Source organism: Anolis sagrei, chromosome 2 (assembly GCF_037176765.1).
Source record: "Anolis sagrei isolate rAnoSag1 chromosome 2, rAnoSag1.mat, whole genome shotgun sequence".
NCBI lineage: Eukaryota > Metazoa > Chordata > Lepidosauria > Squamata > Dactyloidae > Anolis > Anolis sagrei.
Genome location: NC_090022.1, coordinates 164,611,464 through 164,744,044, shown reverse-complemented (window position 1 = coordinate 164,744,044; position 132,581 = coordinate 164,611,464). Strand labels below are relative to the sequence as shown.

At 44.0% G+C, this 132,581-nt stretch overlaps 1 protein-coding gene across 3 annotated transcripts; it reads left to right on the top strand.

The window, feature by feature from the left end:
* The first annotated feature begins 12,735 nt into the window (after nucleotides 1-12,735).
* Nucleotides 12,736-94,400, top strand: RASAL3 (RAS protein activator like 3). Of its 3 annotated transcripts, none has more exons than XM_060763537.2 (19): nucleotides 12,736-12,853; nucleotides 20,296-20,701; nucleotides 50,916-51,031; nucleotides 51,452-51,536; nucleotides 53,033-53,130; nucleotides 54,530-54,618; nucleotides 57,655-57,760; nucleotides 60,976-61,074; nucleotides 64,449-64,988; nucleotides 67,984-68,128; nucleotides 69,815-69,959; nucleotides 74,180-74,416; nucleotides 77,886-78,087; nucleotides 79,680-79,783; nucleotides 83,026-83,323; nucleotides 85,713-85,835; nucleotides 88,401-88,600; nucleotides 91,364-91,439; nucleotides 92,674-94,400. In XM_060763537.2, the coding sequence occupies exons 2-19, from the start codon at nucleotides 20,296-20,298 to the stop codon at nucleotides 92,827-92,829; spliced, it is 3,225 nt and encodes a 1,074-aa protein (XP_060619520.2). In that variant the 5' UTR covers nucleotides 12,736-12,853; the 3' UTR covers nucleotides 92,830-94,400. The 3 variants fall into 3 exon arrangements, with proteins under 3 accessions (XP_060619520.2, XP_060619519.2, XP_060619521.2); XM_060763536.2 differs by lacking the exon at nucleotides 12,736-12,853 and adding an exon at nucleotides 19,562-19,727; XM_060763538.2 differs by lacking the exon at nucleotides 12,736-12,853 and adding an exon at nucleotides 19,831-19,944.
* The last annotated feature ends 38,181 nt before the right edge of the window (nucleotides 94,401-132,581 follow it).

Below are 132,581 nucleotides of genomic sequence, written 5' to 3'. Positions count from 1 at the left end.
AGCACACAACAATCCTATCTCATCAGTCAAAAGCAGACCCACACTTCCCATTGAAATACTAATAAGTTTATGGGTTATTGTAGGTATATGGCCATGTTCTAGAGGCATTTTCTCCTGACGTTTCGCCTGCATTTATGGCAAGCATCCTCAGAGGTTGTGTGGTCTGTTGGAAGTAGGAAAATGGGTTTATATATCTCTGGAAAGACTAGGGTGGGACAAATGACTTTTGTCTGCTGGAGCTAGGTGTGAATGTTTCAGCTGACCACCTTGATTAGCATTTAATGGCTTGGAAGTGCCTGGGGGAATCTTTCTTTGAGAGGTGATTTGATGTGCCTGATTGTTTACTCTCTGTTGTTTTGCTGTTGAAATTTTTGAGTTTTTTAAATACTGGTAGCCAGATTTTGTTCATTTTCATGGTTTCTTCCTTTCTGTTAAAATTGTCCACATGCTTGTGGATTTCAATGGCTTCTCTGTGCAGTCTGACATGGTGGTTGTGAGAGTGGTCCAGCATTTCTGTGTTCTCAAATAATATGCTGTGTCCAGGTTGGTTCATCAGGTGCTCTGCTATGGCTAACTTCTCTGGTTGAAGTAGTCTGCAGTGCCTTTCATATTCCTTGATTCGTGTTTGGGCAATGCTGTGTTTGGTGGTCCCTATGTAGTCTTGTCCACAGCTGCATGGTATACGGTAGACTCCTGCAGAGGTGAGAGGATCCCTCTTGTGCTTTGCTGAATGTAGTATTTGTTGGATTTTCTTGGTGGGGAGTCTACCGTATTCCATGCAGCTGTGGACAAGTCTACATAGGGACCACCAAACGCAGCATTGCCCAAACACGAATCAAGGAACATGAAAGGCACTGCAGACACCTAATAACCCAATGTATGTCCTTCACTCAAAAAAATTGATTTTGTCATTTGGGAGTTGTAGTTGCTGGGATTTATAGTTCACCTACAATCAAAGAGCATTCTGAACCTCACCAACGATGGAATTGAACCGAACTTGGCACACAGTTCTCCCATGACCAACAGAAAATACTGGAAGGGTTTGGTGGCCAGTGTCCTTTGGTTTTGGAGTTGTAGTTCTCCTACATCCAGAGATTACTGTGCACTCAAACAATGATGGATCTGGACCAAACTCTACATGAAAACTCAATATGTCCAAATGTGAACACTGGTGGAATGTGGGAAAAATAAAATCTTGACATTTGGGAGTTGTAGGTACTGGGATTTATAGTTCACCTACAATCACAGAGCATTCTGAACCCCACCAATGATAGAATTGGGCCAAACCTCCCACACAGAACCCCCATGTGGGCCACAGCAATGCGTGGCAGGGGACAGCTAGTATATATTATTTTATTTTATTTTCTTCTTTATTTTCTTTTTTCCCATTTTCTCCTTTTTCTCTTTCAGAAATTTTAGCTTTGTAATTTGTAAATACTCAATAAAGATTATTTATTAAAAAAAATACTCAGTTATCTTCTTCCATGTTTTTGCTGCAAAAACAAGCAAAAACATGGAAGAGGACAATTGAAAATAAATTGTTTTTGCTGCAAAAACAAGCAAAAACAATTTATTATCAAAAGTAAAGAATGTGGGCTGAACTCTGGAGACTATACATCTAGCATGTCCTTCATATCTGTATCCAATTCTGGTACAACTGATAGACACCAAGAAAGAAACAGTTGAAGGTTTGCCCCAGCAAGGCAATGGGGTGCTTTTTTAAAATGTCAGCATCAAAGCACTTAGAGGAAACAGCACAGCTATTTTGGTAAACCACAACATTGTAAGGAAATCATGCAGCTGCGAGGTGGGGGTTGGGCGGGCACCTATATGTCTTCGAAACAGTATGACATTGACTGTTTGCTTCATTGCCAAGAAGGAAAAGCAGCTTTGATACTGGATCAGATAGGCTCCGTTCCCTTTAGAGGCAATGTTTCATCAAACATCCCTCTGATTTTGTGGCGCTGAGACAAGAAGTGTGTGGCTGGCATTGGGAGTCTGTTGTCTACGTCCTGTGTATTTTGGCAAATATGGAAGAAGAAGAAGAAGAAGAATCATAGAATCATAGAATCAAAGAGTTGGAAGAGACCTCATGGGCCATCCAGTCCAACCCCCTGCCAAGAAGCAGGAATATTGCATTCAAATCACCCCTGACAAATGGCCATCCAGCCTCTGCTTAAAAGCTTCCAAAGAAGGAGCCTCCACCACACTCCGGGGCAGAGAGTTCCACTGCTGAACGGCTCTCACAATCAGGAAGTTCTTCCTCATGTTCAGATGGAATCTCCTCTCTTGTAGTTTGAAGCCATTGTTCTGCGTCCTAGTCTCCAAGGAAGCAGAAAACCACTTGCTCCCTCCTCCCTGTGGCTTCCTCTCACATATTTATACATGGCTATCATATCTCCTCTCAGCCTTCTCTTCTTCAGGCTAAACATGCCCAGTTCCCTAAGCCGCTCCTCATAGGGCTTGTTCTCCAGAACCTTGATCATTTTAGTCGCCCTCCTCTGGACACATTCCAGCTTGTCAATATCTCTCTTGAATTGTGGTGCCCAGAATTGGACACAATATTCCAGGTGTGGTCTAACCAAAGCAGAATAGAGGGGTAGCATTACTTCCTTAGATCTAGACACTATGCTCTAGATCTAAGGAAGTAATGCTACCCCTCTAAGAAGAAGAAGAAGAAGTTTCTACCCCGCCTCCATCTCCCCGAAGGGACTCGGGGTGGCTTACATGGGGCCAAGCCAGGGAACATACAATTAAAAGCATAGAATCATAGAATCGAAGAGTTGGAAGAGACCTCATGGGCCATCCAGTCCAACCCCCTGCCAAGAAGCAGGAATATTGCATTCGAATCAACCCTGACAGATGGCCATCCAGCCCCTGCTTAAAAGCTTCCAAAGAAGGAGCCTCCACCACACTCCGGGGCAGAGAGTTCCACTGCTGAACGGCTCTCACAGTCAGGAAGTTCTTCCTCATGTTCTTCCTCATAAGCAGAGCAATAACAAAATGCAATTTAAAAACACTTATTTATTTATTTACTTCATTTATATACCGCTTTTCTCAGCCCTCAGGCGACTCAAAGCACTTAACAACAGCAAAATTCAATGCAAAACATCATAAATCGATTATGGGACAGTTAAAACAATAGCATCATCAACAATTAAACATCAATATAACAATAATTAGCGTCTCATCAGTAAAATCAGAATCCAATCTCATCATCCGTTCATCCGTGTTCCTATATTCATTACACTGCTTAATTGAATGCTTGTTCGAACAGCCAGGTCTTCGCTTTCCTCCGAAACTCCAATAGGGATGGGGCCGATCTGATATCTATAGGAAGAGCATTCCACAGCCGAGGGGCCACCACTAAGAAGGCCCTGTCTCTCGTTCCCGCCAGGCGTGCCTGTGATGCAGGCGGGACTGAGAGCAGGGCCTCCCCAGATGATCTTAAATACATAAACATTATCTATCTATCTATCTATCTATCTATCTATCTATCTATCTATCTATTTACTATACTTTGTATACCACTCTTCTCAGCCCTCGGGGCGACTCAGAGCGGTTAACAAAGCAAATACAATACTTTAACATGATAAAAACAATTAAAAACAATTATTTATTTATTTATTTATTTACAACATTTATATGCCGCCCTTCTCAACCCGAAGGGGACTCAGAGCAGCTTACAAGGTATATATACATACAATATATTATATTATTAGCATAGTACAATATCAGTTTTAAATATTGCTATATTATACTATACCAATTATATTGTAATATTATTAGTAATATTACATGTAATATAAATATATAATTATAATATCATATTATTATTATATTATATTTTAAAAGAATAACATTATAACAATCAATAAACATCATAACATCTCATCTCGTCTCATAGTTAAAATCAAGATCCAGTCTTGTAATGTAACTATATTAGTTACATTGCTATTCAAATGCCTGCTCAAACAACCAGGTCTTCACTTTCCTCCGAAATGTGAACAGGGAGGAGGCCGATCTAATTTCTGTAAGAAGGGCATTCCACAGCCGAGGGGCCACCACTGAGAAGGTCCTGTCTCTCGTCCCCGCCAACCGTACTTGTGATGCAGGCGGGACTGAGAGCAGGGCCTCCCCAGACGATCTTAACAAACATGACAATAATAGACAAGCATCAAGCAACAAAAGAACTAAGGGCCCGGGGGGGGGGGGGGCAAAAATACAAGCTGATTAAAGAGTAATTGATTCAACAAGGTGGATGAAAATAGCATAGGAAATAGCCATGTTCTTTGTAGCTGTTCTCAGTAACCTCATAGAACAGATCGGGTTCCTGGGAGGTGATGAGGCATCCTATGCAGTGAAAACTCTTTGCAGCTTGGTGGGTCTAAACTTGGTCCAGAACTTTTCAGATCCACAGCCAGCAGCAACTGAAGCTTGAGTAACATGATGGTTATAATAACCCTATTCTAATGAACAGGGGAAAATAGACCTTGACATATGCGAGTTGTAGTTACTGGGATGTATAGTTCACCTACAATTAAAGAGCATTCTGAACTTCACCAATGATGGAATTGAACCAAATATGGCACACAGAACTCCCACGACGAACAGAAAATATATATCAGTGATTGGTTGGGGGGGGGGGGGGTCGCCAAAATACTGCTTGCTTACCATTGAAAATTACCTAGGGCCGCCTCTGCTAATGAATCTAACATCAGCAAGAGGGCTTCCAGATCAGAGGATGTGGTTTGTAAGCAAGATAGAGTCTTAAGTTTCCCCTTGGGTACGGTAAGAGGTTTGTGTCCCAGTTCCAAGAGCTGTAGGATGAGAATGACTCAATATGAGATAGATGGGCAAAGTGCTGTGCTATTTCTATTTCAGCTAAAACAGTTTACATGGTAAGTTTTGGTACCATTTTAAGTTCAAAGACTCCAAAGAACTGCAAGTAAGGGAGAAACTGTGCAAAGAAAATCACAAGAGCCACTTTCCAAAATTAGTCAAAATGCCTTCAAGCTTCTGCCCAAAATCCAATGATTAGACTCAGATAAAGTGAGGCCCACTGCAGCATTTATTTATTTATTTATTTATTTATTTATTGGGTTGTTGTAGGCTTTTTCAGGCTATATGGCCATGGTCTAGAGGCATTCTCTCCTGATGTTTCGCCTGCATCTATGGCAAGCATCCTCAGAGGTAGTGAGGTCTGTTGAAACTAGGAAAAATGGTTTATATGTCTGTGGAAAGACCAGGGTGGGACAAAGGACTCTTGTCTGCTGGAGCTAGGTGTGAATATTTCAACTGACCACCTTGATTAGCATACAATGGGCTGACTGTGCCTGGAGCAAACTTTTGTTGAGAGATAATTAGATATTTTTTTTTGTCATGTCAGGAGTCGCTCCTGTTGTGAGAGAATTGGCCGTCTGCAAGGACGCCCGGATGATTTGATGTTTTTATCATACTTGTGGGAGGCTTCTCTCATGTCCCCGCATGAGGAACTGGAGCTGATAGAGGGAGCTTATCCGCCTCTCTCCGGTTTCGAACCTGCGACCTGTCGGTCTTCAGTCCTGCCGGCACAGGGCTTTAACCCACTGCGCCAAATTAGATGTCTCTGCCTGCCTCCTCTCTGTTGTTGTGCTGTTGCAATTTTAGAGTTTTTTAATACTGGTAGCCAGATTTTGTTCATTTTCATGGTTTCCTCCTTTCTGTTGAAATTGTCCACATGCTTGTGGATTTCAATGGCTTCTCTGTGTAGTCTGACATGGTGGTTGTGAGAGTGGTCCAGCATTTCTGAGTTCTCAACATTCACACCTAGCTCCAGCAGACAAGAGTCCTTTGTCCCACCCTGGTCATTCCACTGATATATAAACCCTTTTTCCTAGTTCCAACAGACCTCACTACCTCTGAGGATGCTTGCCAGAGATGCAGGCGAAACGTCAGGAGAGAATGCCTCTATACCATGGCCATATAGCCCGAAAAAAACCTACAACAACCCAGCGATTCCGGCCATGAAAGCCTGCAACAATATTTATTTATTTATTTACAGTATTTATATACCGCTTTTCTCACCCCTAGTACGAATATGACTCTTAATTTTTTTCCATTTATTCTATGAGTCTAGGGCAGGGGTCCTCAAACTAAGGTCCGGGGGCCGGATGCGGCCCTCCAAGGTCATTTACCCAGTCCTCGCTCAGGGTCAACCTAAGTCTGAAATGACTTGAAAGCACACAACAACAACAATCCTATCTCATCAGCCAAAAACAGGCCCACATTTCCCATTGAAATACTAATAAGTTTATATTTGTTAACATTCTTCCTCATTTTAATTATTGTATTGTTTTAAAGTGGTTTTACACTACAAATAAGATATGTGCAGCGTGCATGGGAATTCATGGTTGTTTTTCTTCAAATTATAATCCAGCCCTCCAACAGTTTGAGGGACTGTGACCTGGCCCTCTGTTTAAAAGGTTTGTGGACCCCTGGTCTAGGGCATGCATGATGTAGTGATTTGAGTATTGGACTACAACTCTGGAGACCAGGTTCAAATCTCGCTTGGCCATGGAAACCTGTTAGGTGTCCTTGGGCAAGTCACACTTCCCCTCCATCAAAGGGTGACAAAAGCAAGTCCCCTGAATAAATTTAGCCAAGAAAGCCCAATGATAAATTCACCTTAGAGTCACCATAAAACAAAAGCAACTTAAAAGCACACAACTGCTACTATTACTACAACTACTACTACTACTCTAGATGGGACTAGATCCAGGGAAGTCATGCTACCCCTCTATTCCACTTTGGTTAGACCACACCTGGAATATTGTCTCCAATTCTGGGCACCACAATTGAAGAGAGATATCGACAAGCTGGAATGTGTCCAGAGGAGGGCGACTAAAATGATCAAGGGTCTGGAGAACAAGCCCTATGAGGAGCGGCTTAAGGAGCTGGGCATATCTAGCCTGAAGAAGAGAAGGCTGAGACAGGCCTGTAGCCAGGATTTTGATTCGGGGGGGGGGGGGGGGGCTGAGTCTGTGTGAAAGAAGGTCTACCCTAGCAAACCTTTTGTATCATTACCCCAATACCCCCAGGCATATATTGAGCATGGTGATCAGATCATGATATGAATAAACATAACAGTGTAAATAATGTATTGTCGAAGGCTTTCAACCAGAGAGTCAGCCATAGCAGAGCACCTGATGAACCAGCCTGGACACAGCATATTATTTGAGAACACAGAAATGCTGGACCACACCAACAACCACCATGTCAGACTACACAGAGAAGCCATTGAAATCTACAAGCATGTGGACAATTTCAACAGAAAGGAAGAGACCATGAAAATGAACAAAATCTGGCAACCAGTATTAAAAAAAACTCTAAAATTACAACACCAAAACAGCAGAGAGGAAACAACCAGGCACATCTTAACACCTCTCAACAAAAGATTTTCCCAGGCTCAGCCAGGCCTTCAAATGCTAATGAAGGTGGTCAGCTGAAACATTCACACCTAGCTTCAGCAGAGAGCTCTTTGTCCCACCCTGGTCATTCCACAGATATATAAACCCATTTTCCTATTTCCAACAGACCTCACTACCTCTGAGGATGCTTGCCATAGATGCAGGCGAAACGTCAGGAGAAATGCCTCTAGAACATGGCCCTATAGCCCGAAAAAACCTACAAGAACCTAGTGTAAATAATGCACCAGTCAGGCCTTTTTGCGAACTACCAAGAGAATTTGGGGGGGGGGGGGGGGTTAAGCACTTCAAGCCCCCCCCCCCCCCCCCCGGCTACATGCCTGGGCTGAGAGGAGTCATGATAGTCATGTATAAATATGTGAGAGGAAGTCACAAGGAGGAGGGAGCAAGCTTGTTTTCTGCTGCCCTGGAGACTAGGACATGGAACAATGGCTTCAAACTACAAGAGAGGAGATTCCATCTGAACATGAGGAAGAACTACCTGACTGTGAGAAGTGTTCAGCAGTGGAACTCTCTGCCCCGGAGTGTGGTGGAGGCTCCTTCTTTGGAAGTTTTTAAACAGAGGCTGGATGGCCATCTGTCGGGGTGCTTTGAATGCAATATTCCTGCTTCTTGGCAGGGGGTTGGACTGGATGGCCCATGACGTCTCTTCCAACTCAATGATTCTCTGATTCTACTCTAGATGGAACTAACTTAGGACTCTTGCTTAAAGTCCAGGTAAGGTCATGGGTTTTTGCAACATAGACCCAGCCCAGGGACAGTTACATCCCAATAGCTACTCCATTCTTCAAGTCAAGATATATTTATATTCAAGCTGTTCAAGTTATGTTTGCATTCAAGGCAGTTCAACTTGCCAAACACCTACCTCTACCCTGCAATAAAAATATAAGAGATGGAGGAACAAGTGGGTATTGTTGGCAGCAACATACTGAAACCTGAAATTTTCTGTTGCCCTTTTGCCAGACTGGCATTTATCCCATACCTGGTCAATCCAGAAGTTTCATAATCCTTGCTGATGTTGCACATACTTGCTCCATCCAGCACTTCCCTCTAAGATCTGAGTATGCAGGTTGGAGTCTTTTGCCCTTAGGGTTGCCAGTACCTCTTATAATAAAGACTGCCCCTTATATGGCATGTTGATGCCCTTTATGATAAGGGATGTCCCCTATTTGCAGATTGGAAGGCTTTTATTTTCATATAGACTGAACAGGATACCAAAAATCCTGTATTTTGGTGTGCAGGTCCTCCAAAGAGACAGACATTTGCATACTGTATGCTTTATGAACTGTTGAACTGTTTAAAATCTTGATGCATGCATTGTCCACAGGCACCTCCTAGGTCATGTGGCCAGCATGACTGCATGGAACACCATTTACCTTTACTTACATTTGCATGTTTTTCAACTGCTAGGTTAGCAGGAGCTGGGGCTAACAGCAGGAGCTCACCCCGTCCTGCGGATTCAAACCACCAACCTTCCAGTCAGCAAGTTCAGCAGCTCAATGGTTTAATCCATTGCTCTACCGTAGCCCCTTGTGATGGTTGAGTAAAAGGGCCCAGAAATGCTAGCCACAAATACATATGATTTTAGAATAAACGGTTAAAATTAAATTTGACATGAAACCTGAACTCTATCTATTTGGTAAGGATGAATTTTATTTGATACTAGCCATCTCCTGCCACGCGTTGCTGTGGCCCACATGAGGGTTCTGTGTGGGAGGTTGGGCCAATTTGATCGTTGGTGGGATTCAGAATGCTCTGTGATTGTAGGTGAACTATAAATCGCAGCAACGACAACTCCCAAATGTCAACATTCTATTTCCCCCAAACTCCACCAGTGTGCACATTTGGGCATATTGAGTATTCGTTTAGAGTTTGGTCCAGATCCATCATTGTTTGAGTCCACAGTGATCTCTGGATGTAGGTGAACTACAACTCCAAAACCAAAGGACATTGCCCACCAAACCCTTCCAGTATTTTCTGTTGGTCATGGGAGAACTGTGTGCCAAGTTTGGTCCAATTCCATCATTGGTTGGGTTCAGAATACTCTTTGATTGTAGGCGAACTATAAATCCCAACAATTACAACTCCCAAATAACAAAATATTTTTTTTAGTGAAGGACATACATTGAGTTGTTAGGTGTATTGTGTCCAAATTTTGTGTCAATTCGTCCAGTGGTTTTTGAGTTCTGTTAATCCCACAAATGAACATTACATTTTATTTATATAGATATGGAGGCATATGACTTGTTTTTCTTTATAATCCTAGTGTGAAATGATACTGAATAGAACTATGTGGCTATCTATCATAACAATAATAAATCATAGAATCATAGAATCAAAGAGTTGGAAGAGACCTCATGGGCCATCCAGTCCAACCCCCTGCCAAGAAGCAGGAATATTGCATTCAAATCACCCCTGACAGATGGCCATCCAGCCTCAGTATAAAAGCTTCCAAAGAAGGAGTCTCCACCACACTCCGGGGCAGAGAGTTCCACTGCTGAACGGCTCTCACAGTCAGGAAGTACTTCCTCATGTTCAGATGGAATCTCCTTTCTTGTAGTTTGAAGCCATTGTTCCGCGTCCTAGTCTCCAGGGAAGCAGAAAACAAGCTTGCTCCCTCCTCCCTGTGGCTTCCTCTCACATATTTATACATGGCTATCATATATCCTCTCAGCCTTCTCTTCTTCAAGCTAAACAAGCCCAGCTCTTTAAGCCGCTCCTCATAGGGCTTGTTCTCCAGACCCTTGATCATTTTAGTCGCCCTCCTCTGGGCACATTACAGCTTGTCAATATCTCTCTTCAAGTGTGGTGCCCAGAATTGGACACAATATTCCAGATGTGGTCTAACCAAAGCAGAATAGAGGGGTAGCATGACTTCCCTAGATCTAGACACTATGCTCCTATTGATGCAGGCCAAAATCCCATTGGCTTTTTTTGCTGCCACATCACATTGTTGGCTCATGTTTAACTTGTTGTCCACGAGGACTCCAAGACAGAAGATTTGGCTTGTCTCAAAACTCAGTGTTTATCCCCTGAGCATTGCACTGTACTTGGTGGTGTATTTTCAATAGCTTCAAGGGGGAGTAATTAATTAGGGAAGAGAATGATTGCTTTGCTATAATTACACATGCAACATAGAGATCATGCACCTTTGCCTTCAGAAAAGGCCCTGTAAGGCAATATCATGTTGAATATTTTCTGTCATCACCCCATTTATCATAAAATTTGCAACTTCACATGGGGCTGCCCCAAGATATAGAGTCTGTGCAACGTAGAAAAGCATTCAAATTACAGTTGAGTGTTATTTCAAAACTCCAAAGGAAAGAGAATATAACATCTTGAAAGTAGGGAAGGTGAGGGATCGGAAACACCTACTTCACAATGTCACAATTCATGTGATGGTCAAATGTATTAGATTTTTTTTAAATCACCTTTCAAACAAGAATAAGATACTATGGAATACTGCAGAAAAAGTAGATATAAACATTGGCAAAATGTCGTTTGGATCATTTTCCTTTTTAAAACTGTATAATTTATTTATTTGTTTGTTTGTTTATCATGTCAGGAGCAAACCAAAACAGTTATATTGCATTAAAAACAAACAAATATACAAACAAAACAGAAAGTTTGCAGACATGGTATTTTATTAAATGTCCTTTGTCCAGTATCTGGCCACTTGGAGTGCCTCTGGTGTTGCCGCAAGAAGGTCCTCCATTGTGCGTGTGGCAGGGCTCAGGTTGCATTGCAGCAGGTGGTCAGTGGTTTGCTCTTCTCCACACTCGCATGTCGTGAATTCCACTTTGTGGCCCCATTTCTTGAGGTTGGCTCTGCATCTCGTGGTGCCAGAGTGCAGTCTGTTCAGTACCGTCTAAGTCGCCCAGTTTTCTGTATGCCCAGGAGGGAGTCTCTCATTTGGTATCAGCCATTGGTTGAGGTTCTGGGTTTGAGCCTGCCACTTTTGGACTCTCGCTTGCTGAGGTGTTCCAACGAGGGTCTCTGTAGATCTTAGAAAACTATTTCTTGATCTAAGTCATTGGCATGCTGGCTGATACCCAAACAGGGGATGAGCTGGAGATGTCACTGCCTTGGTCCAGTCACTATTGGCTGCTACTTTCCGGCAGATGTCGGGTGGTGCAATACTGGCTAAACAGTGTAATTTCTCCAGTGGTGTAGGGTGCAGACACCCCGTGATAATGCGGCATGTCTCATTAAGAGCCACATCCACTGTTTTAGCATGGTGAGATGTGTTCCACACCGGGCATGCATACTCAGCAGCAGAGTAGCATAGTGCAAGGGCAGATGTCTTAACTGTATCTGGTTGTGATCCCCAGGTTGTGCCAGTCAGCTTTTGTATGATATTGTTTCTAGTGCCCACTTTTTGCTTGATTTTCAATCAGTGCTTCTTGTAGGTCAGAGCACGGTCCAGGTAACTCCCAGATATTGGGTGTGCTGCAATTCTCCAGTGGGATTCCTTCCCAGGCCATCCTCAGAGCTCGGGATGCTTCTCTGTTCTTAAGATGAAAAGCACATGTCTGTGTTTTAGATGGATTAGGAATCAGCTGGTTTTCCCTGTAATAGGCAATAAGAGCACCTAGAGCTTTAGAGAGCTTCTGTTCTACCATCTCAAAGTACATCAACACACCTCTCATCGAAGGCTAGATTTACCCTGCCATAGAATCCAGTTTCTGAATCAGAGGATAGTTCCAAAAAGTAATTTTTCCAATATCTGGTCTGAATTGTGAAGTTTGACTCAGTTCATGCCCCTCTCTCTGTCATGGTGAAGAGGGGAGCTGGGTTTTGAGAAGACTACCTTGTAGGTTGAAGACGGAAGAGAAGAGGTATCGGCGTTGGAAGAGCATTCATACACCTTTGCAATTTAGACTTGAAAAGGATGGTTTCAGTTACCCATATGGCAAGAGGCAGCTTTGGTGTTGGGTTGTTGTAGGTTTTTCTGGGCTATATGGCCATGTTCTAGAGGCATTTTCTCCTGACGTTTTGCCTGGATCTATGACCTCACAACCTCTGAGGATGCTTGCCATAGATGCAGGCGAAACGTCAGGAGAAAATGCCTCTAGAACATGGCCATATAGCCCGGAAAAACCTACAACAACCCAGTGATTCCGGCCATGAAAGCCTTCGACAAAGCTTTGGTGTTGCTCAGGCAGAGTGAGGTGAGATTATCATCTTGTGGCAGATCACATGGGACTTTGCTGAGCAAAGGCTGCACCGGGGAGGAAATCAGTCAGACAGAGAGGTGGTGAGACAGGAATCAAATAAGAAGCACAGCAGGAAGCCAAGGTGGATCACTGCCCCTCTCTCTGTCATGGTGAAGAGGGGAGCTGGGTTTCGAGAAGACTACCTTGTAGATTGAGCACTGAAGAGAAGAGGTAAGAGAAGACACAGCTGGGAGAGAAGTCGTTCTGGATTTCTCAATGGCCAGCTCCAGTGGCAAAAGGCGTGTTCAATATTTTCACCTTTAGTCTCATTAAATGCCACCCATGCAGGTGCCTCAGGAAGCTATCTCATCACTGTGTTGTCGAAGGCTTTCATGGCCGGAATCACTAGATTGCTGTGAGTTTTTTGGGCTGTATGGCCTTGTTCCAGTAGCATTCTCTCCTGATGTTTCACCTGCTTCTATGAGCCCCCAGTGGCACAGTGGGTTAAACCCCTGTGCCAGCAGGACTGAAGACCGACAGGTCGCAGGTTCAAATCCAGGGAGAAGCAGATGAGCTCCCTCTATCAGCTCCAGCTCCTCATGTGAGGACATGAGAGAAGCCTCCCACAAGGATGATAAAAACATCAATTCATCCAGGCGTCCCCTGGGCAATGTCCTTGCAGACGGCCAATTCTCTCACACCAGAAGCGATTTGCAGTTTCTCAAGTTGCTTCTGACACGACAAAAAAAAAAAACCCTGCATCTATGGCAGGTATTCTCAGGAGATTCCATCTGAACATGAGGAAGAACTTCCTGACTGTGAGAGCCATTCAGTAGTGGAACTCTCTGCCCCAGAGTGTGGTGGAGGCTCCTTCTTTGGAAGCTTTTAAACAGAGGCTGGATGGCCATCTGTCGAGGGTGCTTTGAATGCAATTTTTCTGCTTCTTGGCAGGGGGTTGGACTGGACTCTATGATTCTATGATTCAGGGGTTCAGAGGCCTGTGGGAATAATAATAATAATAATAATAATAATAATAATAATAATAATAATTTGAAACACAACAAGATGAGTCCATAGCAGACATTCTGCTGGCTGTTGTAGTGGATCACACATCGGACACTTCTCAAGTGTTTAGGGCTGTGTGATGTATTGGCGAATAATGCATGCAGATCCCAGTAAGGTGGCCTTCTGCAGCTGGCAGATGGTAATTTTGTTGGTGCTGATTGTATTTAAGTGCAGGCCAAGGTCTTTAGGCACTGCACCCAGTGTGCCAATCACCACTGGGGCCACCTTTACTGGCTTGTGCCAGAGTCTTTGCATTAATAAATAATAATAATAATAATAATAATAATTATTATTATTATTATTGATGTCGCCATACCAGGTGACAGTCGCATTGAGGAAAAACAACAGGAAAAACTCAGCCACTATCAAGACTTATTTATTATTTATTTATTTGGGGTTCTTTTACCCCGCCCTTCTCATCCCGAAGGGGACTCAGGGCGGCTTACAAAAGCAAGGCACAATTTGATGCCTGCATCATAAAAACAATCAAACACAAAATTACATCAATACACAATTAACACCAATTATACATTATAACCATAAAATCAATAAAATCAATAAAAAACCAAATACAAACCCCCTTTCTCCTCTTACATGGTCAGCGTTCGCTACTCATAGATCTAGTTTTACGTTCCACTTCATCAATCCTGCTGGTCTTACTTGCCTGGTTGTCTGATTTAATTGCCGGAGTGCCCAAAGGCCTGGTCCCATAACCAAGTCTTCACCCTTCTCCTAAAGGCGAGGAGGGATGATGATGCCCTGATTTCCCCCGGGAGTGAGTTCCACACAGGTGAGGGGCCACCACTGAGAAAGCCCTGCTCCTCGTCCCCACCAGTCTCACTTGTGACAGTGGTGGGGTCGATAGCAGGGCCTCCCCAGATGATCTCAGACTCCGAGGTGGGACGTAGAGGGAGATACGTTCGGACAGATACACTGGACCGGAATCGTACAGGGTTTTGTAGGTCAAAACCAGCACCTTGAATTGTGCTCGGAACTGAATCGGCAGCCAGTGGAGCTGGCACAGCAGGGGGGTGGTATGCTCCCTGTATGTCGCTCCGGTAAGCAATCTGGCTGCCGCTCGCTGGACTAGTTGAAGTTTCCGAACAGTCTTCAAGGGCAACCCCACGTAGAGCGCATTGCAGTAGTCTATTCGGGATGTAACAAGAGCGTGGACCACCGTGGCCAGATCAGACTTCCCGAGGTACGGGCGCAACTGGTGCACAAAACTACAAAGGCTCTGGCATAAACCAGTACAGGTGGTCCCAGTGGTCATTGGCACACTGGCTGCCATGCCAAAAGATCTTAGCCAGCATTTGGAAACAATAAACATTGACAAAATCACGATCTGTCAACTGCAAAAGGCCACCTTACTTGGATCTGCGCGCATCATTCCAAAATACATCATACAGTCCTAGACGCTTGGGAAGTGTTCGACTTGCGATTTTGTGATACGAAATCCAGCATATAGATCTCGTTTGCTGTGACATACTGTGCTTTTGTGTCAGTATTATTTATTTCTTTATTTACTTTATTTATGTACCGCTTTTCTCAGCCCTCAGGAGACTCATAATAATAATAATAATAATAATAATAATAATAATAATAATTTGAAACACAACAAGATGAGTCCATAGCAGACATTCTGCTGGCTGTTGTAGTGGATCACACGTTGGACACTTCCCAAGTGTTTAGTATTGTGTGATGTATCGGCGAATAATGCATGCAGATCCCAGTAAGGTGGCCTTCTGCAGCTGGCAGATGGTAATTTTGTCAGTGCTGATTGTGTTTAAGTGCAAGCCAAGGTCTTTAGGCACTGCACCCAGTGTGCCGATCACACTGGGACCACCTTGACTGGTTTGTGCCAGAGTCTTTGCTTATTATTATTATTATTAATATTATTATTATTATTGGGTGCTGTGCCAAAAGATCTCAGCTGGCATTTGGAAACAATAAACATTGACAAAATCACGATCTGTCAACTGCAAAAGGCCACCTTACTTGGATCTACGTGCATCAATCGAAAATACATCATACTAGACGTTTGGGAAGTGTTCGACTTGTGATTTTGTAACACAAAATCCAGCATATATATCTCGTTTGCTGTAACATACTGTGTTTTTGTGTCAGTAAAATGATAACAATAATAACAACAACAACAACTCAGGGCAGCTAAAATAAACCAAGCCCAAGAATTACAATAAGGCAAAATAAAATGAACTAAGTGAGATGTATCTGGAGAATTTCTCCCACCCTGGACATTCCATATATATATATATATATATATATATATATATGGATATGGATATGGATATATACACATACACACACACACACACACACCACTTGCCTCATTCCTACAGACTTCTGAACAAATCTTTGAGGATGCCTGCCATAGATGCAGGTGAAACGTCAGGAGAGAATGCTACTGGAGCATGGCCATACAGTCTGAAAAACCCACAGCAACCCAGTATTTCATCACTCCTTATCTGAAACAGTCTCCTTATTTGGCTCTGCTCAGGTATCCCAGAAGGTAGCTTTGGGGAGACCCCTTCTCACCTCTTGCTAAAGTAGCCTTTACAGAAGACTTCTGGGACCTGCAGAAGGAACAATTTCTGCGGAGACGGGCTGACCCAACTACTTTTTTAAAAAAAATTAAGGGGTCATGGATGGAAATGAGCCATTTGTGATTTGAGTTTGGGATCATGTTGTTTGCATGGCTTATTCTGCTGTTTTTGCAATATCTCTGTGCAGGTTTATGCCAAGCAGTATTCAGAAAATTCCTACCATCCAACCTGGGTTCAGCCCATCAAAACACGTAACTAAGGGTGCACCTACAGTTTGACACAATTTAACTTCAATGGCTCAATGCAATGGAATCCTATAATTTGTAGATTGGAAAGACACCAACACTCAGAGAGAGGAGGCTAAAGACATTATAAAACTACATCTCCTATTATTCCATACCATTGAGCCACTACAATTAAAGTGGTGCTGAACACCATTCATTTTACAGTGGATGTACTCTGAAACTTTTTTAAAAACCTGGGCACCACAATTGAAGAGAGATATTGACAAGCTGGAATGTGTCCAGAGGAGGGCGACTAAAACGATCAAGGGTCTGGAGAACAAGCCCTATGAGGAGCGGCTTAAAGAGCTGGACATGTTTAGCCTGAAGAAGAGAAGACTGGGAGGAGACATGCTAGCCATGTATAAAATATGTGAGAGGAAGTCACAGGGAGGAGGGAGCAAGCTTTTTTACTGCTGCCCTGGAGACTAGGACGCAGAACAATGGCTTCAAACTACAAGAAAGGAGATTCCATCTGAACATTAGGAAGAACTTCCTGACTGTGAGAGCTGTTCAGCAGTGGAACTCTCTGCCCTGAAGTGTGGTGGAGGCTCCTTCTTTGGAAGCTTTTAAACAGAGGCTGGATGGCCATCTGTCGGGGCAGGCCCGTAGCCAGGATTTTGATTTGGGGGGGGGTGAGTTTGATTCGGGGGGGGGGGGCTGAGTCTGAGTGAAAGAGGGTCTACCCTAGCAAACCTTTTGTATCGATACCCCAATACTCCCATGCCTATGGGATATGTTGAGTATGGTGATCAGATCATGATATGAATAAACATAACAGTTTAAATAATGCACCAGTAAGGTAACGGCGCTCCATGCGGTCATGCTGGCCACATGACCTTGGAGGTGTCTATGGACAACGCTGGCTTTTCGGCTTAGAAATGGAGATGAGCACCACACCCCAGAGTCAGACATGACTGGACTTAATGTCAGGGAACTACCTTTACCTTTACCTAAGGCCTTCTTGTGGACCACCATGAGAATTTTGGGGGGGGGGGGGGCTGAAGCCCCTCGAGCCCCCCCCCCCCCTCCCGGCTACATACCTGTGTCGGGGGTGTTAGAATGCAATTTTTCTACTTCTTGGCAGGGGTTGGACTGGATAACTCATGAGGTCTCTTACAACTCTATGATTCTACTAGCTGTCCCCGCCACGCGTTGCTGTGGACTACATTGTGGTTCTGTGTGGGAGGTTTGGCTCAATTCTATCGTCGGTGGTGTTTAGAATGCTCTGTGATTTATTTATTTTTGTTGTGTCAGGGGCAACTCGAGAAACTGCAAGTAGCTTCTGGTGTGAGAGAATTGGCCGTCTGCAAGGACGTTGCCCAGGGGACGCCTGGATGATTTGATGTTTTTATCATCCTTGTGGGAGGCTTCTTTCATGTCCCCGCATGAGGAGCTGGAGCTGATAGGGGAGCTCATCCGCCTCTCATAGAATCATAGAATCAAAGAGTTGGGAGAGATCTCATGGGCCATCCAGTCCAACCCCCTGCCAATAAGCAGGAATATTGCATTCAAATCATCCCTGACAGATGACCCTCCAGCCTCTGTTTAAAAGCTTCCAAAGAAGGAGCCTCCACCACACTCCGGGGCAGAGAGTTCCACTGCTGAACGGCTCTCACAGTCAAGAAGTCCTTCCTAATGTTCAGATGGAATCTCCTTTCTTGTAGTTTGAAGCCATTGTTTTGCATCCTAGTCTCCAAGGAAGCAGAAAACAAGCTTGCTCCCTCCTCCCTGTGGCTTCCTCTCACATATTTACACATGGCTATCATATCTGGACTGACCTTGAGGGACTGGACTGACCTTGAGGGAGCTGGGGGCGGTAACGGCCGACAGGGAACTCTGGCGTAGGCTGGTCCATGAGGTCACGAAGAGTCGGAGACAACTGAACGAATGAACATCATATCTCCTCTCAGCCTTCTCTTCTTCAGGCTAAACATGCCCAGCTGCTTAAGCCGCTCCTCATACGGCTTGTTCTCCAGACCCTTGATCATTTTAGTCACCCTCCTCAGGACACATTCCAGCTTGTCAATATCTCTCTTGAATTATGGTGCCCAGAATTGGACACAATATTCCAGGTGTGGTCTAACCAAAGCGGAATAGAGGGGTAGCATTACTTCCCTAGATCTAGACACTATGCTCCTATTGATGCAGGCCAAAATCCCATTGGCATTTTTGCCGCCTCTCCCTGGATTCGAACCTGCGACCTGTCGGTCTTCACTCCTGCCAGCACAGGGGTTTAACCCCTGTGCCACTGGGGGCTCTGTGATTGTAGGTGAACTATAAATCCCAGCAACTACAACTCCCAAATGTCAAGATTCTATTTTCCCCAAACTCCACCAGTGTTCACATTTGGGCATATTGAGTATTCTTGTAGAGTTTGGTCCAGATCCATCATTGTTTGAGTCCACAGTGCTCTCTGGATGTAGGTGAACTACAACTCCAAAACCAAAGGACACTGCCCACCAAACCCTTCCAGTATTATCTGCTGGTCATGGAAGAACTGTGTGCCTAGTTTGGTTAAATTCCATCATTGGTGGGGTTCATAATGTTCTTTGATTGTAGGTGAACTATAAATCCCAGCAACTACAACTCCCAAATGACAAAATCAATTTTTTTGAATGAAGGACATACATTGGGTTGTTAGGTGTCTTGGGTCCAAATTTGGTGTCAATTCCCCCAGTGGTTTTTGAGTTTTGTCAATCCCACAAACGAACATTATATTTTTATTTATATAGATGATTCTTTGACCTGCATAAACATGCCCGAATGAACTTCCACTCCAGTAGATCCCAAATTCCAGCCCTAGCTAAAGCTGGGCTTCCCTGCAGCCAGGCTGGACAAAAATGCTCTCAATTGGTGAGGAAAAGAGGGGAGGAAATGTTGCTACCTGCCCATCATGCAGATCAACACTTGGACCATCCCTGCTCAGAAGGTGGCACTTTGCAATGCTTCCCCAGGCACAAACAGATGCAGTAAGACAGGTTCTGTGAGTGTCAGAGCAGAGCGGGTTGTTCAAGATGCAAACTCCACAGCGCCTCGCCCACAGTTTTTTGGAGCCGGGCCACAGTATCTGAGGTTTCGAAGAAGCGCACTTGATGGTTTTAGAAGAGTCAGGAGGGCTTCACATTTTGGCTGGTTTGCATGGAACAGCAGCAGCGGCGCGGGGCAAATTATTGCATCACAGGAAGTTATTGGGTATGCAGACAGCAGCATAGGATACAATTGGGGTTGCCGATGTATGTTCTGTTTGCGCTTTTAAATCAAGGCACAGGAAGCTCGGTGGCGTGTTTTCTTTCTCAGCCAGAGAGAGATGTGACTGGCACACGGCAGCATGTCTCAGGGACATGCTACTGCACCTGTTGCCCAAAGACACCGGCATTTCGTCGTGAGACCGCTGACCTGAGTCCTTAGGGTAGGGAAGGCAGGCTGCTTCTTTTCATTGCCTGGGAGGCAGATGACACCTTGTTTCCTTATTTTGTTTTTGGAGATAGATTCTCTTAATTGATACACTTGCAAATGCTAATTTCTTTAATTTCCCATTCTTACTAGCCTGCAGGATTCTGTTGACCAGTTAGTGATTTCTGGGAGCTATGGCCTACAAAACATTATTTCCCCAAAAGCTGATCAAATTGTCAAAATATGGATTCCTTCTAGCTCAACTGTGGTGTCCTGAGAAACATACAAACTGAACACAAGATTCTGGGTGTTGTTCCTCAAATTGTTTTTTTCTGAAATGCCCCCTCCTTCCTCTTTTGCTTGGCAGATGGAGGCACCTCGGAAGCCCCAGGCTGGAGCAGAGGACCCATCTTTGCTGAGGTCCTACCGGTGGGAGACTGTTCTACAGAATGGGGAGAAGATTCCCAGACTGGATCCTCCTAATCACCATGGGTCGTCCGGCAGTCGGCACAAGGGCAAGCTACAAAAATGGAAGCGGACACAAAGCCATCCAGAAGCTGAACTTTCTCTGTCCAGTAACGAAAAGCCATCTCCCCGAGAGAATACAGCTGTTCCTAAGAGGTCTGTCTTCCAGAGGGCTTTCTCCACCCCTGCCAAGATGCCCAAGGAACATGAAGGAAGCAGTAAAATGAGCCTGAGGAAGTATTTACGCTCCATGTCCCACCGGAAGAACCAAGACAGCACACCTAGATCTGAAAGAGAAGCAACCAAAGGTAGGACAACCCTGCATCACAACAACTTTATTTATCTATTTATTTATTATTCAAACTTATATGCTGTCACTCCCTTGGGGCTCGGAGCGGCTTACAAGAACAGGCTAAAATCTAACACAATTTAAAAACAATTTAAAACAATTTAAAAACAGCAATATCAAAGATCAAAGGCCTGTCGAAACAGGTATGTCTTACATGCCCTGCGGAAAGCTGATAAGTCCCGCAAGGCACGGACTTCAGGTGGCAGAGTATTCCAGAGTGATGGTGCCACTGCTGTAAAGGCTCTGCGCAGGCCCGTAGCCAGGATCTCGTTTCAGGGGGGGGGGGGGGGCTGAATTTTTTTCAGGGGGTGTTTCGGGGGGGGGGGGGGGCTGAGTCTGAGTGAAAGAGGGTCTATCCTAGCAAACCTTTTGTATCGTTATCCCAATACCCCCATGCATATGGGATATATTGAGTATGGTGATCAGATCATGATATGAATAAACATAACAGTTTAAATAATGCACCAGTAAGGCCTTTTCGCGAACCACCATGAGAATTTGGGGGGGGGGGGGGGGGCTGAAGCCCCTAGCGCCCCCCCCCCCCCCCCCCCCGGCTACATGCCTGATCTGGACCTAATTTGGCACAAATACTCAATATTCCCAAATATGCCCCTCAAGCCCCCCCCCCCCCCCCCCGGCTACATGGTTGCTGTTAGACGCAAGGTCTTGACATTGGGAATTTTCAACAAATCTTGGTCCTCAGAACGGAGGGATCTCTGGGGTTGGTAGGGGTGGATCCAGCAAAGCCATTTTGTTGTTTTGGAAAGGATAGGACAGGATACCAGGAACCACCCAAGTGGAGGTGTAGTGTTGGGTTAGTTCAAATTAGGGATCCCTAAAAAAAATCATCCCCGCCATTTAAGTAGTGCTAATTTCTGTTTAACTAACTGGTAAAGATATTGTTTTATGTCTACTCTTACAGAAAGCGCTGAAAATATAGTTACAAATCTGTGTGCAAATATTTTGTGTCGAATCCAGAATTCAGCACCTTTCATAGAATCATAGTTGGAAGGGATCACGTGGGCCATCTAGTCCAACGCCATGCCATGCAAGAAAAGCACAAAGTAATAATAATAATAATAATAATAATTTATTTATACCCCGCTACCATCTCATCCCCCGGTGGCACAGTGGGTTAAATCACTGAGCTGCTGAGCTTGTTGACAAAAGGTCGCAGGTTCGATTCCAGGGAGCGGCGTGAGCTTCCGCTGTCAGCCCGAGCTTCTGCCAACCTAGCAGTTCGAAAACATGCAAATGTGAGTAGATCAATAGGTACCGCTCCGGCGGGGAAGGTAACGGCGCTCCATGTGGTCATGCTGGCCACATGACCTTGGAGGTGTCTATGGACAATGCTGGCTCTTCGGCTTAGAAATGGAGATGAGTACCACACCCCAGAGTCAGACATGACTGGATTTAATGTCAGGGGACAACCTTTACCTTTACCATCTCCCAAGGGACTCGGTGCGGCTTACATGAGGCCGAGCCCACAATACATCAGTAATAAAAACAGTAACAACAGTAATACAAACAATAAAATAAAACTCATCACAAAAAATAAGCAAGAAACATTAACAGTAACACACGACGTTTAAAAAAACCTATAGCTGGGCTAAATGTAATAATTAAAATTAAAGATAATGCTGATAATGCAGGTGAAATGTGACTAGGATCGAGTTTTTGGAGAGAAATGGGGCGTGCAGACAATCCTAGATCATTAATAAAGTGCATTTAAGGACATATTGCTGGGAGTTTCCTTATTCTGGGAAGGCACACTGGAATAACCACGTTTTCAGGCTCCTCCTACCAGAGTTGTACCCCTGACAGATGGCAATCTAGCCTTTGTTTAAAAGCACAGATATCTATGACCAATAACAAAATGCAAGTTGTAAACTGTTATCAACACAGAGCTTTGTTAACATTAACTCAGAACAATTACAAAAAAGGATCTTCCAGTTGAACATTAGGAAGAACTTCATGACTCTGTTCAGCAGTGGAACTCTCTGCCTCAGTGTGTGATGGAAACTCCTTTTTGGAGGCTTTTAAGCAAAAACAAAACGCAAGTTGTAAACCGTTATCAACACAGAGCTATGTTAATATTAATTGTGTAAATTGGTTTAAACTGCACATAAATATAATGGAGAAATTGCATTTTCATCGTTATATTTATGTGCAGTTTAAACCAATTTACACAGTTAATGTTAACATAGCTCTGTGTTGATAACGGTTTACAACTTGCATTTTGTTTTTGCTTAAAAGTTGTGGTGAGAACCAGTCTAGTGCCATGAGAGGAAACGCTCACCAGGAGTTTCCATCACACACTGAGGCAGAGAGTTCCACTGCTGAACAGAGTCAGGAAGTTCTTCCTAATGTTCCACTGGAAGATCCTTTTTTATAATTGTTCCGAAACCTAGTCTTCAGGGCAGCAGAAACAATTCTGCTCCCTCTTCCTTATGACATCCTTTCAAATATTTATACGTGGCTATCGTGTCTCCTCTCAACTTTCTCTTCTGCAGTCTAAACATCCCCAGCCACTCCTCATAGAGCTTGGTCTCCAGACCTTTGATCATTTTAGTCACTTTTAGAATCATAGAATCAAAGAGTTGGAAGAGACCTCATGGGCCATCCAGTCCAACCCCATTCTGCCAAGAAGCAGGAATTGCATTCAAATCACCCCTGACAGATAGCCATCCAGCCTCTGTTTAAAAGCTTCCAAAGAAGGAGCCTCCACCACACTCCGGGGCAGAGAGTTCCACTGCTGAACAGCTCTCACAGTCAGGAAGTTCTTCCTCGTGTTCAGATGGAATCTCCTCTCTTGTAGTTTGAAGCCATTGTTCCACGTCCTAGTCTCCAAGGAAGCAGAAAACAAGCTTGCTCCCTCCTCCCTGTGGCTTCCTCTCACATATTTATACATGGCTATCATATCTCCTCTCAGCCTTCTCTTCTTCAGGCTAAACATGCCCAGCTCCTTAAGCCGCTCCTCATAGGGCTTGTTCTCCAGACCCTTGATCATTTTAGTCGCCCTCCTTTGGACACATTCCAGCTTGCCAACATCTCTCTTGAATTGTGGTGCCCAGAACTAGACACAATATTCCAGGTGTGGTCTAACCAAAGCGGAATAGAGGGGTAGCATGACTTCCCTAGATCTAGACACTATGCTCCTATTGATGCAGGCCAAAATCCTATTGGCTTTTAGACACCTTCCAGCTTGCCAATTGAACTATGGTGCCCTGAATTGGACACAGTGTTATACCAGGTAAGGTCTGACCAAAACAGAATAGAGAGGCACCATGACTTCCCTCAATCTATAGACAAATAGAGATGCCAATCTCTTCACTTTGTTGAAAGCCTTTTTCAGCATAATAATCTATCTTAATCCTTACTCATCTGGCACTTGTTTTCTGTTTGTTGCATACAACCCACACATAATTTCTCAAAGCAACACTTTTGTGGAATGTGGTTGTGTGACGGCTGGGTGGCAGTGTGTGTGTCATGCATTTGATGCTGTTTATAATGGAAGGTGTAACAAGATGTGTCACCTCCTCCTTCACTATTATCACACCATCTTTTCTCTGCCATATAATACCTATGTAGGTGTCTGGGAAACCATTTTAACCACCTTTTTTATTTAAAGAGGGCTGGAGCTTCCTTTAAGAATAGGCTTAACACCTCTTTCCATAAATGTCTCCTCCCAATTATATGGTTTTTTCAGTAAGGATGCTAAACTGGTGAGTGTAGAGCCAGGGTTGCTGCCCAGTTTCCTCTCATGGCACTAGACTGGTTCTCACCACGACTTTTACAAACTACTTTAGCACACTGCTTTGGTTAGACCACATCTGGAATATTGTGTCCAATTCTGGGCACCACAATTCAAGAGAGATATTGACAAGCTGGAATGTGTCCAGAGGAGGGCGACTAAAATGATCAAGGGTCTGGAGAACAAGCCCTATGAGGAGCGGCTTAGGGAACTGGGCATGTTTAGCCTGAAGAAGAGAAGGCTGAGAGGAGATATGATAGCCATGTATAAATATGTGAGAGGAAGCCACAGGGAGGAGGGAGCAAGCTTGTTTTCTGCTTCCTTGGAGACTAGGACACGGAACAATGGCTTCAAACTACAAGAGAGGAGATTCCATCTGAACACGAGGAAGAACTTCCTGACTGTGAGAGCCGTTCAGCAGTGGAACTCTCTGCCCCGGAGTGTGGTGGAGGCTCCTTCTTTGGAAGCTTTTAAGCAGAGGCTGGATGGCCATCTGTCAGGGGTGATTTGAATGCAATATTCCTGCTTCTTGGCAGGGGGTTGGACTAGATGGCCCATGAGGTCTCTTCCAACTCTTTGATTCTATGATTCTATGATTCTATGATTCTATGATCACACAGACAGAACGTTTGAGCTGCAGACTGTTTTGCCTGCCTTCTATCCATTGCTACTGGGGAGCAATCCAACTAAAGTAATTACTTAAACTGCAACTTGTAGACTTTCATATCCTCCAACTGTCCCAGTTTGGCAAGAAGACTCAGATTAGTCCCATTTTTCAGCTGCTGTTAGAATGTCCTAGGGCTTTCTACGCTGGCTGAAATCCCGAATCAAGCTAGAAGTCATTCTTTGACATTTGCAGCAATTTCCAGCCCATAATGCAGGGTATAGAATCATAGAATCAAAGAGTTGGAAGAGACCTCATGGGCCATCCGGTCCAACCCCCTGCCAAGAAGCAGGAATATTGCATTCAAATCACCCCTGACAGATGGCCATCCAGACTCTGTTTAAAAGCTTCCAAAGAAGGAGCCTCCATCACACTCCAGGGCAGAGAGTTCCACTGCTGAACGGCTCTCACAGTCAGGAAGTTCTTCCTCATGTTCAGATGGAATCTCCTCTCTTGTAGTTTGAAGCCATTGTTCCGCGTCCTAGTCTCCCAGGAAGCAGAAAACAAGCTTGCTCCCTCCTCCCTGTGACTTCCTCTCACATATTTATACATGAATATCAGCCTTCTCTTCTTCAGGCTAAACATGCCCAGCTCCTTAAGCCGCTCCTCATAGGGCTTGTTCTCCAGACCCTTGATCATTTTAGTCACTCTCCTCTGGATACATTCCAGCTTGTCAATATCTCTCTTCAATTGTGGTGCCCAGAACTAGACACAATATTCCAGGTGTGGTCTAACCAAAGCAGAATAGAGGGGTAGCATTACTTCCCTAGATCTAGACACTATGCTATCATGCCAAACTACTCTGATCTCTTTTTTCGATAAGAGTTACAAGCTGGGTAGATGCGGGGAATGCTGTGGATGTTGCATACCTGGATTCCAGTAAGGCCTTCGACAAGGTCCCCCACGACCTTCTGGCAAACAAACTAGTCCAATGTGGACTAGGCAAAACTACGGTGAGGTGGATCTGTAATTGGTTAAGTGGACGAATCCAGAGGGTGCTCATTAATGCTTCCTCTTCATCCTGGAAAGAAGTGACGAGCGGAGTGCCACAAGCAGGGTCCCGTCCTGGGCCCGGTCCTGTTCAACATCTTTATTAATGACTTAGATGAAGGGCTAGAAGGCAGGATCATCAAGTTGGCAGACGACACCAAATTGGGAGGGATAGCCAATAGTCCAGAGGACAGGAGCAGGATTCAAAACGATCTTGACAGATTAGAGAGATGGGCCAAAACTAACAAAATGAAGTTCAACAGGGACAAATGCAAGATACTCCACTTTGGCAGGAAAAACGAAATGCAAAGATACAGAACGGGGGACAATGCCTGGCTTGAGAGCAGTACGTGTGAAAAAGACCTTGGGGTCCTCGTGGACAACAAGTTAAACATGAGCCAACAATGTGATGCGGTGGCAAAAAAAGCCAATGGGATTTTGGCCTGCATCAATAGGAGTCTAGTGTCTAGATCCAGGGAAGTCATGCTACTTCTCTATTCTGCCTTAGTTAGACCACTCGTGGAATATTGTGTCCAATTCCGGGCACCACAATTGAAGAGAGATATTGACAAGCTGGAATGTGTCCAGAGGAGGGCGACTAAAATGATCAAGGGTCTGGAGAACAAGCCCTATGAGGAGCGGCTTAAAGAGCTAGGCATGTTTAGCCTGAAGAAGAGAAGGCTGAGAGGAGAAATGATAGCCATGTATAAATATGTGAGAGGAAGTCAAAGGAAGGAGGGAGCAAGCTTGTTTTCTGCTTCCCTGGAGACTAGGACACAATGGAACAATGGCTTCAAACTGCAAGGAGATTCCATCTGAACATTAGGAAGAACTTTCAGACTGTGAGAGGTGTTCAGCAGTGGAACTCTCTGCCCCGGGGTGTGGTGGAGGCTCCTTCTTTGAAAGCTTTTAAACAGAGGCTGGATGGCCATCTTTCAGGGGTGCTTTGGAGCCCCCGGTGGCGCAGTGGGTTAAACCCCTGTGCCGGCAGGACTGAAAACCAACAGGTCGCAGGTTCGAATGCGGGGAGAGGTGGATGAGCTCCCTCTACCAGCTCCAGCTCCTCATGCGGGGACATGAGAGAAGCCTCTCACAAGGATGATAAAACATCAAATCATTCAGGCGTCCTCTGGGCAACGTCCTTGCAGACGGCCAATTCTCTCACACCAGAAGTGACTTGCAGATTCTCAAGTCTCTCCTGACACGACAAAAAAAAAAAAAGGGGGGGTGCTTTGAATTTCATTTTCCTGCTTCTTGGCAGGGGGTTGGACTGGATGGCCCATGAGGTCTCTTCCAACTCTATGATTCTATGATTCCCCCTTGGCCATCTGATAAAGTCCTAGGAATTCTTCAGATCTCCTTGACTGGCGGTCACGATAACAAAGGATGACCCAAGTCAAGATGACCAGTCAATGGGGCTGAATCAGGTCTGGCCCGACTGAATCTGGGCTGGTCTGAAGCAGCAATGTGCTGTGCTGGTCTTGGATTTTGTGGCCTGTGCAGATCCCCCTTCCCCCACACCCAATTTCCCACTCCTTCTCCCACTTTCCCCCCTTTTCCTTCTCTTACTTCAGTTGCTACAAACTCAGCAGGGAGAAATTGGGGGAAATCCAGCTGGATCCGCCAAAAGCAAACTGTGGTTCCCTCTCCTAGGTTGTCTGTTCCTGTGCATCTTTATCACACTCTCGTGTTGCTTGACTACATGTCTCCTGCTTCTCGTTTGTGATCTGTTCAAGAGAATACATTTCTTTCACTCATATTTGTTAAAGATGAGTGAACTAATTTTACAACTAATTTTCTGGAAGTAGAACAAGTGGGACAGAACAAGTGACTCTAGGACAGCGTTTCTCAACCTGGGGGTCGGGACCCCGGGGGGGGGTCACGAAGGGGTGTCAGAGGGGTCGCCGAAGACCATCAGAAAACACAGTATTTTCTGTTGGTCATGGGAGTCCTGTGTGGGAAGTTTGGCCCAATTCTACCATTGGTGGGGTTCAGAGTGTTCTTTGATTGTAGGTGAACTATACATCCCAGCAGCTACAACTCCCAAATGTCAAGTCTATTTTCCCCAAATTCTACCATGGTTGACATGTGGGCATATAGTGCCAAGTTTGGTCCAGATCCATCATTGTTTGAGTCCACGGTGCTCTCTGGATGTAGGTGAACTACAACTCCCAAACTCAAGGTCAATGTCCACTAAACCCCTCCAGTATTTTCTGTTGGGCATGGGAGCTCTGTGTGCCAAGCTTGGTTCAATTCCATTGTTACTGGAGTTCAGAATGCTCTTTGATTGTAGGTGAACAATAAACTCAAGCAACTACAACTCCCACATGTCTATTTTCCCCAAATTTCACCAGTGTTGACATGTGGGCATAGTTTGGTCCAGATCCATCATTGTTTGATTCCACGGTGCTCTCTGGATGTAGGTGAACTACAATTCCCAAAATCAAGGACAAACCCTTCCAGTATTTTCTGTTGGTCTCGGGAGTTCTGTGTGCATATTGAGTATCTGTGCCAAGTTTGGTCCAGATCCATCATTGTTTGAGTCCACAGTTCTCTCTGGATGTAGGTGAACTACAATTCCCAAACTCAAGGCCAATGCCCACCAAACCCTTCCAGTATTTTCTGTTGGTAATGGGAGTTCTGTGTGCCACGTTTGGTTCAATTCCATCGCTGGTAGAGTTCAGAATGTTCTTTGATTGTAGGTGAACTATAAATCCCAAATGTCAAAATCAATCCCCCCCCCAACCCCACCAGTAGCAACAAAAATAATTTTAGCATGAGGAACTGTATTAAGGGGTCGCAGCATTAGGAAGGTTGAGAACCACTGCTCTAGGATGTCAAAGGAGTCAGGCAATGAACACAATGCTCGGAAGGGTTACTATTTTGCTATAGGCAGGAAGATGAAGTTTGAAAAACCACATGAGTCTGGAAACCGTGTGAGTCTGGGAACCTCAGCACTATTTCCTTCCAAGGATCTTAGAGTTGCCGACTCTGCTTTTCTGCTTCGGCCCTAAAACTGGAATGCAAAGCTGTCTGGGAGCAGCAACTTCATAACATTTCCCAGACATAAAATGAATTAGGCAATTTTCTCTTTGTCTTTTCCTCTGATCAGAGCATGTAGCATGAAATGGGGATTTGGCATATAGAGGGACAGTTCTTAGGGCTATCCAAACCTACAGTTAAATTTAAAAACTATTTTTCTGGTTAACTTCTGCTGGAATCATGCTGGGAAATCTAGTGATTCCTGGAGAGACTATATTAATCAAATACATACATAATCAAATTTGCCATCATACTTGGATGATTGAATATCTCAGTGTAAAATGTACATAGGTAAAGGTAAAGGTAGTCCCCTGACATTAAGTCCAGTCATGTCTGACTCTGGGGTGTGGTGCTCATCTCCATTTCTAAGCCGAAGAGCCAGCGTTGTCCGTAGACACCTCCAAGGTCATGTGGCCGGCATGACTGCATGGAGCGCCGTTACCTTCCCGCTGGAGCGGTACCTATTGATCTACTCACATTTGCATGTTTTCGAACTGCTAGGTTGGCAGAAGCTAGGGCTGACAGCGGAAGCTCACGCCGCTCCCCGGAATCGAACCTGCGACCTTTCGATCAACAAGCTCAGCAGCTCAGTGCTTTTACCCACTGCGCCACCAGGGGCTCCGAAAAAAAAATGTACATAGGGGATCTTATAAAACTGTAGACAAGAAGAAAGCGGACATTAATTTAGAAGGGTTCTCAACCTTCCTAATACTGCAACCCCTTAATACAGTTCCTCATGTTGTGGCGACCCCCAAACATAACATTATTTTCATTGCTATTTCATAACTGTAATTTTGCTACTGTTCTCCCGTGATATGAGATTAGGACTCTGGTTGGAGAGAGCTAAGGAAAAATTAATGCAGTGGTTAATGCAAGAGAAAATACTGGAAGGGTTTGGTAGGCATTGACCTTGAGCTTGGGAGTTGTAGCTCACTTACATCCAGAGAGCACTGTGGACTCAATGATAGATCTGGACCAAACTTGGCATGAATACTCAATATACCCAATTGTGAAAACTGGTGGAGTTTGGGGGAAATAAACCTTGACATTTGGGAGTTGTAGTTGTTGGGATTTATAGTTCACCTACAATCAAAAAGCATTCTGAACCCCACCAATGATAGAATTGGGCCAAACTTCCCACACAGGGACCCCCATGACCAACAGAAAATTCTGGAGAGATATGGGATGAATTGACAGTAATTTAGGGGAGATGTAGTTCACCTACATCCACAAAGCTCTGTAAACCCAAATGACTGTGCCAAAGGGATTCCTAAGACCATCAGAAATGTGTTTTCTGATGGACTTTGGTGACCCCTATGAAACCCCCTCGCAACCCCCCCAGGGGTCCCGACCCCCAGGTTGAGAAACACTGATTTAGATTATACCTTTATATGTCTTGGACAGCAGTGGCTCCCAAAGTGACCCATTTAAGGTGGATTCAGGTGTGAAACAGGGATGTATTATTGCCCCAACTTTATTCTCCATTTTCATTGCTATGGTACTTCACCTTGTTGGTGGGAAGCTTCCCACCAGAGTGGAAATCATCTATCAGACAGATGAAAAGCTATTTAACCTCAGCAGACTGAAAGCCAAAACCAAAGTTACAACAATATCTGTTATAGAACTCCAGTTTGCTGATGACAATGTCGTCTGTGCACATTCAGAAGAAGATCTACAAGCCACTCTAAACACCTTCGCAGAAGCATACAAGAAGCTTGGCCTGCCATTGAACATCTAGAAAACCAAAGTGCTGTTCCAGCAGTCACCAGCCAATTTATTTTTAATTTTTATTATTTATTTACAGTATTTGTATACCGCTTTTCTCAATCCCTCTCCAATGCCAGATATACAGCTTAATGGTGTAACATTAGAAAATGTTGACCATTTCTGCTACCTTGGCAGCCACCTCTCCACAAAAGTCAACATCGACACTGAAATACAACACTGCCTGAACTCCACAAGTGCAGCATTTTTCTGAATGAAGCAGAGAGTGTTTGAGGACCGGGACATCTGTAGGGATACCAAGGTGCTTGTTTATAAAGCTATTGTCCTCCCAACCCTGCTATATGCCTGTGAGACGTGGACAGTCTATAGACATCACATGCAACTCCTGGAACAATTCCATCAGTGCTGCCTCTGGAAAATCCTGAAAATCTCTTGGAAAGACAGGCAGTCAAACATCAGCACGCTCGAAGAAGCAAAGACCACCAGCATTGAAGCGATGGTCCTCCACCATCAACTCCACTGGACCGGCTACATTGTCCGGATGCCCGACCCCCGTTTCCCAAAGCAGTTGCTCTACTCCGAACTCAAGAACGGAAAACGGAATGTTGCTGGACAGGAAAAGAAATTTAAAGATGGGCTCAAAGCCAACCTTAAAAACTCTGGCATACACACTGAAAACTGGGAAGCCCTGGCCCTTGAGCGCTCCAGCTGGAGGTCAGCTGTGAGCAGCAGTGCTGCAGAATTTGAAGAGGCACGAATGGAGGGAGAAAGGGAGAAACATGCCAAGAGGAAGGCGCATCAAGCCAACCCCGACCGAGACCGCCTTCCACCTGGAAACCAATGCCCTCACTGCGGGAGAACATGGAGATCAAGAATAGGGCTCCACAGTCACCTACGGACCCACCAGAATACTGATCCTGGAAGACTATCCTACTCGGCCAACGAGGGATCGCCTAAGTAAGTAAGTATATAAAAAACAAGACTGTGACCTCTTAAAGAAAATATATTATCTGATGAATTATTATGGAACACTCATAGCTGGAAAGTATTGCACTGTATGCAACAAACGTTTACAAATGTATGTCTATTTGAATAAATAAAAAAAATCAAACTTGCAGAAGTTAAACTCACAAATACAGGGAGGGCCAACTCTCCCAAGTTAAATATAGTAGTTTTTTTGATTGTTAGGTTTTCCATCTTTGCATAGGTCTCATGTTCCTAACTTCAGAGACAGTGAAGGGCCAACTAAAGTAACTTGTAAGGTTACCCAGATAGTTCAGCGGAAGGGAATCATAGTCGAATGTTTCACCTTTATTCCTCGAGCATGAAGTGAGATATAGGGAGAGTTCCTGCCCATCAAGTTTGCCCAGGTTTTCTTGATGGGAATTTATGCTTCAGCATGCTACACACAAGATGCAACTCATGTCTTTTTGACCCAGAAAGGTGGAAATAAGAAAGATGCTAAGCAAGGAAGATTCTTGTCTTCTATTGTCATGCAAAACCTATTTAAGGAAATGAAATACTTGACAAGATAGCTTCTTTGCAACGGAATGAAACTCCCATCACGAAACCAAAATGATAAAGGAGATATTTGAGTATTCCAAAAAGAAGAATGTCCTAAAGAAAGGAAATACACTTTCAGAGTAGACTCAACACTCAGTTGTCTTTCTGGGCATAATATGAAACACCATTTCAGGGAATTTCATGTGCTTTGGGTTGTTACCAGTTTCAGTCAAGATGAAGACCCATCCTATTTCAAATCTCATCTCCGCCGTCTTTGTCCTTAACTTCATATATGCTAAACTAGCCGTCCCCTGCCACGCGTTGCTGTGGCCCAGTCTGGTGATCTGGAAAATAAAGTAATGAGAAAGTGTTGGTTTCTAATATATGTAATTCCTTTCTGCTTGTGAGTAAACAGTATTTCTTGTTGTTTCTTTGTCAGTGTTGATGTGGAGAGAGGCTGGTTTGCCTACTCTGGAACATGCAACATATAATTGTCCTTCTGTAGGGGTCCTTTTCAAATCTATGACACGATACCTGTCATAAACATATGTATATGTGTGTGTGAATCATATATACCAGTAATTATCTATGTCTGGATGGCTCTTTGTCAGAAGGGCTTTATGTTTTCTTGCCCTGGTGAAGGGAGTTGGACTGGATGGCCTTAAGGCAGCATTTCTCAACCTGTGGTTTGGGACCCTTGGGGGGGGGGTGTTGCGAGTGGGTGTCAGAAGCGTCGCCAAAGACCATCAGAAAACACAGTATTTTCTGTTGGTCATGAGGATTCTGTGTAGGAAGTTTGCCCCAATTCTCTCGTTGGTGAGGTTCACAATGTTCCTTGATTGTCAATACCCACCAAACCCTTCTAGTGTTTTCTGTTGGTCAGGGGAATCCTGTGTGCCAAGTTTGGTTCAATTCCATCATTGGTGGAGTCCAGAATACTCTTTGATTATAGGTGAACTATAAATCCCAGCAACTACAACACCCAAATGACAAAATCTTTTTTTTTTGAGTGATAGTCACTCCTTGTGTTGTGAGACGTTTTGTTGCCAAATTTGGTGTGATTTCGTTCATTGGTTCTTTTGTTTTTAAGGTACTCATTGTGCACAGAGCCTTTTATATATATACTAGCCATCCCCTGCCATGCGTTTCTGTGGCCCACATGGGAATTCTGTGTCGGAGGTTTGGCCCAATTCTTTCATTGGTGGGGTTCAGAATGCTCTTTGACTGTAGGTGAACTATAAATCACAGCAACTACAACTCCTAAATGTCAAGATTCTATTTCCCCCAAACTCCACCAGTGTTCACATTTGGGCATATTAAGTATTCTTGTAGAGTTTGGTCCAGATCCATCATTGTTTGAGTCCACAGTCATCTTATGTAGGTGAACTACAACTCCAAAACTCACCAAACCCTTCCAGTATTTTCTGTTGGCCATGGCGGAACTGTGTGCCAAGTTTGGTTCAATTCCATCGTTGGTCGGTTCAGAATGTTCTGAGATTGTAGGTGAACTATAAATCCCAGCAACTACAACTCCCAAATGACAAAATCAATTTTTTTTGAGTGAAGGACATACATTGGGTTGTTAGGTTCTTGTGTGGTTTTTGAGTTCTGTTAATCCCACAAACGAACATTACATTTTTATTTATATAGATAGATTGAATCATGAAGTATTAATTAAATATCTGATCCTGACTCATTATTTGCACTTAAGCAAAACTGCCCTAAACAGAGTTTGTCAGATGAGTGCACTTTGCAATATAACTCTATTTTAATAAGCTTGAAAAACAAACACTTTAGATCAAAATATAGTAATTAGTTTTTAGGACTCTTTTGCATTGAAGATTCAAGTTGCAATCCTTTGTGAGTTTATCAAGGAGTAAACCTTGTTGAATATAATTTTTGGTCATGTCAGGAGTGACTTGAGAAGCTGCAAGTCGCATCTGGTGTGAGAGAATTGGCCATCTGCAAGGATGTTGCCCAGGGGACGCCCGGATGTTTTTGATGTTTTGTCATCCTTGTGGGAGGCTTCTCTCATGTCCCCACATGAGGAGCTGGAGCTGACAGAAGGACCTCATCGGATTCAAACCTGCGACCTCAGTCTTGCCGGCACAAGGGTTTAACCCACTGTTCCACTGCGGGCTCCGCTGAATATAATGGGAAACCATGAAAGAGTCTGATCTGAACGGAGTGGAGCCTGACTGTAAACTTAGTTATCTCTTATTTCTAAGTGAGAAGTTGACAGATATAAAACAGCACTGATGGTGATCTTGTATATTTTGAAATCTACCCAAATTCAGGGTGAATTTAGTACAGAGATCACAGTAAATTATTGAGCTGTGAGCCAGGAGTGAGAGGTTACGTGACAGCATTGTGTAGAAGAGGAAACAGTTTGCTTTCTGCTGCAGCACAGGATGGGAAGCTAAAAACCCACAGAGAGCAATGACAAGATAAGAGATTCTGATTAAACATTTGGGAGCAGATTCTGATGGAAGGAGCTGTTTGACATTGGAATTGATGCCTTTAGAGCAGCTAAATTATGGCAACAAGAATGATTGACAACTGGGAAATAGAGGGGGGAAACGTGGAGGCAATTACAGACTTTGTATTTCTAGGTGCAAAGATTACTGCAGATGCAAACTGTGGCCAGGAAATCAGAAGACGCTTACTTCTTGGGAGGAGAGAGCAATGACCATTCTTGATAAAATAGTGAAGAGTAGAGACATCACACTAGCAACAAAGATCCACATAGTTAAAGCACCGGGATTGTGGCGCAGCTGGCTGAGTGTCAGCTGCCTTAAGATCACTCTGACCAAAAGGTCATGAGTTCGAAGCCAGCCCGGGTTGGAGTGGGTTTCCAACCAATTGTGTGTAGCCTGTTGTCGGCCTTTGCAACCTGAAAGACAGTTTTATTTGATTTATGAGGCCATAAAGAAGACTCCAGCAAAGCATTCCAGCGGGGAAGCATGCGGGGAATGTGGAAGTGCTTCATCAGCAATGAAAGCGACAGCTCCCCTGGCGGTATATGTTTGTGTGTCAAAAATTGGCATTGAATGTTTGCCATATATGTGTACACTGTAATCCGCCCTGAGTCCCCTGCAGGGTGAGAAAGGCGGAATATAAAAGCTGTAAATAAATAAATAAATAAATAGTCACCTACGGATGTCAGAGCTGAACCATAGGGAAGGCTGAGCGAAGGAAGAGAGGTGCTTTTTGTGAGGAGGTCCGTTATTAAACTGCTGCCACCAATTGTAACGATGACCGTATTAATGCCACCGAATGCCACCAAATGTGAAGGCGCGCGTGGTAAAACACCCACTGCCACCTAATCTATGAGGGAAGCCGGGCAACAATCAATATCAGCCTAGGAACTATTTTATAAAGGGACTGTTTCTGGCTGACTTTATTATTGCAGGCTGTTCAACTTAGAAGAAACTGTATCAGGCAAGGCTTGAGGAAAAAGTAACAAGTTTATTTTAACAGGAGTATAACAATGTATAACTGTTCTTCAAAAGAGGCATAAATCTTGATGGTTACATTGGAAAGGTTTCATGAGTAAACTCAGGCAAACACTTCATAAGGTTTCACAGCTGGCACAACAGGCTTAAACCCAGCCAAACCTTGATTCTTAATTCAGAATCAACAACCCCCTGTACTGGGTCCTTCTCTGCAACCACTTTGGTCACCAATTAATTCCCTGAATCTCCAAGAGATTCAGTTTTTCCCTACAGCACACTGGCTACAGACACATTCCCTGAATCTCCACCAAAAGATTCAGTGTCTTCTCAGCAGCTCTCCGGCCACTGACCAATTCCCTATTTCTCCCACTAGAGAAATGAGTCTCTTCCTGTAGCTCACCGGCTACAGACTGGAGTTTTAAAACACAGCTGCCTCTGAAGAGGCGGTTGGCTCCGCCCCTGTTGCTATGGCAACTCAGCTAACACCAAGCCACTCCCACAAAACATAACCTCCCATACTTACCATCCCTAAACCATTGTCCAAACTACACATAACCAAAGGAATAAAACTTACACATCGTCACACCTCCCAACCCATAGGGATTATTTTTGACTTTTCTACCAACTAGAATGGTCAAAAATAATTTGGATAATACCAACATCATATAACTATATACAAACCATATATTGATCAGTTATCCAATATCATCTATGTATGCAATATCCAAGTCTCACATCTCTAACATTCCTCCCATCTCCTTTGCAACATACTTGGCTAATTTCCCTGTGACTCCACTGACATACATTCTCAATATTTGTATATATATCAGTCCTACAATATCATTAAGTCCTTCAAAATCATGAGGAAGTCTGAACAATTTGAAGAGATTCAAGTCTCTATAGTCAACCACAGGTTGTTCACAATCAAGAGTCTCTTGGTTCTCCACGAAGTTACCACGCTGCTGTAAGAAATTTTCTCCCTTCTCTTCTTTTGCTGCTGGAGCTTCTTCCTTCAGCCTGACCTTCCAATTATCAGGAACAGTTCTGCTTTCATTGAGATTCAAATCTCGAATAAAGGCTTGCTCCAACCTAGCATCAGGTCTTAATGAAGAATTTGTAGTTCCTTGAACATTTCTTCTTGGTATTGAAGAGAATCCGCCACCGTTGGAAGAACAAACAAGAACATTGTCTTTCTCTATTGTAGTCTCATCACTGCTGTCTGGATGAACCTTTGGACCTTGGAACTGGAGATTTGTCTTTTTATCAAGACTAACATAGTCAGTGTATATCCCTTTTCTTAACAGTCCATCAGCTTGGTTTTTATCCTCTTCTTTTTCCGATGTATGATGAGATCTTCTCTCTCTGCTTACTTTCTTTTCATCTGTAGGCATTTTGAAGTGTTCAGGTTTAGTAAGAAGAAGCTGATCCAATGTTTCATTCTCAGCGAAATGTCCTTCTTCTTTTTGATAAGTTTCATTTAGATTCTTAACTTTAATCACAGTTCCGATCTTCAAAACTTCTTTTGTGCGATCATCTGGAACCTCCATAGTGAATGAATCATGCCTGGAAGTTATCTTCACTTCAACTAGTCTTTTAGGTGTGTTGATCTCTGCTTTACAGAAGGTTTTTTGATGTTTTGTACTCTCAACCATGTCTATTGTAGCTGAAGGTAATACCTCCTCCAAAGTCAACGACTCCTCCAGCTCTCCTTTCTCCCCAGAATCCATCACTTGTTCTGCAGGAACCACTGTCCCTACATTCTCATCACTAGCTCCATCTGGGTGCTCATCATGTTTCTGAGGTACCACACTTTGGGTGTAAGAAACAGCTGGAGACTTGTGGTCCAAAACTTCCCCGCATAGAACTTCATTTCTGATTACAAATTGGTTTGGTTTTTCTGGGGTTAACTCTGTCTTTTCGGTTTGAGTTGTATCAAACAAGGTCTGGAGTGTGTCATCAGCCTTTTGTTCTTTAGAAATTTCATTTTCTCCTTTCGTCCCTTGAACCAACTCAGTTACAATAGAGCTTACTTCGGGTTTCTGTCCCATAGGTTGACAGATGGGTAAACATGAAGTGTTTTGTACTCCAGTCTGTTCCACAGTCAGGTCTTTTCCCTCTTTAGGTGACTCTGATATTTTTTTAATTCTTCTGACCAGGTCATTTCCAATCAAGCATGAGTAAGGGATCTCTGAACTCATGGCAAAATCCCACATGCCTGTCCAATTGCCATATTTTATAGGTAAAGAGACCACGTTTGAAGTAATCGCTGGTCCTAAACCTTTTAAATTAATCTGAGAAGTAGGATTTTGATACTTCTCAGGTACCATCTTTGAATGAATTACACAGACTTCGGAACCCGTATCTCTCCATCCATGTAACAGGTTTCCATCTATTTCGATGGGTTCCAAATAGTCATTTGGGACTGTGTTTAGTATCACAAACAAACACTGTTTTTCAATCTGTTCCCCCTTTTGAACCACCTCAGTGCAATCCTTCTTAGCACTGGGTTCCATTTCTTTTCCAGGGGTATTTATTATTTATTTATTTGGTATGCTTGTATACCGCTAATATCTCAGCCTGTGCGGCGACTCATTGCGGTTTACAACATGTTAAAATATACAATGTTAAAAAATACAATTCACTTGAGCATATAAAAATTAAAATTAAGAATACATACAAAAAACATACGCAGTATTGGGCCACCAATACAGATTGGGACATCTCATAGTTAAAATCGTCATCCAATTCGTTGTCTTGATTGCTAATCCATGGTCAGATAGAACATCACGACGAAGGTCAATTGAAGACTTGCTCAAACATCCAGGTTTTTAGTTTTTTCCTAAATGCCATTAGCGAGGTCGCTGATCTTAATTCAGTAGGGAGGGCATTCCAAAGCCGGGGGGCCACCGCAGAAAAGGCCCTATCTCTCGTTCCCACGAGCCGCACCTGTGAAGCAGGTGGGATAGAGAGAAGGGCTTCTCCTGAAGATCTAAGGGTCCTGGTGGGCTGATAGGCCGAGATACGTTCGGATAGGTATGTAGGGCCAGAACCGTTTAGGGCTTTAAAGGTCAAAACCAGCACTTTGAATTGGGCTCGGTAGCTAATCGGTAGCCAGTGAAGCTGGTACAGCAGAGGAGTTGTGTGCTCCCTGCGCCCAGCCCCTGTTAATACCATGGCTGCCGCCCGTTGGACTAGTTGGAGCTTCCGGGCCGTCTTCAAAGGCAACCCCACGTAGAGAGCGTTGCAGTAATCAAGACGGGATGTAACCAGAGCGTGGACTACCGTGGCCAAGTCAGACTTCCCAAGGTACGGTCGCAGTTGGCGCACGAGTCTTAACTGTGCGAATGCTCCCCTGGTCACCGCCGAAACCTGGGGCTCCAGGCTCAGCGATGAGTCCAGGATCACACCCAAACTGCGAACCTGTGTCTTCAGGGGGAGTGCGACCCCGTCTAACACAGGCTGTAACCCTATACCCTGTTCGGCCTTGCGACTGACCAGGAGCACCTCTGTCTTGTCTGGATTCAATTTCAATTTGTTCGCCCCCATCCAGACCGTCACAGCGGCCAAGCACCGGTTCAGGACCTCGACAGCCTCCTTAGTAACGGGTGGGAAGGAGTGACAGAGCTGGACATCATCTGCGTACAGATGACACCGTACCCCGAAACTCCGGATGATCTCGCCCAGCGGCTTCATGTAGATGTTAAACAACATGGGGGACAGTATTGAACCCTGAGGAACCCCACAAAACAAAGGTTGTGGGGTAGAACAGGAGTCCCCCAGTGACACCTTCTGAGACCGACCCACGAGGAATGACCGGAGCCACTGCAGAGCAGTACCTCCGAGACCCATTCCCGCGAGGCGTCCCAGAAGGATACCGTGGTCGACGGTATCGAAGGCCGCTGAGAGGTCGAGTAGCACCAACAGGGACACACTCCCCCTGTCGAGCTCCTGACGGAGATCATCCACTAAGGCGACCAAGGCTGTCTCGGTACCATGTCCCGGCCTAAAGCCAGACTGTGCCGGATCTAGATAATCCGTGTCTACCAAGAATGCCTGGAGTTGTGAGGCCACCACACGTTCCATGACTTTGCCCAAAAAGGGAAGATTGGAAACAGGCCGATAGTTTACCAATTGAGTGGGGTCCAGTGATGGCTTCTTCAACAGCGGTTTTATTACAGCTTGCTTTAAGCTGGCTGGAAAAATGCCTTCCCGAAGGGAGGCATTAACCACCACCTTAACCCACTCGGCCAATCCCCCTCTGGCCTCCTTTAGAAGCCAGGATGGGCAGGGGTCTAGGATGCATGTGGTAGCTCTCATTCCTCCAAGCACCTTGTCCACATCCTCGGATTGAACCAATTGAAATGAATCCATCAAAATCGGACAAGCAGATGCTCGTGTTACATCCTCAGAGACTGCCGTTAATGCGGCGTCCAGTCCAGAGCGGATCAAGGCGACTTTGTCTGTAAAGAACCGAGCAAAAGCTTCACAGCGAGCAGCCGAGTCATCAGGGCACCCATCCTGAGTGGTGGGTTTTAAAAGGCCTCTGACAACTCGGAACAGTTCAGCCGGACGGTTCTTTGCAGACGCAATAGTGGCCGCGAAGAAAGTTTTCTTAGCGGCTCTTATTGCCGCGGCATATGACCTTAAAAAGGCCACAAACCGTGTTCGGTTTGACTCGCTCGGATCCGAACGCCACACGCTCTCTAGTTCCCTCTTCTTTCGCTTCAACACCGCCAGCTCCTCAGTAAACCAAGGGGCCGGTTTAGATCGGCTACTTGAGAGGGGACGTTCTGGAGCGATCGTGTCTATTGCCCTAGTCATCTCCCCATTCCAGAGAGCGACCAGGGCATCAACAGGATCACCAACCGCGGTGGCGGGAAAATCCCCAAGAGCCGTCAGGAATCCTTCCGGATCCATAAGCCTCCTGGGGCGGACCAATTTAATAGGTCCTCCACCTCTGCGGAGGTTAGGGGGCGCAGTAAGTCTAAAGCTGACCAGGAAGTGGTCGGTCCATGGCAACGGAGAGATGGATAACTCCTCAACACCGCCACCTTCCTCCCATCCCTGACAGAAAACCAAGTCCAATGTATGTCCAGCACTGTGGGTGGGGCCAGATACTTGTTGGGACAGACCCATGGTCGCCATGGTAGACATGAAGTCCTGAGCCGCTCCCGTTAGGGCAGCCTCAGCATGGACATTGAAGTCCCCCAGCACAAGCAGCCGCTGGGACTCCAATGCCAGGTCCGAGACTACCCCCGCTAGCTCAGGTAGGGAGACTGTAGTGCAGCGAGGTGGACGGTACACTAACAGAATCCCTAATCTGTCCCGGTCACCCACCCTCAGGTGGACGCATTCAAAATTTGTTGACTGCGGGATGGGGGTCCTGGTCAGAGGAATAGAATCTCTATAGACTACTGCAACCCCGCCTCCCCGCCCTCCGGATCTCGGTTGATGCTGCACAGAGAACCCGGGTGGACAAAGCTGGGTCAGATTTACACCTCCAGCTTCGTCCAGCCAGGTCTCCGTGATGCACGCCAGATCTGCCCGCTCATCCAAGATTAAATCCTGGATGACAGTTGTTTTGCCGTTGACAGATCTGGCGTTCAACAGCACCACTTTCAATCCCGAGGGACCGCCATCCTGGTTACACCTACTTACCGTATCAGGAGACCGATTTGGGATTACTAAAGTTGTTCCGCGTTCCCTAGGCCGAATTAAAGGTCTCCTTTTCCCGTATCTCCCCTTCCCCACCACGACTTCTATGGGGGCTCCTCGGTTAACGGAAGCCTCTCCCTCCTCCATGACGCTTTTGGTGCTTATATTAATAAGCCAGGGATCGTTATGGTTTGCATACCATGTTATAATTGCATTTTGCCATAGCTTATCCTTCCAAGTGTTCTTCAGTCCCGTTAAGCTATATTCAAGATCCCTCGCACTATTCCATTTATCCTTACCCACATATACAATTAGCAGCCAAGTCAACAGCTGCCAAGGAGCAGATGGAAGCATGGGTGGTAGAAGTTACACACAGTTAGAGCAGGGATTACGCTGTTAAATTACGGATGGTGTTTTAACACAATACAATAGAGCAACAATATAAATGCGATGGCTTAATAACCCAAGGTGTTAACTAAAATGCGTCATGGAGGCCTGCATCAGTACTAGCTATACAGTCAAGGTTAAAGTGCTGTAGTTGGCTAAATGCACGAAAAAGTCGTTTGAAGTGCTAATGGCATAAAGTGCAAGATCAACAATTAGTAAAGTGCACAAGGTAACCAGCTGGTCATGGAGTTAAATTAATTAGCAATTAGCAATAAACAAGGGATGGTCCACACAATCAAGGTCAACACAGACGGAATTAGAGCAATGGTCAACACAGTCTATCTAGGATTCTATCTGAAATTGGAGCAACGAGATGCCCAAATGCCAAAATACTGGGGCCAAAAGATGGTCAACACAGTTCTCCGGAAATTGATGGTTGGCAAGTGAGATGTTGGAGATCACATGCGATGGCGGCAGTTTTCAATAAGGTGGTGGAAAGATATGGTAATGATATAAGGTTTAGCAGACTAAAGTGCTTAGATTAAGGTGACCTGGGCAAAATAGGCTGAGATGGTTCTAACGTGCTCAATATGCAAGGAATGTCTACTATAAATAGTTCACAACTACTCAGACAAGACAGACAATTCGTCCCGAAGGGCCTAGGTCCTTGGGCCCGTGGAACAACAAGCCGGCACCCAGGGCCAGGTCTCCGGATCTTCTTGGCCGTCTCGGGTAAAGATGATCTTAGCAGAGCAGATGGTAATAAAGCACGTTCAACACAAGATAGCAGCGTCACAACAACGGTCAACACAATCAGTCTGAACAGCACAATGATAACAATACAATGATGACAACACAACCAATCCGCCACAGTGGAGGAGCCGCTAGGCCAGTTGCAGGCCAGTTGTCAATAAATAAAGTCGCAGTCGGGCCTCTGCAGTTCGGCAGTTGGGAGGGAACGCTCTGCTAGGCCCTAAGATGGCGAAGGCCTCAGCGTTCTACCTCTCCTCCCTCCTCCTTCCTTTTTGCTCCCCTTCTTGATGAACTCGCCAAAAAGGCCTCCGGAGGGTTCCTTCAAATCCCCGGGTGCCAAGGTGGCAGCTGGTGGTTGTGGGGGGGTTGGATGGGGGGGGGGAATTAAGGTTCGTTTGGATGATCTCACCGGACCGCTCTGTAAGTCAGCTGTTAGCTCTCCGCCATCTTCTCCCAACCCTTCTGTTCTTGCAGGCAAAGATGTTAAGCAAAGAGCAGCTGGGAGACAGCAGTTTTAAAGCCTCCTTCTCTGACCTGCTTCTCTCACTGGTGTAGGAGTGAGTAGCCAAGACACCCTCCATTTCTTTCTGTAATGAAGAAGGTGGACTTCTCTTTTCTCAGGAGATTACATTGGGACTTAAAATGTCCTAATTTTCCACAATGGAAACATCCCTTATTTCCCTCAGCACTGTTAGGCTGCATGGCGCCTGCCATCCTCCAGGCGGTGTTTTCTACTGAAAAGCCTCTCCCTGGCTGACTGTGAGGGGATTTTTTAAATGGCGGTTGGGATTGTCTTGTTTCCTTTTTGATTCCTTCTTCTACTTTAAATCCTTCCTTTAAAGTAATCAACTGGTCCACCATGATAGCTGCTTGTGCTGAAGTTTCGGGGTTTCTATCCTGTATAATCCATTTATAATCAAGGGGGACCTGTTGATAAAACTGTTCCTTTTGAATTAAGTTTTTGAGCTGCTGGAAGTCATTTACCTCAGCGCCTTTGACCCAGCTCTCAAAGTATTGTGCCTGCTTGGAAGCTAATTGAGAATAACTCTCATATTTTTCTTTTTTGATCGTCCTGAACTTCATCCTATAAAATTCAGGCGTCAGCTGCAATTTCTGTTGAGCTTCTCGTTTAAACTTAGAGTAATCTTTATGTTCTGTCTCTGCCATGTCACTATAAATCTCCAGAAGTTTACCACAAATCTGTGGCCTTAAATATGCCATCCATTTTTCCTCAGCTACATTGAAGTCTCTACAACATCGTTCAAAGGAAATTAAGAACTTTTCGATATTGTCTTCTTTATTGTATCTTGGGAATTTTCTCAAAATATGATCCATAGGGATCTCCTCTGGTCTCTCCTGTATATTCACTTGTGTCTGAGGGAGAGTTAAACGTTGTTTTTCAATTTCTAATTCCATTTTCCGTAATTCAGCCTGCCTGACTCTTTCCCTCTCCTCAAACTCCATTTGAGCCTTTTGGGCTTCCATTTCTGCCTGTCTCTTTTGGGCTTCCATTTCTGCCTGTCTTGCCCTGTCCTGTGCCTCAACTTCCAATTTTCTTAACTCTAGCTGATATTTATACTGTAACTCAGACATAGGAGTTTGGTCTGAGTCTGATAAGCTTATCTCTTCTTGATAAGCCTCAACCTCCTTTGTTACTTTGCCTTGCTTTTTAGCCGCCATCTTTGGCTCCAACTTTTACCTCAGGATTTTTTCTTTAGGCGATCTTAGGCACTAAATTAGATGTTAAACGTATCCCGTCGCTTGCCACCAATTGTGAGGAGGTCCGTTATTAAACTGCTGCCACCAATTGTAACGATGACCGTATTAATGCCACCGAATGCCACCAAATGTGAAGGCGCGCGTGGTAAAACACCCACTGCCACCTAATCTATGAGGGAAGCCGGGCAACAATCAATATCAGCCTAGGAACTATTTTATAAAGGGACTGTTTCTGGCTGACTTTATTATTGCAGGCTGTTCAACTTAGAAGAAACTGTATCAGGCAAGGCTTGAGGAAAAAGTAACAAGTTTATTTTAACAGGAGTATAACAATGTATAACTGTTCTTCAAAAGAGGCATAAATCTTGATGGTTACATTGGAAAGGTTTCATGAGTAAACTCAGGCAAACACTTCATAAGGTTTCACAGCTGGCACAACAGGCTTAAACCCAGCCAAACCTTGATTCTTAATTCAGAATCAACAACCCCCTGTACTGGGTCCTTCTCTGCAACCACTTTGGTCACCAATTAATTCCCTGAATCTCCAAGAGATTCAGTTTTTCCCTACAGCACACTGGCTACAGACACATTCCCTGAATCTCCACCAAAAGATTCAGTGTCTTCTCAGCAGCTCTCCGGCCACTGACCAATTCCCTATTTCTCCCACTAGAGAAATGAGTCTCTTCCTGTAGCTCACCGGCTACAGACTGGAGTTTTAAAACACAGCTGCCTCTGAAGAGGCGGTTGGCTCCGCCCCTGTTGCTATGGCAACTCAGCTAACACCAAGCCACTCCCACAAAACATAACCTCCCATACTTACCATCCCTAAACCATTGTCCAAACTACACATAACCAAAGGAATAAAACTTACACATCGTCACACTTTTGAACTGTGGTGTTGGAGGAAAGTTCTGAGAGTGCCTTGGACCGCCAGAAGATCCAACCAGTCCATACTCCAGGAAATAAAGCCTGATTGCTCAGAGAAGGATATTAGAAGCAAAGATGAAGTACTTTGGCCACATCATGAGAAGAAAGGAAAGCTTAGAGAAGTCAATTATGCTGGGGAAAGTGGAAGGAAAAAGGAAGAGGGGCCGACCAAGGGCAAGATGGATGGATGGGATCCTTGACATAACTGGATTGACCTTGAAGGAGCTGGGGGTGGTGACAGCCAACAGGGAGCTCTGGCGTGGGGTGGTCCATGAGGTCACGAAGAGTCGGAAGCGATTGAACGAATGAACAAAAAAGAGCAGAGCTTTCCAAATTGTGTGTTGCAACACAGTAGTGTGTTACCTGTAGTCCACAAGTGTGTCACATGAAAAATCCCTCCCCCTCCCCTGATCAAAGCACTCAATTTAAATACTCCAGTGGAGGAGACTCCACTGGAAGAGACCCTCCCAAAGGGCATCTAGGCCAATCCCCTTGTGTTTCAAGTAATAATAATAATAATAATAATAATGGTGGTGATGATGATGATGATGATTGGGGCATTGTGTGGATTCCAGGCTGTATGAATTGTTCTAGCAACATTTCCTCCTAATGTTTTGACTGCATCTGTGGCTTGCATCTTCAGAGGATCTCTGAATGATGATAATGTTCCTGTGATAAAGTCATGGACTTATGAGAATATGAGTTCAGTGAGAACCAGACAGTTTCTTAGCAGAAACCGATTGCTGTCTTGACTAACCATTACATGTATTAGTCAGCGGTCTAACCAGCAAATCAGAAAACTACTCAGTGGCAGGACTCAGCTTGTTGACAATACTATTGTACTTGAATTATAAAACAGCTAATGAGTTCTATCTGGGAAAACTGTTCTGTGATTAGTACAAAGCAACCTATTCTTGATCTACATCTTCTCCCACAGTGAGGGCATTGGTTTCCTGGTGGAAGGCGGTCCCGGTCAGGGTTGGCTTGACGCGCCTTCCTCTTGGCACGTTTCTCTCTTTCGTCCTCCATTTGTGCCTCTTCAAATTCTGCAGCACTGCTGGTCACAGCTGACCTCCAACTAGAGCACTCAACGGCCAGGGCTTCCCAGTTCTCAGTGTCTATGACAGAGTTTTTGAGCCCATCTTTAAATCTCTTTTCCTGCCCCCCAACATTCCGTTTTCCGTTCTTGAGTTCAGAATAGAGCAGCTGCTTTGGGATACGGTGGTAGGGCATCTGGACAATGTGGCTAGTCCAGCGGAGTTCATGGCAGAGGACCATTGCTTCAATGCTTGTGGTCTTTGCTTATTCCAGCACTCTGACATTTGCCGCTTGTCTTCCCAAGAGGTTTGCAGGATTTTCCGGAGGCAGTGCTGATGGAATCGTTCCAGGAGGTGCATGTGACGTCTGTAGACTGTCCACATTTCGCAGGCATATAGCAGGGTTGGGAGGACAATAGCTATATAAACAAACACCTTGGTATCCCTACGGATGTCCTCGAACACTCTCTGCTTCATTCAGAAAAATGCTGCACTTGCAGAGCTCAGGTGGTGTTGAATTTTAGTGTCAGTGTTGACTTTTGTGGAGAGGTGGCTGCCAAGGTAGCGGAAATGGTCAACATTTTCTAATGTTACACCATTAAGTATTTCTGGTGTTGGAGAGGGATTGGCTGGTGACTGCTGGAACAGCACTTTGGTTTTCTTGATGTTTAATGACAAGCTGAGCTACTCGTATGCTTCTGCAAAGGTGTTTAGAGTGGCTTGTAGGTCTTCTTCTGAATGTGCACAGATCACATTGTCATCAGCATACTGGAGTTCTATAACAGATATTGTTGTAACCTTGGTTTTGGCTTTCAGTCTGCTGAGGTTAAATAGCTTCCCATCTGTCCGACAGATGATTTCCACTCCGGTGGGAAGCTTCCCGTCAACAAGGTGACAATATTATTATTTATTTATTTAAAACTTTTATATCCCGATCTTCTCAACCTCCGTAGAGGGACTCAGACCGGCTATAATATAAAGAAATAAAATAATATAAGGAAATAAAATAAAATATTCTGTTGGACTACAGCAGAATATAGAGGTTCATTGCACTCTTATAGGTAGCAATTCATTGAGTCATTTTGATACCACGAGAGTCTGGAAAACTGACTAAGCCTGAAAGTTACGTCAAGTAGGTAAACTGATATGCAGTCTCTTTATTCAAGCAGGCAACTGTCAGTTCCTGATTGCTTGTCTGACAAATTACCCCTCGGTGTCTAATAGTAAAATATATTACTTTAAAAGTCTTAAATTCCAAACCAGAAAGTCTGTTAACTCTCTCTTTTTTTTCTCTCAACATTGAAACTGGACTATCACCTGTGTTGACAGTCCCTATCCATGATGCCAATCAAATTCCACTGCTGGTCTGCCTCCTCTCTGTGATTTACTATTCCTTACTACTAATCGGGAAAACCTATCAGTATCTCATGATCTTGCAATGATCTTGTCAACAGCCTTAGGGCAATACATCCATTCTACTTCTGTTCAGAAAAGTGATATCAGGGGACAAGATTCTTTCCTCTTCTCTCCTATTCCCCACCTTCATGATTCCAAAGCTGCTTGTTTATTTTATATTTTACAGTTATATTTATCTTTTTTTTCATTGTTTAAATTGCAAAATAACCAAAATTAAAAATGTAAAGCAGCAGAAATGCTGGAAAGCAGGCTTACAAAGGTATATTCTGGCATATAAGACTACTTTTTAACCCAAGAAAATCTTCTCAAAAGTCAGGGGTCGTCTTATATGCGGAAGTAGTCTTATACATGGGAGTCGTCTTATACGCTGGAGTCGTATGGCAGTGGCTGTGTCCCTGCCGTATGCAGCAACTGTATGAAAGCATTAAGGGCAACACTGTACAAGTATGGTAGAAGAAAATCCATTTATCAGGATTCGTGGTCCCAATGGTGAGGTGAAGGGGCACCTCACTGGGAAGGTATAAGTGAAGGGAGGAGCAAGTTCCAGGCGTCCAGGGCACCCGGGGTATGGAATAAAGAGATAGAGTGGCTCTGGGCCCAGAAAAACACACCTCTTTTACCTGTCTGGCCCACCCTTGTAACCTATTACCGTACCTCCTCCTCTGCCTCTCAGATCTCGCTCCTGAAGACTGCAGTGAAGACTGCAGGTGCGCATGTCCAAGATCTGAGAAGCAGAGAAGGAGGTACTGTCGTGTTTTATCTCACAATTCAGCAGGAGATCAGTTGCACAACTTCAGCGCTTTCCAGTAGCTTCTTTCCTGCAAAGTATTTTAAGTCAACTGCTCCCACAGACTGCAGTCACTCTGGAACTATTTACAGACACTTGAGCACATGCCCGGAAATTGTCAGTTTTACCATTGTTCCCCCCCCCCCCCAATCTAGATGACACTAAAAACTTACCACAGCACATGGTTATATCTTGTCTTAGCAGACAGGTTCTTTTAATCAATTACACAGAACCTTCGGCAAACTGCATCACAGCACAAGGAGAGAGAATACACTGTACATGACTTCCTTATATACAATTCTGTACATTTACCTATAGCAATCTCTGATTGGTTCCCAACTCATTGACTTAACTCAAACCCAGGATTGCATCATTAACACTCATTTGGACCAGGCCAGAACACATTCCCCAAATGATGTCCTATATACAGTTAATTCATGACTCAGCATTTCCAATAGAAGCCTATTAGCAGTGCATGACTCAGCTATATTACATTACAATACATTGTAAAACCTGACAGGTACAGTAATAGGAAAATTCCCATATTGAAATCAAATCTGATGCTTTTAAAAATTTTATTTGGTGTGTGTTGGAAGAGGGGTAGTCTTATACACCGAGTATATTCCAAACTCTATATTTTAACTGGAAAAGTTGGGGGTCGTCTTATACACCCAGTTGTCTTATATGCCGGAATATACGGTATGTAGAAGTATGATTGTGGGATCATGGATTGCGGAATTGGTGCAACTGCACAAATAAAAAGAGGTGAAATATCATTGGTGCTCAACTTAATACACATCAGCTATCAATTACACCATGGTTGCCATAGAATATAGTGGGATTATCAATAAAATATCATCTGCCTGCATTTGCTTGAGGGACAAGCTGTGAACAACTGTCCTGACACTTAGGAAATCACCAAGGCTGTTCCAGATTTTGGCCCGGAAACCTCAAGGCCTGGAATAAGCTTGTCAACTGTACTACGCAGTCACTTGTACCTCTCCTCCTGTCCCCATGATGCTTTTTTCTAGAAACAAATACCTGAATTCTAGTAAAACTAATAGACGTGTACAAATGTAGCACCACAATTATGCAAAGCAAGTCAACCTGCAAATAATGCCATCTTCACATTTTATTTTGAACTCTGGGTACTAACTCATTGGATTATAAGAGGTTGGCTTCCTTTCCTCAAACCTTTCCAATTACACCAAGTGTCTTTGAATCAAGATTATGCTATATGCAAATATTGTTCATAATTACTAAATTGGCAAATAATTGCGGAGCGCCTCTCATTAGAAAGGGAATGGGTTGAGCTGGGTTGGCCTGAAGTGCTTCTGGTGTGTGTGGTAATATCCTTCAAAAGATTCCTCCAAAGTATTGTCCATGTTGCAATGCAGGCAGGGATAGATCTTGAAGGAGTCACTCCCTGTAACCTACAACTTGCAAAATGCGAAGTCAGGAGTTGAGGGATTCTGGGAGCTTTAGTACAAAAGAAGGAGGAGGAGGAGGAGGAGTGGAGGAGGAAGAGGAGGAAGAGGAAGAAGAAGGAAAGAGCTCTAGGCAGAAATGTAGGGCACACAGCACATTCTACACTGGATCTACATTGCCCTATATCCCAGGATCTGATCCCAGATTATCTGCTTTGAACTGGATTATATGAGTCTACACTGCCAGATAATCTGTGATAAACAGATAATCTGGGATCGGATCTTGGGATACAGGGCAGTGTAAATCCTCTGGAGGGAGATATCTTGGAAATGACTGAGGAGTTTGCTGTCTTTTGTCCTCCTAGACTCATTGCTACATTCTCAGTTTGAGTACATTCTCAGTTTGGTAGAATGTATTAGACCTCATGTCTACATCCTTTTGCACCTTAACAATACCTGATTCAGATACGCAACCAGAGGCAGCCCTAGGTAATTTTCAACAGTAAGCAAACAGTATTTTGTCCCCCGTCCCCCCCACCAATCACTGATATATATTTTCTGTTCATCATGGGAGTTCTGTGTGCCATATTTGGTTCAATTCCATCATTGGTGGAGTTCAGAATGCTCTTTGATTGTAGGTGAACTATACATCCCAGTAACTACAACTCGCATATGTCAAGGTCTATTTTCCCCCAAGAGTGCCTCAAGAGCGCCCCTGGGCAAAATCAACTATACTGCGAATGCTTACTTTGCGTAATGGGTTGAGCCGCCCCTGCACACAACCCAATGGGAGTCTGTCAAGAAAGGTGGTGAGTGGATCTGTGGGAGGAAGAGCAAAGAGCATGCGTGAAGACAGTGCAAGGTGTATTCTCCCAAGGTGTATTCTCCTGAGGCTTTCTCTACCAGTTTTTGACAATATTTCCATCTTGCAGGTGGTGATTCTTCTGTCCTGCTGGCTCCAGGTGTTACTCCTCACTCTCACCTTTGGGATGTGGCCAGCGTGTCTCTACAAGATCGGCAGTTGGTGATCCTGGGCAGAGAAGAGGAGGTACTTCCCACTCAGACATTTTGCTCTGTGGGAGGGAAGGCAAGATGGGAACATCCCTCTGGGCACACACAAGTGGGCCACTGGGCATGTCAAGGAGCTATCATCTCTTGAGGCTGAGCAGGAGCTCAGGACAGGTCTTTGTGTTTGTATCAGTAAAAACTGACCGTTGCTCCTGGCTACACAAGATCTCCAGATACTATTTTACAGTGCATTAATATTTATTTGTTAACTGGTACTAAAGACTTCATGTCTGCATCTCCAGAGTAGCTGGAGGGCCCCCGTTTCCTATTCCTATCTCTCGTTGGCCTGAGCATCCACTTGAACACTCTGCTTCAGGCTGTGAGAGTGGAAAAGAGTGTATTTTGAACAACATCACCAGTACTTTATGACATCCAGCTTGTTTTTTTTTTTTTTTTTTAGGGTCAACTCCAGAATCGGAAACGAACCAGTAGTTCTGTTTCAGAGACAAGTTCATTATACCGACCAGTGAATCAGAGGGACATTGGTGAGTGCTGAAACAATTGTATTATTTATATTTATATTTTAATTACCTTTATATTTTGCCTTTCTTCTAGTGGTCTCAAAACAGGCACTTCTGCTTTGCTTTGTTATTAGGACAAATGATTGCGGCAGGTTTGGCAGAGAGATTGGCCAAAAGTCACGGGGTGGACTTCATGGCTCAGTGGGAAATCTGTAACTGACACACTAGCCAAAACGTGAAAAGAACATTCAAAATTGTTCAAAAATATTTCTTTAAAATATTCTTGAGTGTTGGGAAATCCTCACAAGGAGACGTTTGGGATTTATTTTGCACAAAATTAGCGCTTATTTTGCACAGATAACGGCATTTTCTCTGCAGAAAATAATTTACATTCTGTGCAGAACGCTCTGTTTTCTACACAAATACAAAAGGTTTTGTGTACAAGAGAAAATAATATCGTCAACCTGCAAACCTGGTGTAGAATAGGTCCTGAATAGCAAACAGACTTCAAAATTTTGAGGTCTTTTTTGCAGTAGGAAGAAAATTGCTAAAATTATTATTATTATTATTATTATTATTATTAAATATTTATTTGTACCCCGCTACCATCTCCCCAAGGGACTCGGAGCGGCTTACATGAGGCCGAGCCCACAATACAACAATAAAACAATAGCTAATCAAGGTGATCAGTTGAAACATTCACACCTAGCTCCAGTAGACAAGAGTCCTTTGTCCCACCCTGGTCATTCCACAGATATATAAACCCATTTTCCTATTTCCAACAGACTTCACTACCTCTGAGGATGCTTGCCATAGATGCAGGTGAAACGTCAGGAGAGAATGCCTCTAGAACATGGCCATATAGCCCAAAAAAACCTACAACAACCCAGTGATTCCGGCCATGAAAGCCTTCGACAATACATCATTAGTGTCTCCTTATTATCAAAAATGGTTTATATATCTGTGGAATGACCAGGGTGGGACAAAGGACTCCTGTCTGCTGGAATTAAGTGTGAATGTTTCAACTCACCACCTTGATTAGCATATAATGGCCTGACAATGTCTGGAGCAAACTTTTGTTGAGAGGTGATTCCACAGATATATAAACTCCTTATTATTGTCCAGTTCCATCGTCTCTAGGTACTTGAGCAGACTTTATCTATACAATTACAGTGGAAGACCAACAGTTTCCTAAAGAGATGTTTTATCAGGCTAAAAAACATGTTTTTCCCCTGTTTGTCTCCATTTTAAATAGGCCCTAACACAGTGAATGTGGAAGACTGCCTGTACTATGGAATCCAACCTATGGAAACATGGGATTTGCAGTTTAGGGAGGGGTATTCAGAATTATTTGCCATTAACTCCCCCAAAACACCAATGCTATGATTCCATTGGATGAAGTCAGGGGCCCATTCACATTACACAATTATAGCACTAGTATTTCATTTTATCTGTCATGCTACTGCTGAGGACATTAAATGCTACTCCCTAATCTGCTGATCCAATTTTGCTATCAACAGAGATAGCAGCTGAGGGACGAAGCTTCCTAGATTCCCGGACCCCTGAAAAAAGGCCCTTCCAGGAAGCTTCTTCTGGAACACAACTCAGCAATGTCAAGGTACAAAATGTATGCTGCAAGTGCAGTAGGTGCTTAAAGGTGGGATGGAGTGGAAAGAGTTTGGGCATAAAGTCATGGTGTACTGCAGCTTGCCAGGACCTTTCAGTTTTGTGTGGTTTCACTACAGCTCCTTGTTCAAAAAGAACCTTAAAACCTGGCTCTTCTGCTGCGCCTTTGGCGAATAAATGCACAACATGACACTATTGCTCCTCTCAACGCTTCTGCCACTGGAGTACATGCCCTCCAAATGGGAAGTTTAGTTCCACAAACCTGTGTGTTTTTATGAGCTTCCTGCAAATAACCTGGCTACAGGCCTTTCTTTCCTGAAGTATGGACTAGTTGGATCTTCTCACAGTCCAAGGCACTCTCAGCGCTTTCCTCCAACACCACAGTTCAAAAGCATCTTTTGAACTATGGTGCTGGAGGAAAATTCTGAGAGTGCCTTTGACTGCGAGAAGATCCAACCAGTCCATACTTCAGGAAATAAAACCCAACTGCTCATTGGAGTAAAGGATATTACATCCAAAGAAGAAGTACTTTGGCCACATAATGAGAAGACAGGGAAACTTAGAGAAGACAATAATACTGGGGGGAAAGGAAGAGGAGCCGACCAAGGGCAAGATGGATGGTATCCTTGAAGTGATTGGCTTGACCTTGAAGGAGCTGTGGGTGGTGAGGGGCAACAGGGAGCTCTGAATGAATAAACAACAACTTGTACTAGTTGTTTACTACTATTTCTCTGGCAGCATGTCTATCATGGCATTCATAAAAAGAAGCCCTTCTTTATTAGACTCTGTTCCCGCCAACCTTCCACCAGGGACTGCTACACCTAGAAGGAGGATGCTTAGCAGAACCAGAGTCACAGATAATCAAGTTAAGAATGATTAACAAGTATGTGTGTGTGTGTGTTGGAAGGAGGTATTGTGGTTTGATGTCTTGTATCACTTGTATGAGCCTACAACTCCAGTTGCATCTTAGGCAGAAACTAGGAGGAGAAGTCTTGCTTTCAGCTGGTGAGAACTGATGAGTCCATCTTCATCTGAACATGAGGAAGAACTTCCTGACTGTGAGAGCTGTTCAGCAGTGGAACTCTCTTCCCCAGAGTGTGGTGGAGGCTCCTTCTTTGGAAGCTTTTAAACAGAGGCTGGATAGCCATCTATCGGGGCTGATTTGAATGCAATATTCCTGCTTCTTGGCAGGGGGTTGGACTGGATGGCCCATGAGGTCTCTTCCAACTCTTTGATTCTATGATTCTATGATTACATTTGTCTGCGAAGGGCTGGAGTGTTACCTATCTTGGGGAAATCCCACCTAGGTGACCATTAGCCTCTTCTCATTTCATCACAACAGGTAAGAGACCATCTTTCCTGTGCTGATTCTCCCCTTCCTACATCTCTAGGGCTTGCTGTGGAAACGTATCAGGGACAGAAAAGGTCGATTCCAGGCCAAGGCCGATTCCTCATCAGGGCTTGCTGTTAATGGTGCTGGGTAAGCTCTGAAACTGGTTTGAAAGTGAATCTGTATTGTTTTGTCTCTTTTGCCTCTATTTTGTTCCATCTGTGACTAAGTATGCATCTACACTGTAGAAACAACCTTAACTGTCTGGGCTCAATGTTATGGAAACCTAGCATTTGTAGTTTTACATGCTCTTTCACTTTCTCTGCCGAAAAGGGCCTCACCAGAGTAGAAATCCAAGGATTCCATAGCATAGAACCATAACAGTTAAAGTCGTCTCAAACTGGGTTAATTTTGCAGTTCGAATGTAAATGTACTTTGAGATAAATTGCCTGATTTGTGGCCATCCCAACTTCTCCCCTCCCTATATCATTCACTGAGCATAATGGCACACAAGCACAATTTCCTTTTCTGCAGTCCTGCTGGCCACATGACCTTGGAGGTGTCTACGGACAACGCTGGCTCTTCGGCTTAGAAATGGAGATGAGCACCACACCCCAGAGTCAGACATGACTGGACTTAATGTCAGGGGACTACCTTTACCTTTACCTTATGTCTTTATTTATTTATTTTATTTAGTACATTTCTATACCACCCCTCTCAGCCTGCCGGCGACTCGAGGTGGTTTACAAAGAAAGAGTTTGATGCCACCAAGGACACAATTACAATATAAAAACATCAGCAACAATAAAATCAAACATTATAATAAAACATATTTCAATCGATATTAATTAAAATGCCATATAGTTATTCCGTTATTATATCCGTTGCTCCATATTTTCAAATGCCCGCTCAAAAAGCCATGTCTTAAGATTATTTTGGAATGATAGGAGTGAGGAAGCCGATCTAATCTCCCTAGGAAGGGCGTTCCATAGCCGAGGGGCCACCACAGAGAAGGCCCTGTCTCTCGTTCCCACCAACTGTATTTGTGATGATGGCAGGACTGAGAGCAGGACCTCTCCAGATGATCTTAAAGTCCTCACTTTCAAGCAGGAGCCCCCGGTGGCGCAGTAGGTTAAACCCCTGTGCCAGCAGGACTGAAGACCGACAGGTCACAAGTTCAAATCCGGGGAGAGGCGGATGAGCTCCCTCTACCAGCTCCAGCTCCTCATGCGGAGACCTGAGAGAAGCCTCCCTCAAGGATGATAAAAACATCAAATCACCTGAGCGTCCCCTGAGCAACGTCCTTGCAGATGGCCAATTCTCTCACACCAGAAGCGACTTGCAGATTCTCAAGTCGCTCCTGACATGACCAAAAAAACCCCCAAACTTTCAAGCAACTGTAAACATGTATTGTTGAAGGCTTTCATGGCCGGAATCACTGGGTTGTTGTAGGTTTTTTTGAGCTATATGGCCATGATGAACCAACCTGGACACAGCATATTATTTGAGAACACAGAAATGCTGGACCACTCTAACAACCACCATGTCAGACTACACAGAGAAGCCATTGAAATCCACATGCATGTCGGCAATTTCAACAAAAGGAGAAAACCATGAAAATGAAAAAAATACTGGCTACCAGTATTAAAAACTCTAAAATTACAACAGCACAACAACAGAGGGTAAACAATCTGGGACATCTAATCACCTCTCAACAAAAGATTGCCCCAGGCACTAACAAGCCACACCAAACAATAGCCAGGCCATCAAATGCTAATCAAAGAGATCAGCTGAAACATTCACACCTAGCTCCAGCAGACAAGAGTCCTTTGTCCCACCCTGGTCATTCCACAGATATATAAACCCTTTTTCCTAGTTCCAACAGACGTCTGACCTCTGAGGATGCTTGCCATAGATGCAGGTGAAACGTCAGGAGAAAATGCCTCTAGAACATGGCCATATAGCCCGAAAAAAACTAGAACAACCCAACTCTAAACATGTTGCCTGTAGAAGCCTGCAAGAGTTGGAGGGTCAAAACCCATATAATCACACTTTGAGAATTAATATGGAACCTTTGAAGACCCAGTAAGGCAGGGTCTATTCTGCCATATAATCCAGATTATCAAAGCAGATGATCCACATTATCTGCTTTGAACTGGATTATATGTGTCTACACTGCCATATTGCCTAGTTAAAAGTAGATAATTTGGATTTTATTTGGCAGTGTAGATCCATCCCAAGTATATATCGTTCACTCCCTTAACTACTTCAAGGTGAAAACGTGCTGGGTGCTGGGAGCACACCACTCCGCTGTTACTCGAACTCCACTGGCTGCCGATTAGCTTCCGAGCACAATTCAAAGTGCTGGTGTTAACCTATAAAGCCCTAAACGACTCCGGCCCTGTTTACCTCTCCGAACGTATTCTCCCCTACGAAAGATCAAGACCACTAAGATCGTCTGGAGGGGCCCTGCTCTCAGTCCCACTGCCTGCACAAGCACGGCTGGTGGGGACGAGGGACAGGGCCTTCTCGATGGTGGCCCCTCGACTTTGGAACTCCCTGCCATTAGAGATCAGAACTGCCCCCTCCCTCATGACGTTCAGGAAACTAACAAAGACCTGGTTGTGGAACGCGGCATTTGACAACTGATTTAATTCTTTACCCACATGAAAGGAGGATGATGAATGGTATTGTGATGGTGTTGGACGATTTGGCTCTTTTAACTGTGATAATAATGTTTTAATGTGTATGGTGTTGTTATTGTATATTCTTTGTATGTTAACACATGTGAACCAGTCCGATCCCTCTTTGAAGGTGGGAGGGTCGGTATATAAAACCTCGAAATAAATAAATAAATAAATAAATAAATAAATAAATAATATTTCTCCTCAATAATGCTTGTACACAACCTATGGGTGGGAAACATGTTTTTGGATTTTTGTGCCCAGAATCTCCGATTCTCAGCCAAGACAGCCAAGGCTTCAGAGAGTTGAAATCCCAAACATCTGGAGAAACAGAGTTTGAGAAACACTGAGATGGACCAAATCATTGTCACAAACATTATGGGACGAAGGGAGAAAGAGGGGCAAGAAAAAAGATCTGGCTGTTGATGGTGGTTGGCCTTGGGGTACCTATATACACTGTCTGCTTCTTCTCTATGATGTCTCCTCTGCTCACTTCCTCCAGAGATGTGCTGCCTGGCCCTACTGTTCTCCTGGACTTGGACAATGAGAAGGACATCTTGATCCGCCCGCTTCACAGTAGCCTCCTGGGGGAGCAGTATTGCTTTGAGGTGAGGGCTTCCTCGTGTCCCTTGAGCCAAGGAACTGTTTTCACCTTTTCTGGTCAAGGAGGAGGTGCAAAGGTTCATGCGTTCCACAAAACTTCACTTTCCAGCCTTAGATATTGATCAGTTGGCTGGCTCAATGACGAAAGAGTGGTTTATACATACACATTCACAATCACACAGGCTCTCTTTTCTCTAGTTGGTCTGAGATTGGAAGAAATCATCTTCTAAGACTAGGCAAGACAACTTCATGGATTGTAGTTCAGTCTTCTATTTATTTATTTATTTATTTATTAACAGCTTTTATATTCCGCCATTTTCAACCCGCAGGGGACTCAGGGCGGATTACAGTGTACACATATATGGCAAACATTCAATGCCAATTTTGATATACAACATATACAGACATACACAGAGGCTATTTAACATTTTTCTGGCCGCCAGGGGAGCTGTCGCTTTCATCGTCCATCTGTGATGCTGATGAAGCACTTCCGCATTCCCCGCATGCTTCCTCGCTGGAATGCTTTGCTGGAGTCTTCTTTATGGCCTCATAAATCAGTTAATTTAGCCTCCCCACACTTTAAGGTGGTATCTAATTTTCCTACTTAAACAGATGCAACTGTCTTTCGGGTTGCAAAGGTCGACAACAGGCTACACACAATTGGTTGGAAACCCACTCCAACCCGGGCTGGCTTCGAACTCATGACCTTTTGGTCAGAGTGATCTTAATGCAGCTGACACTCAGCCAGCTGCGCCACAATCTCTTTTGCTGTTATTCCATTCATAAATGTGCATAAAACTGCTCTGTTTAGCCAAGGCATTTCTAAAGAAAAAAAAGACTCCCTGCTTTATATTATTTTGCAAAGGTAAATAAATACCTTAAAGACATCAAATCCTGTCTGATTTTGGAAGCTAAGCAGGGTTGGCTGTAGTTAGTATTTGGATAGGAGAATGCCGACACATACTACTACTACTACTACTACTAATAATAATAATAATAATAATAATAATAATACTTTATTTATACCCTGCCACCATCTCCCCAAAGGGTCTTGGGGTGGCTTACATGAGGCCAAGCCCGTCAAATACAAATACAACAATACATCAACAAGCAAGCAAGCAAATAAAACAATATAAACAATACAGTTAAACATGTAAGCAATAACACACAAAAGATTTAAAACTCTATGGTAGGGCCAGATGTAGATTAAAATTTTGCCTGCATCTATGGCAAGCATCCTCAGAGGTAGTGAGGTCTGCTGGAACTAGGAAAAAGGGTTTATATATCTGTGGAATGACCAGGGTGAGACAAAGGACTCTTGTCTGCTGGAGCTAGGTGTGAATGTTTCAACTGACCACCTTGATTAGCATACAATGGGCTGACTGTGCCTGGAGCAAACTTTTGTTGAGAGTTAATTAGATATATAAACCCTTTTCTCTAGTTCCAACAGATCTCACTACCTCTGAGGATGCTTGCCATAGATGCAGGCGAAACGTCAGGAGAGAATGCCTCTAGACCATGGCCATACAGCCCGAAAAAACCTACAACAACCCATGTATACTGTGTTTTAAAATTAGGGGGGAAAGTTAGAAAGGGGTTTTAAGAGTGTAGAGAAGAGAAAGCACACTGTCACTGTGATTGTGAATTATTTTTATTGTATTTTTACATTGCTTACTGTATTCTTATATTTTATGTATCTATTATGCTGTTGCTTTGAGTTTTGTTTTTATTTTATTATAAAGTACTGTTGGGCTTGGCCTCACGTAAGCTGCCCCGAGTCCCTGTTGGGGAGATGATGGTGGGGTATAAATAAAGATTATTATTATTATTATTATTATTATTATTATTATTATTATTATTCTCTTGGAAAGTTGTGTCCTCATGTAAGCACTGGAAGCAACCTGAGGTGGCGCAGTGGGTTAAACCCCTGTGCCGGCAGGACTGAAGACTGACAGGTCGCAGGTTCGAATCCGGGGAGAGGCAGATGAGCTCCCTCTATCAGCTCCAGCTCTTCATGCGGGGACATGAGAGAAGCCCCCCACAAGGATGATAAAAACATCAAATAATCCGGGCATCCCCTGGGCAATGTCCTTGCAGACGGCCAATTATCTCACACCAAAAACGACTTGCAGTTTCTCAAGTCGCTCCTGACATGACAAAAAAAAAAAAACCCTGAGGTTTTCCTCCTGAGGATTTCCTTGGAAATCCCCATAGGAGGGACAACCAGATCACACCCACTTGGCACCCACTAATTGATTGTTCGTGGTATGAAGTGGATCCCTACTCAAACTGGTTACTGAGTCAGGAGTTGAAAAGGAGGTTACAAATGCATTGACAACCACATTCCCAACAACCGTATGGTGCAACAGCACCAGAAGAACCAGGACATGGCTGAGACAAAAGCGGGACTGCTTGTATAACAGCTTGGTATCCCAAGGACGCATTATATAAAAAAATGTGACTATTTTCGGGGAATTTTCTTGCTCCCAAACAAGCCAAATCAGTCTGAAATTGGCTACGATTTCGAAATTGGTTGTAATTGCCAACCCTGAAAAATAGTGACTGAAAATGGTCTAAGATAGGCCTGCACAACTCCCAGAATTCCTGGCCATTGGGCAAGCTGGTTAGGGCTTCTGGGAGTTGGAGACCAAAACAGCAGGTTGTGCAGGCTTGGTCTAAAATGATGCCTGGAAGTTATGAGCTGACACTTTTGGTGCACTAAAATATGAGAGGAGATTCCATCTGAACATGAGGAAAAACTTCCTGACTGTGAGAGCCGTTCAGCAGTGGAACTCTCTGCCCCGGAGTGTGGTGGAGGCTCCTTCTTTGGAAGCTTTTAAACAGAGGCTGGATGGCCATCTGTCAGGGGTGATTTGAATGCAATATTCCTGCTTCTTGGCAGGGGGTTGGACTGGATGGCCCATGAGGTCTCTTCCAACTCTTTGATTCTATGATTCTATGATGGTGCAGACTGTAGCGGTTTATGTGTGCATGTTTATATCACAGGGAGGAATCACTTCCACTCTTTCCACAAGTGTCCACCCCTGCTGACAACACCAAACACTTAAGGTTGACTCCTCAAGCACTGCAGCTGGGATCCAGCAACAAATTGGCTTCATCTAAGACGTTTCTGTTGTCCTTCTTTGGTTATCACAAGTGGTGGACCAAAGCCACGCTCAAAGAGCCTTCCTTACACAGAGTTCTTTGTCCACTTTTGCAGGTTGTCAGTGCTGGAGGGAGGCGCTGCTTCAAGTGCGCTTCTGCTGCTGAGAGGACCCGTTCAATGGAGGACTGGCGCCGAGCGGTCCAGCCCAGCATGGTAAAAACCGATTGTTCTGTGACTTCTCTGTTCATGCAAAGGACATACTTCTTTCAGGTCTCCCAACTAACAGTTTTCCAGGTTGTTGTAGGTTTTTTCGGGCTATATGGCCATGGTCTAGAGGCATTCTCTCCTGACGTTTCGCCTGCATCTATGGCAAGCATCCTCAGAGATAGTGAGGTACCTCTGAGGATGCTTGCCATAGATGCAGGCGAAATGTCAGGAGAGAATGCCTCTAGACCATGGTTGTATAGCCCGAAAAAACCTACAACAACCCAGTGATTCCGGCCATGAAAGCCTTCGACAATACATTTAACAGTTTTTCCTTCATGGACACAATACCTTTATGTGTTCCTGTGTCCATCCCTTGTATAAATCCATTTCCTGCTTCACATTCTTCATTCATCTGGAGCATATACTCTAATGTAATTATCTCAAAAGCCCACTAAAAGTTTATAGCCAAGTACTTGAGAAAAGGTAGCCCTAAACCTATTCCTTATTTTTGTTGTTTGATTCATCCTTCTATATGGTGGCTTTTGTGGTCATGATTCTTACTCTCTCTTCAACCTTTTTCTGCCTGATTGGGAACGCCCAGTGTTGTACCAATGTTACTGGAGTGCCCCATCCAGCATGGACACTGGCTGCAGTGGTGTGACTACATTTGGTTAATTCAGTGTGTTGACTCATGTGCTAACCCATAATGTCATCCTGGAGAGAGAGCAGGAGGGGAAGGGTGGCAGAGGGGGAAATGGCAGCAGATGGGAAGGAGCACTCAACCTTCATCCTCCATTTCTTGCATGTCTTGTGCCCCTCCAAGCACATCCCAGATGACTGGCAAGTGGCTGCCTACCTTTCTCTCCCCCCCCCCCCCGCACCTTCTTCTCTTGCCCTGGATTTCCCTGCTTCTAATTGCCACTGCCTCCCATTACTGACCAAGCCAGAACTCTTGCCAGATCTGAAAGGAGCTGCCCAGTGGCAGAAGCACCTCATCTCCACCATTGACTGTGATGGATGGATGGCATAGTATAAAGACAAGCACCTCCTAAAATATGAGTGTGCTGTTCACCAAAAATATGAAGCCGTCAAAAGGAAGAGGGAGTATGGTTGTTGAAACAGCTGTATATTTAAATTTCTCTTTAGTTTAATTGTTGAAATATATCCCACTGATTATACCAATATCAGGGGAGATTAGAGCAGCGAAGGTTAGAGACACTTAGTATTTAAAAAGGTAGGAACTGGGAAACACTAGAACTGAGAGACTTAAAATGCTTCTTCAAATTAATCCGCTGCCACCATCCCAGTATTAATCAGGCTGAGGTAATATTGTGAGTTTGTTCTGTAACACATACTGTGCCACTATAGTTCCTTAGTGGCTGCTGTGAAGCTGACTTTAGAAATACTTTGACCACAAAGGTACACACACTGAGGCTGGTATAATTTGATAAAAGAACAAGAATGTTTATTGAATGAGTTTGAAATAATTCAGGTACAAATGCTTAATGGTTTCAGAACAAACTGGCATGAAAAGCTTGTGGTTGTGTTAGAGTAAAATCTTAAACTCTTCTGGGTTATAAGTCTTCAAAGTTCCACTACAGAAAATTACTTCAGGAAATTCATCTCTGACAGTAACTCCCAAAACTGCCCCTCAGGAATCTAGCCAAAAATACCCTGAACTAGACTTCCCTAGGAATTGAACAGTCCACTAACTGGTCCCTGCTCCACAACAGTATTCTAGCTATCTGCTAATAGCTACTCTGAATACCTCACAAAAGACTAACCCAATCTTCTTCTCTAAACCCAGACTCACTCTGACTAACACCAATTCTTCCACTCTCTAACAACTCCACTAACTAAAATGGTTTCTACCTGGCTCCCTTTTCTAAAATGGAAGCCGTGGCTTCACCAGGCCTACTCCCTTAGGCTTCAACCAGCCTTAAACTAAAGAGAAATTTAAGGGATTCATTACACAGGGACACCCTGGTCAGTGGAGAGGGACAACTAGGAGATCGAGGCCCTTCCACACAGTTTTATAAAACCCACATTGAACTGAATTATATGGCAGTGTGGGCTCAGATAACCCAGTTCAAAGCAGATATTGCGGATTATCTGATTTGATATTCTGGATTATATGGCTGTGTGGAAGGACCCTGAGAGACAGATGGTGAGGGGTGATACCCAGTTTTCATATATCCACTTGGTAAGTTCTGTACCCACCTAGTGACATCACTGAGTGACTGAGAGATCGTGGAAGATATTCAGAAAATGATAATATTTACATGCTTTTTCAACTCCCAAATCCACAAGGGATATTTTCATAGATAATAGCAAACTGTATGGAAATGAAGGTCTTCTTACCCAAGAATACTATAGAATTGTTTTCAAGAACCGAAGAAATACCTAGAAAGGATATAGTATTTTGTTGGGCATGGATAAATGACTTTTTCTATGGATATGGGGTGAGGGGGGGATACTATTTATTTAGTTTCTCCTAGGAACCAGCTAGGGCAGTGATAGGCAACCTTTTGAGCTTGGTGTGTCAAAATTTGCCAAAAAACCAGAGTATAACTTGGGTGGGGTGTCAACTTCAAGAGAGAAAAAAAACATAATTTTGCAATATTTATAGTTTAAATTAAAAAATGTATATTCCAGTTATGGAGTGAACAATGCTCAAACGTGCAGACGTTAAATTTGTAGAGTCTTTTACGAATTTAAGAATGGAATTAGATTGGCTTTTATAAGGTGTACTTCTCTGTATGCGGCTGCATGTGGCCGCGTGCCATCAAAAATAGCCATGCGTGTCAGTGGTGACACGCATGTTATGGGTTCACCATCACGGAGCTAGGGTGTTAAGATCATCTGGGGAGGCCCTGCTCTTGGTCCCGCCTGCGTCACAAGTACGTTTGGCGGGGACGAGAGACAGGGCCTTCTCGGTGGTGGCCCCTCGGCTGTGGAGCGCCCTTCCTACAGATATTGGATTGGCCCCCTCCCTGTTGACATTTCGGAGGAAAGCGAATACCTGGTTGTTCGAGCAGGCATTTGAATAGACAGTGTAACGAACATAGGAATATGGAACAATTGGATGAGGAGACTGGATTTCGATTTTAACTATGAGACGCTAATGAGATGTTTTATTGATTTATATTGTTTTTAACTGTTTTATGATGTTTTTGAGCATTGAATTTTGCTATTGTTAACCGCTCTGAGTCGCTCGAGGGCTGAGAAGAGTGGTATACAAATATAGTAAATAAATAAATAAATCTCCATGAACCCAATCCCTGTCCTACACACCTACTTAGTGCCTAGTTTGATCTCCTTCCCTTTCCCTCCTCCTCGCCTTTCTCTGCATCCCACTTCTCAATCTATTCCCTTCTCAGGACAACTGTGAACGGACTGAACGTATGCTGAGCCTTTGGGTGTACGAGGCCCGGGACTTGGCTCCTCGGAGGCCCTATCTCTGTGAGCTGCGGCTGGATGGAGCTCTGTATGCTCGCACCACCACAAAACCGGCCAGTCCCACTGGAACCATCTTCTGGGGAGAGCACTTTGACCTGAAGACTCTGCCGCCAGCTGAGGAGCTGCACGTCTGCCTGGTGCAGGAGGAAGAGGGGCACAAAGCAGGCAGCCTTATCGCCAGTGTGGCCATCCCTTTAAAGGAGCTGGCTGCTGTGCGGCAGCCCTTGGAAAGGTGGTATCCTCTGGGCAGGGACAGGCCAAACCTGTCCACCCTCCGTCTTCGAGGACGCTATTGCAACATCCGTGTGCTACCTATTGTGCGGTACAAAGAGTTTGCAGAGTATCTCACTTTCCATTACCAGGAGCTGTGTGCTGGGCTGGAGCACAGCCTCAGCGCCAGAGACAAGGAGGAGTTGACCAGCGTCTTGGTGCGCGTCTTGCAAAGCACAGGCAAAGCCAAGGTACCTCTGAACTTACAGGCACCCAAGTTGGGATTTATTTATCGTGTCAGGAGCAAACCAAACAGTTGTATAGCATTTTTAACAAACAAACAGGCAAACAAACAAAACACAAAGTTTGCAAGCTTGGTAATTGAAAAAATGTCCTTTGACTAGGAGCTGGCCACTTGGAGTGCCTCTGGTGTTACTATAAGAAGGTTCTGGCATGAGTTGGCAGCATCACATCCACCTGTAATATTTCAAGCTGTTGCTTGGCGCATAGGCCTGTGTTTATACTGCCATCTGCAGTTTCTATGTGTGAATGCTTCCTTTTGTGGGCAGCTGCTTTTTTCAATTACATGTCCTTTTGCTATAAAGCCTTCTGCCAACCTAGCAGTTCGAAAACATGCAAATGTGAGTAGATCAATAGGTACCGCTCCGGCGGGAAGGTAACGGTGCTCCATGCAGTCATGCCGGCCACATGACCTTGGAGGTGTCTACGGACAACACTGGCTCTTCTGCTTAGAAATGGAGATGAGCACCAACCCCTAGAGTCAAACATGACTGGACTTAATGTCAGGGGACTACCTTTACCTTTACCTTACTATATAGCAGTGTTTTTCAACCTTCCTAATGCCGTGACCCCTTAATATAGTCCCCCATGTTGTTGTGACCCCCAACCATAACCATATTTCCATTGCTACTTCCTAACTGTCATTTTGCTACTGTTAGAATCGTCATGCAAATATCTGATATGCGGGATGTATTTTCATTCATACATTTTCATTTCATACACTTTCATTTTCGGCACAAATACTCAAATTTGAATTCTGGTGGGGATGGGGGGGGGGTTGATTTTGTCATTTGGGAGTTGTAGTTGTTGGGATTTATAGTTAGCTTACAATCAAAGAACATTCTGAACTCCACCAACGATGGAATTGAACCAAACTTGGTACACAGAACTCCCATGACCAAATATTGGAAGGGTTTGGTGGGCATTGACCTTGAGTTTTGGAGTTGTAGTTCACCTTCATTCCAGAGAGCACTGTGGACTCAAAAATGATGGATCTGGACCAAACTTGGCACGAATACTCAATATACCCAAACGCAAACACTGGTGGAGTTTGGAGAAAATAGACCTTGACATTTGGGAGTTGAAGTTGCTGGGATTTATAGTTCACCTACAATCAGAGAGCATTCTGACCCCCACCAATGATAGAATTGGGCCAAACTTCCCACACAGAACCCCCATGACCCACAGAAAATACTGTGTTTCTGATGGTCTTTGGTGACCACTCTGACACTCCCTCGTGACACCCCCCTCCCCAGGGGTCTCGACCCCCAGGTTGAGAAACGCTGCTATATAGGCAGTCTCCAAGTTACAAACATCCGATTTACAAACAACTCAGAGTTAAGCATGGAGGTGAGACAACAGGAAGTAAGAAATTGCTACCCCTCGAAAGGGAAATTCACTCCTGTTGAATTATCAATTGAAGTTTTGTCATCAATCCTTGTTTCAACAACAAGCCATTTTTTTCCAATCCAGTTATCACAGGGACAGAAAGGTTTTGTTTTGTTGTTTTTTTTGTTGTGTCAGGAGCGACTTGAGAAACTGCAAGTCGCTTCTGGTGTGAGAGAATTGGCCGTCTGCAAGGATGTTGCCCAGGGGACGCCTGGGTGATTTGATATTTCTATCATCCTTGTGGGAGGCTTCTCTCATGTCTCCGCATGAGGAGCTGGAGCTGGAGCTCATCCGCCTCTCCCCGGATTCGAACCTGCGACCTGTTGGTCTTCAGTCCTGCCGGCACAGGGGTTTAACCCACTATGCCACTGGGGGCTCTGGGACAGAAAGTGAAGTGAAATCTTCTGAACAGATAGATGAACAAACACTACAGGGGTGTCAACCCTTACCTATGCCATATATATATATATATATATATATATATATATATATATACACACACACACACACACACACACACACATACACACACACACACACATATGGAGTTACACTTTAAAAAGTACCTGTTCCGACTTACAAACAAATTCAACTTAATAACCTATCTTGTTCGTAACTTGAGGACTGTCCACACTCATTTATAACACTGTGATTCCATCTTAATTGCCACAGCTGCATTCTGTAGTTTGTAGTTTCGTGATTCAACAGTGATCTTTAGTTGAGAATTCAAAGTACCCTTCTTTGAACTGCCAATCCCAAGATGCTGGAGAATCTGGGTTGTTGTAGGTTTTTTTGGGCTATATGGCCATGGTCTGAAGGCATTCTCTCCTGACGTTTCACCTGCATCTATGGCAAGCATGTTGCAAAGGAAATACTTCTTCCAGGTCTCCCAACTAACAGTTTTCCAGGTTGTTGTAGGTTTTTTCGGGCTATATGGCAATGGTCTAGAGGCATTCTCTCCTGACGTTTCGCCTGCATCTATGGCAAGCATCCTCAGAAGTAGTGAGGTATCTCTGAGGATGCTTGCCATAGATGCAGGCGAAACGTCAGGAGATAATGCCTCTAGACCATGGCTGTATAGCCCGAAAAAACCTACAACAACCCAGTGATTCCGGCCATGAAGGCCTTCGACAATACATGCTGGAGAATATTGCTATGGCAGCTAAGGTGGACTCAAAGAGCTGTAATCATGTTTAGTCATCCCTCCCTTATGAGAGTGAAAAACTGCAAATAAAACATTTTTAACCTGAGAGAAAATCTTCCTAGGAATGGGTTGTTGTAGGTTTTTCGGGCTATATGGCCATCTTCTAGAACATGGCCATATAGCCCGAAAAACTTAGAACAACCCAGTGATTCCAGCCATGAAAGCCTCCAACAATACATCTTCCTAGGAATTTCTACGTCCTGTGGTAAGACTCCATTGGAAGCTAACTATAGATTCACATTGGGGAACTTATAGATCCCTTGGGTCCTGCTCTAGAAGAAAAACAATAAATGCAATAAATGAGTGAATAAATTAATGGATAAATAATATATTTTCCCCTTTCTATGTTGTAGGACTTTCTGATTGATTTGGGATTGGCAGAGCTGGACCGTTTCGATGAACGAGAAGCCTTGCTTTTCCGCGAGAACACCCTTGCAACCAAGGCCATTGATGAGTACATGAAGCTGGTGGGAGGCCCATATCTTTTGGCCACACTAGGTAAGTTGAGAGAACAGCTGGTGGCAAAAGAGAGGCTATGGCCTAGTGTTTGCAGCAGATACTAGTTTAGGAGGTTTTTATCACTGCTATATTCATATAGAATAAAATGCCAGGTGGTTGATCTAGCCTAAGGTCATGTTAGAGGATTTTTTGGAACTAGTCCTTATGATTCAATTCATTAAAGTGATTTGTGGAACCCTCTGCCACTGGAAAAACTGATGGTCAAAATAATATTCGTAAGAGAATAATTGACCTGTAAGATCTGAGTTTTCTCACAGATCAGCCTCTTGTCCTCATATCTCAAATGCCCCATCTGCACTGCCATATACAATCCAGATTATCTGCTTTGAACTGGATTATATGACAATGTAGACTCATATAACACAGTTCAAAGCAGACAGGGGGTTATCTGTTTGGATATTCTGGTTTATATGGCAGTGTAAAGGAGCCTAAGAAGGTTCTTGATCTCTGTCAATGTGAAGATTGTCAATATCTAGGGCAGTGGTTCTCAACCTGTGGGTCCCCAGATGTTTTGGCCTTGAACTCCCAGAAATCCTAACAACTGGTAAACCGGCGGGGATTTCTTGAAGTTGCAGGCCAAAACTCCTGGGGACTCACAGGTTGAGAACCACTAATCTAGGGTAAAACTGATGTTCCCAGCAGAATTATTTATTTATTTACAGCTTTTATATTCTGCCCTTCTAACCCCGCAGGGGACTCAGGGCAGATTACAGTGTACTCATATATGGCAAACATTCAATGCCAATTTTTTGACATGCAAACATATACAGACAAAAACAGAGGCTATTTAACTTTTTCTGGCCACCAGGGGAGCTGTTGCTTTTCATCGTCCATCTGCGACGCTGATGAAGCACTTCCGCATTCCCCGCATGCTTCCTTGCTGGAATGCTTTGCTAGAGTCTTCTTTATGGCCTCATAAATCAGTTAATTTAGCCTCCCTACACTTTAAGGTGGTACCTAATTTTCCTACTTGACAGATGCAACTGTCTTTCGGGTTGCAAAGGTCGACAACAGGCTACACACAATTGGTTGGAAACCCAATTTAACCCGGACTGGCTTCGAACTCATGACCTTTTGGTCAGAGTGATCTTAATGCAGCTGACACTCAGCCAGCTGCGCCACAATAGGTCCTGAAGTTCTCACACTCATCTAATTTCCCCTCTTTTTCTTTGCCATTGACATAGGTTCTGTTAGGAATTCTGGGGCAGCAGGTGTTTACCTTGCCTATACTCTAACCTTTTGCCACTCTACTCAGGCTGTATCTACACTGCCATATAATCCAGTATCTGATCCCAGATTATCTGCTTTGAACTGGATTATGAGTCTATACTGCCATATAATCCAGTTCAAAACAGATAATCTGGGATCAAAAACTGGATTCTATGGCAGTGTGGATCCAGCCACAGAGAAGGGAGTGATAAGAGTTAAGGTACAGTCCTTACACTGACCTAAGGATGTCAACCCAGATGTTTTGGGGTCAGATTTTTGACTAACAGTTCTAAATCTATACATGAGTATATTCAGTAGGTGATTTTGAGAACTGTCATCTAAAAAAACACAACGTCTTTGTTTTCTTCTGAATGTTGGGTCATGCACTAATCCACAGGTAACTTGACATAGTTTGATTGTAGCTGAATCATACAGGGTTGTGTATGTATGTTACAGGTGACATTGTTGCCCTGCCATGTTCTCTGGAGGACAAGTGTGAAGTGGACCCCAGCAAATGTGCACCATTTGACCTTGCGGACAACCGCAGCAACCTACAGCATCTCTGTGAAGAGGTCTTCCGGAAGATTGCTGAGTCTATCCAGTGAGCATTTGAGCAGGGGTGTTGGGAAAAACTTTCCTCACTAGGTCTAACTAGGCTTTCCTTTGGTACAGGGAGACTGAGATAGGCTTCTCCTTCCCAGATTTGCTCGAACATAAAAGTCTCTTTCAAGATCCCTTGTGGCCCCTTTATAGTAGACACATTCTGCTTGACACTGCCTGAATGTATGTATGAGCTTTCTGATGGATCAGGAGGATTCTGCATTTAATCTTAAGAGCAGGGGTCCTCAAACTTTTTAAACAGAGGGCCAGGTCACAGTCCCTCAAACTGTTGGAGGGCCGGATTATAATTTGAAAAAAATATGAATGAATTCCTATGCACACTGCACATATCTTATTTGTAGTGCAAAAAACACTTAAAAACAATACAATAATTAAAACGAAGAACAATTTTAACAAATATAAACTTATTAGTATTTCAGTGGGAAGTGTGGGCCTGTTTTTGGCTGATGAGATAGGATTGTTGTTGTTGTGTGCTTTCAAGTACATGAGCCAACAATGTGATGTGGCGGCAAAAAAAGGCAATGGGATTTGGCCTGCATCAATAGGAGCATGGTGTCTAGGTCCAGGGAAGTCATGCTACCCCTCTATTCTGCCTTGGTTAGACCACACCTGGAATATTGTGTCCAATTCTGGGCACCACAATTCAAGAGAGATCTTGACAAGGTGGAATGTGTCCAGAGGAGGGCGACTAAAATGATCAAGGGTCTGGAGAATAAGCCCTATGAGGAGCGGCTTAAGGAGCTGAGCATGTTTAGCCTGAAGAAGAGAAGGCTGAGAGGAGATATCATAGCCATGTATAAATATGTGAGAGGAAGCCACAGGGAGGAGGGAGCAAGCTTGTTTTCTGCTTCCTTGGAGACTAGGACGCGGAACAATGGCTTCAAACTACAAGAGAGGAGACTCCATCTGAATATGAGGAAGAACTTCCTGACTGTGAGAGCCATTCAACAGTGGAACACTCTGCCCTGGAGTGTGGTGGAGGCTCCTTCTTTGGAAGCTTTTAAACAGAGGCTGGATGGCCATCTGTCAGGGGTGATTTGAATGCAATATTCCTGCTTCTCGGCAGGGGGCTGGACTCGATGGCCCATGAGGTCTCTTCCAACTCTTTGATTCTATGATTCCAAGTCATTTCAGACTTAAGTTGACCCTGAGCGAGGGCCGGGTAAATGACCTTGGAGGACCGTATCTGGCTCTGGACCATAGTTTGAAGATCCCTGGTTAAGAGCAATTTTTAAAAGTAGAGTATTTGAAGATGTGTTGGTCCCTAGCTGTAGTGCAGGCTGAGAAGCTCATCCTTATTTGAGATTTTGAAGAAGGGTCTCTAATAAAGAGGACAAAATGTCAGTGAGTCACTGCTGTGATCACATGCCATGCATCTCTGAGTTTCTAAGAGGTCCTAGCACAGGGGTGTCAAAATTAATTTTCATGGAGGGCCACATCAGCTTCATGGTTGCCTTCAAAGAGATGGAGAATTAATGGATACAGAGGGCCAACTATATTGGTGCTCTTTTTATCCTATTTGGGTGCCTCGGTGTTATTGAATGATAACTCCCATCACTTTTGATGATCTGCCATGTGGACTGGAGATAATAGGACTTGCAACTCAACAGCACCTATGACTGAGTCTGGGGGAGACTTAGAAGACATTTTAAAGTCAGACATCATATCTACAAATCTTAGATCTATTTTATTATTTATTTTATTATTTATTTTATATCTCGCCTTTCTCCCCATGGGGATTCAAGATGGCTCTATCAAACATCAAACCCCACTATCCTAACTAAACAGAACAATCTGTTGTAGGTTTTTTTGGGCTTTTTTATGGCCATGTTCTAGAGGCATTCTCTCCTGACGTTTCACCTGCATCTATGGCAAGCATCCTCAAAGGTTGTGAGGTGTGTTGGAAACTAGGAAAATTGGGTTTATATATCTGTGGGATCTCCAGGGTTTCCAACAGACCTCACTACCTCTGAGGATGCTTGCCATAGATGCAGGCAAAACATTAAGAGAGAATGCCTCTAGAACATGGCCATAGGTAAAGGTAAAGGTAGTCCCCTGACATTAAGTCTGACTCTGGGGTGTGGTGCTCATCTCCATTTCTAAGCCGAAGAGCCAGCGTTGTCCGTAGACACCTCCAAGGTCATGTGGCCGGCATGACTGCATGGAGCGCCGTTACCTTCCTGCCGGAGCGGTACCTATTGATCTACTCACATTTGCATGTTTTCGAACTGCTAGGTTGGCAGAAGCTAGGGCTGACAGCGGAAGCTCACGCCGCTCCCCGGAATCGAACCTGTGACCTTTCGATCAACAAGCTCAGCAGCTCAGTGCTTTAACCCACTGTGCCACCGGGGGCTCCGGTAGAACATGGCCATATAGCCCGAAAAAACCTACAACAACTCAGTGATTCTGGCCATGAAAGCCTTCAACAATACATAGAACAATCTGTAGCCTTCCAGATGCTACTGTATCAAGCTCTCATCAGCTCTAGTCATGGTGTTGAATTATAACAAATACAGGAGTTGGAGTTCTGGTAGAAAGAGTTCTGGTAGAAGGCGATTCCACCTGAAGATTTGGAAGAACTTCCTTCGGGTGGAATCTCCTTCTTTGGAGGCTTTTAAATAGAGGCTAGATGGCCATCTGTTGGAGGTACTTTGTGCATGGCAGGGGGTTGGACTGAATGGCCCATGTGGTCTCTTCCAACTCTACGATTCTATAATTCTATCTGGAGGACCACATAAATTGACATAGCGGGCTGGATTTGACCCATGGGACTTAAGTTTGAAATTAGTGTCGTAGAACTTGTCAAATGTTGGCCATCCTGCCAAATAGTCATAAAATCAGAGAAACCAATATGCCGCCTATCACACCTAGCACTTTTAAATCTGTACCCACTACTTGGCCTGGCCTTGGTTTTACTGTGTTTATGATGTAATGTTTTGTTGATATTGCTTTATGTTTTTGATTTGCTTTGAGTTGTATTGTTTTATGTTGTTGTTATGTTGAGGCCTCGGCCTTTGTAAGCCACATCGAGTCCTTCAGGAGATGCTAGCGGGGTACAAATAAATAAATAATAATAATAATAATAATAATAATAATAATAATAGTTTTAAGGCTGTTATGTTGTAGCTCCAGGGTTGCTTAGATGTAGCAGAGCTTTTACTCACTCCCTTCTAAAACTGTCAATGAGATGCATTGAAGTGTGTGTGTGTGTGTGTGTGTGCGTGCGTGCAGAGTTGGCATCTGATTGTCTCAAGGATATTCCAGGATCTTTTGCTACATGTTCTTTAAATAAGAAAAATGTATTAGTATCCAACAATTGCCAAATATGTCTGACTTCCATCCCATCCAACCACAATGGGATAAGCAACTGACAGTCAAGCACTAAGGAATTATTGTATAAAAGTTACCTTTATCCTGCTAATATCTAATACCATGGAACCCCTGGTGGCGCAGTGGGTTAAAGCGCTGAGCTCCTGAGCTTGTTGACTGAAAGGTTGCAGGTTCGATTCTGGGGAGCGGCGTGAGCTTCTGCTGTCAGCCCCAGCTTCTGCCAACCTAGCAGTTCGAAAACATGCAAATGTGAGTAGATCAATAGGTACCGCTCCGGAATGAAGGTAACGGCGCTCCATGCAGTCATGCTGGCCACATGACCTTGGAGGTGTCTACGGACAATGCTGGCTCTTCGGCTTAGAAATGGACAGTCAAGCACTAAGGAATTATTGTATAAAAGTTACCTTTATCCTGCTAATATCTAATACAATGGAGCCCCCGGTGGCACAATGAGTTAAAGCGCTGAGCTCCTGAGCTTGTTGACCAAAAGGTTGCAGGTTCGATTCTGGGGAGCGGGGTGAACTTCTGCTGTCAGCCTCAGCTTCTGCCAACCTAGCAGTTCGAAAACATGCAAATGTGAGTACCTCCGGCGGGAAGGTAACGGTGCTCCATGCAGTCATGCCGGCCACATGACCTTGAAGGTGTCTACAGACAATGCTGGCTCTTCGGCTTAAAATGGAGGTGAATACCACACCCCAGAGTCGGACACGACAGGGAAAACCTTTACGTATCTAATACAATGCAAAAGAAACATTTAAACATATCAGTGTCACCACTCCATTCCATCCTGATATATTGGGCCCTTTGGTTCAAAAATTATTGTCATTAAGCTGCTTTTCCCGCATGTCATCCTGCTCTTTTTCTTTGTAGTGCCTTTCCTGCCGAGCTGAGTGAGGTCTTCACTGCCTGGCAAGAGGCATGTCAACTGCGGGGCAAACCTGGGATTGGCCAGCGACTCATTTCAGCTTCCCTCTTCTTACGCTTCCTCTGCCCAGCCATCATGTCCCCCAGCCTCTTTGGACTCACTCAGGCATACCCGAACGATGCCACCTCCCGCACCCTCACCTTGGTGGCCAAAGTAATCCAGAATTTGGCCAACTTTACCACGTAGGTAATTGGGGTCTCCTGCTTGGGTTCAGGAAAAGAGGTTGAGTGTGAAACTTGGAAGCTGGCTTCCAAAGAAACAAGCTAGATTCGCAATCACAGCACTGGCATGGGGAATGGTTTCTCTGTGCTTGTAGAATGCATGACATGGATGGGATACTTTCCTTCAACCAGTTATGCACGTCACTCAATAGTCATTTTTGGTGTCACCCAAATTGGTCTAAAACAGTGTGAGTTCTTGTAACATAGCTCTCTGCATTTTGCCAGGTTTTACCAGCTGCTGCTACTTTTGTGTCCTCTCCTTCCCCTTCCTTTCCTTTTATTTCCTTTCCTTTCCTTTTTTTGTTTTTCTTTTTGTTTTTTGTTTCGCTATGGGGAATGTTTTTAAGCAGCTTCTTATGGACCTCATCAGACAGGCAAAATTGCCTGCCCTATGAGCCTTGGATCTCACTTGTGAGGCATGGATTCTGCCAGATCACATCGCACGATGTCAATCTACTTCCGGCAGGGTTCCATGTCTTAAATGAAATCCAATGTCATAGTAAACAAGGGAGAGAAGCCAGGCAGTGACACTTCCCCCTGTGGGATAAGGTAGGAATGATGCAGGATGTGTGGCAATAGGTTCCAATGTTCACCATTACACTTTCCACGAGTGATGGTGAATCCCCCAGCTATCGTCCGGATTGAAAATCTCCATGTGATGAGGTCCTGAGATCTGCAGTAGAGCTTTACAAAACTGGGTTGGTTCATTGAGGTTTTATTTATTTATTTTAATTGGTTTTCAATATTTATTTATTTTCAATATTCTTATGTTTAATTCTATTTTAATTTTTTAAAATAGATTTTATTGAGTTGTATCATTAATAGATAGAAAGTAAAACAACGAAAGAGTAAGAACAATTTTTGGATAGGAAAGCTTGGAAAATGAGAGGATTTTTTAAAAAGAGAGAGACAGAAAAGGAAAAAGAAAAAGTGTTGAAGTACCCAGGGAGAAGCGCAACCCTGGAGAAGGTTAGGTGTTGTAGTCTCCATGACAGACCCTCTGGACTTCAGATTCTGCTCGTGAATGTCAGATCCGTCAACGGTAAAACATCCGTCATCCAGGACCTGGTCTTGGATGAGGGGGCGGATCTGGCTTGCCTCACCGAGACGTAGTTGGATGAGTTGGGTGGAGTTAATCTCACCCAGTTGTGCCCACCAGGTTTCAGGATGCACCAACAGGCTAGATTCGGGGGGGGGGGGGCAGGGAGGAAGGATTGTGGTGATCTTTAGGCAGTCCATCGCTCTGGTCAGATGCACCGTTCCACAATCTCCTGGGTTTGAGTGTGTCCACCTAAAGGTGGGAACCCAAGACAGCTTGGGGATTCTGCTGGTGTACCGTCCACCCCGTGACTCTGCAGTTTCCCTCCCCGAGTTAGCTGAAGTGGTCTCAAATTCGGCCCTAGTCTCCCGGCAACCGTGTATTATTATTATTATTATTATTATTATTATTATTAAATATATAAATAGTTTGACTTCCTTCTATTCTTCAGTGGTTGTAAATTCATAGTTATTAGTTATTATAAAATTCTATTTTAATGTTTATATCCTTGGGCATAAACTATTCATTGTATTCTTTTTAGCACTGTACACCCCTTGAGTCTCCTTTAAGAGTGAAAAAGTAGTATATAAAACGATAATCATTATCATAATCATTGTGCTGGGTATCAAGTATATCCACAATTTCTACCATGGCACGAACAAAATGGTTCTTCAATCTCTTGGCTACCTCACATCCCTGTGTATTTTTAAAATGTTTGCAGAATGAGCCATGTGAGATATGCATTGATGCCTGAGGGAATGTGTGGTCTGTGAAACCCGCATTACATTTATGCAGGAATGCTTTGTACTGTACACCTGTGACCTGTTATCACTTTCATCACAAGTTCTTCAGAATGAGGGAGGACTTGTGGTGGGTTGGCTTGTGTGTCACTTTACTTCCCAGACCAAGAGGATGAAGAGATGTGGAGGATTAAGAGATCAGCAGGAACTGTTATCATTGGTCTTCTTTGGTCATCAGTGCCAGTGATGAGGAATCTGGTGGGGATGAGAGACAGGGCCTTCTCAGTGGCGGCCTTTTGGCTGTGGAACTCCTGTCCCAGGGATATTAGATCGGACTCTACCTGACCTTTCAGAAAAGAGTGAAAACCAAGCGTTTGGAGCTTCAGCATGACCAGATAAACACAAAATTGAACACGGAACAGCTGAGATGATGTAAACGGATGAGGAACTGGACTGGAAGACGTTCTTGTTTTTTATAGATTTTTATCGTTTTTATAGCTTTTATGGTTCTTATATGTATTTATAATGTGATTTAATTGCTTTAACTGATATATGTGTGTGTGTGTGTGTGTGTGTGTGTGTGTGTGTAGGAATCTGTGTGTGAAGAGGAAAGTTGGTTTTTGAGTGCCTGATAGAAATAAGCAGTTATGTGTTAAAGACTTCTGATATAGAGAAGCAGTTAGTTAAATACAGCTCGAATTTTAAGGAACATAAAGAAGGCTAGTGTTGCCTTAGTTCAGAATATAATTCAGCCAAGAGTGTGTAACGCAAGTAACATGTTTGTGAATATGACACATTGATAGTTTACTCAGAAAAGTTAACCAAGTAAATGATACTGACTGTAAGCCTCAAGATTGCAACAAAACACAAATGTAACCACATTTATAAATAAACTGTGTTACTTTGTTATACACAAGAGTGTTTCATTGCCTGTGATATAAAGTACAATGGTTTAACAGCACACAGAAAGTCCCAGCCAATATAAAAGAAGAAACTGAATCAGTATAAGGCAGCAAAGAGGTTTTTAAAAGAGGAAATAGTCTCTCTCTCTCTCTCGCCACAATATAAAAACTGTGTCATTACGTGTTGTTAATGTTACTGATTGTTTTTGCTTTATTTTGTGTATTATTGTTGTTGTTGTTTTATTGTTTTTTGGGCTCGGCCTCATGTAAGCCGCACCGAGTACTTTGGGAGATGGTAGCGGGGTACAAATAAAGGCCTATTATATATATATATATATATATATATATATATATATATATATACACACACATACATACATATGTGTGTGTGTGTGTGTGTGTGAGAGAGAGAGAGAGAGAGAGAGAGAGATCTAATTGTTGCCGGTCTGTATGCCGCCCTGAGTCACCTTTGGACTGAAATGGGCAGGATAAAAATAACATAAATAAATAAATAAGGCCTAGTCATCGAAGATTTTTTTTAGGCAGTCATTTAAAGAAGAAAGGTCTTAAAACGGATCCAGGAGGTGCTGTGTGGGGATTTAATTATTTTAATGGGTTTTTAATGGTTTTATTTAAGCCCCCTGAGTCTCCTTGGGGAGAGAGGGTGGCTTAAAAAAGTTGTTGTTGTTGATGATGATGATGATGATGATGATGATTATGTTAATTATTTGTCATTCTCTTTCCTGCAGATTTGGGGAGAAGGAAGCCTATATGAGTTTCATGAATGAGTTTCTGGAGCAGAACTGGGGCTCCATGAAGTCTTTCCTCAGCAGTGTATCAAGTCCTGGCAGTGCTATCCACATGGTTGCCTTTGATGACTCCATCGACTTAGCCCTGGAGCTGTCCATCCTGCACTCACTGCTCTGCAACATGTTCTCCTCTCTAGAACCAGTACTACTAGTTGCTTCTTTCTAAATGTGGGGGCATCCTACACACAATGGGCTTGGCACAGGGTAGTTCAATGCTCAGACTGGCATTTTAGCCTCTTGGCCATCCCAATCCCTTGTGGTTGGGGTACAAAATAGAATAAAGAGAAGCCTGGTTCTGAATTCATGGGGGAGAGTGTTCTTTTGCAGTTCCCTGGAACTGTCTGCCTGTACTTACAGCTCATCAGTGGCTTAAAACGATTTAATTCAAAGTGCTGGTTAAGACCTGTAAAGTCCATGTCCAGGCTATTTGGCAGATCTCGTCTCCCAGTGTGAATCTGCCTAGGCCTGGAGATCCTCAGGTGAGGCTTTTCTCTAAGTCCCATTACCATTGCAAGTGCATTTGGTAGGAACACCAAATGTGGCCTTCTTGATGGCTGCCCCTCAAAGTTGACATCACTGCCCAGGCAAGACAGAAAGGCCTTTTCCTTTCTGTGCTTCTGGTGGTAGGCGAAAACTGTTCTTTTTAAGCAGTCATCTAAAGAAGAAAGGTCTTAAAACTGATCCAGAAGGTGCTGTGTAGTGATTTAATTATTTTAATGGGTTTTAATGGTTTTATGTGAGCCCCATGAGTCTCCTTGGGGAGAGAGGGTGATTTAAAAATAAAGTTGTTGTTGTTGTTGATATTATTATTATTATTATTATTATTATTATTATTATTGGGTTGTTGTGGGTGTTTTTTTTTTAGCTATATGGCCATGTTCTAGAGCGATGGTTCTCAGCCTGGGGTCCCCAGATGTTTTTGGCCTTCAACTCCCAGAAATCCTTACAGCTGGGAGACGAGATCTGCCAAATACCCTGGACATGGACTTTACAGGTCTTAACCAGCACTTTGAATTAAATCTTTTTAAGCCCCAGGTTGAGAACCACTACTCTAGAGGCATGACGTTTCGCCTGCATCTATGGCAAGCATCCTCAGAGGTAGTGAGGTCTGTTGGAACTAGAAAAATGGATTTATATATCTGTGGAATGACCAGGGTGGGACAAAGGACTCTTGTCTGTTGGAGCTAGGTGTGAATGTTTCAACTGACCACCTTGATTAGCATTTGATGGCCTGGCAGTACCTGGGGCAATCTTTTGTTGAGAGGTGATTAGATGTCCCAGATTGTTTCTTCTCTGTTGTTTTGCCGTTGTAATTTTAGAGTTTTTAATACTGGTAGCTAGATTTTTTTCATTTTCAGGGTTTCCTCCTTTCTGTTGAAATTGAGCTTGTGGATTTCAATGGCTTCTCTGTGGAGTCTGAAGACTACCTCTGAGGACTACCTCACTACCTCTGAGGATGCTTGCCATAGATGTCAGGAGAGAATGCCTCTAGAACATGGCCATATAGCCTGAAAAAATCTACAACAACCCAGTGATTCTGGCCATGAAAGCCTTCAACAATACATTATTATTATTATTATTATTATTATTATTATTATTGGCCATAGTGAGAGGAACTCTTACTGTCAGTCTCTGGGCAAACCACGAGATCAATTTGCAATTTCTGCAAGTCTAATTCCTGGGTGGCGTGAGTAGGCTGTCTTACCGCAACCTTTCTGTTGTGCTTTTTGCAAGCGAACACAGGAGAGTTTGGAGCCTCTGCCCACCATCCTTCATGCCATACAAGAGGGAACACCAGTACCTGTCTCTGTTCGACTTGGACCAAACACAGTGGCAAGGTAATGACTGACTGCTTCTGCTAATGGTTGGAGAGGGGGACACACCAAATTGAGAGTAAGGAGGAAGATTAGGAAAAAGAAGAGAACTGACTCTTAAGGGAACTCAGCAACCAGATGTGGAAGGTTGATCTGGCCCAATATTTAGTGCGAATCAGAAAGCACCACAACCCTGAGTGGACTTTCTTTCCCTGGAACATGGGTGGTGTGGATAATTCATGGGCAGGTGGATTTGGATTTTAGGTAGCAAGTCATTGCCTCTGGGGCATTTTCTGAGGCCCCCACCCATCTTTCTGTGCATCATGTGGTTTCTTGCCTAAGGAAGAACTGTTAGTCCTTAAAATATTTAAAATATCAAATTTGGGCGGATTATGTTATGCATATTTTGATTTCCATAACTTAAACTGTAGAGCTGTACCGGGCTAGTCATAGAATCATAGAATCAAATAGTTGGAAGAGACCTCATGGGCCATCCAGTCCAACCCCCTGCCAAGAAGCAGGAATATTGCATTCAAATCACCCCTGACATATGGCCATCCAGCCTCTGTTTAAAAGCTTCCAAAGAAGGAGACTCCACCACACTCCGGGACAGAGAGTTCCACTGCTGAACGGCTCTCACAGTCAGGAAGTTCTTCCTCATGTTCAGATGGAATCTCCTTTCTTGTAGTTTGAAGCCATTGTTCTGCGTCCTAGTCTCCAGGGAAGCAGAAAACAAGCTTGCTCCCTCCTCCCTGTGACTTCCTCTCACATATTTTATACATGGCTATCATATCTCCTCTCAGCCTTCTCTTCTTCAGTCTAAACATGCCCAGCTCCTTAAGCCGCTCCTCGTAGGGCTTGTTCTCCAGACCCTTGATCATTTTAGTCGCCCTCCTCTGGACACATTCCAGCTTGTCAATATCTCTCTTCAATTGTGGTGCCCAGAATTGAACACAATATTCCAGGTGTGGTCTAACCAAAGCAGAATAGAGGGGTAGCATTACTTCCTTAGATCTAGACACTATGCTCCTATTGATGCAGGCCAAAATCCCACTGGCTTTTTTTGCCGCCACATCACATTGTTGGCTCATGTTTAACTTGTTGTCTACGAGGACTCCAAGATCTTTGTGGTTTCACCCAGAATAAAGCTGGAAAGCCAAGCTTATTCTGAGTTAAAATAATATATGGAATAATCAGGAACTTCCAGGAAGGTCTGCGTCTTTCCACATATGGGCCCTGTGGGGACTGCATCTTGGGATCGCCATGTGGGTTCAGGCGGAGGTGGGGTGGTGGCAGTGTCATGCCTCCTGTGTCACAAAAACTTAATGTGCAGATTTTATAAATGTGAATTTAATATGATGTGTGGGAATGAATGGAAGATGAATGTATGGATGGAGCTACTAATTTTGAAGACACCAGTATAATATTAAGGCCTGCAATGACTAACTACTGGACTGTGATTAAAACCTGCTAAAAGTAAACTGTGATAAGAACACTTGATATTTCAAGTTCAGGAAATGTTTGCAATATTCTTATGTTAAGAAGGAAGTTAACATAAAATCAACACGAATCAAGAAGAGTCAACATCTGGCCAGGAAACTGAGACCGAGATTGTGGCGCAGCTGGCTGAGTGTCAGCTGCATTAAGATCACTCTGACCAAAAGGTCATGAGTTCGAAGCCAGCCTGGGTTGGAGTGGGTTTCCAACCAATTGTGTAGCCCATTGTCGAACTTTGCAACCCGAAAGACAGTTGCATCTGTCAAGTAGGAAAATTAGGTACCACCTTAAAGTGTGGGGAGGCTAAATTAACTAATTTATGAGGCCATAAAAAAACTCTAGCAAAGCACTCCAGCAAAAAGCATGCGGGGAATACGGAAATACTTCATCAGTGTCGCAGATGGACGATGAAAGCGACAGCTCCCCTGGCGGCCAGAAAAAGTTAAATAGCCTCTGTGTATGTCTGTATATGTTGTATGTTAAAATTGGCATTGAATGTTTTCCATATATGTGTACACTGTAATCCGCCCTGAGTCCCCTGTAGGGTGAGAAGGGCGGATTATAAAAGCGGTAAATAAATAAATATATGGAGCCAGGATGGAAGAAGTCTATCATTAGTTTACAACTTTTGGACTACATCAACAGAATATTCCCATAAAAGACTCAGTCTAATAATGTTCAAAGTGTTGCAGACCTGAGGAGTCTGTTCCACCCGCTATGCTCTGCTCCATGGGAAGGAGACAGGTAGTGTACCTATCGAGAGTGGCAGATTTGCATGGGAGCAGTCTGGTCACTTTGGCCTTCTTTCTCAAGGGAAGAGGAAGAAGTGCACTTTTGGAGTCTTAGATTTTGTGCAGGGAATCAGGTTCTGCTGTATGGAAAACAGATATCCGGTCCTTGGCATTGTTCTTAGGGAAAGAAGTTTTGGCATTTCAGTGTGTTGAAGTTATGGCATTAGGGAAGTTTTGGAACTGTATGTTGACCAGATGCAGGAAAGCAAGTTCTGGCCTAACAAGTGCTTCTCCAAGGAGGGAGAAAATGATATGGTAATATTTGAATGCCTGAGGATGAATGCGTGAACATGTGTGTGAATGTTGAGTGAAAATGTAATTCCCCTTTGTCTGTTTGTTAGTCCAATTTAACTGTTAGTTGTTGTACAACTGTTAGTTGTTGTAAATACTATACGGTTCCAGCCCAGCGTATCTGTCTGAACGCATCTCCTTCTACGTCCCGCCTCAGAGTTTAAGATCTTCTGGGGAGGCACTGCTCTCGGCCCCACTTCTATCACAAGTGAGATTGGTGGGGACAAGGAGCAGGGCCTTCTCGGTGGTGGCCCCTCACCTATGGAACTCACTCCCTGGGGAAATTAGGTCATCGACATCCCTCCTCTCCTTTAGAAGGAAATTAAAAACATGGATTTGGGACCAGGCCTTTGGGTAATCTGGCGGATAGATAACGGACAAGCGACGACTAGAATTAACGGATTGGACAATGTGGAATTTGAATTTACGGACTTTGATCTGGTAAACATTGAGCACTAGATTGTTTTTAGGGATTGTGATGTATAATGGATTGTTTTATTGTTTTAATTACTGTTTATACGTTTTATTTTTTACCTTGTTGTTGTGCCATTTTTCATTGTGGTAGCAGCAGGGCTAAGGGTTCAAGGCACTTTAGAGGGCTGCCAAATGGGAGAAGGAGCATAAGCATTTCCTTTTTCCTCATCCTGAATCAGAATTATGTGCTGACTGCTTCCCATATGTTTCCAGCCATTCCAGACAGGCAGAAAACCAGAAGCCAGGATTTGTGCCACCGCGGGAGCTGGACAAGCACAGCCCTTTGATCAAGAGCCAGTCCATGACCAGCATACAGAAGGGCCAAAGGAAGGAAGAGCCACTGGCCCCTGTGCAGCCACCCAAAACCCGGAGCAAAGTGCAGCGCACTCAAAGCGTCCCAACCCAGACCAAGGGTGGTCGGCGTCTCCAAAAGCAGAACAGCATGGAGCATGTGGCTGACAGCAGCCCTGAGCCCAGTATTTCCGGCTCACACCAAAGCAAGGCCATGCAGGTAATCTGGGCTCGAGATCAGGGGTCCACAACATTTTTAAACAGAGGGCCAGGTCACAGTCCCTCATACTGTCGGAGGGCCGGATTATAATTTGAAATAAACATGAATGAATTCCTACGCACACTGCACATATCTTATTGGTAGTGCAAAAAACACTTAAATACAATACTATAATTAAAATGAAGAACAATTTTAACAAATATAAACTTATTAGTATTTCAATGGGAAGTGTGGGCCTGCTTTTGGCTGATGAGATCAGATTGTTGTTGTTGTTGTTGTTGTTGTTGTTGTTGCTGTTGTTGTGTGCTTTCAAGTCGTTTCAGACTTAGGTTGACCCTGAGCGAGGGCCGGGTAAATGACCTTGGAGAGCCGTATCCGGCCCCCGGGCCTTAGTTTGAGGACCCCTGCTCTAGATGAACTCCTCCAACCATTCAAACTTTGGTCTTGCAGCTGCTTGGGCTCAGCCTATCTCCAGTTCTTTGCAGGGCAAGGACCAAGGCAGCATTCATAAGCAGTCCTGAAAGCTTTTGTGGATCAGTGTGAAGCTTAGAATGTTTTTTTTTTCCGGCTGACCAAGAGTTTTGCCAGTTTTTGATGATATGTCTATGAAAAACGATTTTTGTTCCTGGGTTATAAATGCCATTTCCTAATTGGTTCTATCAGAATCATAGAATCATAGAATCAAAGAGTTGGAAGAGACCTCGTGGGCCATCCAGTCCAACCCCCTGCCAAGAATCAGGAATATTGCATTCAAATCACCCACAACAGATGGCCATCCAGACTCCAAAGAAGGAGCCTCCACCACATGGAAGCACATTTTGCTCTAGTTTTTCAATGAGTATCCCATAGAGTCTCAAGCAATTGCGGTAGCCACAAAAAAGAAGCTTCTGGTGTATAACTACTTTCCAAGTTGGTACCCACAATTAATCTGAAATAGCACTTTCCAACCGGCAACAGATTTTTTTTCAAATTTTGTTTCATATTGTTTTTCTCAATTTATGAAAAAAAAACATTTTTGTGCATTTTGTGTAAAATGAAAAATAGTTCTGCGCTTGCTCTTGCATATGATGAAATGTCACACTGAATCCGAAAACTTTAGGTACCTTAAAGAAAAGAAAATTAGCATTTTTTTTCAAATCAGGGATCCCCCTGCCTTTCTCTGCTCCCAATCCTCTGATTTGATTTGATTGTACAGAGCTCCTACTGATCCATTATAATCCCTTGGTCCCTTCAATAACAGTGAAGAACACATGAGCACAGAGACTTCAATAGACTTAACGATATTTAGTTAGATAGTTTCTTGCTTTCTGCACATTTCTTTATTCTGACTGCAGAATGTCAGCAGAATGTAAGAAGCTGGGATTTGTAAATGCAAAATTTGGCAAGTAAAGAGATGTATTTATTTATTTATCATGTCAGGAGCGAACCAAACAGTTGTATTGCATTAAAAACAAACAAACAAAACACAATGATTGCAAACTTGGCATTCTCTTAAATGTCCTTTGACCAGTATCTGGCCACTTGGAGTGCTTCTGGTGTTGCTGCAAGAAGGTCCTCCATGGTGCATGTGGCAGGGCTCAGGTTGCATTGCAGCAGGTGGTCAGTGGTTTGCTCTTCTCCACACTCGCATGTCATGGATTCCACTTTGTGGCCCCATTTCTTAAGGCTGGCTCTGCATCTCGTGGTACCAGAGCGCCTTCCAAGTCGTCCAGTTTTTGGTGTGCCTGGAGAGAGTCTCTCATTTGGTATCAGCCATTGATTGAGGTTCTGAGCCTGCTACTTTTGGACTCTCGCTTGCTGAGGTGTTCCAGCGAGTGTCTCTGTAGATCTTAGAAAACTATTTCTTGATTTAAGTCGTTGACGTGCTGGCTCATATCCAAACAGGAGATGAGCTGGAGATGTCACTGCCTTGGTCCTTTCACTACTGGTTGCTACTCCCTGGTGGATGTCAGGTGATGCAATACCGGCTAGACAGTGTAATTGGGCAGGAGCTGTCACTGATGTCCTTTCACTATTGGTTGCTACCCTACCCTTTATGTTGTGCAGTGTCCACCCCCATTATGAGATGGGGTTTGAACTCGGGACCGTCTGCATATAATGCATGGATTTTGACACTGTGTTCTGGGACTTCTGGAAAGCCTTGGATAGCAGTATTCCCAAGTCTTCCTATCTGGTGTGATCTCTCCGTACTGGCTCTGCTGTCCCACCTGTATCTGTATTCAAGTTGACAAGGAAGACTTTCAAATCTCCCTTCCATTTTCCCACATCAGATTGACAAGCATATTCTGTTAATATAAATAATGGGGATGAGCCAGTCATGGGTCACTCTTGGTTTTATCATCTCTTATCTGATCTGACCCCCTTTTCCATAATGTTGCTTGTATTCCAGGGTTATTCAAAGCTCCGTCCATCTGCATCACTTCCTAGGAAACCCACCGTGCCCTGGCTACGGCACTCGGAGGAAGCAGCTGCAACTCAGAATGGCCTGTATGCCCTGCATCCACTGGAAGAGGTAATCGAATGCTCAGTGCACCAATCCAGTGGGACACAGCCCATCGGATCTTACATGCTGTTCTTAGATCCAGACTCTTATCTTATGAACTGACTCACATTCCCCTCACTTCTCCTTTGATTCTTGGTATTTCTTTGATGTACAAGGTTCACAAGGTCTGATACCATGATGCCATTGTATCCTTTTTACAGTGGATACAGCCACTAATCGATCAAGGGTGCACACCTTCAGTAGTTGGGTTGGAGGACAGATCCCCTAATCCAGTGTTTCTCAACCTTCCGAGTTCTGTGACCCCTTAATACAGTTCCTCATGTTGTGGTGACCCCCAACCAGAAAATTATTTTCATTGCTACTCCGTAACTGTAATTTTGCCACTGTTATGTCATGTTCAGATTCCATCTGAACATGAGGAAGAACCTCCTGACTGTGAGAGCCGTTCAGCAGTGGAACTCTCTGCCCCGGAGCGTGGTGGAGGCTCCCTCACTGGAAGCTTTTAAACAGAGGCTGGATGGCCATCTGTCAGGGGTGATTTGAATGCAATATTTCTGCTTCTTGGCAGAATGGGGTTGGACTGGGTGATGGCCCACCAGGTCTCTTCCAATTCGAGGATTCTAGGATTCTATGAATTGTAATATAAATATCGGATATGCAGGATGTGTTCACTGGACCAAGTTTGGTACAAATACCTGATATGGCCAATTTTGAATATTGGTGGAGTTGGGGGGGATTGATTTTGTCATTTGGGAGTTGTAGTTGTTGGGATTTATAGTTCACCTACAATCGAAGAGCATCAAAGAGTTTTCTGAACGCCAACAATGGAATTGAACCAAACTTGGCACACAGAACTCCCATGATCAACAGAAAATATTGGAAGAATTTGTGGGCATTGACCTTGAGTTTTGGAGTTGTAGTTCACCTACATCCAGAGAGCACTGTGGACTCAAACAATGATGGATCTGGACCAAACTTGGCAGTGATACTCAATATGCCCAAATGTGAACACTGCTGGAGTTTGGGGGAAAATAGACTTTGACATTAGGGAGTTTTAGCTGCACGGACTTATAGTTCACCTACAATCAAAGAGCATTCTGAACCCCACCAAGGATAGAATTGGGCCAAACTTCCCACACAGAACCCCCATGACCAACAGAAAATACTGTGTTTTCAGATGCTCTTTGGTGACCCCTCTGACACCTGCTCGCAACCCCCACAGGGGTCCCGACCCCCAGGTTGAGAAACACTGCTCTAATCAGTCATAGACATAGACAGTGAGGAGTTTTGAACCTATTGAGGAAATGAGGTGCTATAATATCAGGAGGCAGCATTTTGCAGGAAGCGGAGGAGGATTTCTTAAGCCCCTTGGCATGACATCTGAAGCTGTTATGTAAGCACTGGGGCACTGATCAGAAGTCTCAAGAATCCTTGGGGAAACCTTTGATAGCCTCTTCCTGACCCTGGTGGCTAAGGGACCAGAAGAAGAAAATGTCTTGCCAGGGAAACACGGTAAAGAGTTGGTCTTAGAAGCAAGACTGCTTTGACCAGCTCTTCTCCTTCCAACATGATACAGCCTTTACAAAGAAATCACAGGTCTCCATTCAATGCAAAGGAAAGGGCTGACTAGAGGGGAGGAGGTTATTTGGAGGGAGAATAGGCAAAATAGATGTGACTCAAGGCAACCTTTCTAGTTGTCAAAGGCTTTCATGGCCGGAATCACTGGGTTGTTGTAGGTTTTTTCGGGCTATATGGCTATGTTCTAGAGGCATTCTCTCCTGACGCTTCGCCTGTATCTATGGCAAGCATGCTCAGAGGTAGTGAGATCTGTTGGAACTAGGGAAATGGGTTTATATATCTGTGGAAAGACCAGGGTGGGACAAAGGACTCTTGTTTGCCGGAGCTAGGTCAGTTGAAACATTCACATGTAGCTCCAGCAGACAAGAGTCCTTTGTCCCACCCTCGTCTTTCCACAGATAGTCATCGAGAGGATACCAATTTGTCCTATTTAAAATATTTCCCGTGTTTTTCTTTTACAAAAAAGTCAGTTCATCCATATTCTTTATTTCTGTTATTTTCCCTATCACTCTTCTATAGGTGGAATCGATTCTTGTTTCCATTCCCTTGCAAAAACAATCCTAGCAGCTGTCATAATATATGTCAATGTTTATATTCTCATTCATTTAATTGTAAGTCCAAATCTGTAAATCCTAATAGATAATATTCTGGTTTTATCATAAAACTTTTTTAAAGAATCTTTTGCGTTTCTTCATGTATCTTTGTCCAATATTTAATTGCTACCTTACATGTCCACCACATGTGGTAAAAGGAATCAGAGTCTTCTTACATATGCATGTGTATTCTCTGGAATGGAATAGACCTCAAAGCATCCATTTTCCAGCCTTTCTCCTCCTCCTCTTTGACCTCTGCTCATCTTTCTTAAGCTGGGATGGGAATCCAACTCAGAGTCCCTTGTCTCATCACCTCTCTGCCCAGCTCAGGATGACCCAGTAAGGAAATCTCACTGCTCCAAACCCCTGACTGGTCTAATTGTTTACTTTGCGTATCCCACAGTATGGGAAACATTTGGAACAACTGCAGGCTGAGGTGACCACAGCCAAGGAGAAGCAGACGCTATTTCAGGAACAGCTGGAAAATCTGACTGCTCAGAATCAAGTGCTTCTGGAAGAAAAAACAAAGTTTCAGGAACAGGAAGAGATTCTCTATAAGAGGCTGGAGGAGACGGAGAGCTGCCTTGTTCAGCTTATCAGCAGGTGAGAGTCCTCAAGCCCCATGGTGCCATGAGTTCAGGAGTGGGCAAAAAAGAAGCAAAGAAGTTGTTGGGCTGTAACGCACAGCATTCTTTGCCATTGACAATGCTGCTAGAGCACTGAACTGTCCCCCACTCCTGTCTTAATCACAGCTTTGGTTTTTATTTTACTTTGCTGGACTATAGTTCTAAGAGGACCTCGCTGGTCATGTTGGGGTTTTTGGGTCCTTCTCTTTTGGTTCTATACGGCTCCGGCCCAGCGTATCTGTCCGAACGCATCTCCCTCTACGTCCCGCCTCGGAGTTTAAGATCTTCTGGGGAGGCCCTGCTCTCGGCCCCAACTCCATCACAAGTGAGGTTGGTGGGGACGAGGAGCAGGGCCTTCTCGGTGGTGGCCCCTCACCTGTGGAATTCACTCCCCGTGGAAATTAGGTCATCGACACCCCTCCTCTCTTTTAGAAAGAAATTAAAAACATGGATATGGGACCAGGCTTTTGGGTAATAAGGCGGATAGACAAAGGACAATGACGACTAGAATTGATAGGATTTGACAATGTGGAATGAATTTACGGACTCTGAGCTGGCGAACGTTGAGCATTAGATTGGTTTTATTGATTATGATGTATAATTGATTGTTTTAATTGTTTATATTTGCTGTTTATATATGTTTTATCTTATTGTGTGCGTTGGCATTGAATTGTGCCTTTTGTAAGCCGCCCTGAGTCCCCCCCTCGGGGGTTGAGAAGGGCGGGGTAGAAATGCGCGAAATAAATAAATACATACATACATACATACATACATTTGTTCACTTTTCACTAAGTTTTAATATGTGACGGTCTGGAAGAGCCAGACAAGACAGAGGTACTCCTGGTCAGTCGTAAAGTCGAACAGGGCATAGGGTTACAGCTGTGTTGGATGGCATTACACACACACACCCCCCCCCCCCCCCCCCACGAAGACACAGGTTTGCAGCTTGGATGTGATCCTGGATTCATCGCTGAGCCTGGAACCCCAGATCTCGGTGGTGACCAGGGGATCATTCGCACAGTTAAAACTTGTGCACCAGCTTGGGAAGTCTGACTTGGCCACGGTAGTCCACGCTCTGGTTACATCCCGTATAGACTACTGCAACGCACTCTATGTGGGGTTGCCTTTGAAGCTTCAAATGGTCCAATGGGCGGCAGCCAGGTTGCTAACAGGTGCAGCGCTCAGGGAGCGTACAACTCCTCTGTTGCGCCAGCTCCACTGGCTGCCAGTTTGTTATCGGGCACAATTCAAAGTGCTGGCTTTAGCCTATAAAGCCCTAAACGGTTCTGGCCCAGCTTACCTGTCCGAACGTATCTCTCCTTATGAACCATCTCAGACTCTAAGATCATCTGGGTAGCCTTGCACTCACTCCCGCCTTCGTCACAGATTCGGCTGGTGGGGACGAGACAGGGCCTTCTCAGTGGTGGCCCCCCAACTATGGAACACCCTTCCTAGGGATATTATATTGGCCCCCCTCTCTCCTAACATTTCACAAAAAAGTTAGATCCTCAGCGTCTCATTACTAAAATCACTATCCAATCGCATTGTCTGACTGTTCCATAGATCTAACTTTGTCTGTTACACCGCATCTGTAAATGCTTGCTAAAAAGCCACTTTTTAACTTTTTTGTGAAACTTTTAAACTTTTTTCCACTTGAGGTTACCATAGAGTTACCATGGAGGACCTAAACATTCCTAGAAAGGACGTTTTGTTGGATCTGGGTATTTGAAACCATGGATACTGCTCCCATTGATATGTGGGTTGGATCTACGGAACAGTCGGACAATGCAATTGGATAATGATTTTAGTAATGAGACGCTGAGGATCTATGCTTTTATTTGTTTTTTATTGTTTCGTTGGTTTTAATTGTTTTTAATTGTGATTTATGTTGGGGGCATCAAATTGTTCCGCTGTGTAAATTGCCTTGAGTTGTCTTCGGGCTGAGAAAGGCGGTATATAAATATGGTATATAAATAAATAAATATATAAAATGAACTTAGTAGTCAGGAATTGCCATTTTCAGTTGCATATGTTCTGAGAGGAATACAAAACATTATATAAAGGAAAGCAACTTGCAAAAATGAGTACAAAGTGTCTGCGAAAATGCATCTGTTAGGAAAAGTATGGTCATGAATTTAAAAAAATTGTCGTGTCAGGAGCGACTTGAGAAACTGCAAGTTGCTTCTGGTGTGAGAGAATTGGCCGACTGCAAGGACGTTGCCCAGGGGACGCCCAGATGCTTTGATGTTTTTAATCATCCTTGTGGGAGGCTTCTCTCATGTCCACGCTTGGGGAGCTGGAGCTGACAGAGGGAGCTCATCCACCTCTCCCCAGATTCGAACCTGCGACCTGTCGGTCTTCAGTCCTGCCAGCAGAGGGGTTTAACCACTGCGCCACCGCAGTGGGTTAAATTTAAGACAGGGAGAGTAAGACAATTAAGAACTAATAAATTTGTCTACTCCTTGCTAGCAAATCTAAAACTTATTTTGACGCCTGTAACAAGCTGCTTCTCACCCTTGCAAACAGCAGAGCCACATCACAATAATATGGAAAAGGGAACTTCATATCCATTTCATCTTGTATCATATTTCTGAGGTTTGCAGGTGGTATCTGAAGGCTGAAAAATATGTTATGCTCAAGGTTGGTTAGAGAACCAAGGCTGTTCCAAGGCTAGCTAGGCAGGGAAAAGGGAGATTGCAACCAGAATTCATGAACCATGCTGGCTCCTCTTCTTTTTCAGAGTATCGAGTCTAGAGGCCAGCTTGAAGAAAGATTATGGGAAGCTTCTAGCCAGTGAGGAGAAGACCAAACAACTGGTAAGGGCTCACCATAACTATTGAAGGCTTTGATTCAATAATAATAATAATAATAATAATAATAATAATAATAATCCTTTATTTATACCCTGCTACCATCTTCCGTAGGACTCAGTGCGGCTTACAAGAGGCCGAGCCCAAATATATCAATAAAACACAACAACAACAATACAACAATAAATAACTCATAAGTAAAGCAAAACAATAACAATAATATTCAAGCCAGTGGTCCTGAGGTGGTAGTGGACAGAAATGTAGCACAATTTTTGGGATATAATCATTAAAGGCACGGGGATAGTTCAAAGGATATACAGAATATTAGAGCTCATTCAGTACTATTAATGGATAAAGGCATGATGATGATGATGATGATGATGATGATGATGATGATGGTGGTGGTGGTGGTGGTGGTTCTGGCAGCCCAAGAACAAGCCATTAGAACAAATTCCATCAAAGCCAGAATTGAAAAGTCAACAACAGATCCCAAGTGTAGACTCTGTAAGGAAGCATATGAAACAATAGATCACATCCTCAGCTACTGCAAGAAGATTGCGCAGACAGACTACAAGCAGAGGCATAACACCGTTGCTCAGAAGATTCATTGGAATCTGTGCCTCAAATCCCATCTGCCTGCGACAAAGAACTGGTGGGATCACAAGCCTGAAAAAGTTACAGAAAATGAACACGTCAAACTCCTCTGGGACGTCTGAATTCAGACAGTTTTGGAGCACAATACCCCTGACCTCACAATTATGTTAAAAAACAGAGTGTGGATCATCGATGTTGCAATCCCGGGCAACAGCAGCATTGAAGAGAAACAACTGGAAAAGCTGACACGATATGAGGATTAAAAAATCCAACTGCAAAGACTCTGGCACAAACCAGTAAAGATGGTCCCAATGGTGACCCCTGTTTTCAAAATGCCCCAAACCTAATATACTAATATACAAACCTAGTATACTAATATACTAAGCCACATCTGGGTGTTTGGTGATGGCTAGATAGTTGCTTGCCTGAACATTCACCCATCAGTATGTGTATTCATGTTTAACAATGAAAGATGCAGGGGATATTTTCCCCTTAAATCCCCTCTCCCACCCACCCCAATGCCACCCTATTACTCCCCCGTAGTATTTTTTATGTACTCTTATTATTAAAACTTAATGATATACATAAAAAACAAAGAAAGATGCAGGGGTTTAAGCAGCCAAATCTCAACTGTCTTACCTTTCAGGAACACCGTCTGTCTGGAATGGAGAGGGACCACGACCAGCTTCTTCGTGCTGTAAGCCAGATGCTGGGCCATCAAGGGAAGTCGTCCAATTCACTGCAGCGACCACTCTCAGGACCGGTGTGGGTGAACAGGACTGAGAATGGGGATGAGACCTAGCTCAGCTTTCTTCGGATCTCGACTTGCAAAGCTGTATTTCCTCTGGTGCCTTTGTAAAAATCAGCTAAACCAGGAGAAGCTCTTTTGCCTTGCAGATGTAAAGGATGACCTCCCCTTCAAGCCCTCTAAGAGTGACTCTGGTGGGTGCAGTGTGTTGTGGTGCAGCTCTGTTCTTCTAGCCTCTGTGCCTTTCACCTTCTGCTTAGTTTCCAATTCAGAATGGTTATTTCTTCTAGAACATCCCTGCTTGAGAGTTTGCTCCTTTCTTTTGCATAGTGGCTCTGCTGCTTTGCCCCACAGGGACTACAGCATCTTTTTCTTTGATGAAATCTACATTTCCTTTGATGAAATAATACATTTTCTCTTCCTTTTCCCCCTCAACATTTTCTTCTTGCAAGTGAACCTCAAAATACAGGTATTAATGTCAAGGGCACCTCTCTGTGATCTCCATGTGATGGACAGTGGTCTGATTTGAGGAGCAAACTCGTGGTGGGTGAAGGAGATGACTCCCTGGCCCTGCCAACAATTCCTCTTCCATTGCTATACATTGCTGCTTCTTGCTGAAATATAGTCACTTGCTGAGGAAGTTCCTTGGGTGACAGATGCTGAGGGAATCAGATTTGTGCAGATTGAGATTGTGCACAATTCACCTCCCTTTCTCTTTTGCGCTCTAGCTCAGATCCATCTTCCACTTTTTGTATATTTTTGTGTTATGTGGTCAAGGCTCCTTCCTAACCAGACCCGTAGCCAGGGAAGGTTTGAGGGGCTTCACCTCCCCCCCAAAATTCTCAGGGTGGTCTGCGAGAAGGTCTTACTGGTACATTATTTAAACTTTTATGTTTATTTATATCATGATCTGATCACCATGCTCAATATCACTTTCAAAGTGATGGCATTCGCCTTTAAGGCCTTGCATGGCCTGGGGCCGATGAACCTGAGGGACCACCTCACCCCCTACCAACCACAGAGATCCCTCCGTTCTGAGGACCAAGATTTGTTGGAAATTCCCAGTGTCAAGACCTTGCGTCTAACAGCAACCAGATGCAGAGCCTTTACAGCAGTGGCACCATCGCTCTGGAATACTCTGCCACCTGAAGTCCGTGCCTTATCAGCTTTCCACAGGGCATGTAAGACATATGTGTTTCAAAAGGCCTTTGATCTTGATAATTGTTTTAAATTGTTTTTTAAATTGTGTTAGATTTTAGCCTGTTCTTGTAAGCTGCTCCGAGCCCCAGGGGAGTGGCGGCATATAAGTTAGAATAATAAATAAATAAATAAATAAATAAATAAATAAATAAATAAATAAAATAAGGATGATAAAACATCAAAACATCTGGGCTTCCCCTGGTTAATGTCCTTGCAGACAGCCAATTCTCTCACACCAGAAGCAACTTGCAGTTTCTCAAGTCGCTCCTGACATGACAAAAAATATATGAAATGGCCCACAAACTGAGATGTCCTATGGATTTCCTATGTTAAACCTTGTTCCCTGAACCGACCTTTGCCTTTTAATCACTCATTTTCTCAATAGCCACAGCAATAACACCAAAAGGTAGTGTGTTGGTTTTAAATGTTTTAAATGTCATATTTTAGTACTACTGATGTGTTTTAGCAGAAATTGGAAATTAAGATTAAAAACTAAGAAATTGCTTTATTATATTTTATTTATTTATTTACTATGCTTATATACTGCTGTATCTCAAGCCCGAGGGCGACTCACAGCGGTTCACAAACAGTAAAGACAATAAAAACAGCAATGGTTCAATACAACAATGACAATTAATTTACACATTTTCCATTAATAACTAATAAGCAATCCCAATACACAGTTATTACAAAAACCCCATCCCCAATCGCCTCATCATCCATGTATGATCCAAGTTCGTCGTCCATTGTTCCGTTCCTATGTTCAATTACCAGATTGCACTAAATTACTCAAACGCCTGCACAAACATCCAGGTCTTCAACTTTCTACGGAATGCCATGAGAGATGGTGCCAACCTAATGTCTGTAGGAAGGGCGTTCCACAGCCGAGGAGCCACCACCGAGAAGGCCCTATCTCTCGTCCCCGCCAACCGTGCCTGGGAGGCCGGCGGGATCGAGAGCAGGGCCTCCCCGGAAGATCTCAAAGTCCTGGTGGGTTCATAGGCCGAGATGCAGTCAGATAGGTATCTTGGGCCGGAACCGTTTAGGCTTTATAGGCCAATACCAACACCTTGAATTGAGCCCGGTAGCAAATTGGCAGCCAGTGGAGCTGGTGCAACAGGGGGGTTGCGTGCTCCCTGCGCTCTGCTCCTGTTAGAATCATGGCTGCCGCGCGTTGGACTAATTGCAGCTTCTGGGCCGTCTTCAGGGGCAGCCCCACGTAGAGAGCGTTGCAGTAGTCTAGGCGGGATGTGACAAGAGCGTGGACTACCGTGGCCAAGTCAGACTTCCCAAGGTACGGGCGCAGCTCTTTCTTTTGCCTTTCTTTGGGTGGGCTCAAATCTGGATTTTTTTTCCCCGACTGCTGCTATGTATATAATTCTGGTAAACAGACCACCCCTTTGATGTAGTTTCCAGAGCAAGGAAGTGGACTAAAATATGTGTGGTTGAGGAACATCAGAGTATGGCCTAAGGGTTTGGCTATGTAAAAAGGGAGCAACAGTTAGCAAAATACTATAAAAACTATTATAATCAATGCTGGAAATTCAGGAAGGAAATCAGATCCTACTATCATATATGGTGGGGCTGTAAAATAATCAAAAAGTATTGGAAAACAATTCACAAACACACACAGGGTATCATTAAAATTACCTATTCAATATAATAGACTATGAAATGGAACAAACAGAGACAAAATTTTATTTTATTTGACAACCGCGGCACGAACAATAATTGCACAGAAATTGAGAGAGAAATAATCTCCCACAATAGAGGACTGGTTTATTAAAATAGCTGATTATATGAATATGGACTCATTGACACAACTACTAAAAGATCAGAACAAAACAAGTAAAACAGATTGGAAATTACTGAGAGGGTACCTACAGGAGAGAAAAAAAGAATCTAAATAAGTAAAAGGGAGTGGACAAATAGAAAAAAAATCCCTGAGACAATTGGGTAATGAAACTCAAAGAAAGAAATGCTAACCAGGAAGAATACCTCCCTACAGAATCGACTGGAAGAGCAAAATCCTCGACCACCCCCCCTCCCCGCCAGCCCATCCCCTCCCATTCCTCCCATAGTCAATCACTAACCCCCCCCCCCACACACACACACACACACCAACAACAACTACCAATCCCATACTATCCTATTTTCCTACTTTCCTATATACCAGGAATGTTCCCCCTCTTTTTAATGTACTAAAAAAAGCTTTAATAAAAATATATTTTTAAAAAGAGAACATATGACAATTCTGTGTGCTCGGTCAGACCCAAGGTCAGCTTTTTCTTCATATAAATACCATATGAACAGATGATGACATGAGAACAATTGCTCCTGCCTGTGTGTAGCTGCTATGGATACTGAAAGGCAACTATATGCATCCTTACCATCATCAACACTATTAGTATTATTAAGTTTATCTCTGCCTCACCAATTTTTGCCCTATTTCAATCCAAAATGCATTATGATCCCTCATAAACACAGAACTCATATCCATGGTTCACTTAGCATGGTCTCTAGGAATTTACTAGGTCCTTCTTCGCCACTCTATGATATGCTTCCCCTAAAAGCTACTGTAATATTTTATTGGAATACTTAGCAAATTCCAAGAGAAGATATCTCTCTATGAAGCCTTAGTAACTACAACTCCCAAATGTCAAGGCCTATTTTCCCCAAATTCCATCTGTGTTCATGTTGGGGCAAATGGAATATTCATGCCAAGTTTGGTCCAGATCCATCATTGTTTGAGTCCACAGTGCTCTCTGGATGTAGGTGAACTACAACTCCCAAACTCAAGGTCAATGCTCACCAAACCAAGTATTTTCTGTTGGTCATGGGAGTCCCATGTGCCACGTTTGGTTCAATTCCATCATTGGTGGAGTTCAGAATGCTCTTTGATTGTAGGTTAACTATAAATCCCAGGAACTACAACTCTCAAATGACAAAATCAATTTTTTTGGGTGGTGGTCACTCCTTAGGTTAGTAGGTGTCGTTTGGCGAAATTTGGGAGCAATTCGTCCAGTGGTTTTTGAGTTATGTTAATCCCACAAACGAACATTACATTTTTATTTATATAGACTAGGAATGAAAATAAATAAGGTCATTTAATGGCATTTGGTCACATCTTCAGTTTTATGTAACTGCGGTTCTGCTGGGACTATCTCCCCTGTAGGTCTTTATTGTACAATGGAGTTCAATCATGTGAAGATTAATATTAAGATCAAAGATGCAGTCTGGAGGATATCTGCACTCATGTCCTGTTTATGGGTTCTTGAAGACAACTGTTGTATCTTTTGGAATAACATGTCGGACTATATGAGCTTTGAGACAGATTAATCTGGCCCCCTAGTACTTATATGAGAGACTACCAAGGAATACCAGGTGCTGTCGATTGTATTTCAAAAGAAAGTCTTGGCAAAGCCACCTCTGAGTATACCTTGCCAAAGAAAACTGTATAAATTAATGGGGGTCATCTTTGACAGGCAAGTTGTATGCGCGCACACACACACATATACATATTCCCACAAAGCAAGGAATGCTGTGCTTTCCTACACCGAATGTAGGCAACCCCATCAATTTCATATCATTTACATTGTTGTTGTTCATTCGTTCAGTCGTCTCCGACTCTTCGTGACCTCATGGACCAGCCCACGCCAGAGCTCCCTTGTCGGCCGTCACCACCCCCAGCTCCTTCAAGGTCAGTCCAGTCCCTTCAAGCATGCCATCCATCCATCTTGCCCTTGGTCGGCCCCTCTTCCTTTTGCTTTCCACTTTCCCCAGCATAATTGTCTTCTCTAGGCTTTGCTGTCTCCTCATGATGTGGCCAAAGTACTTCAGCTTTGTCTCTAGTATCCTTCCCTCCAATGATCAGTCGGGCTTTATTTCCTAGAGGATGGACTGGTTGGATCTTCTCGCAGTCCAAGGCCCTCTCAGAACTTTCCTCCAACACCACAGCTCAAAAGCATCGATCTTCCTTTGCTCAGCCTTTCCTAAGGTCCAGCTCTCACATCCGTAGGTTACTACAGGGAAGACCATGGCTTTGACTAGGCGGATCTTTGTTGCCAGTGTGATGTCTCTGCTCTTTACTATTTTATCGAGACTGGACATTGCTCTCCTCCCAAGAAGTAAGCGTCTTCTGATTTCCTGGCCACAGTCTGCATCTGCCGTAATCTTTGCGCCTAGAAATACAAAATCTGTCACGGCCTCCACATTTTCTCCCTCTATTTTCCAGTTGTCAATCATTCTTGTTGCCATAATCTTGGTTTTTTTGACGTTTAGCTGCAACCCGGCTTCTGCGCTTTCTTCTTTCACCTTGATTAGAAGGCTCCTCAGCTCCTCCTCGCTTTCGGCCATCAGAGTGGTGTCATCTGCATATCTGAGGTTGTTAATGTTTCTTCCAGCAATTTTCACCCCAGCTTTGCATTCCTCAAGCCCCGCACATTGCATGATGTGTTCTGCATACAAGTTAAAAAGGTTGGGTGAGAGTATGCAGCCTTGCCATACGCCTTTCCCAATCTTGAACCAGTCTGTTGTTCCATGGTTAGTTCTGACTGTTGCTACTTGGTCCTTGTACAGATTCCTCAGGAGAGAGACAAGGTGGCTTGGTATGCCCATCCCACCAAGAACTTGCCACAATTTATTATGATCCACACAGTCAAAGGCTTTAGAATAGTCATTTACATAGACAAAGAATATTCAGAGGTGGTTTTCCCAGTTCCATCGTGAACCAGATCATGTGAATTGATTTCTGAACGCCAGGGGGAAACCACCTTCTTGCTAGTTCTCATAAAGACAGTGGCTGTCCTTAGTTTTGGGAACCCTTCGTTTCACATCCTGTTTAGAAAACGCTCAACAGTTTTGCCTTGTTGAGAACGCTGAGGAATAAATCTGATCTTTTTATAAGATCACTAGCCGTCCCCTGCCATGCGTTGCTGTGGCCCAGTCTGGTGATCTGGAAAATAAAGTAATGGGAAAGTTTTGGTTTCTAATATATGTAACTTCTTTATGCTTGTGGGTAAACAGTATTTCTTGCTATTTCTTTGTCAGTGTTGATGTGAAGATTGTCTAGTTTGCCTTCTCTGGGACATGCAACATATTATTGTCCTTTTTAGGGGTCCCTTTCAATCTATGATACTATATCTGTGTGTGTATGTGTATGTGTGTGTGTGTGTGGCGCAGTGGGTTAAAGCACTGAGCTGCTGAGCTTGTTGATCGAAAGGTCGCAGGTTCGATTCTGGGGAGCGACGTGAGCTTTCGCTGTCAGCCCTAGCTTCTGCCAACCTAGCAGTTCGAAAACATGCAAATGTGAGTAGATCAATAGGTACCGGTCCGGCAGGAAGGTAACGGCGCTCCATGCAGTCATGCCGGCCACATGACCTTGGAGGTGTCTACGGACAACGCTGGCTCTTCGGCTTAGAAATGGAGATGAGCACCACACCCCAGAGTCAGACATGACTGAACTTAATGTCAGGGGACTAACTTTACCTTTACCTTTATGTGAATCATATCTATCTATATCTATGTCTGGATGGCTCTTTGTCAGGACGACTTTGATTACATTTTCTTGCCCTGGTGAACGGAGTTGGACTGGATGGCCTTAGGTATTTTCTGTTGGTCATGCCGGTTCTATATGGGATTTGCCCCAATTCTGTCGTTGGTGGGGTTCAGAATGCTCTTTGATTGTAAGTGAACTATAAATCCCAGTAACCACAACTCCCAAATGTCAAGGTCTGTTTTCCCCAAACTCCATATGTGTTCATATTTGGGCATATGGAATATTCATGCCAAGTTTGGTCCAGATCTATCATTGTTTGAGTCACTGGATGTAGTTGAACTACAACTCCCAAACCCAAGGTCAAAGCCCACAAACCCTTCTGTGTGCCACATTTGGTTCAATTCCATCATTGCTGGAGTTCAGAATGATCTTTGATTGTAGGTTAACTATAAATCTCAGCAACTACAACTTCCAAATGACAAAATCAATATTTTTGAGTGATGGTCACTTGTTGGCCTGATAGGTGTCATGTGTCCAAATTTGGTGTCAATTCATCCAGTGGTTTCTGAGTTATGTTAATCCCAAAAACAAGCATTACATTTTTATTTATATAGATGAGGATCTTTGAATGAGGAAAGAGAGCATAGCTTTTATCTCCTCTCCATCTTTGTAAGAAAAGGACAGGATCTCCTGAGGCATTCCTCAAAATGAATATTAAGAAGAGTTCTTAAAACTGGTGGACATCCCTTCCAGTTGAGAGTCAACAAAGGCCCATTTGTTTTTGTTCAAAGAAACCAGCTGCCAACATAGAATTAATTTTCACATGACAGACTATGGGAGATTCATAGAGTCATAGAATCATAGAGTTGGAAGAGACCTCCGCCATCCAGTCCAACCTCTTGCCAAGAAGCAGGAAAACTGCATTCAAAGCACCCCCAAGTGTCCTGTCACGCGCTGAGTCTATAGCAATTGGCTTTTGAACAGGATGTGCTCTTTGTGCCCAGCGGGAAGCTGGGTGCTTCAGCTGGGAGGCTGTAAGGATTTTCCTATACAAAAGTCTTTAGAAGCTTGAAAAGTTTAACAAGGTCCTTTATTATGGCTTAGGTCTTCAACAAAACAATCAAATACTTCTCAGATCTTCAACAGGTCAAACAAGTACTTAAAGGCTTTGAATCAACTGGTGGCTTTGTTAATCTTGTCCACAAGGGACAGGCAACTGGCTTCGTGAACTGTTTCTTTAACTGTTTCTTTTCTTTAAGAGGAAAAGCCTTTTTAATCCCTCCTTGGGCAATCTGTATTTAGGCTTTGCTGGCGTGGGGCCCCTACACCTGGTTCCAATTTGCGTTATAGCTACCGTGAGAGGTCCTTATCAGGCCAAAGTCTCTGTGTACATTCTCCAGCTGGAGTCCTTTGGAACTGCTTTACCCCGGAATTTCTGTTTCCCCCGGATGCTGTGAGAAATGAAGCTTGTCTACAGATGGAGCTGGTCCACGTCCTGTAGCTAAGCCTTTCACTATAAGACTGAACTAAAAATGGTTCCCTTTCCCTCACAGAGCCCTGGAAAAAGGGGCGGAACCAAAACTTAACAATGATAGACAGGTCATTGGCCCTATAATTGCAAACCAAGGGAAGCCATCTTACTGCAAAATGCATGGAACCTTGGAATATATGCAAACACTCAATAGAAAGAAAATGAAGCTGAAGCTCCTGGTTAGAGCCGTACCAGCACACCAAGAGATGGCCATCCAGGCTCTGTTTAAAAGCTTTCAAAGAAGGAGCTTCCACCACACTCCAGGGCAGAGAGTTCCACTGCTGAACAGCTCTCACAGTCAGGAAGTTCTTCCTAATGTTCAGATGGAATCTCCTTTCTTGTAGTTTGAAGCCATTGTTCTGTGTCCTAGTCTCCAGGGCAGCAGAAAACAAACTTGATCCCTTCTCCCTGAGACTTCCTCTCACATATTTATGCATGGCTATCATGTCTCCTCTCAGACTTCTCTTCTTCAGACTAAACATGCCCAGCTCTTTAAGCCACTCCTCATAGGGCTTGTTATCCAGACCCTTGTTCATTTTAGCCTCCCTCCCCTGAACACATTCCAGCTTGTCAATATCTCTTTTCATATTAGTTGGAATCACTCCATAGCACATAGAAGAGGAGTGTTGAAGTCACCTCCACCTTATTTTTCCTGAGTTTCTTGCTCCTTTTCCTTTTCTCTCTTAGACACTGGCTGCGATAGCGAACTAGTGTGGGGTAGTGCTTTTGGTAAGTGGTTTCAGCTAACTGCGAAAAGCAGGTTTGAGTCCTGTGTGCTTTACTAATTCCAATGAGGCAGAGTCAAGACACAAACCAGTTTTGAAGGCAACAGAAGTTTATTCAATCTTCCAAGATAGGTTGTCAGTACAGAGTCTGCTCTTGAAAAGAAGTGACATTAAGCATACAGGGAGGTACCGGACATTTTATGCACTTTGACAGCCATTCAGAATACCCGTGCCTTCCCCTTCCAGCCTGATTTCAATCCAGCCTCCTTTTGGCTGGGGAACCTTCTTGATGTCATTGGATGGAGGTGGTTCCTTCATGGCAGGAAAAGGGAACAGCTGTGGTTGGTAGGTGTAAAGTCCAAGTCGGTTTAAAGATCCACCCCCATGAGGGGTATGAGTCCAGGAATATATTAATGCATAATCCAAATAATTCCATAATTGATTTAAAGTCCAGTCCATGTAAATACAAAGAGCTAGTTCAGAAAACACAAAAAGGCACTGGGATTGTGGCGCAACTGACTGGGAATCTGCTGCATTAAGAAAAAGATCACATCAGACAGGCCCCAACTTTGGCAGTCTTTAGGAGGAGCTTGAAGACGTGGCTGTTCCAGTGTGCCTTCCCGGAATAATTGATTCCATAGCACTTTGTCCTCCAAAGCACTTTACATTTTTTAGGTCTGCTTATATGCCCTTCCACAAACGCCACTATCACCTTCTCGTCCATGTCCCAGCATTACTTCCCATTTTAATTTTACATTTGGCCTTCCCACTGTTTTAATTGTGTGTTGTCTTATTGATAATGTTGTATATTTTTATTTATTATTTATTTATTTACGACATTTATATGCCGCCCTTCTCACCCCGAAGGGGACTCAGAGTGGCTTACAAGTCATAAGTACATACAACATACTACATTTTATTGTCTGTGTTTTATTTTAATTTGCTTGTACTGTTGTTATTGCTTGTATTGTTGTATACGGGCTCGGGCTCATGTAAGCCGCACCGAGTCCCTTGGGGAGATGGTAGCGGGGTACAAATAAAGTGTTATTATTATTATTATTATTACTGACCGAAAGGTCATGAGTTCGAAGCCAGCCTGGGTTGGAGTGAGCTCCAGACCAAAATTGTGTAGCTTGTTGTCGACCTTTGCAACCCGAAAGACAGTTGCATCTGTCAAGTAGGAAAATAAGGTACCACCTTAAAGTGTGGGGAGGCTAGTTTAACTGATTTAAGAGGCCATAAAAATCTCCAGGAAATATGCAAAGAATGAGGAAATACTTCATCAGTGTCCCAAACGGACAGTGAAGCAACAGCTCCCCTGGTGGCCAGAAGCTGGAGTGTTAAATAGCCTCTGTGTGTCTGTCTATATATGTTATGTGTCTATGGCATTGAATGTTTGCCATGTATATGTACATTGTAATCCACCCTGAGTCCCCTGAGGGGTGAGAAGGGCAGAATAGAAATACTATAAATAAATAAATAAATAAATAAATAAATAAATAATGATTAGGGCCCCATCCACACAGCTGTATAAAATCCACACTGAACTGGATTATATGGCAGTGGGGACACAAATAATCCAGTTTAAAGAAGATATTGTGGATTATCTTTCTTGGGATTTTTTGGATTACATGACTGTGTGGAAGGGCCCTAAGAGACACTCTGGTGAAGAAGAAAGCTGGTTCCATCCTCAGCGAGTCTGCTCCGATCTCAGCAATAGAGGCCAGGAGGTTTTCCAGTTCATGATAGCGAACTTATGAATGAGGAGAGGTTTTTACAATGGAAGGGAGTTGTGGTTTACATTAACACAATGGGAATCCCACCAATGAGGCTTGTATACATTAACCAGTTTAGTCCGTTTCCTGTCCCCAGACATGAGATTAAGCAAGACAGATCTATTCATTTGCAGTTCTAGCAGAGGCGGCCCTGAGTAATTTTCAATGGTAAGCAAACAGTATTCCCCCCCCCCCCCAACCAATCATTGATATATATTTTCTGTTCGTCATGGGCGTTCTGTGTGCCATATTTGGTTCAATTCCATCATTGGTGGAGTTCAGAATGCTCTTTGATTGTAGGTGAACTATACATCCCAGTAACTACAACTCACATATGTCAAGGTCTATTTTCCCCCAAGAGCGCCTCAAGAGCGCCCCTGGGCAAAATCAACTATACTGCGAATGCTTACTTTGCGTAATGGGTTGAGCCACCCCTGAGTTCTAGTTACACTTTAAGGGTCTGATTTCATTTGATTCAATTTCATATAATGTATACAATTTCATAAAAAGCAGAGCAGCACTTCACAATTGCAGAATTTAATAATAATAATAATAATAATAATAATAATAATAATAGTAATAATAAATGTAGATTCTGCAAAGAAGCAGAAGGAACAATTGATCACATCCTCAGCTGCTGCAAGAAGATTGCACAGACAGACTACAAGCAGAGGCATAACACCGTTGCTCAGATGATTCATTGGAACTTGTGCCACAAATACCATCTGCCTGCAACAAAGAACTGGTGAGATCACAAGCCGGAAAACGTTACAGAGAATGAACCCGTCAAACTCCTCTGGGACTTCTGGATTCAGACAGAAAGAGTTTTGGAGCACAATCGTGTTAAAAACAAAGTATGGATCATCGATGTCGCAATTCCAAGTGACAGCCGGATTGCAGAGAAACAACTGGAAAAGCTGGCACGATATGAGGATTTAAAAATCGAACTGCAAAGACTGTGGCACAAATCAGTAAAGGTGGTCCCAGTAGTGATCGGCACACTGGGTGCAGTGCCTAAAGACCTTGGCTTGCACTTAAACATAATCGGCGCTGACAAGATTACCATTTGCCAGGTGCAGAAGGCCACCTTACTGGGATCTGCACACATTATTCGCCGATACATCACACAGTCTTAGACACTTGGGAAGTGTCTGAAATGTGATCCAATTCAACAGCCAGCAGAGTGTCTGCTGGGGACACATCTTGTTGTGTTTCAAATAATAATAATAATAATAATAATAATAATAATAATAATAGAGTGTCTGCTGTGGACTCATCTTTTGTTTCAAATAATAATAATAATAATAATAATAATAATAAATGTTTAATTTATCTCTATTTGTTTGCGTTTTATCAAAGGTGGGATGGCAACTTTTTAATAACAGTTTGAGCATTGGACTACAGCATAGGTTCAAATCTCCACTTGCCAGAAATCCATTTGGGTAAGCCACACTCTGTCTCAGAGGAAAGCAAAGGCAAAGCCTCTATGAACAATTTTTTTCAAGAAAATCCCAACATAGGCCAAAAGTGGTTAGAAAGCCCAAAACAACCACAAACTGCTTGCGATACTGGAGAAAAACCAGAATAGGAACCAAATCAGCTGAGAGTGAGGGGAAAAGTAGGGAATTTACAGTACCAGATTTTGCTGAAAGCTAAATAAAAATTGAAACCCCCTTGTTTGCCTAATGCATGGTTGAGAAACCTTTTCAAAAAGGGAATGCAGCAGGAAGGGAAAATAGACTGGGGCCCCATTTACACAGCAGATAGTATCTTAACAGTACATCCAACTATAGGTAAATAGGTGGTGTATCTTTTCTGGCCATGCTGCAGGAAGTGGGAGGCTGTGTCACTTAAAGATAGGTTATGGGGGTCAGACTAGGGATGGTATAGAGCTGGAATTTAGGGGTCTTTGCCAGGAGGCAGAGACCAATCAGACTCATCAAAGAGTTCGTTGACCTGGCGAGGCAGAGAAGCACCCAATATTTTTCCCTGATTTTCCCAATAAAAGGTCTCACCAAGTTGAAGGAAGCGCCACCGAGGTTTATTAGCGGTTCAGCTGAAAAGGATGCAAAGCAGCAATCATTCACCAAGCAGAGCATGTGGTTACAGAAATAAATGGCATTTTTATAGAAAATACAGAGTGGTGGGTTTCAATTCTCCCCGCTCCCCGCCTGGCTGAAAAGTGATTGGCTGATGCCCCAACAGCTGGGCGGAGCCTCTGCCGCCCTCTGAGTGCGTGGGCCAATCAGAAGGCTCCTGCCACTTTGGCGCGTTGGTGAATCAGGAGGGAGGGAGGTGGGACAAAGGAATACAATGCATTCTTGAGTGGATTATGGAAACTCAGGAAATGTCCAAATTCCTGGCGAATCCTAGAAAGGCCTGCAAGCCAGGCTAGTCTATTGTCCTGTGATGGGTGGCAATAAACATAATCCGGGTTTTCTTTAACAGCACAGACAGGGGAACAATGGGGGCAAACTTAGGTGGATGTATTTAGTGAGAGGCTGAATGGGTGACAGGTTGGGAGGGGGAAACTTTTCGAGGGTTTCCCCTTATCCCATGGAGATATGATTAAGAGTTTGCTAATTGGTGACTTCCTTGGCGGCCAAGTACTTCCGAAGCCAAAGAATATCACCTTTTGTCACTGATAAGAGTTCTTTGTGATGGCTAATCTCTGCCCCTCCAGGATCAGTGCAACTTCCTTACACATTTTTCCTCAAAGAGATGGGAAGGGGGCAAAAAGGGTCAGGGCTAGGTCAAATATAGAAATACAGGAGAAATTATGAAAATATAGAAATCATAATACAGAGAGTAAACCCAACTACCCTCCCCCAGTGTCCACAAAGGGAAATATATCCATGAGGGGGAAAGAGAGTCCCTTGTTTGTGAGATGGGGGACCATCAGGAGCCCAGGTGTGTCTCAGATGGAAAAATTCAAATTCTTTTGTGGCATGATTTTCAGTAATAAATTGGTTATCTTCTACTGTAAACATATGAAAATAGGACACAAAGCCTTGATTAAATGATACACACCAAATTGACCAAGGCTTAACCCTTATTATCCAGTCTGGTGTCCTTGCCCTTAGCAAACTATAAGTTACTATCTCTAATGGGAGGGGGGGGTCATATTCGACTTCAGGGATTTATTTATCGAGTCATCAGCAACCAGTCAGTTATATTACATTTCTAACAGAACAAAGCAAACAAACAGACAAAATACAAAAATACAGAATACAAAATGTGTGAGTTTGGTAGTTGATTAAATGTCCTTTGACCAATATCTGGCCACTTGGAGTGTGCTTCTGGTGTTGCTGCAAGAAGGTCCTCCATGATGCATGTGGCAGGGCTCAGGTTGCATTGCAGCAGGTAGTCAGTGGTTTGCTCTTCTCCACACTCGCATGTTGTGGATTCCACTTTGTAGCCCCATTTCTGAAGGTTGGCTCTGCATCTCGTGGTGCCAGAACGCAGTCTGTTCAGCACCTTCCAAGTTGCCCAGTCCTCTGTGTGCCCAGAGGGGAGTCTCTCATTTGGTATCAGCCATTGGTTGAGGTTCTGGGTTTGAGCATGCCACTTTTGGACTCTCGCTTGCTGAGGTGTTCCATCGAGTGTCTCTGTAGATCTTAGAAAACTATTTCTAGATTTAAGTCGTTGACGTGCTGGCTGATACCCAAACAGGGGATGAGCTGGAGATGTCTCTGCCTTGGCTGCTACTTCCCGGCGGATGTCAGGTGGTGCAATGCCGGCTAAGCAGTGTAATTTCTCCAGTGGTGTAGGGCGCAGACACCCCGTGATAATGCGGCATGTCTCATTAAGAGCCACATCCACTGTTTTAGTGTGGTGAGATCTATTCCACACTGGGCATGCATACTCAGCAGCAGAGTAGCACAGCACAAGGGCAGATGTCTTCACTGTATCTGGTTGTGATCCCCAGTTTGTGCCAGTCAGCTTTCGTATGATATTGTTTCTAGCACCCACTTTTTGCTTGATGTTCAGGCAGTGCTTCTTGTAGGTAAGAGCATGGTCCAGAGTGACTCCCAGGTATTTGGGTGCGCTGCAATGCTCCAGTGGGATTCCTTCCCAGGTAATCCTCAGAGCTCAGGATGTTTCTCTGTTCTTGAGATGAAAGGCACATGTCTGTGTTTTAGATAGGTTGGGGATCAGCTGGTTTTCCCTGTAATAGGCTGTAAGAGCACCTAGAGCTACGGAAAGCTTCTGTTCTACCATCTCAAAGCTCCCTGCTTGAGCAGTAATGGCACGATCATCAGCATAGATGAAACTCTCTGTCCCTTCTGGCAGTGGCTGGTCATTTGTGTAGATGTTGAACATGGATGGAGCAAGCACGCTCCCCTGAGGCAGGCCGTTCTTCTGTTTCCGCCATCTGCTTCTCTGGTCCTGGAACTCAACAACAAAGCTCCTGTTTTGTAGCAGGTTTCCTATGAGGCCAGTGAGACGGTAGTCCTTTGTGATATTATATATTTTTCTCAGGAGGAGGTGGTGGTTCACAGTGTCATAGGCTGCTGACAGGTCTATGAAGACCGCTCCTGTGATCTGCTGCCTTTCAAAGCCGTCTTCTATGTGCTGAGTCAGGTCATTGTAATAACTGTAAACACACAGTTAGTATTATGAGAATGATGTGAGAAGTAAATAAGTGTGGGAAGAGGAAGCCGTCTCCACTTCTGCTTCCTTTTCTTCTCTTTGAGGCATATTCTGAATATCAAATTCAACCTACAGTTGAAAGTCCCTAAAGTTCTTGTAGTGGTTCTAGGCTACATTTCTCAGAAGACAGACAGGAACAAAAGGGAGACACTTGACAGTCAAAAAGGAACAAAGGGAATGGGGGGGGGGGGGGGGGGGGAACATACCATCAGTACTATGAGAATTATGTGAGAAATAAGCTTGGAAATACACAGCAGTCCCCCCTCCTCCCCCCCTCTTGAAAAGGAAGGCCTTGAATTATTCTTTATCATACCCAACACATTTCTTAAACACAATCTGTTTGTGAAGCCTTCTTAAAACATAAGAAAACGTATCAATACATAATCTCAAAAATGCAACCCATTACAAGAAATATTTAAAATCTCGTCTTCAGGGGCTACATACTCTGGATTCCTATTGTTGATGTACAGGGTTAGTCAAAATGCATAGGCCAATAAGCCATTCAATTGAATGGCTTATTGGCCTATGCATTTTGACTAACCCTGTATAACAGGATAAACTGTGCTTATACCTGTGTTTAAAGATTTGAATGCAAGGAGATACACAGTTCCTTGTAATAGCGAGCCAGCCAGGAGCCCCTGCCTTGAAGCCGATCTGACCTGCAGCAGGGAGTTCCGCAGTTCTCCGTTGCCTGCTTGGGCCAACATCAATAGAAATTTGGCCACAGCAGCAGCTTCAACCAAAGACTCCTTTTCTGCCTTGCATTCTTCCCCTCAACCTAACATTGTAATCAACCCCCCAATAAAATATCAATTAATTGTAACCTTTGAACTCTCCATAGCAGGCATGTAGCCGGGGGGGGGGGGTTGAGGGGCTTCAGCCCCCCCCCCCCCCCCCCCCCGAAATTCTCATGGTGGTTCGCGAAAAAGCCTTACTGGTGCATTATTTAAACTGTTATGTTTATTCATATCATGATCTGATCACCATACTCAATATATCCCATATGCATGGGGGTATTGGGGTAATGATACAAAAGGTTTGCTAGGGTAGACCCTCTTTCACTCAGACTCAGCCCCCCCCCCAAAACTCAGCCCTCCTCGAACCCCCCCCCCCCCCCCGAAAAAAGCCCCCACCCCCCGAATCAAAATCCTGGCTATGGGCCTGCTCCATAGTGATATATTGTGTCTGTTAACTGGCTCTGACTTTCTCAAGCATGAACCTTTCCTTTCCCAAGCCACCGCCAGTTGCGGGCTCGCCCGGGATGCTTTCTTGGCGTCCCGGAGAGGCCAAAGCTGCACTCCTTTGAACCATGGATACCGAAACCCTTCGGGTCCCCATATCCATGAGTCAACGGACGGCTCCAAAATCGGTGCCATTCTTCTCCTGGGCAGATTCTAAGACTAATGGTTATTCCGCTTTTGCTCCGCTAACTTCTCCGCCCCAGGAATAACCCCTTTTGCCCCTAAAAACGTAATGTGGAGCCCAGCTGGCTCCCTGCTGCCACAACATCACTGCTGCCATCTCGTTGATGCCTGAAGAGCCTGTTGACCTGGGGAACTTGCTGCGGCCACCCCTAGGGACCTCCAGGAAGCCAACGGGCCATCCCAGTTCATGACAAGATGGGATCTACAGTTTCTCCATTTTCCAACGTGGAGCTCGACCTCCAGCGCTGGCAGTCATCTCATCGCATCTTGTGCGCCAGCTGCGCCCGTACCTTGGAAAGTCGGATCTGGCCACAGTGGTCCACGCTCTTGTTACATCCCGATTAGATTACTGCAACGCACTCTACGTGGGGTTGCCTTTGAAGACTGCTCGGAAACTCCATCTAGTCCAGCGGGAGGCAGCCAGATTACTCACCAGGGCGTCATACTGGGAGCATACCACCCCCTGTTGTGTCAGCTCCACTGGCTGCCGATCCAGTTTCGAGCACAATTCAAGGTGCTGGTTTTGCCCTACAAAACCCTATACGGTTCCGGCCCAGTGTATCTGTCCGAACGGATCTCCCTCTACGTCCCACCCCGGAGCCTAAGATCCTCTGGGGAGGTCCTCCTCTCGACCCCGCCTCTATCACAAGTGAGATTGGCGGGGACGAGGAGCAGGGCCTTCTCGGTGGTGGCCCCCCACCTGTTGAATTCACTCCCTGGGGAAATTAGATCTGCAACATCGCTCCTTTCTTTCAGGAAAAAACTAAAAACATGGATCTGGGACCAGGCATTTGGACAAGCGGGCAGATAAAGAAAGAACTTCGATGATGACTAGGAAATGATTAACGGATTGGATCTATGGAACTCTGGAAAACGAAACACTGATTATAAGAATGACTTTTATATAATGTTTTATATGATGTGTTATGTACTGGTTGTTGACTGTTTTAATTGTGATAACTGTTTTAATTATGTTTTTGTATATTATGTGTAATTTGTATAGGCATCGAATTCTGCCTTTTCTGTAAGCCGCCCTGAGTCCCCCTTCGAGGGTTGAGAAGGGTGGGGTAAAAGTACCAGAAATAAATAAATAAATAAATAAGGACTCAATGGACTCCAGGGCACCTTCCCCAACTTGCTCCCATGGATTCTACAACTTTAAACAACTTTTGTCAACTTTTAAGAACTTTTGAAAACTTTTTGGAACTTTTCCTTCTTTCAAGCCTCATGGACTCCCTTTCTATGATTATAGGGTTTTATGATTTCATAACTTTAAACTCTCTATGAACTCTGGTGTGTGGGATGGGTCAATATCACTCTCCCTTTCCCTTTTCCCCATGTATACCTTATGAGCCCCATGTATGTATCTGTGTATAAAAATAATATGGGAAGCCACCTTTTCGTAACCCCAGCATGACAAAACCTTGGGAAATTCATTCCTATTTCCTGAGATGAATTCCCCATTAACTTAAGGATTCCAACAAAGACTCACTGTGGACTCAAACAACGATGGATCTGGACCAAACTCTACATGAATACGCAATATGCCCAAATGTGAAAACTGGTGGAGTTTGGGGAAAATAGAATCTTGACATTTGGGAGTTGTAGTTGCTGGGATTCATAGTTCACCTACAATCAAAGAGCATTCAGAACCCCACCAACGATGGAATTGAACCAAACTTGGCACACAGAAATCCCATGACCAACAGAAAATACTTAAGGCCATCCAGTCCAACTCTCTTCACCAGGGCAAGAAAATGTAATCAGAGCCCTCCTGACAAAGAGCCATCCAGTCATAAATAGATAGATATGATTTTCACACACACACAGATATAGTATCATAGATTTGAGAGAGACCCTTAAAGAAGGACTATGATATGTTGCATATTCTAGAGTAGGCAAATCAGACACTCTCCACATCAACACTGACAAAGAAACAACAAGAAATACTGTTTACTCACAAGCATAAAGGAATTACGTATATTAGAAACCAACACTTTCTCATTACTTTATTTTCCAGATCACCAGACTGGGCCACAGCAATGTGTGGCAAGGGACAGCTAGTATATATAGTATATATATATATATATATATATATATATATCAGTTAAGTTTCCTAGGGCCCTTTCAGACAGGCCCTATATCCCAGGATCTGATCCCAGGTTTTCTGTTTACCAATGATTAACTGGCAGTGCTGAGTCATATAATCCAGTTTAAAGCAGAAAACCTGGGATCAGATCTTGGGATATAGGGCCTGTTTGAAAGGGCCCTAGGAAACTGTTTGGAAGGGCTCTTAGAAGAACCAGTGGAGTAGTTATTTGAGTAATGGCAGTCTAGAGTTCAAATTCTCGGACAGGAAATCCATTGGGTGACACTGGGTTGTTGTAGGTTTTCCGGGCTATATGGCCATGTTCTAGAGGCATTTCCTCCTGACGTTTCGCCTGCATCTATGGCAAGCATCCTCAGAGGTAGTGAGGGTGTCACCATTGGGTGACACACTCTCAGCCTCAGAGGAAGGCAAAAGCACACTCCCCTCTGAATAAAGCTTTCCAAGGAAACCCTAGGGTCACCATCAATGGGAAATGACTTGCAACTACACAACAAAACATACCCCCTCCCTCTTTCCCCTCTCCCTGGGATGACTTCATAGAAGCATGTAGCCACGCCCACCGGCCAATCAGGGAGAGACAGCCTTCCTCCTGCCGTGGCCCCGCCCCCCAGAGGGCATTCCACGCGTTCTCTGCATATTTCCGCCTTTCTCCCCTTCCCACCGCGTCCTCCACTCCTGCAGCCAATCGGCTTGCAGGAGGGGCGGAGTCACAAAGTGGTCCGATTGAGCCTCTGGGGGCCAGCGACGGACCAATCGCTGAGCCCGGGGGCGGGGCGATAGTGGCCTTTGTCCCTTGGCTGTGGCTGAGTGCTCCTCTCCTCTGCTGATAGGGCTGAATGAGGACATGGATATCTGATAAGAATTATGCTAATGCGATTTTCAAATGTTTTCAAACTTTGTTACATAGTGTTATCAGGATTCAGAAACTGGATTATGTGGCAGTGCAGATGAGACAATGTTTTTAATTCTTAATTTAATTATTTAATTTAATTTGTAATTTAATTTAATTTTTAATTTAATTTTTAAATTAAATTAACCTTTTAATTTAATTTTAAAATTAAAATTAATTAAAATTTTAATTAATTTTTAAATTAAAATTAATTAAAATTTTAATTTAATTTTTTAATTTAATTAAAATTTAATTTAATTTTTAAATTTAATTTTAATTTTAATTTAATGAATGTTTTTAAGCAGAGGCTGGATGGCCATCTGTCGGGAGTGTTTTAATTGTGTCTTCCAGCCTTGCAAAAAGGGGTTGGGTTGGATCTTTTCCAAGCTCTATGATTCTGTGAACAGTAAGAATTCTGCACCCCTATAACTTTCCCCAAATTTCAGATATTTAAGGCATTGAGATTAGTTCACATCTATATTCCTACTAGCTGTACCCGCCACGCGTTGCTGTGGCCAACCTTCCCTCCCTCTTTCTCTCCTTTCTCTTTTCCTTCCCTTTTTTTCTTTCCTTCTCTCCTTTCTTTCCTTCTCTTCCTCTTCCTTTTCTTCCCCCTTTTCTTTCCATTCTTCTTTCTCCCCATCTTTCTTCTCTACCTATTCTTGGACTGCAGCTCGCAGCAGTCCTCCTGATCGATCTGTCTACCTACCTATTTATCTCTATCTAATCTTGCTATCTGGAGGATTGATTGGAGTTGCAGTCCAGGAATAGGAAATTGGAAATATGCAGGGATTGGGATGCTCTCAAATAAATCACACCTGGAATATTGTGTCCAGTTCTGGGCACCACGATTCAAGAGAGATATTGACAAGCTGGAATGTGTCCAGAGGAGGGTGACTAAAATGATCAAGGGTATGGAGAACAAGCCCTATGAGGAGCGGCTTAAGGAGCTGGGCATGTTTAGCCTGAAGAAGAGAAGGCTGAGAGGAGACATGATAAATATGTGAGAGGAAGCCACAGGGAGGAGGGAGCAAGCTTGTTTTCTGCTTCCTTGGAGACTAGGACGCGAAACAATGGCTTCAAACTACAAGAGAGGAGATTCCATCTGAACATGAGGAAGAACTTCTGACTGTGAGAGCCGTTCAGCAGTGGAACTCTCTGCCCCAGAGTGTGGTGGAGGCTCCTTCTTTGGAAGCTTTTAAACAGAGGCTGGATGGCCATCTGTCAGGGGTGATTTGAATGCAATATTCCTGCTTCTTGGCAGGGAGTTGGACTGGATGGCCCATGAGGTCTCTTCCAGCTCTTTGATTCTATGATTCTATGAAATGTAAAGAGAAGAAAGCTTGCATCTTGGAAGCAGTGCATTTGGATCATCCCCCTCTCCTAAAGGGCCTGGTCTACGGGATGCTGGGAGCTGTAGTCCGGAAGCAAGTGTGGATAATATGCAATTGTGTGTTTAGTTTGCTGGGAGAGTCGTTTTTGTGCGCGTGTTGTAGCGACCTTTTGCTTTTTTGGCTTTTTAAGTCCCTTCTGTGTTTTTCAGGGTTTTTATGAGTGATGGTCATTCATTAGCCTGATAGGTGTATTGTGTCCAAATTTGGTGTCAATTCGTCCAGTGGTTTTTGAGTTATGTTAATCCCACAAACGAACATTACATTTTTATTTATATAGATTTGCTGAGTTATCATTTCTTAGGTATATTGCATTGCTTCCATAGTCTTCCTAAGTACCCGACTGCTATCTCGAAGTACCTCAATGCTAGATGTTTGTGCATTAGAGAAAAAAAGTTCATGCTGGGCAAGATTCTTTGGAGCAAGATTTTTGCCCTCACCCCCATAGCATTCCCTGCTCACATTCTTCTTTCCTGAAAGGGCAAAGTTGGAATGCAATTTCAGGTCTTGCCAGAAACAGAGGGGGGGGGGGGGGGGATAGCTACACTTTGTCTTCTCTATATCTCTCGCTTGTAGACAACAGATATAACCAGCCTGGATTGGACATCAGTTCCCAGAAACTCGAGCAAATCACCACTGGCAGCAAGATTCTGGTGGTTGCAATCCAAAAAAATCCCCTGCCCCTCCCAAGCCTTTCCAAGCTGCCCAGCAATTATTTGGGTTAGCTGGGAACTCATCCTGAACAGGTCAGAGCAGTAGGTATTTAGTTCAATATTGTGCTATATTTTATGCAGTCATTTGCCATCTACACTGCAGAATTAGCAATGTTTTGACCATTTTTAACTGACATGGCTCAGTGCTATGCAATTGAAAACATAGCACCAGGAGTGCACCCACACTATAGAATTAATGCAGTTTTCTGCCATGGCTCAGTGCAATGCAATCACAGAAGTTGTAGTATGTTTTGTTTTTTTTGTCATGTCAGGAGCGACTTGAGAAATTGCAAGTCGCTTCTGATGTGAGAGAATTGGCCGTCTGCAAGGATGTTGCCCAGAGGACGCCTGGATGTTTTGATGTTTTTACCATCCTTGTGGGAGGCTTTTCTCATGTCCCCGCATGAGGAGCTGGAGCTGATAGAGGGAGCTCATCTGCGCTCTCCCTGGATTCGAACCTGCGACCTGTCAGTCTTCAGTCCTGCACCACTGGGGGATCCAAATTGTAGTATTGAGAGGCACCAGCACTCTTGGGCAGAGGGGGCTGAAAACCTTGCAAAACTACAACTCCTTTGATTCAAATGCAGCTAAAGTGGCAGCAAACTGCATTAATGTATTGTCGAAGGCTTTCATGGCTGGAATCACTGGGGTGTTGTAGGTTTTTTCGGGCTATATGGCCATGTTGTAGAGGCATTCTCTCGTGATGTTTCGCCTGCATCTATGGCAAGCATCCTCAGATGTGGTGAGGTCTGTTGGAACTAGGAAAATGGGTTTATATATGTGGAATGACCAGGGTGGGACAAAGAACTCTTGTCTGTTGGAGCTAGGTGTGAATGTTTCAACTGACCACCTTGATTAACATTTGATGGCCTGGCAGTTGTTTGATGTGGCTTGTTAGTGCCTGGGGCAATCTTTTGTTGAGAGGTGATTAGATGTCCCTGATTGTTTCCTCTCTGCTGTTTTGCTGTTGTAATTTTAGAGGGTTTTTTTTAATACTGATAGCCAGATTTTGTTCATTTTCATGGTTTCCTCCTTTCTGTTGAAATTGTCCACATGCTTATGGATTTCAGTGGCTTCTCTATGTAGTCTGACATGGTGGGTGTGAGAGTGCTCCAGCATTTCTGTGTTCTCAAATAATATGCTGTATCCCGGTTGGTTCATCAATGGAGGAAACCATGAAAATGAACAAAATCTGGCTACCAGTATTGAGCTTGTTAGTGCCTGGGGCAATCTTTTGTTGAGAGGTGATTAGATGTCCCTGATTGTTTTCTCTCTCTGTTGTTTTCCTGTTGTAATTTTAAGAGTTTTTTAATACTGGGAGCCAGATTTTGTTCATTAATTTGTGCATTAATTCTACAGTGTGGATGCACTTCTATGTTTTCTTTAGGAGTAGAAATTTCCTCCTTTCATAGGAAATGCCATGGACTAAAGCAGGTTGGGATCCCATCTATGCTAAATGTATGTTTTTCCACAAGACCTCAGAATGCAAAATCTAGTTTGGTGTGGCATTAACAGGATCCACTCTCACAACCACCACGTCAGACTACACAGAGAAGCCATTGAAATACACAAGCATGTGGACAACTTCAACAGAAAGGAGGAAAGCATGAGAATGAACAAAATCTGGCTACCAGTATTAAAAAAACTCTAAAATTGCAACAGCTCAACAACAGAGAGGAAGCAGGCAGGGACATCTTTTACCTCTCAACAAAAGATTGCCCCAGGCGCAGTCAGGCCATTGTATGCTAATCAAGGTGGTCAGTTGAAACATTCACACCTAGCTCCAGCAGACAAGAGTCCTTTGTCTCACCTTGGTCATTCCACAGATATATAAACCCTTTTTCCTAGTTCCAACAGACCTCACTACCTCTGAGGATGCTTGCCAAAATGCAGGCGAAACGTCAGGAGAGAAACCTCTAGACCATGGCCATACAGCCCGAAAAGACCTACAACAACCCAGGATCCACATTATGAATTGCATATGGTTAAAAATTTAATTTATCCATATTGTATTGAATTTTCTTCCAACTGCCAGCACAACTAGGCTGATACCTAAATTTGTCATGCACTGTTGTGCTTCAGGCAGCAAACTATCTTGGGTCAGTGGACTACATCTGAAGTAGCAAAATTCTTTGGAACTTTAAAAAAATAAAGGCATGTAGAAGGTGGATTCATATTCCTCTACGTTGATCTATGCTTTTGATAACATACTTCTGCTTTATCTTATCCACAGTGGAAAAGTCCAAGAAACAGTCATCAAAGCATTGCAGCATATTTCAGTTATGCCCTGCACATGTTGCAAAACAAAAGACTTCTGTGCACAAAGGCCACGAATGAGCCCTTGCAACAGCTGCCCGGGAGCAAAGGGGATGGGACCAGTTTGGAGTAGGCCAGGAGGTATCGCCTCCATTATTATCCTACTTTAGAGCTGGGGGATCGTATAGTTTTGATGGTGGTAATAATAAATGGATTATCTAGAAGAAAAGCCACCCCCTTCCTATCATATCCCTTGCGGGTAATGTGCTCGGTGTTACTGGGCTGGACTACAAGAGCCAAAGGGAAGTCATATCATGGGCGATCACTCATGGCCGAGTGTGATTGTCTTCCAGAAGTAGTAGACCAACTCTTTTGGGGTGCATCTACACCAGGCATGGGCAAACTGGCCCTCCAGGTATTTTGGACTTCAACTCCCACAATTGCTAATAACCGGTAAACTGGCTGCGATTTCCAGAAGTTGAAGTCCAACACCTGTAGGGCCGCAGTTTGCCTGTGCCTGATCTATACTGTAGAATTAATGCAATTTGACACCACTTCACTGAGGCAGAGTGAAGAGAGAGGGGGCCACGGGACAGTTCCACCTTGTCTCCTGTGCTGTGTTAATATTATAATATAATGTAATATATTGTATATACGAGGGGTATTTTTTAAGTAAGGTCCGTTGGAACATAAGTACACAACGAAAGTTTATTTCGAAAAAGTAAATTTATTTTCAGAAAGTACATACTTCACTCTATTTTTGGACATAGTTGCCAAGTTTGTTCAAACACTTATTTATTTATTTATTTACCTTACTTATATACCGCTGTTCTCAGCCCGAAGGCGACTCACAGTGGTTCACAACAAATACGAACAGCAAAAATTCAGTGCTACAGTATAAAAACAGTTAACAACCTAACACATTACACAATTAATAAACAGTCACTACAATACCCATTCACTGTCGTCTCGTCATCAAAAACATGTTCCAGATTCGTCATCCATTGTTCCATTCCAGTGTTCATTAACCAATCATTGCACTAAATATTCGAACGCCTGCTCAAACAGCCAGGTCTTCACTTTTTTGCGGAATACCATTAGAGATGGTGCTAGTCTAATGTCCGTAGGAAGGGCGTTCCACAGCCGAGGAGCCACCACCGAGAAGGCCCTATCCCTCGTCCCCGCCAGCCGTGCTTGAGAAGCAGGCGGGATCGAGAGCAGGGTCTCCCCGGAAGATATCAAAGTCCTGGTGGGTTCATAGGCAGAGATGCGGTCGGATAGGTAGCTTGGGCCGGAACCGTTTAGGGCTTTAAAGGCCAACGGCAGCACTTTGAATTGAGCCCGGTAGCAGATCCGTAGCCAGTGGAGTTGGCGCAACAGGGGGGTTGTATGCTCCCTGCGCTCCGCTCCTGTTAGTATCATGGCTGCCGAGCGTTGGACTAGTTGGAGCTTCCGAGCTGTCTTCAAAGGCAATCCCACGTAGAGCGTTGCAGTAGTCTAAACGGGATGTAACCAGAGCGTGGACTACCGTGGCCAAGTCAGACTTCCCAAGGTACGGGCGCAGCTGGCCCACAAGCTTTAGCTGTGCAAATGCTCCCCTGGTCACTGCCGAAACCTGGGGTTCCAGGCTCAGCGATGAGTCCAGACCCAAGCTGCGAACCTGCGTCTTCAGGGGGAGTGCGATCCCATCCAACACAGGCTGTAACCCTATACCCTGTTCGGCCTTGCGACTGACCAGGAGTACCTCTGTCTTGTCTGGATTCAATTTCAATTTGTTCGCCCTCATCCAGACCGTCACAGCGGCCAAGCACCGGTTCAGGACCTGGACAGCCTCCTTAGTAGCAGGTGGAAAGGAGTGACAGAGTTGGACATCATCTGCGTACAGATGACACCGTACCCCGAGGTATCATACCTCTGAACCAATTTTAAAATACCCTCTTCATAAAAACTTGCCACCTGCTCCGATAACCAAGAGTTTACTGCCGTCTGAAATCAAAGAAGGGTGACCAGAGCGGTCCTCATCATGGACGTTGTCATGGCCATCTTTGAATTGTCGTACCCACTTACGCACTTTGCTTTCACTCATAACAATATCACCGTACACTTCACAAATCTGTCGTTGAATTTCTGCAGCAGGCAGGTTCCTTGCTGACAAAAACTATCACTGAGCGAACCTCACATGCGGTGGGTGAGTTGATAGTCTTAAACATATTTAAAGCACAGAACAGAACCGTACAGGTTAGCTACAGAGCGGAAACTGAGCACAGTTGTTCCCGAGGCATGCCAGTACACGACACACGTGCTTGTTGCGGTATGCACGCAAACTACTAGTGTCTACAACAAAATGGACCTTACTTTAAAAATACCCCTCATACATATAATATCGGGAGCCCCTGGTGGCGCAGTGGGTTAAAGTGCTGAGCTGCTGAGCTTGTTGACCGAAAGGTTGCAGGTTCGAATCCGGGGAGCAGCATGAGCTACCGCTGTCAGCCCCAGCTTCTGCCAACCTAGTAGTTCAAAAACATGCAAATGTGAGTAGAGCAATAGGTACTGCTCCGGCGGGAAGGTAATGGCACTCCATGCAGTCATGCCAGCCACATGACCTTGGAGGCATCTACGGACAATGCTGGCTCTTTGGCTTAGAAATGGCGATGAGCACCACACCCAGAGTCAGACATGACTGGACTTCATGTCAGGAAAACCTTACATATAATATTTATAATATTATAATGTAATGCAATATAATATAATAAAAATATGATATTATAATTATATATTTATATTACATGTAATATTACTAATAATATTACAATATAATTGTATGATACAATATAGTAATAATTAATACTGATATTGTACTATGCTAATAATATAATGTATGTGTATGTGTATTTATGTATGTATATGTGTGTGTATATATATATATATAGAGAGAGAGAGAGAGAGAGAGAGAGAAAGAGAAAGCCAGCCGCTCTGAGTCCCTTTCAGAGTGAGAAGGGTGGCATATAAATGTAAGTAAATAAATAAATATAATAGCAATGGCTCAATGCTATGGAATCACGGGAGATGTAATTTGGTGAGGCACCAGGACATTTGGGCTTAGAAGGAGTATCTTGCATTTGTCACTGTTGAACTTCATTTTGTTAGTTTTGGCCCATCTCTCTAATTTGTTCATTTGTAAGTCAGAACAAAAATAACTTAGATTTATCTGTATTCGAAAGATCTCTTGTTTCAAATATTGCAAGGATCTCAAATTTTCTTTTGCATTGTCACATATCCATCACATGTAGGAGAAAGTACCTTGATATGTTTCACATTTCCAATGTAAATTCTGTGTCCTTATGCATCTTCGGCAGTTTGACTAAGTTAGGTACTATCAATACATCATTTTGTAAAAGTTCAAAACTGAAAATATATAATACTAGCTGTGCCCTGCCACGCGTTGCTGTGGCCTATAGTAAAACTTATCAAAGTTGAGGTAGATATCTGGACTATTATGAAAGAGAGGTCCCTACCTATTCCTTCCCCCTTTTCCTCCCCCTTTCTCTCCTTTCTTCCTTCTCTACCTCTTTCTTTCTTTCACTACTTGGTTTCATCCTTCTCTCTTTCCTTCATTCCCTCCCCCTTTCTTCCTTTGCCTTTCTTCCCTCCCTGTTTGCTTCCTTCTTTCTCTTTTTATTTCCTTTTATTTTACCACCATCATAACAATAACAATAATGCAATGCATTGCCTCTGGGACCTGACACCTCTCCCATTCCTCCTAAAAGGGTCTCATAGGAACAATAGCATAATAATAATAATAATAATAATAATAATAATAATAATAATAATAATAGAAATATCAACCTTTACCTGCCACGTGTTGCTGTGGCCAATCTTCCCTCTTTCTCTCCTTCTTTCCCTCCTTCCTTCCTTCCTTCCCTCCCATCTTTCCTTCTCCTCTTCTTTCTCTATCTCTTTCCTTCCTTCCCCCTTTTTCTTTCTTTTCTGCTGTCTCTCTTTTCTTTCCTTCCATCTTTCCTTTTCTTTCCTTTTCTTCTTCCTTCTTTCTCTAACTTTCCTTCCTTCCCCCTTTTTCTTTACCTCCTTTTCTCTTTCTTCCTTCTTTCCTTCCTTCCTGTCTTTCCTAGATTTTGACAGGGGGGGAAGGGGCGGGGTGGGGTTTGGAGGTGGTGTGAAGTAAAAGGAGGTAAGATTGGGGTGGGGGAGTGATGGAGCGTGGGGTTGTGTGTGTGTGTGCAGCGGCGGGGGGAGTGATGGAGCGTGGGGATGCGTGTGTGTGTGCAGCGGCGGGGGGAGTGATGGAGCGTGGGGTTGTGTGTGTGTGTGCGGCGGCGGGGGAGTGATGGAGCGTGGGGTTGCGTGTGTGTGTGCGGCGGCGGGGGGAGTGGGGTTGCGTGTGTGCGTGCGGCAGCGTGTGTGCGTGCGGCGGGGGGAGTGATGGAGCGTGGGGTTGCGTGCGTGTGTGCGGCGGCGGGGGAGTGGGGTTGCGTGTGTGCGTGCGGCGGCGGGGGGAGTGATGGAGTGTGGGGTTGTGTGTGTGTGTGCGGCAGGGTGTGTGTGTGTGCGGGAAGCGGCGCGACGGGGCTTGGAGTGAGTTGTTTTTCATTTTGAGTAGATATGTTTGTACCTTGTGGGTTGTGTTATGGGCATGGGAATTTTGGTTAAGTTTCGTTGGGGGATTTTTGAGTTTTGTTGTTTTGCCGTTTTGTGAGTGTGTTGTTGTGTTGTTTTTCATTTTGAGTAGATATGTTTGTACCTTGTGGGTTGTGTTATGCGCATGAGAAGTTTGGTTAAGTTTCGTTGGGGGATTTTTGCGTTTTGTTGTTTTGCCGTTTTGTGAGTGTGTTGTTGTGTTGTTTTTCATTTTGAGTAGATATGTTTGTACCTTGTGGGTTGTGTTATGGGCATGGGAATTTTGGTTAAGTTTCGTTGGGGGATTTTTGAGTTTTGTTGTTTTGCCGTTTTGTGAGTGTGTTGTTGTGTTGTTTTTCATTTTGAGTAGATATGTTTGTACCTTGTGGGTTGTGTTATGGGCATGGGAATTTTGGTTAAGTTTCGTTGGGGGTTTTTTGAGTTTTGTTTCCTCGTTGGATGCCCCTAACAAATTTATATATATAGATTTATTGTCGAAGGCTTTCATGGCTGGAATAACTGGATTATTGTAGGTTTTTTCGGACTATATGGCCATGGTCTAGAGGCATTCTCTCCTGATGTTTCGCCTGCATCTATGGCAAGGATGCTTGCCATAGATGCAGGCGAAACATCAGGAGAGAATGCCTCTAGACCATGGCCATATAGCCCGAAAAAACCTACAACAATCCATACAATATTTAAATTATTTTGACCACATTTTCTCCCAGCAACAGATTATCCTGTCTATCAGCTGCATTTCCTCCCCTTGGCACATCTCAAGATATAGACAAATGTCAGAGTGGATCTGTTTTTGGCTTATGTGGTGCCATGTCATTATGCATTAAAGGGCCGTTTTGTTAGCATTATCTCTATATGAACTATAGTTCTGGAAGATGGTATGTGTCCAGAGGAGGGTGACTAAAATGATCAAGGGTCTGGAGAACAAGCCCTATGAGGAGCGGCTTAAGGAGCTGGGCATGTTTAGCCTAAAGAAGAGAAGGCTGAGAGGAGACATGATAGCCATGTATAAATATGTGAGAGGAAGCCACAGGGAGGAGGGAGCAAGCTTGTTTTCTGCTTCCTTGGAGACTAGGACGCGAAACAATGGCGTCGAACTTCAAGAGAGGAGATTCCATCTGAACATGAGGAAGAACTTCCTGACTGTGAGAGCTGTTCAGCAGTGGAACTCTCTGCCCTGGAGTGTGGTGGAAGCTCCTTCTTTGGAAGCTTTTAAACAGAGGCTGGATGACCATCTGTCAGGGGTGATTTAAATGCAATATTCCTGCTTCTTGGCAGGGGGTTGGACTAAATGGCCCATGAGGTCTCTTCCAACTCTTTGATTCTATGATTCTATGATTCTTTCCTGAGTTGCAATAAATGAAGACGCAAACCTAGAAAGCTGACTCAATGAGAGCAATCATCTGGCCTTGAATCTTAACCATCAACTCGGCTCATAAATCCATTTCCGGTTTAATGTGAAACTTATGGGTCACAATACAAGATCAGGCCACAGTCATTCCACATGACTCATTTGATTGATGCTTAACTTCCCAGAGAAAGAGAGTGAAAAAAAACAAGGAAGATAAAATTAGCATGATGCTACTTTCTCTTGCAGAGAAAGTATTTGTCAGAGAGGCACAATCTGCAAGGAGATGTTTCAGATAGAAAGGCAATTATTGTTAAAGTTGAGCAAAGCCTTTTTATTCGGCAGAAAATACTTCTGTGATGTTACTTACATTTCTGAAAGAGGAGTGGTAATTCCAGGGCATTTTTGAAAAATTATACTTTATTGATTTTAATAAACCAGAAAGGGAACAGCCAGTACTACTCCCACATAAAGGAAACCAATCTCCATCTGCATCGCACCCTCTGATCCTACCCTAAAATGCCCTTTGATTTATCTAGACCAGTGTTTCTCAACCTGGGGGTCGGGACCCCTCGGGGGGTCGTGAGGGGGTGTCAGAGGGGTCACCAAAGACCATCAGAAAAGACAGTATATTCTAGGTTCTTGTGGGTTTTTTCGGGCTATAGGGCTATGTTCTAGAGGCATTTTCTCCTGACGTTTCACCTGCATCTATGGCAAGCATCCTCAGAGGTAGTGAGGTCTGTTGGAATTAGGACAATGGGTTTATATATCTGTGGAATGGCTGGGGTGAGGCAAAGAGCTCTTCTCTGCTGGAGCTAGGTGTGAATGTTTCAACTGACCACCTTCATTAGCATTAGTATATTCTTTTGGTCATGGGGGTTCTGTGTGGGAAGTTTGGCAGAATTGTATCATTGGTGAGCTTCAGAATGCTCTTTGATTACAGGTGAACTATAAATTCCAGCAACTACAACTCCCAAACATCAAGGTCTGTTTTCCCCAAACTCCACCAGTGTTCACATTTGGGCATATGGAGTATTCATGCCAAGTTTGGTCCAGATACATCATTGTTTGGGTTAACAGTGCTCTCTAGATGTAGGTGAACTACAGCTCCCAAACTCAAGGTCAATGCCCACCAAACCCAGTATTTTCTGTTGGTCATGAGAGTTATATGTGCCTAGTCCAGTTCAATTGCATTGTTGGTGGAGTTCAGAATGAATTTAAATGAACCATAAATCCCATCAACTACAACTCCCAAATGACAAAATCAATCCCCACACAACCCCACCAGTATTCAAATTTGGGCATATTGGGTATTTGTGCCAAATTTGGTCTAGTGAGCGAAAATACATCCTACATATCAGATATTTACATTATGATTCATAGCATTAGCAAAATTACAGTTATGAAGTCGCAACAAAAATAATGTTGTGGTTGGGGGTCACCACAACATGAGGAACTGCATTAAGGGGTCACAGCATTAAGAAGGTTGAGAACCACTGATCTAGATGAAGAACTTTGAAGACTGATGGAAGAAGCAGTAGAAGACAAGAAGAGGCATCAAGACCACAAAATCCAGCCTGAATCCAATATTATGACAAAATCCAGCCTGAATCTAATTGGTTAAGCAGACGAAGTGACAAGCGGAGTGCCATAAGCAACGTCCCATTCTGGGCCCAGTCCTGTTCAACATCTTTATTAAAGACTTAAATCAGGGGTCCTCAAACTTTTTCAACAGAGGGCCAGGTCACAGTCCCTCAAACTGTTGGAGGGCCGGATTATAATTTTTTAAAAAATGAATGAATTCCAATGCACACTGTACATATCTTATTTGTAGTGCAAAAAACACTTAAAACAATACAATAATTAAAATTAAGAACAATTTTAACAAATATAAACTTAATAGTATTTCAGTGGGAAGTGTGGGCCTGCTTTTGGCTGATGAGATAGCATTGTTGTTGTTGCTGTGTGCTTTCAAGTTGTTTCAGACTTCGGTTGACCTTAAGCGAGGGGTGGGTAAATGACCTTGGAGGGCCATATCTGGCCCCCGGGCCTTAGTTTGAGGACCCCTGACTTAGATGAAGGCTTAGAAGGCATGATCATCAAGTTTGTAGACGACACCAAATTGGGAGGGATAGCCAATACTCGAGAGGACAGGAGCAGGATTCAAAATGATCTTGACAGATAAGAGAGTTGGGCCAAAACTAACAAAATGAAGTTCAACAGTGACAAATGCAAGATACTCCACTTAGGCAGAAAAAAATGAAATGCAAAAACACAGAATGGGGGATGCGTGGCTCGATAGCAGTACATATGAAAAAGATCTTGGAGTCCTCGTGGAGAGCAAGTTAAACATGAGTCAACAATGTGATGCGGTGGAAAAAAAGTCAATGGGATTTTGGCCTGCATCAATAGGAGTCTAGTGTCTAGATCCAGGGAAGTCATGCTACCCCTCTATTTTGCCTTGGTTATACCACTCCTGGAATATTGTGTCTAATTCTGGGCACCACAATTGAAGAGAGATATTGACAAGCTGGAATGTGTCCAGAGGAGGGTGACTAAAATGATTAAGGGTCTGGAGAACAAGCCCTATGAGGAGCGGCTTAAGGAGCTGGGCATGTTTAGCCTGCTGAGTGGAGGCATGATAACCATGTGAGAGGAAGTCACAGGGAGGAGGGAGTGAACTTGTTTTCTGCTGCCCTGGAGACAAGGACGCAGAACAATGGCTTCAAACTACAAGAAGGGAGATTCCATCTGAACATGAGGAAGAACTTCCTGACTGTGAGAGCCGTTCAGCAGTGGAACTCTCTGCCCCGGAGTGTGGTGGAGGCTCCTTATTTAATTATTTATTTTTTAACACCATTTCTACCCTGCCCTTCTCACCCTCGAGGGGGAACTCAGGATGGCTAACGCAGGCAACAATTCAATGCCAACAATATAAACCAACAATATAAAATCCTATTACATAACAATTAAACAGTGATATTAATTAAAATTGCATAATCACACAGAACAAATCACATAATCACAAGTCATATAGCCATTTCCAGTTTTCATAACAATCCTATTGTCCGAGTTCAGTGCCTAAAGTGCTGCTGTGCTCACTAGCCAAATGCCTGGCTCCGAAACCATGTCTTTAGTTTTTTCCTAAAAGTAAGGAGGGAGGACGCCAATCTAATCTCGCTGGGGAGCAAATTCCACAAGTGGGGGGTCATCACCAAGAAGGCCCTGTCCCTCGTCCCCACCAGACGCATTTGAGATGCTGGTGGGACCGAGAGCAGGGCCTCCCCAGTAGATCTTAAATTACGAGGTGGAACATAGAGAGAGATATGTTCTGATAAGTAAGCTGGGCCAGAGCTTTTAGAAGCTTTTAAACAGAGACTGGATGGCCATCTGTCGGGTGTGCTTTGAATTTGATTTTCCTGTTTCTTGGCAGGGGGTTGGACTTGGATGGCCCATGAGGTCTCTTCCAACTCTATGATTCTATGATTCAACTTCCATTTAGATAAATAATGATTGCATGCACCACATTTTCCAGCTCCATTCCTCAACAGCCACACATGCCAATTTTACAAAAACAGAGATTTACTTCTTTTTCTTTGAAAAAAATGTTATTTGGGATCTATATATGTGTAGGTGGGGAATACTGAAATGTTAATCAAGAATTGCACCCTTAGCAGGCATCTGGAGGTAAGACTCTCCATTTTCTGCTGCATCTTCTAATATATTTGTGTTCTCGCTTGATTGCAGTCAACATAATCTCCTTTCCATGGGGAAACACACAACATTGTGAAGTTTTGATTTAAAGAGAGATCTCTATAAATGGAAAAAATGGAAGCACAGATTGCTTTGGAGTGTGATAATACTGGGTAATCTTATAGAAGTACCACATGTTCATTTGCATCCATGTAAACGTAGCCTTGGCCATGGTCTAGCTGGTTGAAGGTCACTAAGGACGCAAGAGAAGCCCCTGTGATGCTCGCCAAGGTCACAATAGGGCAGAGAAGTGACGTTTGTTGGCTCTGACCACCCCAAGGACTGTGAAGAAAACTTCTCTTTATTTGAGCCAGGAAAGTTAGCTCCTGATCTCTCAATATTACACTATTTAATTTGTTTGAAAATGAGAGATCCTTGTAAAACTAAGCTTGGGGTGCCACAAATCTGAGTGTAACTTAATGGAGAGGCAGTCCAACGGGATAATTTTGTAAAAGTTTGTTTATCTAAGTATTTTTAGCCTACCCTCTATTGTGAGATCACGGAGAATTAAAACAATGCCAGATAAAACAAATAAATTGAGTAAGATAAAAACTTTTAAAAGCCATTAACAAGAAAAAACAGTGTAGTGTGTGTTACACTCCCTTGAAGTCACAGGTCCGCAGTTTGGGAGTCCTCTTGGATTCAACGCTTACGCTTGAGGCTCAGGCGTCGGCGGTGTCTGGGAGGGCTTTCGCACAACTGAGACTCATGCGCCAACTGCGACCGTACCTCGCGAAGGCGGATCTGGCCGGAGTGGTCCATGCCTTGGTCACCTCCAGATTGGACTACTGCAATGCGCTTTATGTGGGGCTGCCCTCGAAGACGGCTCGGAAGCTCCAACTGGTCCAACGATCAGCAGCCAGGATGCTAACTGGGGCCCCTTACAGAGAGAGGTCAACCCTCCTGTTCAAAGAGCTCCACTGGCTGCCGTTTATATTCCGAGCTCAATTTAAGGTGCAGGTGCTTACCTACAAAGCCCTGAACGGTTTGGGACCAGCCTACCTGCGTGACCGCATTTCCATCTACGAACCCACACGTTCACTTCAGTCATCTGGAGAGGCCCTGCTCATGATCCCACCAGCGTCGCAAGCGCGCTTGGTGGGGACGCGGGACAGGGTCTTTTCCGTGGTGGCCCCCCGACTCTGGAACACCCTCCCCAAAGACCTTAAACAGGCCCCTACATTGGCTGTCTTCAGAAAGAACTTGAAGACCTGGCTTTTCCGATGCGCCTTCCCAGATTAGGAAATCTCCACTATCAAGTCCCAGAAGCACTTTATCAGAACCAATGATTGCTGCACATCGCACTTGCCCTGGAAGCCCTATATACACCTCCTGTCACATCAGCACTTTTAATCTTTGTACCCATTCTCTGGCCCGGCCCAGTTTTATTGTCTTTTAGTGTATTGTGCCTGTTGTTTATTTTGCTTTATTCTGTTTTTAATTGTTTGATTTGCTTAGATTGTACTGTTGTGTTGAGGCCTCGGCCTGTGTAAGCCGCATCGAATCCTTCGGGAGATGCTAGCGGGGTACAAATAAAGTTTAATAATAATAATAATAATAATAATAATAATAATTAGTCTCTGACTTATGGCAACCCTAAGGTGAATCTATTATGTATTCTAATTAGCAGGATTTGTTCATAGAGGGGTGATGATGATGATGACAACGACAATATGCTCCTTATTTTCCTCTAATATACAATACTATAATATAATAGTATTATAATAATATAATATATATTATATTATATTATTATTATATTATAATTGTATATTATATTATATTATATTATATTATATTATTATTGTATATTATATTATAGTATATATTATATTAGCTGTACCTGGCAATGCATTGCTGTGGCATAGAGTGACGGTATGAAAAATAAAGTAATGAGAAATTTTGGGCAAGAAGGATGCCAGGAGAAAGAAGAGGGAGGGGGGAATGTGGGATTTGCCAGCTGGAAGGAAGGAAGGAAGGAAGGAAGGAAGGAAGGAAGGAAGGAAGGAAGCCCAGTGCAGCCCAGAGTGAGGCAAGAAGAGGCATGAGGAAAGAGGAAGGAAGCAGCAGAGCAAAGGTAGCCGGCAGGAGGGGAGAGAGAGAGGAAATTCATTGGCTCAAGCTGAGGCCGTGGTGTAAATGCGCAGCTTGCTACCGGGGAGGGAAGAGAAACTGCGAGATTGTAAAACTTGCACCAGACATACGAAATAATTACGAAAATTGGAAAAAATTGTTTCGATTCTTAATTACTCCTCACACTATTCCTGCATGGCTCGATATTGGTTCGAAGCTAATTTAAATACGAATTCTTAATGACTTTAGAAACTAACGAACACGATCAACCAAGCCTAGTGCATATGTATATGTGTGCATGTGTATATGTATATATATGTGTATGTATATGTATGTGTGTATATGTGTATATTTGTGTGTGTTTGTGCATATATATATGTGTGTGTGTGTGAATGTGTGCATGGGCATATGTATGTGTATGTGTATGTGTATGTGTATATGGTGTATTTTTGGGGGTTTTAAGTCTTCCACTGGGGTTGTGTGTGTGTGTGTGTGCGCACGCACGTGTGTGTTTATGGGTGATTGACACTTGTTGGACTGTTAGGTGTACTGTGTCCAAATTTTGTATCAATTCGTCCAGTGGTTTTTGAGTTCTGTTAATCCCACAAACGAACATTATATTTTTATTTATATAGACTTGCCATTCCCTGCCACACGTTGCTGTGGCCCAGTCTGTGTATATGTGTCTTGTGTGTTTATATATTTATGTATAAGTGTGTTTGCATATATATAATGTTGTTTGGCACATGCATTGTAATGTAATTTTTGTTTTTTGCTTTTTAAGTTCCTTCTGCTGTTTTTCAGTGTTTTTCTAAGTGATGGTCACTCATTGGCCTAATAGGTGTCTTGTGTCCAAATTTGGTGTCAATTTGTCCAGTGGTTTTTGAGTTATGTTAATCCCACATTCTTATTTATATAGCTTCAGGTATGGTTTTGCTAGCACCTTCATAGACTCTAAATACAGTTGACTTGATATGTGCCAGCAGGGGCGGCTCATCCATTACGCGAAGTAAGCGGTCGCAGAACACTTTTTTTTTGCCAGGGGCGCAGAGGCGCCTCTGTAAATGCCCCTCGACTGCCACTTGAGGAGCGCCCCCCCAGCTCACAACAGCCCTAGCAGTCCGGGGGGAGCCTCGGCTTTCTTGCCTCGCTGCTGGGTGATCCTCTTCCCAAAGGGGCCGGGCCCTTGAGCCTCACCTAGCCCCTCTCGTTCCTGCTCCACCCGGCCACCGGGTGTGCGAGCAGAGCCGGTGCTCAATCGTTCTTCGTGTTCGATCCCTTCCCCATGACCGGCTCCCTTTTCCGATCTCCCGGTGCTCCACCCGCCTCCTCTCCTCTCCCCAATCTGCAGGTGGGCCAAGGGGCGGAGCCGCCGCGCCTGTCCCGCTTCAGGTCCGGAGGCGTGTCTGAAGACTCCACCGTGTGCACCAAAAGTCACCTCTTCTCCTGACTTTCTCTTCAGCCATTGGGACTGAGAGAGAGAGAGAGAGAGAGAGAGAGAGAGAGAGAGCCCCTCCGGCTGGAGGTATCTCCCACCTCCACTCCCTCCTTTGTTTTTGCGCCTACCTTCAGGAAAGGTGGGCATCTCCACCTCTCTCTCTCTCTCTCTCTCTCTCTCTCTCTCTTGGTCCCAATGGGGAGAAGAGATGACTTTTGGTGCACACGCCGGGGTCTTCAGGCATGCCTCTGGACCCAAAGTGGGCCAGGCAAGGGAGCAAGTGCGGCAAGTGTAGTTACTGGGATGTATAGTTCACCTACAATCAAAGAGCATTCTGAACTCCACCAATGATGGAATTGAACCAAATATGGCACACACAACTCCCACGACAAACAGAAAATATATATCAAAGATTGGTTGGGGGGGGGGGGCAAAATACTGTTTGCTTACCTTTGAAAATTACCTAGGGCCACCTCTGTGTGCCAGGTAGCCTTCCTTTCACTTACACCTGGCTTGCAGTGTCCTTAGGGGGAAAGACAGAGGTCTTCTGGGAGAGGGACCTTCTGAACTTACAAGGATGTAAACAGAATAGATCTTTAACTGGATTTTGACTGCCCTTCCAACTCTTCTGGAATTCATACGCACATACCAACACCAAAACAAAATTATCAAGGCAAGGGCCAGGCATCTATTTGGCTTGGGGTTAGATATAGACTGGATGCAAGCAGAAAGTTGTCACAAGTTGAGACAAGCCCAAAGATGGCCTGTGGCTTCCCCTCAGTCCCATCATCTTCCATCAATGCAGGCCCGTAGCCAGGATTTCGTTTCGGGGGGGGCTGAATTTTTTTCAGGGGAGGTTTCGGGGGGGGGGGGAGCTGAGTTTCGGCAGGGGGGCTGAGTCTGAGTGAAAGAGGGTCTAGCCTAGCAAACGTTTTGTATCACTACCCCAATACCCCCATGCATATGGGATATATTGAGTATGGTGACCAGATCATGATATGAGTAAACATAACAGTTTAAATAATGCACCAGTAAGGCCTTTTCGTGAACCACCATGAGAATTTCGGGGGGGGGGGGGGTGAAGCCCCCAGAGCCCCCCCCCCCCTCCCCCCGGCTACATGCCTGGCTCAATGCTATGTAATCCTGGGAGTTGTACTTTGATGAGGAAACCATACTCTTTGATACAGAAGGCTGAAGATTTTGTAAAACTACAACTCCCAAGATTTCTTAGCTTTGAGCCATAGCAGTTAAAGTAGTGCCAAACTGCATTACTTCTACAGTATGGATGCAACCTCGAGTTACATGTTTCCACTCCCCCCTCGCCCCAAACAACCACCGTATTTATATTTATATTATTTATTTGTATCCTATATTTATACCCTGCCCTTCTCCCCCCAAAGGGGGACTCAGGGCGGCCCAATAAAAGCATCATACTATGCTAGCAGGCATGTATCCAGGGGAGGGGGGCTTAGGGGGCTTCAGCCCCCCCCCCCCCCCCGAAATTCTCATGGTGGTTCGCGAGAAGGCCTTACTGGTGCATTATTTAAACTGTTATGTTTATTCATATCATGATCTGATCACCATACCCAATATATCCCATATGCATGGGGGTATTGGGGTAACGATACACAAGGTTTGCCAGGGTAGACCCTCTTTCACTCAGACTCAGCCCCCCCCCCCGAAACAAACTCAGCCCCCCCCCCCCCCCCGAATCGAAATCCTGGCTACAGGCCTGGATGCTAGCATTATGAAAACAACCACAGTACAATCAAAATATTAAAAATTAAAACAACAATTAAAACAATTAATTAAGATACATCCTTTAAAATCGAAATCCATAAACCAGTCCGGGTCAATTCACTGCCATAAGTTGTGTGATCTTCTTCCACTTGCTGCTCACTGATCTCACACTTGGTCCCATAACCAGGTCTTGATTTTCCTTCTAAAAGACAAGAGGGAGGTGGCCAGTCTGATATATCTAGGGAGGGCATTCCATAGGCGGGGGGCCACTGCTGAGAAGGCCCTGTTTCTCGTCCCCATCAGCCGTGTTTGTGATAGTGGTGGGATCGAGAGCAGGGCCTCTCTTGAAGATCTTAAACTTCATGATGGTTCGTGGTAGGAGATACGTTCGGACAGGTAGTTTAGCTAAAGCTGAATCTGCTCTGCCATATAATCCAGTATCTGATCCCAGATTATCTGCTTTGAACTAGATTATATAAGTCTACACTCTCAGATAAGCCAATTCAAAGCAAATAATATGGGATCAGAAACTGGATTATATGGCAATGTAGATTCAGCTCAAGATACATTTGTGTCAAACTATGTACATAGTTTGCCCTGGTGGCACAGTGGGCTAAACTGCTGAGCTGCTGAACTT

Excerpts from the sequence above, each read along its gene's own strand:
- RASAL3 (XM_060763536.2), top strand. The coding sequence starts at position 19,674 with ATGGAACAGCAGCAGCGGCGCGGGGCAAATTATTGCATCACAGGAAGT. Across the intron at positions 54,619-57,654 it reads CTTGCTGTTAATGGTGCTGG|AGATGTGCTGCCTGGCCCTA; the intron begins GTAAGCTCTGAA and ends CACTTCCTCCAG. Across the intron at positions 69,960-74,179 it reads AAGATTGCTGAGTCTATCCA|TGCCTTTCCTGCCGAGCTGA; the intron begins GTGAGCATTTGA and ends TTTTCTTTGTAG.